Genomic DNA, 120,438 nt, shown 5'->3' on the forward strand with positions numbered 1-120,438 from the left:
CATAATTTAGCCGCTCTTTTCCGACCCAACGACCCTAGGGAGCGTGCCCGGACTGCACCTTGTCCCGCACCTTTCCGTCTCCGTGGGGTGCGAAAACATTCGTGAAAAACACCAGGACACGAAACGGTCCGTGCGTTTCGTGCCGATCCTGTGGCAAAGCCGATCCTGTCGACAAAATCCGTCCGTCGATCGTACGCTGGCGATCGCGCGCGATGAAATTTCACCGGCTCGCCGCACGATGGAAGGGGAAAAGAGCAAAGGTTCGTTTCTTACGTCGGAGAAGAAGAGCCGGATGGCCGATGACGCGAACAAAAAATCGTCCACGCGCACACGCACGGTTCGGTGTTTCGCCGTGGAAAGATCGACGCGCCGCGCTGTGACGTTCCGCGAGCGAAGCGTCTACGAACGTGCGGTAGGTCGTAGGAATCGCGAAAACTGAACGGATACTCGACCAGCCCTGCGCGTGAACCGACGACCGTGTGTAACCGGCGTAATTTCGACGGCTTTATGCCTCGAACGAATATTTTAATATTTTAATATTTTAATACGAAATACGTCGACGGATTCTACGGTGCACCGCAGCGTCTCCTCGCGAGTCCAACGTCATCGTCGAGCTGTACTTCCGGCGACCGTCAACTGCGTGGTCCGCGAAGGGAAAGGAATCAAAGAGAGGGAAAACGTAGGACGAAGAGCGAACGAGGAGAAAAGCAGGAATTTTTGGCGGCGATGAAACGCAAACGTCGGTGGAAAGGGGGATATGTTTCTTCGAAGAGAGAGGGTAGGGGATGGTGGGTGAAAAAGTCGTTCGATAGGTGGCAGCAGTGCACGGGCTTTTCGTTCGAAGAGGGTAGAAAAACGAGCCAGGGCAACCCCTTTGCGAGCACGTTTCCCGAAGAATCCACGAACACCAGGCGGTAACCGTGCTGCCATCGCGTGGTAGCGCGAGAAAGTACTTTTGCCGCGGCAACGAACCGACGGTAACGCAACGCGCGACGAACGAGGCGAACGTTTTCGTCGGAGATAATCGCACGCGCGATTCGAAGATCCGTCAGAACCTTCTTTCTGATCGTAACGACGTCCGCGTCCGTGACGGTACGGAGGAAAAGAAGATGGAAAAAATTCACGTAGGCTGCTCGTTTAAACGTCGGACGAGGTGGAAATCGATGGCACGCGCGTGGAACGATGCGACCAACGCGAGGAAATGTGTCAACGATAGAGGGGAGAGAAAGACAATGGTTTTACTTACAACCAGAGATTCGTGAGCCGAATTTCGACGATTCGCGCGACGATTCGTTCTCGAGGAATTCGGCAGACCGTTCGCGTCCTTCGATGTGGGGAACGCTGGTACGAAAACGCTGTCCCTCGTCGGTTCTCGCGGCGCAACCGAATTAAGATGAGATCGCGCCGATCTGACTTCCATCGAGCCAACTACCGTCGGCGATCGTCGACCGAGGCGCGGCTGACTCCCGGCACGGAAACCGCGATTTTTCGTCCTACGTCGATCCCACTGACGGACGCGTTCGAGCTTACACGCCAGTCGCGATAACTCCGAGGACCGGCGGCAATTGCCGGAGAAACTTCTCTCGGAGAAGGTGACGCGACGCGACTGTCGGCCACGTTACGAGATTTCGCTGCGACACCGGAGCGCGTCCTGTGAGGAATGGGAAATCGTCGGAAAGAGAGGAAAAAGGACGACGCGCGGTTCGACGCGGACGAGAAAGGATCTCGGCCAAGGGAGTCGGGACGAAAACGCGAAGCGTTGTTTCGTGCGAGGCGAGCCCGCGGGCTGGTTGCCCGGTTTCAGCCTCCTCGTCGCTCTACCGTCGCACAGCGGAACCGCAGGAAGGGCCGAAAGTTTCGCGAGATAACGATCGAAGCCTGAAATATGCACCACGCCAATTTGCCGATCAAAATTATTATTAAGAGGTACCTCTGGCGAAGGGGCCGGCGAGAGGTCGGGGAGATGGAACGCCCTACCACCGTCGCCGTCGTACCGAACTGGCACGGCGGCTCCTTCTCCTTTTGCGCCGTCGGCTCGTAATATTCGACGCGCGAAAATCGAAAAAAACCGGACAGGCAACGCGATAAAAGGTAAATACGACGGTATCGGACACCGCGCGACATCGTCCCAGTCCCAGGGTGCGGGCGGAAGAGCGAGACAGTCGCTAGAGTCTCGTCTTCTATCCGCGTATCCCTCGTCGAACGTATCGTAAACCTTGGAAGAAAGTCGAAAGGAGAAAAAAGGGGATGCAGCGAGGAAAGACGGATGCCCGCGGAAAGGGGAGAAACCAAGGAGCACCGAGGAAGAAGGGAAAGAAGAGGCGCGCGCGCGCTGTAAAGCGAAACAGAGACCGAGAGACTGCAGGCTAAGCCTGTAATCACGAGATTGCCAGGAGCTACTGCAGCTGATTGTTATCTTGTATCTACACCCACCACTTTATCGCCGGCCATCTTATTACCCTGGACATATTGACGTCACGCACGTACACGAAGGAGGATATCCTCCTACCTCGTTCCTCGCAACGCTCGTTCGTCGTACGTCCCTGTCGGGGGTGAAACGGCAAACGGCCTCGCGTTCGATTCGAAACCCGCTGGCCGACGGCCATCGGGCATCCGTGGTCGCGCGCGTTCATCCCTCCTGGATACGGCGACCAGTTCTGCCCATCGGTTATCCTTAGTCGCGATATCGTTGAACCTGTCGTCGGTGATAACGCGCGCGCGCTAGCACACACTCGCCCCGGTATATTACGCTCGGCTAATTGAACGATTTATCGAGACGAGGCGGCGAACCTCGTCTTTTCCCACCTCTTGATCCACGGAACGTCCTCGATCGCGTGGAAAAAGAAGGACGAACGCGATCGCGGCGACTAAAATCGTAGCCGTTGCAACGATAAATTGAACGATCGCGAGTCGTTGTCGTCGTTCGATCCTTTGGCCAAAGTTTATCGCCGTCCGATTAGCCGCTCTGCTTCTGCGAGATTTTCTTGCGGTCGTCGGGCTCGTCGTCGTGGCGCGACGGAAAATACGAAGGACGAACGCGAAGAACGAAGGAGTTGGCGTTACGCATCCCCTAGGCATCGGCGTTCCAGCGTGAACGCGTACGCGTGTATTCTGGCGTCGAATCGTACGCGACGCAACACGTTCGATCGACTATTCCACGCGAAGGGATACGGATGCCGAGAAGTGGAAGAAACGCTGCGAGCGTTTCCAACGATCGACGTTTCGATCGAGTAATCTCGAGGCATTAATCGATCGTGAGTTACGTCGTGCTTTTAAATTAATCCGCCGATGTTCTCGTTGCAATTTTTTTCCACGCCGAACACGCGAGAGAAGGCGATCCCGAACGGACAGAAAAACGCAAAGAGCGAACAAAGTCGGAGCACCGGTGCGCCTTCGCCTTCGCTTTCGCCGTCAACCGCGTATTTACGACGGCATGGCCGCGGGTACGAGTTGGCTGCGAGCCACACACCACACAGAGAGGTATACGGAGGCCAATCGTAGATCGAACCGAACCAGTACGCGTGCATTACACGTTAATAACGTTGATCGTCCGGTGGACTTCCGCGAGTCGACCGGTCGTTTTACGTACCGCGTTACGCGTTAAGCTGCGCCCGCGAGATACGAATGGATGGCAAAAACGATTAGATTCTAATCTGTCTAGCCGACTGGCTGTATCTCGCTATGCGTGTTCCAACGATCGCCCGTCAAGTTAGTTTTTCCAAGTACGGTCCGCGAGACCACGGACCCGATGATTCAGATACCATCTTGTTGGATAAACGACGCACCGTCGTCTCCTCCCTTGCCGTACGCTCGCGTTACCTTCGATCGTCGCGTCGTACCAACTTCCAGCCGCGTTCGCATCCCGTAGCCGCGAAAACCAGCTAGCTGGAAGAACTCCTAGGACGCGATCGACGCGATCGGCAGGCGGTTACCGCGCGAAAGAAGGCAGCAACGACGCGGCTACACGAGCCGTGACTCTCGTAAGATCGTGCGTGCATCGCGTAGGTGGACAGGGGACAAAGCGAGCGTACACGACACACCATGAGAACGCAATCCTACGATGAGAATACGAAATCGCGGCCAAGCACACACGATCAAACGGTTCGAGCTTAATCGGGTCGACCGTACGCCTGATCGAATATCGCCGATTTCGTGACTAGTCCGAGTGGCGGAGGGGAGCAACGAGCGACGAGAGGAGAAAACGAGATTTCTGGCAAAGCGTAGAGGGTCGGTGGCTGACGGACGAGAAAGAAGCGAAGAGAAAGAGTCGGAGAGAAGAAGCGGCGAATGGCTGAGAGACGAGGGCGGAAAGAAGGAATTCACGAACTACAAAATGCAATTATCGGCATTTGTCCGCGGGGTATCACGATCCGTCGAGGCTGTACCTGCCTTCGAGTGGGTGGCGAAGCTTCTGTACCGGGTGTGTAATCTATCGTCGACGAAACCCGTGATTTCCTATCTGGCTGCGTATCGAGTTTACCTGGGTGTCGCGACGCGTTCCTCGCCACTCCGATAACCTCGCAACCGTGAAACTTTGTCGCGCTTGCCGACAGGAACCGGCGGGTACTCCGACTACGACGACGAAACGAGTCGGAGAACCGTTTTAGCCGAGTCTCGAGTGGACGCTGGTTCGCGTCCGAATCGAACGAATCGTCGATTACCAGTTTCCGTTAGATAGCCGAGGTTAACGACGCGACGACCAGATCGAAGCTCGTTTCATTCGTGAAAAAACGAAAGAAAGCCAGCCAACGAGTTTCGGTCGATTACCTTCGAGTAACGAGCCGCTTCTCCTCTAATCGTAATCGTGCGACGATTCCCTGTTGCGAAATCCTCTTAATAACCTGCCTTGGTGCTCACGACGGCCGATCGTGCCACTGAAACCGCCAACGACGACAACTCGATTTTAAATTGCGAGTGCGCTGGCCAGGTAGAGACCGAGAATTAACCCGGCCGACTACCACCTAATAGGAACTAATTCGAGACGAATCACCTGACGAGAATTATGGCGGCGAAAGAATTTAGGATTAATAATTTAGCACGTCGCGAGCTGCATGCCGAGTGGTTCGCTCTTCTCTATACACGGTGCGGCGTCCGAACTCGTTCGCGCGAACCACCGTCGCGTCGTGTCGCCGACTCCAGAAACGACCTGTTAATCGGACGTTTCTCGTCCGATGGAACAGCGTGAAATCTTTCGAAAGAATCGCGCAACAGGTACCGACGGGACAACTTTGACCGAGTCTTTTTCGCTTTCCAGTCGATCGTCTCTGTCCGACGATCCGACGAGAAAGAAGGCGAAATAGGCGTTACGAACTGCTGTGAAAGACTGGAAAACGGTAAACGAAACGGTATAGTTATTTCTCGTGCGCTTCGCCATCGGAATACTCTTGCGAGAGAATTCGACGAAGGGAACGCGTTAACGAGATTTTTCGACGCGAGACACCCCGTATAGGAGGAGCAACTTAGGTACGAAGCCCGGTAGCCCAGGGCCATAAGGTCGGCCCACCTCTACACCCTCACCTACACGCATTCAACGGCAATGGAAAACGAACAGGAGGAGAAGACGACGACGAGCAGCGGTAGAAGAGAGAGAGAGAGAGAGAGAAGGACCGAGACGAAGCCGAAGAAGGAAAGGGCGAAAAACGGACAAGAAGCGATGGCAGAAGAACAAGGGAAGAAGGAACACGGACAACCACGCGGAAAAGAGAGGAAGAGGGAAGCCGAGAGATCGAGCACATGCGACTCTGCAACTTACACACGCTCTATACTTTGGGTCTACGTGGTATCTGTATCTCAATTCTGACGCCACACGAAGAGGTGACCGCGAGAGGAAAAGGGACGGACGAAAGGCTAAAGGAGAAGAGGAGGAGGAAGAAGAAGAAGAAGAAGAAGAAGAAGGAGAAGAAGAAGAAATCGCTCGGTAGGCAGAAGAAGAGAGGGACAGAAAGACCGAGCGGGTCCCTGCGTTGTGTCGGAGCTGACTCCGTAATTTTCTAATTATATACTCCAAAATAATTGGTTATTATCCCCCTGGCGCACGCGGCTGTGTGTGTATGCGATGCTGTGCCGGATCGCGGATCCACGTAGCTCGAGCCTAAAGGGAATCACGAGCTCGCCACCACGGATCTCTTTCTCTTCTTCTTCTTCTCCTTCTTCTTCTGCTCCTTCTTCTTATCCCCCTTCTTCTTCTTCTTCTTGGCGTTTGAATTTCTTTTCTAACTTTCCTTTCTCGCTTTTCGACGCGCGTTCTATCGATCGACGAACGACTTTGCTTCCTATTTTCCTTTCTCTACCTCCCGTTGGTGGAAACGCGGCGTCGTCTCGCGTCACGAGGATAAAAATCAAAGCGGGCTGATTCGCTACGCGAGACCGTTTCCAAGGCAGTGCGCGATTAATCTCTCGAACTCAGCGAGAATTTCGAAGCTACTCCGGAGGAGGTAGAAGGCGTCATCCCGGATGCAGGGGACGAAGGGAAGAGCGGTCCTCGACGATAAATTAGCGTCGAATTCATGAGTTTTCGTCGGTAGCAACGGTAGTCGTTCGAGGACAAAACGATAGTCATCTCCTTTCACGAAGGGTCGAAAAGATTCACGAGTAAGCGGTGCTTCACCCTAATTTGCCGGGGCATAGGCCGGGCATGCGAGCCGGGCTAGGGTATTAATAAAAACGCTGAAAAATAGCTCGCGCAATATCTGGAATCGGTTTTTCCGTTATCGATATTTCCTCCCGCGATTCGTTCACCGCGATACGCGCCACAGCCCCGAGACATTCCGCTCGTGGTTGCTGCGCCTGCTGCCATCGCTTAGTTAAATATGCGTCGATGCGACCGTGTCGATGGTTCCCTCGAGCAGCCTGCTCGAATCCCAGAGATCCGACGTTTACAAGCCGATCAAACGCGTAGTTTATCGTGGAGCCGACGAGACGACGATGTTTCAGCTTGTACAAATTTCAACTCGTGCTGACTCTGATTTCCTGCTGGTCAAGGCCGGGAAGAACGTGTCTCCGGGAACGAGCCGCTTCGTCGTTTAACGTTCTTCCTCTAACGCGACGAACGCCCGCTGTCCTCTCTCTTCTTTTTTCTTTTTTTCTTTTTCCTACTTTCCGTCCGAGAATAGTCGCGCGATTTCCAGCACCGAAGCGAATCGAACAGCTCGCGAGAGACACGGAGCGTGTATCGACGTTGGAAAAAATCGACCGATCGAGGAATCTCGGTGTATAAAAACGCAGGCGATAGGAAGTCGAACAGACCGATAGACCGTACGATATTCACGAAGAATGCGAAAGAAACGGAAATCTCGAACCGCCTCGGACCTCTCTCGTCTCGTCCTGTCCAGCGATATTTTACCTTTGACGAGACAGGCCGCGCAAGGATCGGTGAAAGCGATGCGACACAGAAACGGGTCGTTAGTTTCGAACCGACGACATTATAGTTCGCATTAGCGCGCATTTGTTTACGCGTATCGTCTCGATCGTACGATAGATCGAGCGAGTCTTGGGCAGATTCGTTCAGGCAGCCGGCTCTAAATGGAAAAATTATACCCGTTCGAAGCTCGTCCCTTGAAATTCATGAACATCCAGAGAGATTCCGATCTTTTGTACCAACGCCTGCTTGTCTCGTTCTATCCCCGTCCGAAGAGACCCCGTCATCGGAGAATTCGCCATCCGACGCGATATCGTTTCTCGCGTGATTCGCGAGATTCGCGGCGATCGATCGAGAGAACGCGACAAATAAAAGGCGAACAGCCAGCGACGACGGCGATAGCGTCTCGCTGGCATGCGAGCGGGAGAGCGAAAAACAACGAAGCGTAATTTCGGCGCGCTCGAGAGGGCGAAATAAGTGAGGGGAGAGGAAAAGAGAGGGAACGAGAGGGATAGGGAGGAAAGGGGTGAAAACCTCGGGTAGGGTCGCGGAGGCACGGAGCCGTGGCCGATGGGTGGAAATCAAAAGGGCCGTCTGCCGGTGTCGACGGGGTTGATGCATATGGAAGCAGGAAGGCTCTCGTCAAAAGGTCGTCGAGTCGTTGGTCGTTCGAGTGTCGAAAGGTTATCTCCGTCGCGGACGCGGACACGGCTGTGTCGGACATCGAGGTCGCCCCTTTCCTAGAGACACGAAATGAAATTCAATCTTTGACTACGACAGATTTGCATACTTTCCCTGGTTCGGAAGCGCCGGCGACTGTCAACGCATAAACACGGCATTACCATAAAGGGGATCCATATCCCAGGCGAGAACGCCGATTTTTCGGGACGAATCGGTACGCTGGCATGGTCAACCGTCGACCGAGTGCCGGCAATCTATTTCTCGGACAGCCGTCGACCGATCGATCCGCGTTTCGAAGCTTCCCTTCCAATGAATTTTCATTCGTCGATCTCTCGATCGATACACAACAGGGCCAGCTCGCAGCCAAGCACCGCTCTTCGCGCTTCTCTTCTGGCGTCCATGATTTTTTATCGCGGCCTCGCTCTCTAAATACCGTGGGCAACGTACCAATCGTTTCGATCGACGCGCATTCTTCGAATCTTTGGAAATCGACGAACCACCGTGTAACGTGTTTCACTATGGTTCGACGTCCGAATACGACTGCGAAGCATCCCGAAGGAGAAACACGCGTTCGCAAGACGGTATCGGGGGATCCTGGGGATCGAATCGAAGATCAACGAGGAGACTCGCGAAACGGGAAGACGGGAGCAGAGGCGAGCGGAGCCAGGAAGAGAGGCGAGAAGAGACGAGAATCGAAGGAAACGACGGAGAAGCGGAGGAGAAAGGAGATAGGGCACCGAGAAGAGAAAAAGAACGGAATCGTGGGGTCGTCGTTCCTGCGGATGATGAAGTGGCCCTCTTGTTATCCCTAAATACCACGCGCGGCTCATGAGCAAACACCGACCGCAGTGAGACTGCCCGCCGGTTAACACCGCCGGTCCCTATGGGGCCCCATAAGACCCGCGCCTTAGGGGGGCCGGAGCCCCCACTGGCTTCTAGCACCCTTGTTCAACCCATTATAAACAAGGCCTGTCCGGACCCCAATGCATTATCCCGATATTCCTGGTTCAGCGTCGGATTCGGGACTCGCGCCACTCCTATCCTCCCCCTCGTTTCTGTCTTTCCGTTTCCACCTCTTCTCCTAACCGAATATCTCTGATATCATCGTGCGACCGATGCGAGAACCTCGTCCGCTCTCCGCGAACGGCTGAAATCGATCGCTGTGAAATCTCGCGACGCGCCTTGTCCCGACATCCCGCCAGAACGTTGATTAAATAGCGTACTAATTAAATAATTTATTATCGGCCGGCTGCACACCCACGCCCAGCTGATAAACGACGGCCCATTCCTCGTGACGGGCTCGGAATGCTGACGAATCCAAATAGGAGTTTCTTCTTGGGCGTCGCGATCGTTCAACGGAGAAAAAAAAAAAAAAATCATCGACCGTAAAATTAATGCTCAGCCAACGGTCCACGTCAAACGTGCCACAGTGCCGGGGCATGCGCTCCTTTCTTCCAAGAGAACCGCGAGAACGTTTAATCGAATCACCGTACGACGCAAACAGTACTTCGTTCTTCCTCTATTCTTCGATCTGTTCCAGCGCTCATCCTGCCTTACGCTTATCGGCCAGATGCTCTTAAAAATGTCACCGCGGCTCTATTATTGCCACGTCGAAGCGGTTAACCAGCTTCGAAGAAACGCTCCGAGCGACACGTCGCAAGAGAATGGTACGATCGGTACAAAGGTATCCGCGAACAGATGTCTCCCCCGTACTTCTAAAGTCTATTTAAATCTTTCTTTCGAGATTTTAAATCTTTTTAGAGAGAGAGAGGATGATGATCCTTGGACGCGAAGACACCGCCGTGGAAACAACGATCGTTGGCGAACGATCCCGGTAACCGTCGCGCAAAAGCTGTGTCGCTTAACGAACGGATGAATTAACAGTTAGGGTGAAACGACGAGCAGAGACGACTCCGGATTGAATCGTTTCCGGTTGACGCGTGTTACATCCCCGTCGTATTACCGAGTCATTACTCGTCTACGGACGACTCCATACCCCGGAATACTCACCCCAATCATCGATGGAAATACCCCATATGGGAGATCCATACAGGGGTTCGCAGTGACCCTTCGTTTCGTGTCTCTTGCGCAACCGAGTTTTTTCGCGTGATACGCGATTCCAGAAAGATCGACGACCATCGAACGAGGATCGATCGCGTCGCGTCGTATTTTTTCGCGATATACGCGGCGCAACCAAAGTATACACTTAGATGGTCGTTACGTGGCACGGTCGATGCCAGAGCACGATGGGTCGCGGAATTCCGCGCCATGAAAACAACCTAACCCCCTCGGCCTGAATGGGCTAGGCCGGATCAGAACGAATCATTAGAACCGTTGCGACACAATAGAAGAGCCACGTGGATCCACAGGAAGTTTAGCGTGGAGGATCGACCCCCGGTTTCCACCCGCCCTTCTTTCTTCTCTTCCTTCGAACGGTCGTAATGCGCGCACACGCAAACACAGAACTCGAGGATAGCGGGCCCGGAACGAAAGAGAAATCGCGCGGCGTAATTTACGATTCGTCGTTCCATCTCGATGGTTCGTGCATCCGCCCTCGAAAAACGGCGGCCGCCGTTCGCCGTTCCTTTCTCCGCGAGCGTACACCGAATCGCGCCAAGTGCAATTTCATCCTGCATCGACGAAAATCGGAACAGGCTACGGATGATCCGTGCGAAAGAAAACGCGCGACACGCGTACGATCGTTTCGCGTAATCTAACGACGGACCGGGCCCTGTCTCGCCTGCGAGAAACAGTCGAGCCACGTATTTGGAAAATATTTTCCCTATCCCTACGGAGGATCGGTGTTTGACAAGCGTTCTCGAGCGTGGCGCGGCTCGTTCGGTATCGTTGAACAAAAACGCCACACGAAGAACCTGGTCGACAATGATCGACGGAAAGCGATCCTCGGAGTTGTATTGTAGCCGAGAGACCCCGGAGCTCGAGGGACAAATTTCACCCCTAAACACGCAAATAAAGGATAAAGGCCGGCAAATTAGCCGAGTGAAAGCGGCATAAATCAAAATATTAGAAAACAGCGGCGAGGATGGCAGAGTCGAGGCGGATGAAGGATTTATGGGGTTGGTCCTGTATATGGCGCGTATGGTTGGCGTAAAACTCAGGGCGTTCCCTGTCGTCTCGTCCCTTCGCACTGCCTCCGTCTCGTCGCTTTTTCTTTCTCTCGATCCGACGCGGATCACAGCGACTTTTGTTTAAAACATGATCTATCGCTTAAATAGCTAAAGCGGAGAATTTATGGGCCTCGGCTGCTGTCTCGGCCACGAAGACGATGCCGCGAAAAGACGAGAGACGCGATGGACGCGAGGGTGGTACGCAACAGTATCGTCCCATTCACGCAGATGAACCACTCTCTCACGGCTTTCTATTTCCTATTTTCCAACCGATCGCTCGTCCGACTACCCCCTTTCCATTCGTGTCCGCTCCCCCATCGAAATTTGACGCGTTCTTTTCATCTCCAGGGATACTAGCTCTCTTTTATCGTTTCGACACACTTTCTAAGATTCCCGCGCGGGGAGACTCGATCCCGCTGTTCTACCGCGCGACATCCTAACGCCTTCTTGTAAATCCGATAACAAGAATTCGTAAAGCGTACGTACACGCGATACGCGTTCGTCGTGCCGCACACTGGATCGTCGAGTTTCTTCTCTCTGTGACTGACGACGGATCGAATCTGTTCGACTCGTATTCGACTCGTATTCGACTCGTATTCGACTCCGAGTATTCGCTCGAACGGGTATCCGCCGGATTTCGTCGACGAACGCGTCGATAGATCGCCTCTGGATCGTCTAGCGGATCGAATCGACGGAAATCTGATCCGCCCGTACCGTGAACTTGCGAAATAACAATTGGCGATACGGAAAAGAGACGCGTATCTCGGAAGGTGACGAGAGCGGAAAGCAAGAAACGAAAACACGACTCGGAGGTGACGGTTTTCGACGTCCTTCGGACGCATGCGTTAAGTCGTATCCTTACGTAAAAGTAACAGCGGCGATACGGCGCGGCATAACCGATAAGCCCGTGGCACGCATTTCGATACCTACTAATACGCGATCAAATGGCTGAATAATGGATGTATTTCGGCGTTATCTATGTAGCGGCGGTAACCATCGACGCGGGATATCGAACAGCGAGTCGATATCCCTGGAGCGACGTGATTCAGATAACGAGAGGTCTCGCCAGACCGACAGGAAAAGCAAAGGGCGTGAGACGTTCAGAAGTAAAATCACAGCCAACGTCTTCGTTAATGCATTTATGTATCTCCGGCGATCGAAACGATATCGCTCCTTCTTTGCTTTTCATTTTTCGGTCTCCGTGTTGGTCGTCGCGACCGTTACCGATGCTCGATCGAAAAATCGCGGCCGTCCCTGCCGACGACACGATGCGACGCGACGTCCGTCCATCGTCCGCAGTGTCGTGCTCGTTTCCTTGTCTCCCCTCCGCCCCGTCTCAAACTCGCTCTCTTCGATATATTCACGGACGAACACGCCCGTCCGGTCGTTCAAATATTTCTCCGTCCATCGATTTACATCGCGTATTCGGTCGTTCGGTCACCACGATTCCCCGAGATCTTTCACGAGATCGATCGTTGCGTCGATCGCGATACGGTCGATCGACGGATCGTTCCATTCCACTTATAACAGATCATAGTTTGTCTCGCGTTTCTCGTTCGTCTTAGCGTCGTCCGTTTATCGATTTGGTAGCGGTCGTGAGAGACGAAGAAACGAGAGAACACGTGTCTAGCTACGTTCGAAACAGCGTGAACGAATCGTCCGAGACTCGGTCCTTCTACCAGCGACCAACCAGTCTCGGACAGATAAGAATTATCGATGAAGGCGAGAACAGGGGAGAGGAAAACGCAAGCAGATCTCTAACTGTTTCGCGTTCGTGACCACGCACGTTTTTTCACCTTTCCTCTCGAAGCGAAACTCCATTTTTCACGGGCTACGTGCAGACCGAGGGTCGCTCTTTGTTTTACCTGATCTCGAACTGAAAACCGACCAGGCAAATCTTACGACCGGTAACAGCAACAGCAGCAGAAGCAGCAGCAGCGGCAACAACAGGTTGACCGGTGGCAGGTTGCGCCGTTGCTTTCCGGTACCAGGAACTGGTGCGGAACGACTATTCAGGGTGTTTTTTTTTTTTCCTCCGGAAGATTATCTGATCCTTGCTCTCATCGCCGAAAGAACAAAATGCGACGCGACCTATCTGCGCACGATCGCGAACCTGCTACATGATCTACGCGCTGCTCTCGTTATCTCGCGGCGATCGAGGATACTTACTCGCCCCGAAAAACGAACGAACGCCCTTTCGATCCTTTCCGAGATCTTGCGGCCTTTCTTCCACGCTTCCATCAACTGCGCAACGTAACGCCACGAATAAATGTTTACTACGAGACCCGTTGTTCTACAAGCTGTACGGTCGCGTTAATCGATCCGGAACGCTCCACCGAGGCTCTTGCGGTTTTTTAACGCACCCCCGTTATCGCTTTCCCTTCGTCCCGTTGCGTCCAGTTCCTTCGATCGAGCGTTCGCCATCCGTTTGCCAAACGCTAGGTTCGCCGTTGTAGATAGAAACGCGACGTCGCCGTTCGTCGCGTTTCGGAGCGGAAAAATTGCGACGCGCGGCGCGAGAGTCTCGCAACGTTCTCCGCACGCGTCTCCGGCGTTCCTTTCATTACGATCGAGAAGACGTCTAGACGAAATTTTCAAACTTTCCAAGTATTTTCATCGCAAGTGGATTTTCCAAGGAATAGACCGGCTCGAGGGGAAGCCGAGTTCCATTCTCGCGGAAAATTCTCCAGGAATTTATCCTGCCGCTGCAAAGTCCACCGATCGCGTGATTTCGATGAAATAAAACTGTTCGAAGAACGTATCAGCCGTTCGAAAGATGTTCCATCTATCGTCTAATGGTATTTTACGAAACGGTCGAATCCCGAGCGGTTCGAACGAAATATTGGACAAAGTACTGGAAGAGTGGGACGACCGCACCGCAGGTAAACTAACTAAACGTCGAAACATGGTTCTATCGATAGCGGCGTACCGTCGAAAGGTCGAACGCACGATCGATTTAGGGCGCGGTGGAACCGTGAAACGAGCGGGTGGAGCGATTCCACGGAAATAAAGTTGCTGAGTGGAAAGGAAGATACAGGGTAGAAGGTAGGAGGGCTCGGGGACCGAGAGAGAAAAGAGAAAAAGGGAGCCACCGCTGTCAGAGCGGGAGACCCAACAAGTTCAGGTAGATGCTAATAGGAACCCATTGTTTTTTCTCTGTTTTCCTCGGACTGCATTGTTCTTGCAACGGGTCCAGCTCTGCTCATCAGTTAACATTGTCCGTACATTAGATCGGCCTTGTTCCAAATTCGAGTTGCGGTCGCGCGACCTCCTCTATCCGCGAAGAATGCAACGTTTCGATCCTGCGCGCACACACGCACACACACACACACACACACATACGCACTGTCTTCTCGGTAAGCGGAAGAAGAACAGAAGAGAACAGAAGGAGAATAGAGAGGAGAAGGAAAGAGAATGGAAATGGAGACAAAGGTGGCGAGCAGGCGAGAAGCCGCTGCTTCGACTGGTGTAAACGAGCCTCTCGGGTGGCGGACGCGTCCAGGGCGACACAACGCTTGCCAGTTACGAGATACTTTCCTGTTTAGCCTCCCTTTATCCTTGTTGTTTGGTCGGCCGAACGATCGACGGGTCGCGTAAAACAAACAAGGGTTCCTTTTCACCGAAACGAGCGATCCTGCATAAAATATCTTCAAGCGTCGTCAAACATCTCCAACGACTAATTATCGAGAAATTTCGTAAGAGCTGATATTTGCTCCGCGTTAATCCTAAAAGTCAAGTTATTTCGAGTAGTTGGCAGGATGATACGAGGTTCTCGTCGAATAACAGTTCCTGGCCGGTATGTTTCCCAATTATCGTCGAGATCGACGCGCTATGTCTAGGAGATTCGTACGAAACTGACGATGAAGACAAAGTAGCGACCTTCGAGACTGGACGGAGCCTCGGGATTAACCGCAAAGGGTGTCTTTAGAGGAGCAACGCGAACATACATACCCTTGGCAAATGAACAAGAGGAGGTGCCGATATCTCGAGCGTAATTTATCACCGAGCACAGACCGAGTAGAGAAGATGGACTAGGAAAGTTGGCGGGATGGGGCCAGGCATGGGGGCCCGGTCGTGGAACGCGAAATAGCGAAGAGACGCCGAGAGAATCGAGCGAGTTGCTCGGACCCAGCCCTCATTACCACGCCCCTAGACTTCCTAGTCATTATCTGGTTGTTCCAATAGCGAGATCAAATTTCATCACGGATTCCAGAACGGACATTCCACTGCGATAATTGGTCTTCCCTACGACCATCCGTCCGCGCCGGTTGCGGCACGATCTTTCCTTCGAACGTTTCTTCCATTTTTACATTTTTCCCGTCCAATACATTTATTCGGTGAAAGATTCGCGACTCGATCGGCAATCGACGCGATAGCACGCGATGCGAAGCGGTAATCGCAACGATTTCTAGGGCAGTGCGAAAACGCCAAGATCCGCGAACTGACCTCGCTGACGGACGACAGGGATCAGACTGGAGTAATCTTTTTCGAAGGATCGGGCAAGCGAAAAGCGAAGGAGTACCAGCGCGAGCCGCGAAGACATGGGACAAAGCTCGCAGGAGGGGCAAAGCGAACTAGACGGTTCCACTTGGGGGCTGGATGTAAATAATTAAACAGGTCCGGCGAAAACAAATATATCGTTTCGCGCAGTGTGATAGATGATGTTGCTTATTCAGCGTTCTGGATGAGGAGAAAGGTGTGGTAGACGAGGAAAAAGAGAAAGATCGCGTGGTCCGAAGAGATGGAAGAAGAACGAAGAGATTCGGGTCTCGGTAAGCTTTTAGGACCGCGTTAGCTGGACCGAGGAGAGGGTTCAAGGGCGTGCTGGACGTTTCGAGGGAAGGATGGCGAGGCAATTAGGGGACTCAGCAGGGTGCCAAAATCTTTGCCCTCTTCCTCGTCCCTCCTTCTTCGCGTTGCATCTCCTCCTACGCCTCTGCTCTTGCGTTTCTGTCTCTATCCTCTGTCTATCCTCCTTTTCGCATCCCTCACCGTTCTTACCCTCCTTCTCTTTCTCCTCTTGCTTCTCTATTTCTTTTTTTCTTCTTTTCGTTTTCATTCGAATCGATCTCGATACGTTCTTCTTCCTCTTTTCGAACGAATCAGGAAGAACAAGCATTCTCGGCCCACCTCTCAATCGTCTAACTAACCGAAAACGCCCTTTCCCCTATGTATGTATATATATACATATATTATATGTGTGCGTGCGTGTGTGTATACCATGGTATTAATGCAGGAACCGATGTCCTCGAAGCCACCCAAACGTTAATGTCGATTTTGGGATTTCCAAGCATTTAAAATATTTCGTCATAATGGTTCGACGAAGACCACGGACATTCTAAAAAAAATACTAAAAATTACCTGTAACAGCGTTTTCATCGTTATTATTGTTAATTCGCGAGGATAAATTCCCACCAGTGTTTACATGGCGTAAGGAACATAAAATACCTGAGGGTAACAACAAGAAATACAAAGAAAAAATTAAATTTATCTTGGTATAATTCGACAATTTCTATCTTCTCTGGTATCGAAGATCTGTACGATGCAACCATGTGTCATGTTTCAAAGTTACGAAACTTATATTTTCCGTAAAACTGTGTTTTCCAGCGTTCTAACCTCTGCACTCGATTTAATTGCAATAGGTTAAATCAGACGGTTCTGACTGCATTTTCGAGCAGCTTTGGCATGAATCGGTAAGATGCGTTTCCAATGTAACTATCACTAACAAAATCGGTATCTATCGTACCGATGCGACCAGTAACTCGATACCCGCTTTCACTTTCAAACCAGTTTCGCGTATTCCGTCTGAAATTTCATCTAAAACGTATCTCAAAATCATGTTTTTCGATCTCAAATTTGATTTGATAACAAGAAAAACCATTGATTATTTCTGATTCGAGGATGGTCCGCGTAGATGCTTCTGTAAGTTCTTGTTTCATTTTGATATTTTTTTTTTATTAGTACCTTACTCTCGTAAGATATTCAGCTTACTTTTAAAGTATACCGTATGATACCAACGTTTATTACGTAAAACTGTGGAGTAAAAAATGATTACAAAGATATGTTATTTCTTGTGATTTTTTAATTTCAATTATTTCTGTTGTAATTACAAGACATTCGTAATATCTAAAACGTTTTAGAATTAGATATATATTTGAAATATTAACGATAAATAAAACGACGATATAGAAATGTAAAAATAGTTCTCTTAATCCAGAGATACAGGTTTTTATAAAAAATGCACGGAATCGAATACTATCGCTGAGAACACTGAAAACTGAATTACAGAACTATGTCACATAACAAGGAAAACTTTGAAAGCAGATCTATAAGTTTTCGTTTGTAATTAATGTTGTCAAACAGAGTCGAAGCTCGTTTTATAACCAAATATTGCCTTGATGTTATCTATATATAACAAAAAATTATATATATCCTTCCCTTGATAATCCTTGATGAATGTGTAGATTGGGCTGCATATGCATCTCTAAATTTCGAAATTCCCTGCGCAGTCTATAACCAGTTTTCGCACCCAGATACAACAAACATGTAGTTAACCAATGTAACACGAATGAAATAACTGCCAAATCGTATAACCACGATAAATGGTTAAAGTTTGGAGACATTAACTAGTCTCTACGCCAATATTGCCCTCCAAATATTGGTGCTGCTAAAAACAATAAGGTACCTAAAATTCAAAGGTTATTTGAATGTCATAAACATTTTTTGCTATATCGTCATGATACGATATTGAAAACTTTTATTTACCTGCTATGACACAACGCACAAAAGCAGTGGCTGAAAACGACTACTCGTAATTCAATACAAATTTTAAAGGCTAACAGACTAATGTTAATGCAATCACAGCTTGTGCTAAAAACTAGAGTAGGAGAGAAAGTGTAAAAAATGTTTGCACGATCATTAGCCACCTTGGCAATAACCATACTATAATCAGATAATATTCTTCTGAGAAAATGTGACGACATCTATCAAATTCTTTGTCAAACTGATAATATGGATATCTAAACTGTTCAAAACAATATTCCCAAAGCCCCATATGTTTAAAGGTACTGAAAGTCTCCTGGTAAGATTTAATCCAATAAGGTCTGAAATTAAATTAATTTAACCATTAAAATATTTGTAAATTAACATATGCTTGTTAAAAATATTCTGTCATATATTAAATAGTACTAAAGACATCCACTATATATTCCAGTTAATTAGTATTGAAACTTTAACGTTTGAAAATTATTTATTTATAATTAACAATAAACCTGCAATATATGTAATTACCCCACCAAGTATCGCCGCGTCTAAAAAAAGCATATAATGGACAATTAATAGAGATTATTCATGTACATTTATATTTTTCACGCAATGTAAATCAAAAAATTATATTGCTTACTCGACTGTTTGTAGTGAACCTACCACACCTCTCATAGTGTTTATCATAGCCATGGCAGCGATGAAAACCGGCAGTCGGCTGTGCAGCGACCATTCAATGTTTCAGTATAGCCATTAACTGAAGTCCTCTGCGATTTCCTACGGTACAACATTATCGGCACGGAATTATCACAGCGACTCTCCAGCGATTATATCGACCAAATACAGAATAGGCATGACATTTGTGCCTACCGATGGTTTGCCGTTTTACCGATATGATTGCTAAGAACTGCTTTATCTACGAAAGGCTGTTGCATATTTGACATCCGAGGCTTGCATCTGATAGCAGCAAACATCAATGGGAAAGTTGCCGTCTCCAAGTAGGTTAGACCAGCTTATCTCCTACGACAAAGGGTACAAAAGGTCTGTATTAGCCGAGTTCGCACCTTTACCTTTTCGATATGAAATCTCTCGTGCGTTATTGTTTCCATTGCGTTACCTGTTGTTAGCGTTATCATTGTATTATATTATCATATAAGATTTGTAATAGTCGTACCAGTTTTACATCACTTATTACGGAATATAAGGTTTTAATATGCATTCTCGTATAAGTTCTTATTAGTAATTAAATATTTTATTCATTTCTTAATCCCATTTCGACAAGTCGAAATTATAGATTCGATGCCCGGCAATATGAGTTACAAGGACCATTGCACGCAATTCTATTGTGAAACAGCACTGAGATGCAGTGTGAACATCTGCATACTGTTAAAAGCCATTCGTTAACCACGAATCTGGGCGCTCCACAGGCAATCTCGTGGATGCCGACTATAGGTATCGCTCGTATCCACAGGCCATCTCGTGGATGCCGACTATAAGCGACGCTCAGAAAGAGTCAAACAACGGTACAGTCGAAGTTTCGATCGATATGTCTTCGTTATATCGTACGGTAAATATTGGTAAGTACCATCTATACCGACTGTAGTTTCGGTCTAAAAAATAGTATCGATGAAATAGTTCTCAGTTGTACTAACCATAAATGTATATTTTTATACGCTCTAAAACAAAATATTAAAACTAATCATAATTGTTATCAATCTCAACCAATTTTTTAAAAATATTTAAACTTTCCCTTCTTTTACAGAAAAATAGACAAGTGCAAAATAACGGTAGTTAATAATGTTGCTACTAAAAATTGTTTTAAGTTTTATATTTAGTTAATTAATATAAAATCTTGGTCGACTATCGTAAAAGTTATATCAATACACACATAAGGAAAACTCTTCCTCTTTGCGTTTCCTTGACAACTGAAGTACACAAGTAGTTGGTCTTTGAAACCATTACGAATTTGTGGTCAACCTTACAGCAGGCATTTCATAGAATTTTTTGCAAAAAGAGCGATTAATAACGATTGGCTGAAGTAAAACTATCTATTAACATTTATATTTATAACTATATTAAGGAAAAGAGATGGCTACCAGAACGGATATGTGCCGAACGTGTAATCGTGGGATTCACTCTTACAATATACCGGCCAGGGAAGCAGATAGAAAAGAAACTTATACTTTTGTCAAGAGTCCAAGGGCAATTTTGCATGTTCAGAAGAAATATAGAAATCCACCCACGTAAGTTTTCGAAACGTTTCGAAAGATTATAGAAAAATCGCGGCATTTGGTTAGGAAGTCTTTCAAGAGATCATGGGCAAGCATCAACGAAATAAATTGTTTCTATTTTTCCATCTATTTCATCATCTTTTTCCATCATATTTGCCAATTTTCAAACCTCTTCTTATATTCTCATGAAAACTTTCTCAATCGCCTGGAACTTTCAACGTATTCCACGTACATATATCAACTCATGAAATCTTTACACAGTTTTCTGACATGGAAAACTGCTACTACGATCGCCTATGTTCGTCGTTATTATAGCTGGCTGTTCTTACGTTTCGCTAATCAATTTCAAACATCGCCACGCACGGTTTCTTACTTAGGACGAACGTGACACTGCGATTTATACATATAATACAAGAGAAACGAAAGGTTAATTTGTAATAGAAAAATGTTGCAAATTTTTATCGCGATAGAGAGGAAGAAACGCGTAAACAACGTTGAACACGATGGCTAGGTTTTTCTTCAACAATAACCATAATATACTCGTCCAAGAGAGAGGTGTGACGATTTCCCGCTGATCGTACGTCAAACGTTCGAATATTTTTGCGATATCATAAGCGGATCATAACGCAATAACGTCTATGATCGATATACACAGCAACGTTATTAAAAGGGAAGGAGCGTAGGCAAAAGACTAAATTGACGATTACACGCGATCAGGCAGTTTAAACGATGCCGTTGATCTTTGTTGGAGTATAAATACAGCGACAAAGTAAGTAGAAACGTAACGCGAACGTTTCATCCAGAAGAGGTTGACGGAGGAGGTCGGATAGTTGAGGGGAAATTCTGGTCGCGGTGCTTTGCAAAACACCAACGGACATACGTGGTCATAGTTACCACCGATTTCGAGCCCCTTTAGCATGACTTAGGCATGCGCAAAGTTCGCGATGGTCAGCGTTATTGAGTGGGCGCTGGGTAAAAATATACGTGTAGCATGTCTGCGGTACATATCGGTCGATTCTAAGGACATTGTCCAGTCCGTGAACACGCTCGCACGATTGCGGATCTATTAGTGGTCATCGTGCAAGCGCTCGAGTCGTCTCGTTCTTCTCGATCTATCGTCCTCGATCCAAACCACTGATCTCGATTCACCGCGTGTTTAAAAACAGAAAAAGCAAGACAGATGAAACGTACGTACGTAGAGACCTGAGGAAAACCAACGGCAAGCCGATCAATGTACCGTGTGGTTCGAAAATGCGCGGTATAAGTTACCGTAAAACTTCCTGAAAACGCGGACAACATGCCAGCTGGAATTTCCGCGTTGGCGCCCACAGCCAACGGAGATCCCTTTGATCTCGAACGAAAGAATTCTCCGGCATTTACCATTCTTCGGAAAGATGGCTTGGACACCAATCTGCCTCTTCTTCGTGTGAACGATTGCGGTGAGATGGATCGATCGGTAGTCGATGATTGTTTGGAAAACGTGAAAAACAACCTGTTTGATCGAAAACGTATCAGCAGATCGAACGATCATTTGGTGCAAGCGAATTTGCAATCGAACCAAGCGAATCCATTGAGGAGAGAAGCACGAAGCAGAAGCCAGGAGAGCTCACGATCGGTGGATAAAATACCAGCGATAAAGCCTAGTATGACCTTGTCTACGGAAGACTTCAACGAAGTTCTAAACGCGAAGCTGAAAAAACTTCAGGAACAGGAGCAAGAGAAGGAAGAGCAGCGTAAAAGCGCAAAGAAGAATCAAATTTTCCGTAGAAAACCATTCATCACGACCGTCAAGACAGGCGAATTTCTGATGCCACCGCCGGAAGTTGCGTCTCTTCTCGGCATCGCATCGAACTCTAACGACACCGAGGACTTCGATAGTTGTCCGCTGCGTTCCAAGTTCAAATCACTCGCGTCGTTAACCAAAAAGCCGGAAGTACGTCATAGCAGCCATATTGCCAGGTGTCCGGTTGCTCTCAAGGCCACCGTCGACTTTACTCTCGGAATGACGAACGCGACGACCATGGCTGCCTCGACCTTGGACGACCGAGCGAAGACCGCGAAGAGAAACGACGCGACGTAAGTTTGCCAACATTTTGGGAAACTTATTCGCTGCGTTTTATCTTACGTACTAGAGAAAAAGAGAGAGAGAGAGGGAGAGAGAGAGAGTAACACGAAAGGGTAGTTAAAGTTTGCTTGTAAAGCGTTTAACAAAGCGTGTCGGGAACGGTAGAAACGAGAAGGTCGTAAATAATTTCGTTGCGCGTAAGCAGGAGACGCTGAAGATCATCGAGTGTGGTTGCGTGCACTTGGATCGTAGATACGTTTGTATACATATATACATACTGATAGTATTGTAACGTACACGTGTGTACAACTTAAAATACACCCTGATATGTAATTCATCGACGCTTGCCCAAGATTTCCAACTTAGCTCGCGAAATATGTAAGGTACCTTCGTTTCCTCCCTTTACAGCGATCAACCGATTCCTTTTGGGAATATTATGTTTGACCGTCGCGTCGTCCGGGGAAGCACGTTCGCCACTCCTCCTATCCTTGTAAGTAACGAACCGAACGAACTATCCGCAACTCGTGCACGTATATGGAAGAATACGTAATTACGCATTTGGCTCAGATCGATGGAGAACAATCGATAGCGGCGAGGCAAGCGGAAGCCAGAAGGAGGAATTTGGCGAGGAAACGAGCTCAAGCACAAGCTACTAAAGCTCTGGTCGCCAGAGCAGGTTCGCCACCGCCGGTTCCTGGACGCAAGCACGAGCCGGTGCAAACGGAAGTTTACCTCGAAGAGGTGAGCAACGTCGCCCTATCCTCGACGATTCGTCGAACTGCCCTCTCGAGTGTCTTGCAACAGCACGTAATCGAACAGTGTACGTTATATTTGGCAGCTATTCGACAAACCAGACGAAACCGATGTCGCGACACAGACGGACTACTTCTTGGATAGACCGCCGACACCGAAATATTGCCCGGATAAAGTTGGCCAAGATGCTAGTACTCAAATCGAGCCTGGTGACGTAAGTTGGAGAAAATCCAGGCGATTCTTCTTCTTGGAAATGTTACACATTTGATCGGCTATCGATCGTTCGAGCAAACGACCTTACTTTCAGCTGTTCGACTTCGACTTCGAGGTGCAACCGATTCTCGAGATGCTTGTTGGTAAAACGATAGAACAGGCATTGATAGAAGTTCTGGAAGAGGAGGAGATTGCCGCTTTGAGGGAGCAACAGAGGAAGTTCTTGGAACTACGCGCTGCGGAAAGAGCCGAAGCGCGAAGACTGGAGGAACAAGAAAGGAGGCTGAGAGAAGAGAAGGTTTGTACATCGTCGATTAATTGTTCGAGAAGTTTCGTTCTTAAGCATCGCCGTTCGAATTCGTTCGACAGGATCAACGATTAAGGCAACACGAGGACGCGATGATAGCTCGAAAGGAAACGGAAGAACGAATCGCAGCGGCTACTCTTTTAACAGGATATATAGCCGAACTTCTACCAGCGGTTCTCGAAGGTTTGAAGATGTCCGGGTTCCTGTTGGACGAAATCAAGGCTGGTTCGTGAACACTCAAGAACACTGCTACTTTTTGTGAATTAGTTCGTTCAGAAAGGTTTATTAATTTTTCTTTATTTATAATCTTTATCCGATAATTCGATAACGAAAGAAGCGTTCGCCCATTTCTCCCACTTCCTTTTTTTTCAACTAGATTAGCAACAAATCAATTCGTTCTAATAAAAAGCTGCGATATTCGTTTTCACAGATGTCGAAGAGGGTTTCATGCCGTGGTTGATGAAGGAGGTTAAAAAAGAAATGGGCTACATGATCGAGAGCAGGGAATTACTCATGGGTAAATATCGTTGACTTATTACTAACTTGGCCCGACATACTGAAAACTCCCGTTGTTTCGACCGTTCGCGGAGAGACGCGATCGCGAGATAGCACGTCAACGAGAGTTGTAAGTTCCCGTTACGATTAAATAATCGACGCCACGAACTGATCGATTCCCTTATTTCGATTATGATAATAAGGGTAGTTCGATGAAATTCCACAGAATTAACACAAATAAATTAATGTTTATTTCAACAACTTATTAACTAGAAACACATAAATGGAACAAAAAAAAAATGTAACTGCGTTTTGGTTGATAAGTAATGCGCGATATATGAGATGTGTTGACGGTTCGACTTCTCGAAAAGTTCTGAACGCCTTTCGATTTTTTTCGTTTTTTCTGGAAGGCGACCCCCACTACGTTCGGATCGCGCCACATTCTTTTACGCGAGGTAAAATAACGGCCACGAGTCGACGTTTCTGGAGGTCGTCCTGCTTAATGAACCATGCGCTTGCCACTACAATGTTTGTTTGCCGGGCAGCCGCGACGATCCGTCTGCGACATTATAGTGCCGCGATCGACAGATAAGAATATGACCTATGGCAAGCTGCATGGCGTAACACCCGTGGTTCTAGATAATTTCGACCACGCAAGACAAACGGTTCTCGAAGACGGTAGAAAGTTTTAGCGTACCCTTCGTAAAATACGACTTTTAACTCGCCGGAAGTTTGTTCAAGATTTACAGAGATGTTGACAACACCGACATAACGTCCTATCCTTTTCTTTGTGTACTCCTAATGACGCTTTTAACCGCGAAGACAGCGCACAATTGCGTGGAAGATCCATTCCATCCATTTCGTCCTTCATAGTCTTTTAGGAAGAACAAAGAATTTAAGTCGAAACTATTGGATCATTCCATAAGATCGTGCCGTTTTTCAAGCGGTTATGTATGTGTGGCGGATGAAAAGTTAGTTTTGCGTTTCGTCCTGGGACTACCGGTGGACTCGTCAGTAAGCCTATGCCTGGTAGTCGCTGCCTTAGACGTAGAGGGAGTCTCGCTAGGTGCGGTATTTGTATCATGCGCCCGTATATTCGACCACTAGCGAGATAGACAGACTCGTCGTCGTAGCCCTCTGGTGTTGGCGGTTGGTACCCGCGAATCGCCCGGGAGGTATTGCGCCGCGTTGATGCCTCGACCTGTCGGCGTCCTGTTGATACCGATCCGCCACATATGTTATTTTTTTTAAACACCTATGAATCGCTGTCTTAGGTATTTTCAGAACATTCGACATCTCTTGAACTGTCAAACTTCGTAATCTTTCAACAAGATCCCGAATTTTATCTTCGTCCGTCCGAAGAGGACGCCCGGAGCGTTCCTCGTCTTCTAAACGGAAATTCCCAGATCTAAAACGTTGGAACCACTTCCTACAGATGCGAGATAAAAGCGCACTTTCTCCGTAAACAGCAGATATGTTTTTCGTGGCAATCGTTACAGAACTTCCTTTCCGAAATTCATACAACACGAGATGTCGAGAATGGATACGCGTTTCATTCGTGATTTTTTACCTTTAGAAGTCACTGTGTTCGCTATATTACGATCTTATACCCACGAAAATCTGTTCTAGTCTGTTCTCGATCAGCTAAGCTCAAGTTCATTGGCCCCTTTTATGTTTATAAATCGGCACATGAAACGTATACGCAAAAGTCGGCACGATCTTATGGGATGACCTAATACTAATCGTAAACATCACATTTTATTAACGACGAGATTCTGACGCAACAACGCTGCGTCGCGTTATAACGACTCGAATTCCTACTGTCGCTATCTATCGTCGCTTTAAACAGACCATAAATGATAAATCTGCAACCATTTAACCTACATTGGTAACAAATTTTTCTGTCCTCTTGTAATCTTTCAGAGATCGTCAGAGAAATTCTAGAAAATCGTGCAGAAGCATACAAAAAGCTTGGCGAAGAGTACGACGTCTCCAGGAGAAGGAAACCGTCGATGGATCATATCGAGGATGGTGGGGACGACCCAAATTTCGTAAATTACGAACCACCCGTTATCGAAAATTCAGACGCCGTTTAGTCAACCGAGTCGATCAAACATTCTCGTACGTAAAGTTAACGAAATAAGCCTCCTATACTAATACGTAACGAACTGTCATCGAGCGATCGACGAAGTCGGTGAATTTTTTACTATTCGGATCGTCCTTTGCCAAAGCTTTGATACTCGTTGATCTTGCGACTGAAAAACGAGCATATCATAGTTAGCTTTCGGATTTAGGGACACCTCCACCAGCACCGGAGCAATCCCCATCTCACTGGCTTCTACATTAAGCAGTGTACACAGCTGCGAGACAAATCCATCTCGTCCGGTTGCGCTCCGTGACAGGTCACCGCCGCGTTTTCGATCCCCATAGCAAACACCAACTACCACAGCCGTATTCCACGAAAATCCATCAGAAATTAATTATCCGTTCTCTAATATATTCGTGCGTGCTGGACTTTTAAAAACAATTCTATCTTCTTCTATTAATTCTCACACGTGGAACAATGACAATTTATTAATTACTGTTTCCAGGTTCGTTTCGAATCGAGGAAGAACAACGACGAGTCGATCGACTGAGATTCATAGGAGAACGAAAGATTCGCAATGATAATTAGTTTCACGAAAGATACTTCGATCGATGCAAATAAACGAAATGTTTATTACTTATGTTACTTATATTATATATTACTTGTATCGTATATTACTTATGTTCCTTTTATTTTCCTCTATTCTTTCAGTGTAACTTCTGTCCGATGAACTTTCCCTTCGTATAATTTAGGAAAAATCGAGCTCCATATATTTGCCGTCAATTTATCTTTTTATCTCTTATTGTACACGGAAATGCAGCTGTGCAGGCGATCGTTAAGTCGAAAATACGAACGTCGCTAAAACCGTCCGACGTAATTTCACTTGTCAGCTCGTCTGTTATTTCAGATTACGAAGGTAAACTATGCGCACTTCGGAAGAAACTCGAATACAACGTGCGATCCTATTTTTCTCTCGTATAATTATACATTGTTTCTAACAGAGATAGGTAAAAATAAAAAAGACCAATTCTTGGGAATTTAAGAAAAAAATAAGGTTCATAGCTTCGAAAAATGAAAGTTGTGACAGCAGTAAAATATACTAAACAGGCGCATACCTGGCGCCTACTTTCCAGTTACGGCAAAAACATACTTAAACTGCGATAATATCCATCGAGACGACGGTCTACAGTGAGATCCGTTATAACGAGACGCGACAAAGTGCACGCGTACCGAGCGAAAATTCAAAGTCGATTTTCTCGAAAACAAAGCCTCGAACGAAGAATTTGTATTCTATATTTTCGACTTATTTTTTCGCGTAGAATCACCCCCTTTCCGCTTGTACCATCAGTTACCAACCACCCTGTGTATCTACCAATATACACGTACACTTGCAAATTTTCTTTTTTTACGTTACGTCGTGTGCCATTATATGCCTCTGCTTTCCCCGCTGAAATTTATTCGTATTCATATTCGAAAAGGAGAGGAAAGAAACAGAATGCGAGAATTAAAAAGAGAAGATTCAACGACGTTCTCTCGAAATGAGATAAGATTCGTCGGTACACCGCGAAAGTAAAAAAAACCTGTCAGGCTCAATCAGGATTAAATAGACGATAATAGGATGAGGTTTCACGGTGAATTGAGATCGGCACAGTTTTAAAAAGCCACCCACCCTCTTAAACCACGCACCCCTTCCGGCGATGAACACGACAAGGTGAGGGGAGCCATATCGTATTGGATTAAATTAAGCGGAGTAAGGAGAGGGAGGAATTGTCCCGATACCTTGCATTATATGCACAAAACTCGTGTGCCAAGTGAATCGTGTTTTTAGGGAGATTCAAGAAGGGAGTACCGTGATAGAGTCTAATCGGTCATAGGGGGTTCCTACGCTGTTCCACCATGTGATCCATGCCACCTGTATTTCAGCGCGTTTCTTTTATCCATCAGTACGCGGGAAACCTTCGTTGCGAACATTCCTCTCAAAATGATCTCTTTTTCCACAACTTGCGCAACTGCCACTCAAGCTTAAGGAACGTTTTTAAAGTAAAAACTAAATACTAAAACGAAATATCGTTAACGTCTACGAATAAGCATACCAGAGGGAAATATTTTTCGAACAACAGTTAGCCGATAATCGAAAAGTTCGATGCTGCGAGTGAAATGGCAACTTGATTAGACTTCGCGTATTTGTCTGCGTTAAATCATCGAATGAAGTGACTCCCTTAAAATCAAGTAAACAATACCTAATGGTATATAATGGTTAAATAGGAACCTGAACGCGGGGTGAAGCATTCTCAGTAATGGTGTTATAGGGTATTCGATCGGCACGTGTCACGTTACAGAACACTCGACGTCGAGAGACACGAGCAATATGTCAACGACACGTGACCGAAGCAACGAAGTTTTAACTGCAACAAATCTCAACGTGCCTTTACATGTACTCGTTGTCATCTTTATCTTTAGATTATTTTTTATCTTTAGATTAAATCCACGACCAGCAAACAACTAGTATTTGCAAAGATACTTGGCAAATATTAACAACATGCGAACCAGTGTCTCGTTGGAAGAGCTATCAGGAGCATATTTTCGACACTTGCAGAACCAAAACGAATCATATTTATAGTCGCCTCCCCGTAAAGCCAACCATAATTCAGCCTTTACCCTGTAACATACAACTTGAATTATATCTATAGAATCTCGTGATAGGGCGCTGAACAATAAGATTTGTTACGTCTCTGTGTATCGAAGGGATCGCGCTTGGATTTTCGATGCCACCTAAGGCTCGAAGCCAAAGATTCGCACTTAAGTTTCCCTATCGAGTATTGAAATTCATACTGGTCGTCTAACCATCGAACGACATAAAGAGGCCTCTAAGTAAAATTAGGACAGAGCGTACGGACGATGCGTTGAAAAAGGAATGTACGGAAAAGTCGTTGTTGAAGATCTATCGCAGGGCACGTGACGTTGCAAGTGCCTTTGTAAACGTACGGTGATACTACTGTCACAGTACGCGTTGCAAGTAACAGAGCATGGACGCGCAAACTGAACAGGGTGTTTCTTACAGACTTGTTCTGAGCGTCGCACGAGGGGTTGGCAATAATACGTAGATGATAATCGCGATATTAATATCGCATTGGGAAGCGCGCACATGCGTGCAAGGGTCCATTGGTCACGGAGGAACACTTGTTCGCTGACTGGCTTGCGGTTCTTTCAATGCACCCTGATTTTAGAAAGAGACAACGAGAGGGTGGAACTCCAAGTTCGGACGATGTCAAAAACTATCTAAGAGACGGACTAAGCCATCATGGAAATGCTATCAACGAAACGCAAAAGAGATTTTTACATTTTAAGTAGCACGCATTTCGCGATAAGGAATCGTTCTTCCTTTAAAAAAGGACACAACCTTACAACGACAGGTACAACGGAAGACAACCTGTCGTGTGTCGACCCTCTGATTTGTAAAACAATCGACGATAATTAATCAATTACGAAGAAACACCGGCTCGAAACAGAAAGTATAAAAGATTCGAAGAACGCTTGCCGCAACTTAGCTCGGTACGCAATATTATGTGGTTGATGGCAAAAGACCACTTGTGCTTGAGTTTCGAGGGACCAGGACAAGGGTTGGTACAAGGGATGGTGCAGCTTGTGAACACTCGTGTCATTCCCTGGTCCGGCACCATTCATCCGCGATGAATCACTTTACCAATGGAGGAAATCCATCGAGGAAATACCATGCCCCTCCTTTGATTACCTTTCCTTCGGTTTAACGAATATGTTACTTTGGCAGCGCCAATTTGTACCTTAATATCGAAACGAAAATTCAAATTAAATGTTCTTTTAGTCAGCTTTCCTGTAGATACGTTTGTTCGAAATGTAATATACCCATCCTAAATACAGCAATCGGAGAAGGTTTAAGCAGTAATACCGGAAATTTATCACGACGATCGAGTCCTTATCGGAAACTAAATTGCTGTAATAATTCTGAAATGTCTCTCTAGCAGATTTAGATAAGTATCAGTAACCTCGGTCGGTACTAGATATTAATACTAGAGATACCTGTAACTACGTAACTGCAAACGAATCATATCGAAGATCGAAGAGCTCATTAGGCTTCCAAACCGTTTTCCAACTTCTTTAGCTGTCCCAAGTTCAAATTCGAAAAGACAGCAACTCATCAAGAAGAATTACTGTCCGCCGAGAACAGTTTTCGTTAAGTCACGTACACGTATAGACACGTATACGTACGTGTGCGTAGCTTATCAGGTCGACCCGTCTACTACTTTTTCTCGAACTTATTTTTCGTAATTTATTAATTATCGTAGATTGTTTTACAAATCAGATCAATGCAGAGGGTTGTCTTTCGTTGTATCTGTCGTTGTAAGGTTGTATCCCGCCTTTTTCGAAGGAAGAACGATTCCTTATTGCGAAATGCATCGAACTTAAAAGGTGAAAATCTTGTTTGCGTTTCGTTGACAGTATAAGTCTGTATACATATACGTTATAAGCAAAAAGAGTACGTTTGCGAAAAGAAGAGAATCGACCATCGGAGATAAGTCAAAATCCAAATTGCAATAAGTTAGCTCGCAAGGAGAACGTAAAGATCGAAGAACGATTAGGTAAATCCAAGCGATATCGTTCGATCACGATCTACGCACGCGTGCGAGAAGAATGAGCCACTTAATTTCCTAATCAACAGTTGATTCAGATGCACCTTTCGGCAGCATCCCCCATCCTTCACATGGGAGCTATGTTGGTTTGCAGCTGAGCCAAACAATGTCCTTTCACATGAGGCTTTTATAGCCCCATGAAACACTCAGTCAGAGCCGGCTCCTGGTGACGGCTGCATGACCTGTACGTATCACGTGCTCCGTGATCACAACCAAACGCGAACCAAGATCGACGATGATCCAGAAAAAAGGTATATAGTTCAGAAGAGTAGATGTAGGAGATCTAGCGTTGAATATCGATATTTTGACCAACTATAAGTTTATAGTGGTAACCGTGGTGCTGAACTATTGAACACGCATGAATCCTTTGAAACCATGAGAAAATTAAACGATACGGCGATAAATGAAATGTTATGGAAATCGTTTTATCTACGCGGTTGTAGATACAATACTTGCATGTACATTTTTCAACGAAATCTTCAAAAAAATCCTTATACATGTCAGAGATTACGGAGAATGGATCATCCATAGACAATAGCCGATTTTTTGGGTCAAACAATATGGCGCTTATAGTATTTGCAATTAGCTTTGAACAACAAAAAGAACAACCATGAGAATGTTATAATCATCGCTTAACCCTTACTTTGCTCGGTTAAGGATATAATTTTCTCCTTATACCTGTGGTAACAAATTCATTAGACGTGTTAAACGTCTCGAAATTAGTGAAAGTAGGGGCAGTCAATTAGTGGAGTTATTATTCTTAAGTTCTTTTTCCGATAGGCTCCTTTTTAACGTATCGTCAGTTAACAGTTATGTGAAATAATGGAACACGCGAATCTTGCTAAGTATACTTTACGTTTTCTCGAAATCTCTGAAAAGGCCCACGTCGTTCGTTAACGTTAACCACACCCATACCTACGTTTACACTTCTTCCCCTAGTTGGTAAAGCACCAGGATTCGCAAGTCGTAAGCACGTGGGCCGTTTAACCTTGACTAGTTCTTTAAATACAATTACACGTATACTAACAGTGGTATGGGGTGTAACAGTGGTATGGGGTGTAACAGTGGAGGGGAGCGAGTGTCTAACCCCCTGATACTCAATTCGGGGTACGAGCCCACCGAATATTTAAGCCACGTGCGGAATGCAGTTCGAACTTAGTTGACAGATCGACATCGTGTTACCATCATCGAGAAACTTTAATACCAACCAAGGTCAGTGTTCGCCATATCGTTCTTGCATGAGATAAAGTATCTAGTGCAGTGAGGACAATTTGATGATGAACGCTGAAGACTACAAAAAGATCGTTTTATTCCAAAAATATTTAAACAAACCTATCGTCAGAGCTGCGGGGCCCATTGGAAAAGATTCTTCGACGGAGATCATTGATGTGAAAAAACTGTCTCAGAATAGTGCAACGGGAATTCAGTATGTATGTATGAAAAATACAGTTTGTGATATCGAAATAGACTGCCGAAATAGAAAAGTGAATTCGTGTAAATTATTTCAACTGCATGGATGAATTGCAGGTTGAAATTATCGATGCGGAAGGTCGCCTGATTTGCGTAAATAAGCTGGTGACCACTCCTTGCTGGTTAAAAATCATCGAATTTGCAAATGACTGTCAAGCCTGTAACGTGCTCTTAATGACTACAGCCGAAGGTGTAATACTGAAAACGATAAGAGACATAACTCCCGGTGAACCACTGCTGATGTGGTTTACCGAATATATTCTCGCTATGTTGAATATACCATTCTTGTCACCATGTAACATACAAGGTAAAACGTATATCAGCAGATAGGATAGAATAAAAGTAAGAAGCGATGGAATTGCATAAACAGCGAATAAGCATTTTGTAAAATTGTACCTAAAGACGTGTATATTGATTTTAGATCAGACTCACTATATTTGTCACATATGTAACAACTTGTTCGAGTTCCCAAATCCTTTGAAGATACATTTAGCCCTAAAGTGCAATCGACTGGACAGTAGTCATCTCTGGACGTTACTAAGCAAAGAATTCAACTTGTCGCCGAGACCAAGCTTATCTCTCAACCTGTTCCCCAATCCGACTTTCAAATTCGAACTGACCAAATTGCCGCAAGTTCCGCCTGCCAGGGTATCGCCGATCACAATAAAAACCATAGATAATACCGTTCAGCTTGCAAATATCAATCCATCGAAGTGTTCCGATCAACCCTCTCCATCCTCTTCAAATGCGCTATCTTCTAATTCTTCATCCACGCAAATTTCACCAAGCAAACCAGCACCATCGACAAGAGGGCCGTCTATAACGAAAGATACAGTTCATCGACAGTCTGCTTTCCAGCCATACTCAAATCAAGGCAGCATCCTTAAAAAGATCCATCCACTAACAAGGAACGAGACTGTTTTAACGCCCTACAATATGCAAACGACTACCGCACCGATCAGTACCGACGTCCATGCAGCACAAATGGAAACCATAGTCAGCAATCTCGGTAAATCTAAGCATGGACACCTCTGCATTTATTGTGGAAAAGTTTACTCGAGAAAATATGGTTTGAAAATCCACATCAGGTCAGTATACCGTTCAGAGTTTCGTTTTATCTAGTATCTAACTTACGTAGTAAGAGTACTACTTACTCCAAGTTTTCGACTTTCTTCTCAAAGGAATTATTCTCTATTTTCGACGAATTTCTTATCGAAAAGTTCATCACGAAAAATATTCGTGGAAAATTTTGCATTCTTTCTATTCACAGAACCCATACTGGTTACAAACCCTTAAAATGCAAATATTGCCTGCGACCATTCGGAGATCCTAGCAATTTGAATAAACACGTACGGCTACACTCGGAGGGCGAAACACCATACAGGTGTGACTTATGTGGAAAAGTTTTGGTCAGACGGAGAGATCTTGAGAGGCATTTAAAATCGAGACACCAAGAAAACATAGTCGATAGTACGGATACTTCGTCTGATGGTGCTGACGTTTAAATAGAAAAAGAGGAGATATTACACGCCGCAATAGGCTTATAGAACTCTAATCATCTTTGACGCCAGAAACAATTTTCTCATATGTAATTATAAAAGGAATTCCCCATGAACGTCATTTATTTTATAAGTTATCATCGAAGCTGACACACTAATATGAAAGCTGGTTTCCTTATAACAGATTTTATAATCAAAAATTAATTATTTTTTTAATATTCGAAATAGTTGTAAATATTTTATTATGTAAATATTTAATTATAATAAAAAATTTTAATGAATGCAGGATGTTCGATATAAAAAAAGATGTTTAAATACGCATCAAAGGATATGTAACGACACTCGACGAGCAAATACATCATCACTCGATACTAAGTAGTACTAGACGACGACAACGCAGTGGTTAGCGCCTTAACTTACGTTCGGGACTCGGATTCTCAAGTCCCGACGATCGGACTCCGATTTTTCTTCCACGCATTTAAATTAGGAGAAAAACCGGAGTTACCCCAGCAGAAATCTATAGCTAACAGCTGTATTACCACGGACAACACTTTTCAGAAAATATCGTGCATTATGCACGGTAAGAACGAACGAAACAACAAAGTTACAGTCGAGCTTCAACGTGTTTCATTGATTCTGATAATTATTCGTTGTGATACATAAAGCTCTGGTTAAAGTATAAGCCTTTAAGGTAATTTCTTCGATGTTGTTTTTAAATAGCTAACAAGAAATTAGAACCGTATGTAAAATATGTAAAAATCGATCTAGATATAAGATGTATTATACAAATTGAATGTATTACATACATGATACCAGCACCTGCTAACACACATGAAGAATTAATAACGACACAGCATGTACATATATACATACATGCATATGTATATATATGAACATTGTGTGGTTAAATAAATAGTTACAAGTAACTCATGTGTGAAGTTTTTTTCTAAATGCAAAAGTTTTGTTAATTTTGCATGTCAGAGACACAGACTGAATTTCTTGAACACTTTTATTTCAATCAAGTTAATTATTTTCGTTAAGAGAACTTGAATTCGCGCAGCTTTATTTAAATCTAGCAACTGTAGGCAATAAAGAGGACGTTACTGAAACATTTCGATAGTAACGCCATCGTTTGAGCATAATAAAAACCTTGTCATCTGTACTACTTGGTACTATGTATATGTATTAATTGGTTTGGATTTCGTCTGCCTCCTTGCAGTGGCTGATACCAATTTCTACTTACATCTTCGATAACTGCCATAACGTAAGTATTTACAGTATGGAGGATATTTAAATAAATCTAGAAGATGAATGTATTGAACTTGCAGTCAAATTTAATTGCCTTCCATATATGTATCTTGCCTCTTTAACTCGTTTAAATGTAAGAGATGAACAATGCATGTAGATCGAATTGTGATGTAACCAGTTCCAGTTATCATTTTATACAACTTTACATAAAACTTCACGAATAATTTTTTGTTACAGTATATTAAAATGGCTACCATCGCACGCAATTTACGCCCTTATTTAAAATATATTCGTAATCAAAAAAGAACTTACGCCGATGCACCCGTTAGCGATGAAATGAAGTTTACATTGGCTGGGGCTAATCAGGTATAAGTGAACACATGGTTTTTTCATGTACATATTCTGTTAAATTTCAATTTTATGAATTTCTAATGAAATTGTGTTACAGGTATTTTATAATGAAAGTGTGATTAAACAAGTAGATGTACCTTCATTTTCTGGTTCTTTTGGTATTTTACCAAAACATGTTCCTACCTTGGCTGTATTAAAACCAGGCGTAGTCACAGTATACGAGGAAGATGGGACAGTCAAAAAAGTTTTTGTTTCTTCAGGGACAGTCACTATAAATGAAAACAACAGCGTACAGGTATATATTTGATACATTATATTATTTAAATAAGAGCAGCAAACTGTTAAATAGTTTTTAATGTTATTCTACCCTAAAATATTGCAAATTAAAAAATACTGATAGATTTTGGCGGAAGAAGCTCACCCCGTGGAAAATCTTGATGGAACTGCAGCTAGAGAACTTCTTAGTAAAGCTCAGCAACAGCTTTCATCTGCATCGTCGGAACAAGATAAGGCTGAAGCAGCAATTGCGGTTGAAGTTGCAGAAGCTTTAGTACAAGCTGTGCAGTAAACATTGTGCAACTATTGTGTATATATTAAAATATCAAACTGTATAACATTAAATCCTTAGGCAACATATTTTCCATGTTTCTGTCATACTCCTACATGAAAATACAGTAATATTAAAGCTATACAGCTATATTATATATACGCGAGCGCGAGCACGCCTGTGTGTGTATATATATATATATATATATATGTATGCATACATGTAATCAAACTTATTACAGAAAGAAAATAACGGTACGTACTTTTATGTAATAATTTATTACACGTTAGTAAAATTTTATTTAATCAAACAATCTTTTTTCCATAAGACATACTTTAAAGTAAGTTTTGATTTTTTTGTTACATTTAACAAGTACTTTTAATACAACAAAGACTAAAAAATTTCTGTGATTTACTTTGTAAGCAATTCAAAAATTCATATATTTAACAACATTAACATTATTTTCATACTTCGCCACACTTTTTTTTATAATTAATCTCCTTAAGTTGATGAATCACCTCCCTTCTGAGCGTTGTACATTAGAAAACAGTTGATAAACAATAAATATTTTATTTTTTCAACTATTAATATGTTTAGTACATCACACACTCGCATGGTCACAGATAATTTATTTTTTCTAAATACTACATAAATCCATAAATATTGTTGATTCCCAATATTACATGAATTTAAGTATCTTACAACAATCATTATGTATAAGAATTGTATGTACATGGTAATTGCACATTAAAATATGTTATACCCTCGTCTTAATATACAAATATCAAATTTGGCATTTTCGTTTCTTACAATGACATTTTTCTATTTTTTACAGCACACAATGCAATTTTTCCTTTTCTATAAACTATTCAAAACTATTCAACAGCGATGTACATTTAAAAACTTTTAAGTAAAAAATCTACAAATAAATTGACATACTTTAAAAATATATAACATTTACATATTGCATCTATATAACAAAATCTTGAAACATAATACAAATATATACACACAGTCCCATACTCTCGATTGTTCTAGACAAAATTTTTAAACATTGACATTTATAAGAAAAATTAGCTTATATATTACGATAAATAACCGATTCTTATTCAATATTTATGTAAAAATATTTCTTTCGACATGACTAGTTACACACTAAAGTATTTGCCTCATTGGTTTTTTGTTAACTGGCACTTCATTAATGGGGATAACAATTTTTCTCTACAACACGTTATACTGTTAGTACTTTTACAGCAATTACGACTGAATACTTTTTGCAATTGCTGCAATGTTTTTAAACAAATCACAACACAACAAGACCCACAACCACCGGGCTCATTGTCGCAAACACATTCGCTTTGTATACAGGACACTAAATCATCTACTATTTTCGATGAAACGTGCTTTTTAGCCATTTCAGGAATTGTATTGTTTGAGCAATTTTGACAATTTTGTAGATGATCACATTTACAATCAATACATTTGCATATATCTGCTTCGGCTGTAATCTCCTGTAGGATATTTCTACTTTTTTTTATTTTTATTCTATTTTCGCTTTCTTTATCTTTATCGTTCTCTTTACAACATGTGACTTCGGTACATTCGGTATTAATGTTTTCCACGTCTACTAAATTTACATTATTTACTTGTAGTGGATGCAAGTCATTTTCTATCTGTAAAGGATACGGTTCCGGTTCAACTAAGTCGACTAATGAGTGAACCGCTGTTGGAAAAGCGTTCAATTCCGACCAGGACTGCCGCCTTAAAGCAGATGGGGTTGCCAATGCCATGACATCTATCCAGGGAGAAGGTATTTCCTCCTCGGATGCTATGGCTAGTTCAATAGCTTCCGACTGCGTAGTTGTAATAACATTACAATTCAATACATGTTCAACTTCATTAAGAGATCCAGTTCGTAAACTATCATTAATAAATGGTAAATTTCCTATCTCACTATCAAAGAGTTGAGTCTCACTAGAGGAACTAATTATATTTGATACATGACTAGTAACAGAATTTGTGTTGTACAAAGTCGCATTATTGTTTTCAGCAACCGCACTTACATTTGTTTTATTATCATAAACTTTCTTAGCAATAGTATTGTCATTTACATATTGTTGCACATCACTTGTAAAATTCGTTCCTTCTGAGATGTGAACAATAGTATTTTGTAGGCCGTCTTGTATAATTTTTTGCTCCAAATTTAGTGAATTGGACTTATTTGTATTATTTGCCTTGCTATCTTGCACTTTCGTTGAAGGATTAGAACTATATTGTTGATTTTGCTCCCGTTGTAAATTCGAATTATTTACTTCATTGAATATTTTAAATTTGTCATAACTTTCATTATTATTAAAATTATCAATTGTATGCCCGGTAAAATTATCTATGACAATATTTTCCGACGCAAGAACAGTGACATTTGTTGATTTATTTAAATTTTCAGCATCTTTGTTAGTGATGTTATAATCAAGTTCTTTGGTTAGTCTGTTTTGATTTAAGATATCTATCATATCATTTGTAGAAGATGACTGATCATTTGGATTTTCAATAGATAAATAAGTAATACTTTCCTTATTTTGTGTATTGCTAGAAGATAACGGTATAATGGCATAACATGGCACATTTGTATTTCTCGACGTTATTTCATCAACATCGATTTCGGTTTTCAATATCTCACTGTTTCTTTGGTTTCTGTAATCATCTTTATTGACTTCATGTTTCTGTAATAAAGTAACACAATACGATAGAAACATTGAAAACTGCATAGTAACCCTGCAAAATTTGTTATGTACCGTTTCGTCGATATCAGTCGTTCTCTTATGAGTCTTCAAGTGACTCTTTAAACTATGCGGTGTGGTGAAGGATCGTTTGCAATTGCCTACAGTACATACATAAGGTCGTTCTCCCGTATGTGTTCTTCTGTGCGTTTTCAAATGATGTGATGCTGTAAAAGCCTTACCACATCCTTTTTCCCTACATCTAAAAAAATAATGTTTTTATCCATTATACATATTATATGCATATGTAGTCTGCTTTGTGTAATTCACATTTGATATAAGATAGAAGAGATTATACAAATTGAATAGTGCAAAACCAAATCCATAGTTTTAGTGTTTCAGTTGCAATTGTATATTAAAATTTCAGTAATGTGTGTTTATATTCAGCACATAGCTGAAGATGAAAATCAGTTGAAAAGTATCAAAAAACATACTTGTAAGGTCTTTCTTGAGTATGAGTACGTATATGTTTCTTGAGATCACTTAGAGTAGTGAAAAATTTAACACATCCAGTCTCTTCGCAATTAAATGTGTTGCCACTGTGAAGTCTTTGGTGAGCTCTCAGTCTGTAAAGGGTATTGAATGCTTTTTCACAGCCTTTGTGGTTGCATTCAAATGGTTTCACTTTTGTGTGTACTCTAATATGAATCTTAAGGCTGTACGACGTAAGAAATGCCTTGCCACAACTTGGTTCTGCACATTTAAATCGATACTCGCCTGAAAGTTTTGAGAATTCCTTCCACATAAAAAGTTTGCTGGGCTACCTATTGCTTGCAGTATCTGAAAGCCATGCAGGTCGAAGCGTTCCCTTTATACCAGCATTGATGACTTTATAACCAATAGAAAGTATACATGAAAAGTTTGTAAAACATGAGCAGACTTTATACCTTTTTATTCATTAATAACAAGTACCACACCAATTGATAACATTTCATAAGCTTACCTTATTTTCCTCAGACTTAGCAGGCAAAAAGAAGGAAAGACAAATTAATATAAACATTATACTACAAGCATAACATGCAAAGCATATAATAATTTTATTTTATTACACAAATAAGATAAGAACAATTTTAAAGCATTACCATTGATATTTTAAATAATTGAGAAGTATAAAATAAAATTATCATGACATGCTGCTACATATAAAGCACATTAGATATTAATAATATAAAAGATCTTTTTATTCCTTGTTTATACAAACTTAGTAAAAATTAACCTTTTATGAAAAATCTATATTTTATTCATAAATTAAGATATATGCATACATAAAATTTTTACCTTTATGTGTTTTCATATGGGTACGTAGATTACCAACTGTACTATATGTCCTATTACAACCTTCATATTCACAGGTATATCGACCAATATGCTTCTGATTTGCATCTGGAACTATGCTTTGAATTGCAGTAGTTGTATGTGAAGATTTACTTGTTGAAATATCATCTCGGCCAGAATGGATACGCATATAAATTTCATGAGGATTGATTGAATGTATTGACCTATATTAATATATATTTATATACATATATGTCATGCCAACAATTGTATTTACATTATTAATAAAAATACTTTGAATGATAAAATATTAATTGCCACACAGTAATACAAAAGTATACGAAATTATTAAAATAGTAACACAAGTTATTAAATATAAAATACACTTAACTGAAAAAATATATTCTGAACTATAATTGAAAGAAAATGAAATTAATTAAATTTTGTATAATTAAATATATTCATTAAAAACTCCAATAATGTATAAAGGACTTTCGTTCACTGTATAAATACAAAATTTTACACTGAAAAGCAAAAATCTAATTTCAAAATACGTTATATATCTTATATCCTTATAAGGACGTCATACAAAACACTGTTTGCTGTTACAAATTAAGAGGTTAATAATTTATATCTTACTCACTGATTTTCTAATATTTGTATCTAGCTCATATAAAGGAAGTTTGTATTATAAACAAAGTAATAAATATTAAAAGTTTATGTGATCTTACTCGGTAACATTATTATTTGATAGTTTTTCGTCTATAGGAGCATCGTCATCGGAATACTTCTCGTAATCAAATACACCACTTTCTTCATACACTTTCCCAAAACTGGTTAAATCTAAACTATCATCCAGACAATCTTGAAGATCATGTGTCACGAGAATGTTATTAAAGTTCTCTTCGATATCATCGGCATTCCCGATTTCTTGAAATTTTTCGCCTTCCCACGCCGCCATACTTTTCTTAGCTGTACAAACAAATCATGAAATAACATTAAAATAGATGCGTTATTAAAAATACTACAATTTTTTTAAGTTACTCGATCGTTACATTAAATATTTTCTTTACCATCAGCCATATAATATATATTTACTCTAGAAAAATTTACTCTTTCAATAATTATTAAAATGTAATATTTATATGTTATATAAAAATACACTAAGATGTATAAAATACTGTAACTTGCATTGCATTTGATTTTAAATATAATTACTATGGCGATACATATTATAATCTGATTTTGTATCAAATATTTCCTCTCTGATGGAATCGAATCGGTAACGTTGAAATTGACACAAAAATAGTCAGAATGCCATCAGCGCGGTGGGCTCTAAAACTTTTAGAATGTGTAACAGAGAAATACATTGGATGCTAAATCTTATATATTTTATATATTTTACGTATGCTAAAATTACGAGATATTACGTATATTTGCTACATATTACATCTAAAAAAAGATTTGTCACATGAAAACAGCCTCGATGAAAGATTCAATGCACCAATAATAATGAAATACTGAAAGATAGCAAAAAATATTATGTACCTCTGAAGCATTATATAAATATACATGTGTATAATAAAGTATTTAGTGGCACTAAATCATAGTGATATAAAGATAGAGGTAGAGAAAGAGTTGAAAAAGCGATACAGGAATAGAAGAAGAACACTGCATAGAGACTTCTTGCGTCCTTGTCTAATAACACATGCACACTCGTATAGTAAATCTATAAGTATAATACACTGATCAACTGTGCGACGTTAGTGTCATGCCTAATTAGACAAGAATAAAAGACGCCTCTATGTAGCGTTCTCTTTCTGTTCTCATATCACATTCACTTGCACGGTAATACATGACTTGCGTATTCTTTCGCGTATCTTTATATCATCTCTCTGGACTAAAAGGGTGTGGGGTGTAAACAAATTATACCAAAGAAAAAGTATTGAATAGGTAGTTTCATCACGTTCTGTAAATTGTATTTAAATATCAGCTGATCAAGCATGTGTTTTAAAAAAACACCACGAATTCTTTCGATACAAAGTCATGTAGTATCTGGTTACGTTGGTAATAAAAGTGCAGTATTTCCTTTACAGGTAAACAATATGTTCTTTATTATAGAAACCATATTTTTATCACCGTCTTATCACCAATGTTTTATCAGTAAGTTCATTCTTTCGTACTTTAAAAATGATTTTCATGCTTCATTGCATGTTTATTTAATAATTACATGAATAATATTTTTAACAATAAAGTTGCAATCGCTTGGGCACAAAATAAAAAATATAAAATCATAATCTGTTCTATTTAGCTGCTGGGCTTTGAAGTGGATGCAATTAATTCTGTTCAGCTTTCCAATCATACTGGCTACAAGGTCTTCAAAGGCCAAGTATTAAATGACAAAGATTTAGGTAAGATAAAATTTGTTTAAAGAATGTAATCAATAAAAAATAGTTTAAATATTTCTTAAATTTATACTTTAATTACTTTACAGTATACTTTACTAAATTTATACTATAATTACTTTACAGAGGAGTTAATAAATGGTTTAGTACAAAATAATTTAGATAATTATACTCATTTACTTACTGGATATGTTGGTTCTGCTTCATTTTTAAAAAAAATAGCAGAAGTAGTTCGTGTATTAAAACATAAAAATCCAAATCTTATATATGGTAAACAATTTACATAAATAAGTAATATTTGTTAAAAATATTATTTTATTAATCATACACTTCTTAATAAAAGTATGTGATCCTGTTATGGGAGATAATGGAAAAATGTATGTTCCTGAAGCATTGAAAGAAATTTATAGAGAAGAAATAGTACCATTGGCTGATATTGTAGTACCAAATCAATTTGAATTGGAGTAAGTTATAAACATTGATAAATCTAATATAAATTAAATGTATAATATCATTTTAATTATTATAGATTATTAAGTAACATAAAAATCAATACAATGTCCGAATTACAAGATGCTGTAACTGTATTACATAAAATTGGCCCCCAAACAGTAGCTGTCTCATCAACAGAAATTAATGATAAACTAACAGCAATAATTAGTACAAATAAAGGTAATGAAGTAATTAAGATTGACACTTAGACTAAATAAAATTTTTGAAAATACCAAATTCATATAAAATTTATTTTAATTTCAGAGAATAAATTAATAAAAATCAATATTCCAAAAATACCAGCTAGTTTTACAGGTTCTGGAGATCTCTTTGCTGCTCTATTTTTAGCTCACACATATTTGCAAAATGATATGAAAACTGCCATTGAAAAAACTGTAAATTCTTTATACAGTGTCCTACTAAAAACTTATGAATATTCTAAAGGTATTTGTTCTTCATCATTTCCTTATATAAAGATATAAAATAAATGGTAATAACTTTTTTCAAAATTTTTACTAGCATGTCAAGATAAAGAATCCCAACTTGCAAGAAAAATTGAATTAAAATTAATACAAAGCAAGAATTATATTGAAACTCCAGAAATCTGTTTGTTTGCTGAAGTAATTGTATTGACAAATTAAATGGTCAAAACCCATTTGCTAATATATTATACACATATGTAATAAGCTTTCCAGTAGTTAAAATTATAAAATAACTTGTTGATTAAATTTGTTATATATATGTGTATATAAGTTACATATATAGTACACTACAAATGATATGATTTAATTGATTCAAAGAAATCTATGTTTTAATGTCTTCCAGTAAAAAATAATTACCTTATATATTTTTATAAGTAACTTAACGAATAAAAAATACTTTTATCAATATTTCAGCAAAATTAAATTACACACACAGATACTGTGAATATATAGAATGTCCCAGTTAAATGGAATCACCTGAATATCTTAAGCTATTTCAAGGATCACATTTCCACAATAGAACATAATGTAAAGTGACGTAATATTTAATTATTTAGGCAGATATTTAGGCGATCGCATTTAACTGGGTTACCTTGTATTTACATATGAATATCAGTAACCTTGATTCAAACTATTCACAATAATTTTTTAATGTTAAACGAGGTACAATGTTCATAGATTGAAGTTCTTGGAAAAGTAACTTGCAAGCATAGGGCATAGAAATCGTAGAAACACATGAACTAGAACGACAACTGTGACACCAACCACTATATGCCATCAAGCCACATTTGTTACATACATCAACATCAAATGCATCACTGGATATCATGAGTCTTTCTATTAACATCATACTAGCACCATATCCGATTAAACAATCCCGTTCCATTTCACCTAATCTTAAACCACCTTCTTTGGCCCGACCTTCCGTTGGTTGACGCGTTAACACAGCTCTTGGTCCTCGTGCTCGAGCATGCATTTTATCTTGTACCATATGTTTCAATTTTTGATAATATACCTATGTTTTAAGTTATATCCTTATAATAATGTACATGATCAATATTAAATTGAAATTAAAAATTAAGATATCATCGACTTACTGGTCCAGAATAAATATACGCTTGTAATGGTTCTCCTGTAATACCAGAGTAGAAGATATCTTTGCCCAAGTAATTATAACCATGCTTTACCAATTCGTTACAAACATCTTTAACTTTTGAACCTCCAAATGCTAAATGAAAATGAAAATTGTTATAAATTAGTATTTTAAAAAATTATCAAAACAATAATTTCTTATTATTGTACCTGTGCCATAATGAAATTCTCCTTTTATAACACCAGCTTTACCAGCAAGTAATTCTATCAATTTCCCAACTGTCATACGTGAAGGAAAACCATGTGGATTCATTATCATATCAGGACATATACCATAATCATTAAATGGCATATCCTCCTGTTCCACAATTAATCCTGTGTATAAAGGTCGATAGTAATATTAATGTACTTGCAAAATTAAATGATAAAGTATGTGTAAATACATACCAGTTACACCCTTCTGTCCATGTCGACTACTAAATTTGTCACCTATCTCAGGTCGTCGAGTTTGTCGCAATAATAATTTAATTAAAAATGCATCTTCTGCATTACTGGAAATCATAACCTTCTCAACATAAGCAGGAACAGGTCCTTTAAAAACAACTGGGACATCTTTGTATTCTGTTTGCGTTTGAACATTACCAGCATTCACTGGACCTATATTTGCGGCCGGCGATGATTTATTTACCATTACCTACAAAAAGAAAAAATATATGAACTTGCTAATTATGTAAATATATGCAATTCAACTTATTTGTTACTACCAATGTTTAAAACTATACCTTTCTATTTTCCACCATTTCTCCAGGTGCAGCAATTCCATCACTATCGATTATGTCATGTTTCCAAACAGGTTTCTTTGTATTGGAATCAATCAATGGACCCATTATTCGATCGTATGTCTGATTTGCGTATCTTTTTAATGTACATTTTGCATTTCGATATATTAAACATCTACCAAATCCTCTATCAATTGAAGCCTTGTTTAAAATAAGAGCATCTTCAATATCGTAGCCACTATAAGACATAACAGCTACTGTTGCATTTTGACCAGCAGGTAGTTTATCAAAGTTTATTAGTTCTATTGTTCGGGATTTAACCATAGGTGTTTGAGGATAAACTAAATTATACATCAATGTATCGATACGATTACGTTGATTATAACCAATAGTTCCCATTGCTTGCTTTCCCATAGCACATTGATAAGTATTTCTTGGACTTTGATTGTGATGTGGATATGGTACTAGACCAGCACAAACACCAAGTAATGTAAATGGCTCAATTTCTAAATGTGTTGTCTTCTCATTAATGTGTGATTCATTGAATGCAATAGAACTATCATTTTCTTCGTTCACATCCAAATATTCAATTAAACCTAATAATAATGTCATAATATTATTAAAAACATGACAGAATTTTGTTTCTTATATTTTTTACCAACCTTCTTGTAAAAAATCTTCGAAACTTCGTATTCCTTGTTCAAGTAGTTTTATATGTTTTTCTTGTATTAGTGGATTGCCATTCTGTACAATAATGTATGGTCTACATAATCGTCCTCCATCAGAACTAATTTGAATACATCTATGAACATTGTAACAATTATACAAAATTGTAATGTCATATATTATATAAATTTTAGATAAACATTACCTATGCTGGTGCTGTGTATGTATAGAAACGAAACCATTAATTAGACCTTTCCTTCGTAATAATCTAAAAACATTTACTAGTCTCTGATAATTCTTTACTATACCCAGGATATTGCCATTTAAAAATACCATGTAAACTTTTTTATTATTGATTTCTTCTCCACCAAGTATATTAACGTTTTCAACTCCTAAGTTAAAGGCCAATCTAACAATTGGTTCTTCATCAATTTCTGTTGTGATATGTGTCATAAGAGCTAGGTTTTTAACTAAACCACAACCCTATAAAAAGTATTGTATAAATAATTTTATGTATCATAATTAATAATCTCGATTGAAGTATATGTATGGAAATAACACTCACTTCCCCTTCAGGAGTATCACTAGGACAGAGCATTCCCCATTGAGATGGTTGCAAAGATCGGGGACCAGATACTTTCCTGGTTTTTTCAAATTGAGAATTAACACGTGTCATCATACCAAGTGCAGAAATATAAGAAAGTCTAGACAACACTTGCGTAACTCCATGTCGTTCCATTTTAAATCGTTTAATCGTCCAATTACCCTGTTTAATATATTTTTTGTATGTAATCTGATATTAACATACTTTTATCTATATATTGAATTTAGTTATTTACTTACAGATGATATGGCAAAAGCCAATCCATTGGTAATTTGGTCTTGTCTCATATGTTTTACAATATCAAATTGTGCAGCCTTAATTTTTGGTATATTTTTATCAGCTATTTGTTTTAACTGCAAACATTAAATATCATAATTTGAACTATGATCCTTATTTAATATTATCATATATAATACCTCCCAATTAAATCTTTTAAATAAATCTTCAAACATCAAAGACAACAAAGAACCAGCCAGTTCTAATCGTTTATTTCCATAATAATCCCTATCATCTATAAGTTTTCCATCAGATTGTGCTTTCATAACTTTACGAATCATTAAAGCAATGTAGGTTGCCTTCATTTTAAAATTAAAATCTATAACCTGTAACACCAAATATCATAGTAATACCGTTTTAGATATTATATTATGATCATAATTACTAAATTACTAACAGGAACATGCGACAAAATATTGGTTGCCAATATATCCTTCATTTCATCCGTAACACTAGCTTTTATGACTGAATACCTTTTTTGCTTTCTTTTATTGCTAAGAAACCTGAAACAATGCTTGTAATCAGTGTTCATAATATACATTAATACTTCTTATACTTTTTAATGAAATACCTTAATGCTTGATTTTGAGCAAATACATTTAAAACGTGACATTCTTCTAAAGTGGGTGCAAACTTTTTCATAAATTCTTCTTCTGTACCAATAAGTTGCATAATTTCTTGATCACTCACAATCCCCATTGCTTTAAATATTATTGTCACAGGTATATCCTATATACAACAATATATTTATATTCCACTAAACGTTATTCACACAAGTTTTACCACATAACTGCAATGTACGTACATCTTGAAAAATGTTATGTCTCATGTAATATCTTCCAGCTTTTCCTACTATGTTAGTCTTGGTTTTTCTTTCATGAGTGGAACTGTTACAAGATGCTACAATACATCCCTTACTATCTTCCTCTAAAATAATTCTATTTCTAAGCATTTGTTCTTGTATCAAAATTACTTTTTCTTGACCATTCACTATAAAATAACCACCAGGATCATGTGGACATTCATTCATCTTTGACAATTCAAAATGCGATTTACCAGTTAATACACAATTTGAACTTCTTAACATAATAGGCATTCTAGGAAAGTAACAGGTAATTCAGTTCATATTGTTTAATTATTAATAGTTCAAAGATATTTATTAGTTTATACCTGCCAATCAGTAAATTATTTTTTATTATTGGTTGGTGACCTCTTATATATTCAATATCAACTGTAATTGGAGCTGAATAATTTAAATCCCTTAAACGACATTCATGTGGAGTAGTAGAACGTGTTACATTAAAACCTTCCTCAACATCTGGTAGACCTACATGAACGTTCAAATATCTACAAAAGAAAATAATGTAGTAAGTGGTGCAATATAATAGTGTGTAATTAATATGCAAGATAATATTGCTTACTTTACATAAAATAAAGGATCCGCATCACTAAGTACTTTCTCATTTGCTTTTATAATTTTTTTTATCTCCACATTTATGAAGTAGTTAAAAGAATCAATATGTTGCTTAACTAAACCTTTGCCCTTGAGGAAGGCAGGCACAAGTTTCCATTTATCCTATAAAAAAGTAGTTTTATAATTAATTGCTTATAATAAATTTTGTTAAATAAACCACAGTCCAACCTCCATCATACCTGAATATGTTTTACTACTTTATTATATTTTGTTTCCGACTTAATATTAATTTTCATTTCTCCCATCTTTCTGTTTATGAAAAGTATATATTATAGCGTAAGAATTAAAACAACTTGATGGAGAAATAATTTCACCGCTACACTTTCTTAACCTATATTTCATCGAATCATATTCATCTGATTGTTCCGATATTGTAACGTAATAGAAATCTATAAAAATTATTAATTATATGTGGTAAAATAAAATGGGAAAAAAAATGGATTTGTAAACTGTAATATTTTGATATGATGTGGACGTTAGATATGAACCACGTTTAAAGCACACTCAAATTTAACGTAATATAATATGCGCTATTTGTAAGCGCTGTGTGCAAGCCATGTTAGATTCTAAGTATGTACATATTAGTTTATATATAAAATTTATGTTAGTTTTTAGATACATCGTCACAAAATCTATATTAATATTTCATGAAATATTAAAACGGAAATATGATAACAATTTTATTTATGTAAATACATACAAATATATATAATTTTGGGAAGAAAATATCTGATATGTATTTCAATATATTAACTAGTAAATATTTAGTAGTATTGCTAGTAGTAGTAGTACTGATTAAATGTAAAGTAGTAGATGAGAAAATTATCATACATACGTATATATACCGCTAAAGCTGCCTTTCAGTTTTATATATACACAATTCTGAAATCCATAGTAGATTTTTAAAAACATGGAGTTTTATACCAGTAAATTTATGAGACCCCTCTTATGGAAGTTTTTAAAGTCAAATAATAAATTTAATGTGAGATATTCTTCAAAATATTATACTGTAGATGATGATATCTTTGGACTAAACAAAGAACAGAAAGAGGTTAGTAAAATTAAAATAGAATTCGAATTGAGTGATTATACGTGCATACTAACGTTGTTAAAATGATATTTGGAACAAATCATTTTTTAATAATCTACGTTACTCTTATAACCGAAGTCTGATCTTTTCCATTTACATCATTTATTGAATTCAATTAACACAGATACGAGTATTAATAAAGTAAAGCATGCTTGTTTTTTGTAGCTTCGACAATTAATATTTAATTTTGCACAAAAGGAGCTTGCTCCAAAAGCGGCTGAGATCGATAAAAAAAATAATTTCGACGACCTCCGTGTAAGTAAGCGAACATTAAAGGAAGCATGAAATATTGTTTCAGCTATATTAATTATTTAGAAATTATTTCCAGGAATTTTGGAAGAATCTTGGCAAATTAGGTTTATTAGGAATAACAGCAAAATCCGAATACGGTGGTACAGGTGGTACGTATTTAGATAATATTATCGTTATAGAGGAATTGAGCAGGGCATCGGGTGCTATAGGTCTTAGTTATGGCGCTCATTCAAACTTGTGCATTAATCAAATTCACAGAAATGGGACGGAAGAGCAGAAGTACAAATATTTACCAAAGGTAATGTCCGAATTTATATCTAATGTGTAATCTTGTTACGTATATATCTTTTATAGTTATGTAGTGGAGAGCATATCGGGGCACTTGCCATGTCAGAATCGACATCTGGATCTGACGTAATTTCTATGAAATTGCAAGCCGAAAAAAAGGGTGACTACTACATTTTAAACGGTCATAAATTTTGGATCACAAATGGTCCCGATGCTGATACTTTTGTCGTTTATGCGAAAACGGATCCAAATGCGGCTAAACCGCAACACGGTGTTACGGCATTTATCATAGAACGAGGTTTCGAAGGTTTTAGTACTGCTCAAAAGTTAGATAAATTAGGTATGCGAGGTTCCAACACTGGTGAACTTGTATTCGAAGATTGTAAAGTTCCTGGTAATTTACATATAATAAAATAATATAATAATTATATATAATAATAACTTATATGATTTTGTTATATTCTGTTCATAAATGAATAATTACAGTTACAAATATACTCGGGGAAGTAAACAAAGGCGTTTACGTACTATTTAGTGGTCTAGATTTGGAACGACTAACGTTATCGGCGGGGCCTTTAGGGTAAAATCTTTTATTTTAGATTAAGATAATGTATTAAGTTTTATAAAGTTATTATATTTTGATATGTTACATGTTAGACTTATTCAGGCTTGTTGCGATGTGGCATTTGATTACGCACATACGAGGACACAATTTGGAAAACGAATAGCAGAATTTCAAATGATCCAAGTATAAAATTAGTTTTTCTTCTTGTTCACAAGTTCTATACTCGAAATTTCTAAAAGTTCAAATTGACATTAATATTTCAGGAAAAAATAGCAAATATGTATACAAGTTTAAGCGTTTGCAGAAATTATTTGTATTCTGTAGCTAGATCTTGCGATGCAGGATATATAAACCGAAAAGATTGTGCCGCGGTGATACTTTACATAGCCGAGTGTGCTACTAATGCTGCGTTGAACGCAATTCAGATACTTGGTAAATTATTCATAATGTTAATTTCCGATAAAAATGTATTAATTTAAAATGTTTCTTGAAATGCATAGACTTCTTTTAGGTGGAAATGGCTACATAAATGATTATCCGACTGGAAGATTTTTAAGAGACGCCAAATTATATGAAATTGGCGCTGGCACCAGTGAAATTCGTCGAATGGTAATTAGTAGAGCGATTAGTGAAGAATATTCATAGACAAAAATATGACGCTCCTTTGAATCTCTCGAAAGAACTGTACTAAATAATTTGTATAAAATAACGTATATTCTATATTAAATTTGTATATCAGTTTGTAACATTAACATCTATTTGTGTATCATCAATCTATCTACGTCAACAGTAGAGTTATTTAACATTTTTAAGGTTTCCTCCTTTGTACAATTAGCTCCATTCCTATCGGTGTTCATTTTTAACAGTTAGCAATATTAGCGGGATATTAACAAATAACAGGCAATTAATATTACTAATTTAGATGCGATATCATTCGGATGAATGCGGCTGTTATGTATATACTTTCTTAGTATCGTGTAAATCGAGATAAATGAGTCACTAGAACGGTACACTCTTAAAAGTGTGATTGACTAACCTTTCGCGCTATAGGTTGCTAATTTAAGTCAAACTTACGTACAATCTCTTCCTCTCGGTTTATTTGATGTACTCTCTTTTACTATTTCTCTTCCTTTCTTGATGTAGTCTCATTAATCACGGTGCAGTCAATTAGATCGAAACAACATAAGGAAGAGACCCTTTCAAGTATTCGTAGATATCACTTACAATTAGTGAAAAAGAGAAGAAAGTGCGGTTGAGAGTTTCAAGAGCTTGAGGCGAAGATGTCTCTTAAATTTTCCGTAGGCAACTTTTACGAAACCTATGTGAGTACATATGTAGCAGCCTGATCAAATCCTACATTTTTCTTCATTTTCTCTCCTCTGTAATTTACGATGATGTAATCTGATGGACTATGTTTCATCCTGCATCGCTTTTTTTTTTAAAGATTATATTGTGCAATCCACAGGCATATTTTTCCTTTGTAACTTTGAAGGAAAGCACCCATTGTAATTTATGAATGTGTTTAATAAATGATTTACGTGCAGTGTTTAATTCTGTACATTCATTCAATATCCGGCGACATTTTTCTGATTCCTTATAGACGTGTCATATAATTAATCGTATAATTAAAGTATTTTTACACAAGCATATTTTTTTACAAGTATTTTTACAAGTATATATTTACTTTCATTCGTCGTTTAAAGCATACTTTGTAAAGAGAGGATCATTTTGGAAGAATAATGTTTGCGGGTTAAAATTACTAAGAATTTATAATATTGTGATATTTAATTTCATGCACTATCATTGATCCTATCGGTAGGCATAGCAAGGGTAGGGAGGCCGCAAATGCCAGAGAAATGAGTGCAGGTCGGACCAGAACAATACACACGGTATGCCAATTCGAAATGGGGCCAGAATAGCAGAAGCGGCGAGCCGGTAGTTGGGTAACTAAGCTCACAAAAGTAAAGCCTGTCAAAATAAAGTGGCGGTGCAGCCAGTAGTCCTCGTTAGCCAGTAAGGAGCGTAAGCACGGGTTCGATATTGCCTCGAGTCGTCGTACATTTCTCAACGATCTCGCAGTTTATCAATTTTCTCATTTGATTGGAAAAGCTTTTCGTTTCTTTGACCTTTTTTCGTGCTCTTTCGTTATCGTCTTGCTCTTAATACTCAAATTAGCGATCGGTCTCTGCGATTTCCGTTCGTTATAAACACGCGATTGCGTTGTTCTGATAGACAGAGTAGAGCATGACGAGGAAACAAACGGTGATCGTGAAGCTTAAGAGATCCAGCACCGGCAAACCTTGGGGAATACGTATCGCTGGAGGCGCTGATTTGGGTACACCGATCGTCGTCACCCGCGTGAGTTCTTCTTTCATGTCTACTGTTACTGTTAGATGCATACAGCTTATGGTTATTATTGGATCTGCAGCAAATCTATTTATCTATCTATAACAGAGAACAGCAAGCAATGGAGATCATTTTCTAATGTACATAAGCTGCTGCTGTTGCTGCTTACCATACAACGATATCTATCCAATTTAAAATACACGAATATTTATTACAAACGGATTATTATCTTATTCGCAAAGCAATTAACTACCGCCTAATATCGTCACGCTTTTAAACAAGTACAAGATGCCTGTAGATTATACCGTATACGTTAAATCATAATCACGTCTAGCTGACACTTGTGACCTAATCTTGTGCGTCTTTTTGATCGCCTCGACTGCATTTTATCCAACATGACTATTAAATGCAGCACAGAGAAATCGTAAACACATTTGAACGCTATCCAAATGCTTCTATCATTTAATCGTCATTGCATATTACTTTACGTATTCTAATTAAACGGCAGGTCTTCGCATCTTTCGCGCGATAATCTAGAATATAAAAACACCGATATTCGCGGTATTTATGTTTCTGATATTCGCTTGATAGCAACATTTTGTTGATAATGTAACTAATACAGCTTTACAACGTCCGATGTCATGCCTGTTATTTTAATTGTTATAGTCGGAGAGAGAGAGTCAAACTAACGTTATTTCAATTATTAAAAAACGATGCCTCGAACGTAGAATTCTCTTACGTTAGTTAAGAAATAGCAAGCCTTTGAAAATCAACGATGCGTGGTTATCTTACGATAGAATTTGTATTTGCAGTCGGAGAACGAGACGCTTCAGAGGGGTGATGTGATCAAGAAAATCGACGATTACGACACGCGAGATGTGAGGCATGTAGACGCGCAGAATCTTCTTCAAAACTCTGAATCAATAAGGCTCGTGGTCGAAAGGTCTGAGCCGTCGAATGCATCTCGTATCAACATTACCACGTCATCTCCGATTATCCAGTTGAACACTGGCGACAGGGCTGCGGTCACTAGTCTGTCAGAAAGCAATTCCACCTTTATTATTATGCGTTCGATTTATCGCATTACTATCGGCACGCTACTACTGCTACGTAACACGACTATTAACGCTTCGTATTAAACTTCTCCCTACCTTATTTTATACATACTTTAATCGCAGCGCCTGATTGACAGCTCATCGCATCAAGAAACATCATCGTTAGTTCGACGATCACTTTCTTTCTTGCAATTACAATAGAATTTTTCGAATCCTTCGTTTCGTAGAAAATCTTCGAAAATTAAAGTAAAAGCGAAAAATGCACGTCTTTGTACCCTTTGATCGATGTATTACATTAAGAAGGGCCAGGGAAAACCACTGATAACTTCAGGGATCGATAAAGCAAGTTTTGGTCCGCTTTGAAATTTCTAACGTTGAAGCATTATCGTTACGCTACGTCTGTACACGATATTAAAACAAAATCTATTTTCTGTATAGTAAATTCAGATGTTTGAAAGTGATCGTCGAAAGTATCATCGAAGCTCTCGTGAGAGGAATTTGTTTCATATTGATTCGTTAGTAAGATACTTTCCCATTCCGCTATAGAGCTAAACAACGGAAAATACCGTCGGAATTACCGAAGAGCCCCGTACCGCCGCCTTTAATCGACGAATACAGGCCGCCTGCATCTTCACCGGAACACCTTAACTTACCGCACGAACATCTCGATGAGGTTCGCGAAGAGAGAGCCAATTTGTCGCAGGTACTTTCAGCAGATTTTGAAACACGAATTCACACGCAGGAGCAAGCAATCTACATCGCTATTCGTCCTGTTGTAATAAACTCGTTCAATATATATTATGTTCAACGTTCTGCCCGAGAATTTGAACAACGATCAAGCGAATGTAAGTATTTGCTCGCTTCTATCTCATCGACAATTAATTTTAGCAAGTGTATTTTAAACAAACAATAGAATCCACGTAACACACGGTATGGCCTCGGAGACAATAGTAAGAACGGATTGTCATTCACTCGGAGCATTTCATTGCAACATCGATTCTTGAAAAAAAAAAAAAAGAAAATTGTTTTCTATAGCGCTTCCTAAATTTGAGAATGTAAACGTCGCCTGATTAGTTCAAACTACCAGAGTAGTTCATTGATCCGTAAATGCAATACTATGAAGATGAAGCGAATGATACGTCTTCACGATTGTTGGATGTATCTATAATTCTTTTCCAACACCCTGTAACTCTTTTCGACGACGTTTCGTCGCCGCTGTACATTCTGAATATCATAATGTCCGATAAGTTGCTCTAGATTCACAGATAAATAAAATCGGAAAGTCGATCGTTTAAAAGGCTCTATAAAAAGATTGACAAGCAAATAACAAACCCATCCGGCGAAACGACAAAATCATTCGCTAAGTAGAGCAGAGATCGTTATCTATGAAATTAGATATTTTTTTCTATGGCTTCCGTGCCGTCAAAGACTCGAGAGAAATAAAGATAAAGAAATAAGAAATAAATAGAGCAACTGGATTAAACTTGGATAATTGTTGAAAAGTGACATCGTCTTCTGCATGCTCCGCATAATATCGTTCTTCGTAATGAATTTATATGTATATCATGCGACTAGAATATAAATTATTGTATTTCAAAGTACACGGTATATTGCATTTGGCAAGTTACACACCGTTTCGAAATATGTCGTTCGAACGCTTTGAAACTCAATAACTCATAGTTGGATCACCGAGTAGTTGTGGAATGACAGAATATCCGTCGAATATAATTTGCTATTTCCGCATTCTATCCGAAGATGTCAACAAGCTGTACGATGTATTCGATTTCGGTTCAAGTGGAAAAATGATCTTACGGTCGTTTAATAACGAATTTAGGGCAAGCTATCCGTACATGATCGTTAAACATAGATCGATTTGAACCCCTTCGTCGAAACGGCGAGAGTATTTACTCGTTCGTCTTTGGCTTTTAGTCGAGCTTTTAGTCCGGTTGTTAATCCATCCATTTATACGGCTACCGCTCCCCGCGTATCGCTCTGTCTTCTTAGCTAAGTAGCGGATTATTCTCTTACACTCTTCGTTAAGCTTACGATTTCGACGGGGACACGATTACCGCTGACTTTGTCAGATGGAATCACGGTCTCGGAAGATTTGAGAGATCAATAGCTATATATGTACGTACAGTTTCGTGATACGAAGACGCCTTTATTCGCGAGACGTCCGAAGCGTGAATATATTTTTGTTGGCCCGCCACGATGCCGGAAAGTCCACGTAGAGGCAGTTGCCACGCTATAAATATCGCTTTTGCATCGAAACCACCTCTCCGATCCAATACTACGCGATCCAGAACGATTTCGGAACACTATTTCGATCCTAGTCTCCGCTTGAAAATACACATTCTTATTGTTCTGCCGATTGCAACAACAAAATGTCAACTTAGAGAAATTCCAAGAGAACGGTACGTGTTAACCGTTATACTCTGTTCGTGCAATAAACGATTCATCGAGTATTAGATTCCCTCCGAAGTAGTCCTATGGCTACTTTAAGGGAAATACAATAGCGAAACTCGGTACAAAACGTTTGTATTTGTTTATGATAAGTAACTAAACCGGCGATGAAAAGGCACGCTGAGCCAAGGAAAACATTTTCCACGATGTTTCGGATATTCGTCCAAGGTCGCGAGATATACCAATCGTTATATCGAAGAAAACATCGCCTGGTTAACGAACGTATGTAACAAGCAGAATGTACAAATAAAAAAAGAAGAAAAAAAAGAAGAAACGAATGCGAGAATGATTGATTCGAAGAACAATTCACATTTGAAATGATTAAGAATACCTATTTTCTAGTTTTCTCGGGATTTGGTTCGAATCCAGATGTGACACAATCGATCAAAAATACATACAAATGGCAATCGAAATAGAAATTAATCGTTTAATGGGTTGTAATTATTCTATCGAAAGGATCGTTTCGGTAAGCATTTTTTATATTGGAGAGGAAATGCTGCTAGCAAGAAAAAGGATTGTGGTAGCTGATAGAGATCGACAAGAAAATTATATCGCCGATCAAGAGGATAAAACGTAGGAACGATCGAGATACGTCGGTAATACGTGGAGAGGAGAAGAAAGAGCGCGAGAGGAGTCGCGTGGAAAAGACCAGAGTTAGTGCCGCCCGCGCAACGAGGCAGTGCGTTAGCGAATATTCGTAAGGGAGAGATCCACAGGAAAAAAGTGAAGTAACTTCTCGGTGAAAGCGGGAGGAAAGAGGGGAAAAAAGAAAGCGATTCTCGATTAAGAGTGCTACCGCAGTTGCAGGAATACGAACTTTGGTTCGATTAAGAAAACGATGCCGGCTTACACGACCATTTATCGTCACAACATCGAACACCAGCCGAAAGAGGAGGAGGCTGCCGTGTTTTGGGTACGAAACAGTTATCAGTCATTAAAAGTAAAGGAAACCTATTCCATGTTTCGTCGAATATCGATAATTCATCATCGTTACGATATCATTCAAGTATTTAATTAATCAGAACTTTATGCCGATCTATCCAATCTTTGTTACTACGGCGGTGCAATTTCTTTTCATCTTTTGTTGAATTATCGATCCTTGACGGACAGGAATAGTCTTAATTCAAAAAAAGAATTTTTATCGTCTCGTTGACATTTCGCATCAGTTAACAAGATAAAATATCTTATCATTGTTGAAAATAAAACAACACAGCATCGAGAAAGAAGACCGTGTTGTTCCTAACGCAACGTTTTCCTTCTCATCCGTCTTATATTATTTTTTTCTCGTATCTGTCGACACTGATTCAGAACGGATATTTTAACAGCAATCGTTTTTTCTATAAAGAATTTAAAGATATGGATTAGCGATCGAAATCGACTATTACTCGTTAGAAACGAACACGTAACGTAAGATGATCTAAATTTTGAATTACGTCGCCGAGTGCCAACCTTGACACCCTCCGTAAAAGTAGGGCTAGGTCTTGATTCTACCCTAATGACACTGAAAAAGACAAGCAAACGAACTTGCATACGGCTTATCACGAAACGGTGCACACTGTAAGAACGAATGCAACGGAAGGAAGAACGATTCAATTGAAAAAAGATTACGGGGGGTATGACTGACTAATAACGCGATGCAATAAAACGAATGTAAGCATGTTACCGACTATTCATTGGAATCTTAATCTATTTTCGTAAATGAGATCTGGGTTACTCAAACACAAGAGGGTCATACAACGACACTCTTACAGCTTGTCCTCTTGACTTTCCAAAGAACTTGCTTCGTTAAAAAATTATTTCGGCAACGTTGAAAAACGTTATCGCAGGCTAAGGGAATAAACACGAAAGAAATACATAGGACAGGGATCGTTGTTGATTATGTAGAAACATTTTAATTTACCAGACCTTTGGTCTATCAGATACTGTGACTCAATTTACAAAATATCGAAACACTTGTTGTCTTTTCTGTGTACCTTGCCAGCAGAATCTAGAAAGTTTTTTCATTGTTGTAGTTCGAGTTTCAGTGCATCGCTACCGAGCCAAACGATAAACAATTTTCGAAACAACTGTTTCGGTGCGTCCGAATTTAGTTCGGGGACATTCTATAAAACGACGTGAAAACAACTTCCTTCTCCGAAATGACATATTTTCGACGGATAGTTAATAATGATATAAGTATATGACATAAGTAGATACTCGATGGAAGTACTTTAATCGTGCTTTCAACTTTTTAATTAAAAAGATCAATGATAATAAAAATTAATCAAGAGTTGACAAGCATTGATCGTGGCGGAGAAAAATTTCGCAGCAGACGGGGTACACGTTATTTTTGCCGGCTAGGGTCCTTCATCTATTTCGAGAGAGAGAGAGAGAGAGAGAGAGAGAGAGAAAGAGAGAGAAAGAGAGAGACCGTTACTCACCCTCTAAGATAATATTTCTGACCCATTTATAATGAAATAATCGTTATTTGATATAATTAATGATCTCGTGAAAGCCAGGATTGCATCGATCGTTGCATCGATCGTTGCATCGGTCGTTCAATCGTAGTTCGTTCGAAACAAAGTCGATAGTGACTGTATTCAAATTCGATCTTCTATTCTTGCAAGCGCGTCTTATAAATACGACGCGTAACTTTATCCTGCTGTTCACTCTCTTTCTACATCGTTCCACTTGACATTCTCATTTTCGTCATTTTTTAGCAATGACGACAGCCGATCAAACAACATCAAGCAAGCATAATCATCTTACATCTTTATAGCCCACGGTTTCTGTTCTTCAATCTTCTCGACTCTTCTCGAGTTTTCGTGGAAATGTAACAATTGTATTTTTAATAATTTCGTAATTCTGCGTAAAACTCCGTGTAGAACGATAGATAACGTAATCGCAGGAAATACTTGGCAAACGCTTTGTTTGTAACGCCACGGCTTTATGCAATTTTCTCATTGTACAGATACGAGCCAAGTACCAAAAATTTTAGATACTTTTTATACCTTTCATTTGAAACTAATGGTGGTCGAGCATTATATTTCACAGTGCGTGTTCATTTCCGGTTGCTATAGTTGGCCAAAAATATCATCTTCGTTGTAATGATATTTGGTCGTTTAACGAATTGTCATCGTAAAAAAGCAATTAAACGTAAATAGAGAACCTACGGAAAAATAACACATCAATATCGAGGAAATAATCGGTAAATATATTTTTAATCACGTTTGAAGATAAAAGCCATACGTTGTTATTGCAACAGTGTCGAAAATTAACGAGGTGTCATCGGTCATCATGGCCTCTTAATAATGGCTTATTTTAGCTTTCGTTGGTTGGTAATTGACACCGTTCTGGCAGAATATTTCACGCCTACTTAGCTTATTAAACACTTTTTTCGTTACACATAATTCGTTAATTATTTTTATCGATTAATTACAACTTTACTCGTACCTTATTTTTACCATTCGTATCATTATTTGTATCATTATTTCAAGGTACAGTTGAAATAGTTACACTCATAATCGATAAACATAAAGGAGTATATTACATGATCTGAATACTATTGATAGCGTCGATTTTTAGCCATACCGCACAACTCCTCTGGTCTTGCCAGGTGCAAAGATAAAAAAGGATGCTCCGCTTGGAGAATGCTACTTGCGCCATCATCCCAATCCGATGATCAGAGCGGCACCGCATCATTACGAACAAGCTCATCCTGAAGTTGCTATGAAACAAAAGGTACGCTTTATTCAATCCTGCGCTGAAAAATGCTTCATTTGTGAAAAACTGTCCTACGTTTCGATTTGCTTGAAACAAAGGACAATCTTTTATATTAATTTGTATATATATTTTGTGCAACATCTGATTAGGTGGCAGAAACGGTACTTCAACGTGTCTTGGGACCGAATGAAGTTCCAAAGGTTTGGATTACTTTATACTCAAATCGCTTTTGCTTCCGTGCGATACAATATGCTTTTGCTTTTAGTAAAAACAGTCATTATGTGGCATGTAATCTACATTTTTGTTTCAAATTGTATATTGTTCCTATCAAGCGATTTTTTAAATTTAAATTTATATATCATCTCTACAAGGTACTTTTCTAACTAAACTTTAAGTCTATTTTATAATGTAACTGAAGTTATTATTAAGCTTCAAATAACTAATTGAATACGTGTTAAAACGTTATTAAATAACTGATAGACGCGTTATTACGATAAATTATGAAATTCCAACTAATACATATTTTCAATTTGTTTAGTGGTAAATTTATGACTTAAGAAAAGATTTAAACGAACAATACCATTGTAATAAATTTGCAGTTACTGCAGTTATTATTTTTTATCTCGTACAATTTTATTCTTAGGTTGTCCACAAGCAATTTAACTCACCAATTGGACTCTATTCCGAACAAAATATTGCCGACACTATAAAGAGCCAAACAACCGCTATACCGTAAGTAATAAATAGATATACATAAAACAAATATTAATACGCCGTACAGCTTGCAGTAGCGTAATAAAGTTACTAGCATTAATACTATTAAATTTTTGCTGGATGCTGATACTTATCAAACTATTAACTCTGAGCAGTTATGATCTTGGCGCCATTAACTAACGGATATTTTAAAATTATAACTTGAATAATAATGCATCGAAAAAATGACCCATAGTTTACGTGCGAGGGACATTAATCGGAAGTTGCAAATCGAGGATTTATCAATTCATTGGTTATAGACTGTCGGGCACGTGATCAGAACGGGAGTATGGACGTAGAACAGAAAACGCAGCTGTCAGTCCTTACACTGTTGTTTCCTTTTCACAATGGATAACACTCACGTGCAGTTTGTTTGTTTTCCAGCATTTTCATAGACTTTTCCTTCGTGAAACAGAAACAGGAAATACAGGAGCAAGCGAGAATCTTGAAAGAACAGGCCATAGCCGCCGCCTCGAAGAATGTGTGGCCGCAATTCAATAGACCAAATTAATATCCAGTTCGAGACGTTTTTCGATGCTTCTCGCACGTCGTAGTATATCCATAGTTTCAAATTCTATTGTTTTCACGAGAATCATTGGTCACATTCCTTGTCTCGCAATTGTTTCTTTCTCTTAAAATTGTTTATCGTCCTTCCTTCTTTCTTTCTTTTTTAATAAGGCAAATGAGCGTGGCCACTGATCCGTGATTAAGCTCTTGATAATCGTTCGATAAAGTATTTATTGATTCAAACTCTTTTGCTTTACAGTTTAATATCTATAAATCGTAATTATAGGGTCGTGATGCATATAACTACATAGATACATACATATTGCAATTTGTTGTTGTGACTTCAAGTAAATCGATAAAATCGACGGAAAAGCTAGAAAAAAAACAAGTTTCAAAGGAAATTCTTAGAATAACCATACTATATATTTTTCTGCATGCTGTACCATTGAAAGTAATCAATAATTAATCAGAGTAAATGTTCATGCAAATTAGTAGCCTTACTAATTTTGATACTCATACAATCAAGAAGCAATTCTCGAAAATTACAAATCAGTATCACTAAAAGCAGCTATTTGTATCCTATTAGTGAAATATAGTATCTTAAATGTAAGAATCGACACCTCATGTGATTCTCGAGAAAAGCATCAAAGATTTAGTTGAGACATATTTGTGACTCGATTAATGAAAAGGGCATGGAAGCGGTCCGAAAGTCGCTCTCGAACAAACAATTGGCGATATAACCCTGGCTGCTGCTAACCGATCTGACAAAATCGAGGCAAATGAATTAAAAATAGTCCGTGTGTACACATGCGATACAATGGTACAGCTCGAAGAAACCGGTGAAGTACGACCCGAGCAAGAGCGAGGCTTACAAGGCTCTGCAAGAGGAGGCTCTTGGTGACGTAGTGCAGGAAGTAAGACAACCGGCGCGCACCGGTGTTTTCTCTCCGCAAAAGGTTAACCAAAATAGGGTATGCATATAGAATAGTTAAATTCTACTTACTATCTAAACGTTACTCTTGTCTGATCAATAAATATTTTCAGATATACCACGCTCGACCAAAAAGTCCAGCTGGACCATACGTAAGTAAAACTTTAAATACATATTCGGATTTTACATCAGCGTCATTTGACCGCGTTATATGTACATACATGTATAGAATATACGTACGTGGACACATAAGTAAAGTCGGTAGAAACGATATAGTGAGGTTGTACGATCGGTCGACGTTAAAGTCTACATGTTGAAGCCATACATCACAGACATACATACTTAGGTTGAAAGTTGAAATAATATAGGAGAGACTTTAGAGCTTGAGTCTTGTTCGGGACTGTACGATGTCAACACAGAATTACTTTTTTTCTTCAAATAGGGCAGTTAGGCGGCCGGTGCAAAGAATGTCCTGGTAACTCTAGCCACAGGAATGCTTACTGGCTGAGTGCGGCTAGATCACTCGATGTCACCATTTAACTGTAACATTTTAATTTTAATAGACTCACGGCAGTCTTTGTAATTATATAAATTGAATGAATATAGAAATTCTTTTCCCTTTTATAAACACATTATAATCACAAACGATTATTTACATAAATCTGATGTCGATTCGTATATGTCACTTGCATATTTTTACGTATACATTTGTTTATAAATACTGAATAAGATATTTTATGGTGACAGAAAAAATCTTCTCCTTAAATATTTAAAACCAATTCAAAAATTATAATTCATTCAAATGATTCAAACATATGTATTGTATTACTATGAATGCCAAGCGTTTATAAAATTTGTTAACGATATCACTTTATTCAACTACAATGGTAATTTATAATTTTTTCTAGGTAAATATTCTTGATGACGACGGTGAAAAAATCCACCAGAGTAACAGCTTCAAGAGGATCATGTATAGTGTTTTGGGACAAACTGATTATTAATTTGCGAACTGACGTTATAAATGTACTTTATATAATATAAAATATAAATATATATTTTATTTATTGTTCATTGCAACAAATGTTAAATTAAAACTGATCAAGAATTAATCGCGATAAAAAATTGTTAAAATAACATAATATTATATTTAATTATATTTAAAACATAAAACTTGTAGTTCTTCTACAAATTCTACAAGTTGGTGCAAATTTTATATGCTGCAAAACATGTCAAATCTTTCCTTAATCCACATTCTGATAAAAAATTATGCAATTAAATAAACATTCAGTGTGAATTATGTATGACGAAATGACGATTTTATTATGTCCTTTCAGTCTTTAATGACGTTAAATAATAGTTAGTATTACAATTGAGGGGAAAAAAGTACTAGATTTTATTAAAAGGGGAAAGGTTATTTAAAAATACCTGATAATGGCTAATATAATTTAATTTCATAAGATGCTACAATATTTACCACGATATACCGACATATGTGTACTAACGTAAGTAAACTTCAGTTTATTCTCATTCGTAACTTTGACCTATTAAACTTTAATATCAGAGCATACATGTATATATCGTCGTTATTATGCATGTAATAACAAGAAATGATGAGTGGAATAACAGTACCGCAATTTATTTAGGACCACATTGCATCTATCGTATTCTAGCGGATTACAAAATATCGTGTACTATTGTTACGTATAACTTAAATTTGATACAATACTTTCCAATCAGTGACATGGTACAACAGATATTCCATTCATAAAACTCATTCTTCAAATGATTCACATGTAGAATATAAATACTGTGCCTTCGCAGACTATGGAGCAACCAAGGTATATCATTGGCTAAGATAAAATAACAATAAAATAATTTTTTTTAAATATTCCAACTAGCATTAGCGAATTGTCTTCTATTCCCACCTTTTTAGAGAAGTCTTTGGAACTTTTTGAAGAGTAACATTACGACTCGATCTCGTAAACATTTTTTCTTTCCTATTAAGTTCACATAATCTACATTTTCGCAATACATTACGTAATCGAGTCTAATGCTACGACATATCCCTTTATATATTTCTACCAACCTACCAATTATTTAATTCTTTATAAAAATAAAGCAACGATAAAGAATTAAATCAATTGGCTGTCTTTCGCTACGGCATAAATAAATGAATAAAAAAATTGCCGTAAATAAACATTATCAAACTCCAAAAAGTTTCATTTAAGTCTCCACAGTCGTAACAATCGATTATTTACACTCTGCGTAAACTGTTGTATAAATTAAAAATAATACTTTTTTCTTAATCTTATCCGTTTCATAAAGTTATGTATTAACAAACGAATAAAATACAAACGTCAACGCACGAATATTTTCGATTATTGTAACGACAGATTTAGACAATGAGTAAGTCATGTTAGGAGGTTTCTTGCTAATGTAATTTTTGTTCTTGTGATATATTTACATAATAAAATAAAATGTTTCTGCTAACTCAATCATACACCGGGTTCAACACTCAACTCACATACTAGCATAAATATATGTCACCTATTAAAAAGAAAAAATATACAGGATCGCATTCAAGCATTAAATAAGAATGAAATGCATATATTTACATGGCTTACTCATTGCGTATATGTTTGTATTAGATTAATCTTTTAATTATTCTTTTAATGAAACCAAAGAAATGTTTCAAAATGTATTAATTTTTACGATTGGACCACAGCATCGTAAAATAGGAATCAAATAAAAAGAAAGTCGATATCTTGAATCTAGATAAAAAGTTTTTAACTAGGTTTATCACGATCAAGAAAGTATTCGTGCGTGTACGTTAATTCATCTAAATAAATCAGTAATGAAGAAACTATTTCAAATTATGTTAATCTCCTCTTAGGATGTATATAGAGCAAGGCAAAGGGAACATAACAAATATAATAAGAGAAAATAAATAAAATGTGTTCTACATAGTGCTACGAAGTATAATTAAACGTCGAAGGAGTCATCAAGTAATTGTTTTAGTTCTTTGAGGTGCTGCATTTTGCTTCCTGTTGCGGGTGAAGCACCTGTCGGGCGACCAACGTACCTGAAACAAAAATTTAGATTTACGAATCAAAGTTAATCATAAACTATACATTTATATCCTTCTACAGCTATACCTTATCATATATTTACATTAAAGTATGATAATAAAAGCTATAATAAATATCCTATTCAAATACTATAACCAACATTACCTTAATGTTCTCTGTTTGGGTTTATTAGATTCTATTGACAGCGACTCGGACACATTCGTTGGTTTAGTTGATGAGAACCAACCACTAAACCACCCTCCGCTACCCCTACTGTCGTATGACGTACTTCCGCTGCTGTAACATGGCCCAATTTTTTGCTTTGCTTAGCAAGCACGCGTACAAGACAAATTATTGATAAATTTTGTGCTTAAGTACATTGCTTATTAGTGATATATTTACACACATCAAAATTTTATAAATTACATCGAAAACGAAACTGTGACAAAGTAAAAAATTTGGGCCACGTGAACAGCTAAACATATGACAAACGTATTGCACAACCAAAATTTTATAATTTGTGTTACAAGTATCAATTAGGTGATTTTGCAACACAAATTCATTATAATGAAAACACGAGCAATTTATACGTATTTTTGTAAGCTAAAATTATACATACATATTGCAAAAGACAGATCTTAATATTTGTTTGAATTTCGATACTCACGATACAGAACGAGCTCCATTCAAAGCTGTATGAAATCTAGGTTGAATGTATGTCCATGCACCCTGATTTTTGTGTTCTTCTTGAGCCCATATTAATTCTGCATTAGCATATTTATCGGCTTCTTTCTTAACTAAATCGTATGGGAAAGGTGAAATCTAGAAAAACAAAAGAATACGAGTAAATTTAATTAATAGAATGAAAATAAACAAAAAGGTTTTCGAATTTGATAGCAACTAATATTTACCTGTTCGACTCTCACAATGGCGACTTTATCGTCCAATTCCTTCTCCGCGCGTGCTTTCTTTAAATCGTAATAAACTTTACCAGAACAGAAAATTATCCTTTTAACATTACTGGGATTTTGAGAAGCTACACCTTCTTCTGGTATCACTCTAAGAAATTCTGTATTTTCCAGCATCAAATCGAAACTAGACTTTGCTTCTGGATGACGAAGCAACGATTTTGGTGTCATTAAAATCAAAGGTTTCCTAAATGGCAATGCAATCTGTCTTCTTAGAATATGGAAATAATTTGCTGGTGTACTGCAATTGGCTACAATCCAATTGCTATCGTGTAACTGACGCACAGCGAATTCTTCGCTTTCAGGAGGGAAATAATCTGGATCATCAGCAGACATTTGTAGGAAACGTTCCAAGCGGGCACTGGAGTGTTCAGGTCCCTAGAACAGGCGGACAATCATGTAGATAATTATATACTGTCATATAACAAATTTTTTAAACACATATTTAAGAACTTACCATTCCCTCAAGCCCATGAGGTTGTAACATTACAAGACCAGATTGACGTACCCATTTAGCTTGACCACTGCTGATAAATTGATCAATTATGCACTGTGCCGTGTTATTGAAATCACCAAATTGTGCTTCCCAGCACACTAGTGCATTAGGATTAGTCATAGAATAACCTAATTCAAATCCTAAAAGTTTAACAAAAAAAAATATTTTTATTCGTAATATCATTAAAACATATATATAAAGCCAATTTAAGTAATATCATAACATTACCAAGTACACCAAACTCTGATAAAGAACTATTGCATACAGTATATGGAGCTTGATCTGGGTAAAGATAACACAGTGGTCTGTAAGTAGCTTTATCCACAGTTTGATGATGGAGAACATGATGTCTGTGTGAAAAAGTTCCTCTTTCTACATCTTGACCTGATAATCTAACATGAATACCCTCTTTAAGTAAAGAACCAAAGGCCATAGCTTCTCCAAGAGCCCAATCAACTGTTCGCGCTTCTATCATTTCCATACGAGATTTTAAAATACGCTCGATACCTGTATGTTTATATGTTTCAAATTAATATATATCTAATTAATTAATTCATTCATAATTAGAGAGACATTTACCTTTATGAACCACAAATTCAGCTGCGTTGGGTGGTGGTGAAGAGAATTTTTTTCCAATATGAATGAGTGTGTCTTCTTTAATACCGGTAGGAGATACTTTTAAAGGGTCTTTTCCTTCAAAGAAACCGGACCATGGAGAATCCAACCAATCTTTGTACTTAATATGTGTTTCTTGTCTAGCATTGACATATGCTTCTTCACAAATTTTCTCATATTTATCTTTAACATCCTGTAATATCATTACAAAAACTTAGTCACATATACTCAAATAAGTAAAATATTTCTTATTTCAGTACCTTAACTTCTTCAGCAGAAACAACACTATCATCAATAAGACTTTTGGCATATATGTCTAAAACTGGTGGAGTATTTCTAATTTTTCGATACATCAAAGGCTGTGTGAACATAGGTTCATCAATCTCATTGTGACCATTTCGTCTATATGATACAATATCAATAACAACATCTTTATGGAAAGTTGCTCTCCATTCTGCAGCAACTTTACAAACATGCATTACTGCCTCAGGATCATCCGAATTTACATGGAAAATGGGTGCATTCACTACTCTTGCAACATCTTTCATAAAATCATTAATGATTAGAGTAACCTTAGAACACAAAAAGATTATCTTTTATGTGTATGATGAGATACTTACCAGTACAATATGGAGAGGATCGTGAATGTCTTGGATCTGTAGTAAATCCAATTTGATTATTCACCACAATATGAATAGTACCATGAGTTGTATAATCTGGTAAGTCTGACAAGTGCATTGTTTCAAAAACAATACCCTGCCCACAGAATGCAGCATCGCCGTGCAGAAGAATAGACATGACCTGTTAATATCAGTTTAATTATGAAGCTTCCAGAGAAGTAATAAAATTTTGTTATCAATGTAAATCACTCCGTATAGTGTACCTTCTTGCCTTCGCCATCACCGCGATAAAATTGTTCTGCACGAGTTTTTCCTTGTACTACTGGATCGACAGCTTCTAAATGAGATGGATTTGCCACAACAGCTAAACGAATGTTTTTGTTTGTTACTCGATTCAAACGCTCAATGTATGTTCCCAAATGATATTTAACATCACCAGAACCCTAGATTATTAAGAATTAGTAAAACATATCCATATAAATGACAAGATCAAATTTCGTATTGTAAATATCATATACACTTACATCATCAGCTGCTTCTAGAGCCGCAAATTGAGTGAATATTTGACTCAAGGGTTTACGACAAACGTTAGCAAGGACATTTAAACGGCCACGATGAGGCATACCCATGACAATGGATTCAACTCCTAACTCAGTTGATTTATCAATTACCTGCTTCATAGCAGGAATCAGAATTTCACATCCTTCCAATCCAAATCTCTTCTCAGATGACCATTTGCGTGCAAGGAATGCTTCAAATCTACAGTGAGAATACAAAATATAACAATAAACATTTTATTGTTGGTGTAAATGTAAAAATGTTTAATTTCGATATTTTATATACCCAGTTGCACGAGTTAATCTAGCCAAAATAAGTCTTCTTTCATCATTCGTCATTTCCATAATACCAGGAGTCTCCATTTTTTGTCGAATCCAATTGCATTGTTCCAAAGAATTGATAAACATGAATTCCACACCGATGTGGCCGCAGTAAGCAGCTTCTAGTCTTTTTAAGATTTCACGAAGGGGCAATGATTTTTCTTTGCCACCAATAAAAGTGGTGGATGGCAACTTGAAAATACGATCCATATCGGATTCCTCTGTAGAAATCGAACAATGAAATATTTGCTTATTTTAAAAAAACATGAATATAATAAAAGGCAAACGCAATGCCACGTCACGTATGTATTTATAATAGAATCAACATAGGATAATTAATTCCAAATATATCTAAAAAGACATCTCTTTTGTTATAACTACTTATTATATATAGTACGCACTTCTTTTCATTAAAATATAGTGTATATATTTTTGTAACTGATACTGAAAATGTAAACTATGAAGCAAAAAAAGAGAATTTTATATGGCATGAAACTCAAATACAGTGTTTTCTATATTTGCATTATAAATATATGTAAATAGTTCTTTTAATATCATATGTGAATATATGTATACAAAATGTTTGGCACATGATATATACATGCATCATTTCTTTAAAAAAAAACAAATAGTTAAGATTATAACAAACCCTCTCCACAATATTTGTAAGAAGAGAAATAAATGGAAAACTGAAAAAAGTATTCAAATACAAAGCTGTAAAACTCAATGAAGCATTATTAATAAAAGCAATCACCAAAAATACTAAAATGATAACAGTACAATAATATGACAAAATTTTTACACATTGGCCACACAATTTATAAAATAAAATAAGATACAGAAAAGTGTAGAAATTTGAAAAATGATATTAAAACATATAGATTATACAAAAATCATTTAATAAATAAATAGGAACTTGAGGAGGAAGTATTTGCGAAAAGTATGCTCTACAAAAATACTTATACAAACATCTTTTATTACATCGTACATAAACTGTTAGGTGTGGTAATAATATTATTTATTATCCTATACTTCCTCCAATTTTTCCCCAAAAAAAAAATATTCAAAAATTATTCCTGGCACAAATACCTTTACAGCAAAATATAGCAATCAATGTTCATATAAAGGACCCAAGCACCTTTACAATTTACCTTTAATGCCAATTTTTATGTAATCCCATAGCGAACCATCACATCCCAAAAATACTAATATTTTACAAAAGCTTTAAATTGAACTCTCATTTTAATTATTATTCTTACATACTTTTCATAAGTGTAGCTATTCTGTACTGTAGTTCCTGTGAGTAAGTAGTAGTATGTGCTCTGTTCCCTGTGGACATTATGCTTAAACTGAATAATTAAATTATTGAGCAAAACTCTTTTTATATGTATTACAATAAGGTTTCGCCACTAAATATATTTATCTAAAAACAATATTAATATCATTTTATCAATTTTTACTGTAACTAACTTTGCAATATTGTTTAGATTTAAGGTATCTTTTCTGTTTATTATGCTGTACTTTGTGTCCAGGAAGAAAATGAGATGAAATATGAATCATAATAATAAAAATGATATTTCCAATAATAACAAGTATCATATTGTGGTGAAATAAGTAAATTATTACACAAACATCTTCAAGTTAGGACAATGTTAAAGAAATAATGAAGCAAAATATTGCTTACTTCAAGCAGTTAAATTTTTGATAGTCTTTTTAATACATAGTAATACCTCACATAAAGTACACTCTGGACCTTCATTCCTTTGATTTATGCAGAAACACATTTATTTAGGCTTACCGAATGAGTAATGATTATAGAGCAATTCTTGTGGGTGTCTATCATCAAGATCAGCGCTGTTGATGCCAAGTGGATCCAATTTAGCGATATGATGGCCACGAATCTGTCAATTTAACGCCACATTCATACGAACCAAGTAGTTTTTAGTTCTTCAAACTTCTTAACTCATTACAAACATTAAAATAAATCACTGTGACTAATGTTCACTTAAATGTGTCTTAAAATATTGACTCATATGTTTTCAAGAAATAAAAAGAGAAAAATTATCTTTTAAAAACATCACATCACAGTAATTAAAAGCAAACATACCTATTGATAAAATAAATATTCGTTAATATTGATATGTTAACAGTTAAAGCATGTTATATACATGCTTTCTATAACTAAACCTAGTTTATGTATTTAGAACAAGAATATTTTATTATTTGTTATTTTATTATTTTTTAAGGATTAAATTAAGCAAACATAACTCAAATATCCTTCCACAAAACAGAAACTAATGGTTGTAATACGATATAGATAGTTAAATAATAACTTGTTCCAGAAACAAACATTCCAAATTATAATTGCAAACATATAAAAGCAAAGCTGCTAACATCATCTGCAAGCATGCATAGCAATGATTTCCAATACATTTTCTTACCTTAGACAGTTTATTTGTGCATGATATTTGAAAATACGTCATAAATACTAATACACTTATCATAAGAAGCAACTTAAGAACATTATTCATACACATGTAACATACTATCGATACAAATTGCAAAATATAAACCGATAAACATCCCACTCTTCCTTAAGAGGGATGAGAACATTTTCAGTATCAGTAAAACTTATCATGAATCTACATTCACATAACACCTTCTCAATATATTCAATCCAACAACTTCTTTCTTGTATTTTACTAATATTTTATAAATTTCATGTATTTCATAAAATCTTCTTTATTAAAATACATACACATAAATTACTCCAATTATTTATGAAGAAGGAAGGTATGATAATGGTTAAGAAGGAGTTAATGCATATGATAGAAACCATGATGTTTGTTTTTATGATGTGAAATGTGACATATATTTGGTGAAGGTGTTTTAAAAAGCTCTGGTACTTTAAAAGTCACAATAATCACATAAATTTTGACAAAATTAACTAAACAGATATAATCTAAAACCAGCATTGTAATATAGCATTTATAAACACACCTTTACTTTATACATATAAAAACTAAAGTAATACTTTAAGGAATTGGTTTGGGTAAAAGCCTTACCAAGCATATATTGTCGCAGAACTTGTTCAGGAGATCCCTTGCGGGCTGCATAATGGTTATGTATCAGGTCTGTTTGCATAATACCCAGTGGGTCCAGATCAGCAACTAAGTGACCTCGAGCCTATATGCCAATAAATAATTCCAAAAGGACCCCAATGTATATCAGTTTTTCCATTTTTTTAACTACCATACATTACTACATTATAGAAATACAATATTGCTATTAAAAGTGTAATCACTCCTTAACTATTCACTAATTATTGCTATAGCACATTAAAACTTTCAATTTAGACCTTTAAATTAACCCCTTTAAATTAACCTTTAATTCTAAACTCATATAAAAGTATGCATCATAATTTTTTAAACGAAATCTGTAATATTTCTTAAAATTAAAGCTACCGTAACCTTTGGGTAAAATTTTAACTTCATTTGATATATTTGTATAATTATAATTTTACAAAATATAAAATAATATAAAAATATAACTTTAATTTACTTTCTGAACATCAATTGCCTTCTAATATCATTTTATGCTTTTACTAATTCTCTATTGGTTTTCCTCTTTTTTAGATATGTATTAATAAGTTATAATTTAGAGCTATAATTTACATCACAAATCTAACACATAATTTGTGGGAAATATTTAATTGTAAAACATGCTAGAGGTGATAGATGCAATAAGCATCTAATAAAATAAGGCTATTATGCAATACTTGAATATAATCTGACATTCTTAATCAGTGCTCGAAATATTTTTTCAATGATAGGACGCAATGATGGATTATTTCATGAAATACATGATAGCCCTTAATGAAATAGTTTCAGTATCAATTTCTTATGTCCTATATGTTTCATAAGTTTGCTTTTTTTTTTTCTTCTTATCAATTGCAGAACTAACATATCAACTAGATTAGTGAACATAAATATGGTATTAAGAAAAGAAATAAAGATTAGGACATGTGGAAATTGAAACAAAACTCTTATTTGATATCACATGCAACATGATAGTAGAAATTTCCCTTCAACATAAAACATACATACAATGTTTCTAGAACACATGCTATAATGTTTCAAGATCAAATAATGACTGAATTATAGTCAAAATATTAAGACACTTTTTCTAATAATCAAAAAGATAAGATAGAACATCTAAAAGCTTTAACATGAAGCCATAAAACATTATATAATTTCACTTAAATTGAATATCTTATGTAAAATAAAAAATATAATTAAATTTTTGTAATGTATTTAATAATAATACACACGTATAAAAAATTTGGTGCTTGGAAACATAATATTTTGTTGAAACATAGTTGTTGTTATCCCAGTTTTTTTAAATACGCAATATAAAATTAACATACCTGATAAGAACGAATAATAGCTTGAACAGCCAGATGGTCATCAATAATCTTTTCATTAACAGGTATTTGGCTCAATTGTGTACCACCACCAAGTGGTAATAATGCTCCTAATGGAACTTGGTTATGACTTGGAGCAAGAGAAGGAGGCGCCTGATATGCAAGACCTGGTGCAGCTCCAGCAGTACTACTGCGAAAAAATGAGTCCCAAGACTAAAAATAAAAGTAATAAAATTCATAAAAAATTACAGTTAATGTTTACTTCAATAACAAGGATATATTCCATGAATTTACTACTAACCACATGTACACTATGAGGATCTTGTAGCCATGCATTATACATTTCTTCTACATAAGTGCTGGAACTGCCATTGAGAAAAGGTTCTGTGGCTACCTTGCTATACTTTCTAATTGGTTCGATAACTATCACCTGTGTGGTCCTTGTCAGAGGATGGCTTCGAACCAACCATGATGCAAACCTTTCAGGCCTGCACATTCGTGGCGCTAAAGGGGCCAATGTACTAAATAGGGTCCTTGCCTTATACATTTTTACCTGCAACAAATATTAGTATCAATATATCTGTTCACTAGGTATCCAAAACTTATAAATCATATATTTATACATTATTTTATGGTATAACTAAACTATTTATATATAATTCATATGATTAAAACTACAAGTATATAAGTACATTATTATCTTTGAGATTGTATTGTACAAAGATCTTTATCTGTAATTACTCACAAAATTGATAGTTTTTATTTAAAATTACTAGTAAATCTTTAGTGCTTTTATCAAATTTTATCAACTTTACTTCATATAAAGATTGGAAAAAATAGATAATTACCAATAATACATTTTGCATTTAAAGAAAACAGCATATTTCCTTAAACAATCCTTTTGTTACAAAACCATAGGATATGTTTGTGTAATAAGAACAAATATGTCCTATTGCTTTGTAAAAAAATTTTGTAATCAAGTCTTTTGCAAGACTTTAATCTATTTATAAAAAAATATTTTTAAATTTCTCTTTAATTTTAATTGTAGATTTCAGTTGCACAACCATGTATGATGTGCCAACTTTAAAACTTAGCACATGATGAAATCAATAACTCTAAGTATATGTATACCACTTACAATTATGGAAGATACACATTTTTTAAAGTAATAATTAAGATATTGTTGTTGATAAATATTTCTTTGAAATAATATAAGTGGTAATCTGCTGATATAGCATATCTAAATCTGCATGTCTACTCAAATTATGTTGATTAGAAATGTACATACATACTTATATATTTTTTATGTATAAAATATAACTTCTTTTTATGCTTCTGAACATTAACATGTTAGAGGTATATAAAATGAGAAATGGTAAATATCCAAAAGATGCTAATGTTACATTGCATATAAAACATAAAATATATATGATATTTAACATTTCTATAGTTTAATAACATTAAAATAATTTTTGTGTAACAGATGTTGTTAAGAAAATGTACAAAAATTTTGCATAAGCTGAAACTAAGATATTAATATATATGGATATGAATTTAAGTATATTAATGGTAAAACAAAGAACATACATGTATATGCATTATAATGCAGACTGGTCTGCACAAATGACATAGTCTATCATAATAAATGACTAATGTAAGACAGATAAGCTAACAAGAAAATCAAAACACATTAAGGAGATTCATAATAAACTCTTTATATTCAACTTTATTGACATGTTACAAAACATAAGTAGATATACATTTAAAACAAAAATATTAGGTTAGATTATAATTTACAATATCAAAATTCAATGTGTCACTAACACTAATTATGGTATTACATTGTGTAACTCATATTGAAGTTAACAAAAACTATTCATATTAATTACGCTATACAGACGATAACGAATTATCTATCATTACAACATCAGTAGTCGGTGTGTATATCAATACGTACTTACAATTACTTCATATAGTAGTTTTAATAAAAAATAAATAGCAAAGGATTATTAAAATATATTTCTAGTTTTTAAAACAGTTATGCAAATAAGACGCAATCCTTTGTCAATTAGACAATGTCAGAAACATATGACATTTGTCCGAAAAACGTGGTCAAACGTCAATTTTTTGGCATACCGATAGGGATTAGCAAGAACAAATGAATCTAAGAATCTTATTAAAAGTGAAACTACGAAAAAAAGTGCAGAATTTACGATAGATTTCTAAATACCTATTGCAACTACACAATTACATTTATATCTACATATATGAAAGATAATATTTTTCATTTGAACACAATCATATTGTAGGTTATTTAATTCAATCATTAAGAATATTTTATTATTGATGGGTTAATATGAAAGTGTAAAATAAATGTTAAAAGTTATTAAGGATCTTTTCTAAAAAAAAAATACGAAAGAAATAACTATATCTCTTAAGTCAGGTGACTATTTTCGTCTGGTGCAATAATTTTACGTAATCAAAGGTGTCATGAAACAAGATTTCAAGAAAGAATAATATTTATTATTAGAACTGATGTTCTTTATAAGGCGATCAACAATTCTTCGTAGAAATCATCATTATTTTTCGTTAATGTCATAATTAAAAATCAAACATAAATGAGATACAAATCTACGTACCTGATGTTAACGCGACAACGATGACAGGCCATCCACCATTTACAACTCAGGATTAGACCGAACTACGTCTTCTTAAAGTACAACATATCTATAAGCAAGAAACAGACTTCAGCGCACCTAACGGCTAAATATTACAAATCAGTATTACAGTAATTCAATTTAAAAATTTACCAGAGATTTCCCTATTCTAGATTTTTCTTTTTCATTTTAAACTTATCTTTGAATTTAATTATTTCTGAGTATTTTTAGATTGTTGTAGCACTTACATAGTCTTATAATTAAGAAGTATGATTTTTATTTACATTTATTGCAAACATTTTTGCATTCTACTTGTCTAGAAATAAATTTGATTTTCATTTAATATTAAGAAATCTATAGGCAACTTTTAAAACAATTTAATATTTTTACAATTTGGTACATTTAACAAAAATCAAATGCTTTAGTTAATAATAACATTGGAATAATAAATGTAATTTTTAAAATGTTTGAAAAGTTAAATGAAAGTTAATATTAGAACGGGTAATACATGTTTAAATATTTTACGAGCTTTTGTAAGAAGCTGACTAAAAACTAAAATTTTCCCTTAGACGATTTTCTTTTAATGAAAGAAGAACATGTTGGAAACAAAAGATATATAAGTAAAAATGTAATCGATAAACAATAAAAACGTAACCTGTGAGTTCTTATTCTTTGAATTTTTTATAGATTTCTTTTACAAATTTCTTTTATCCATCAAAAAACTTTTATTATTAATCTTACTAATGATGGTTGTTTGGTAATTAAACTATGTATATTTATTAACTAAAAACAGAATATGGATGTTAATTACAAGAAAAAATATTACACTGGTAATTATATATTTTGCATACGTGATTTAAATATATCAAAATAACTTGTATTAATCTATATGTTATATTTACACTACAGTAATAGAAATAATTTAGTTTAATTATGTTGAGTTTTATTCATTTAGACGTGAAAAATGTAAAACAATGGTTCTATTCTACGAAAGAAAGATGTGATTCGTTAAAATCTCATATGAAATATATGAAAATGTTATATCATGATATGCCAAAAATACAAGAAACTAAAAAGACTTTGTGTGATCCAAATTGGCAAAATTGTAAAATAAAGACTTCTAGTAATGATGAAACTATAGTTTCCAGACAAGTGAATTGTAATAATTCCTTGGAAAAGTATTCTGATACGCTATGTATGTTTTTAAATGAAAATGATGCAATAAAATGCAACAAAATATTTTTTTTCACTGTATATTCTTTTATTATTGTGAACTATAAAAAAATAAATTCAAATGCATTCTCTATGTTATAGATGATAAGATCCACAAAGATAAACCTTTCACAACTTCAAATTTAGCCAATATTTTATCAGAAAATAATCTGCAGAAGAAAGAAGAAGAAAAAGAAAAACAAAAGAACTTAAATAAACAGAAAGGAACAGAAACTGAATTATCTTCGATTACACTTCAAAGTTATGCTATTTCACAGAACACAGAATCAAGATCGTTACTACCAACTCAGAAAGATAACATGGCAGTATGTATATTGTGTTTAAGTTATGAATATATTTGATATGCATTCTAAATGAAGTTGTTCTTCATAACTATATTCATAAAAATCTTATTAGCAGTGTGAAGAACACAATTACAATTGGCAATTCCCATATCAAAAGCATCTAACAGAATATTCTACAGAATTAATAGGAAATAATGAAACTTTAACCAAATCTTTTGAACAATTAAATCTGGATAATCAAAATAGCTATTTACTTCAAGAATCATTTTCTGCAAAAGATGATATTAAACTAAATATTTCTGGTAATGTTAAAGATGGATCCGTGGATAAAAGTAAAGTCTCTACAAAAAACGAAAAAAAAGAAAAAGCTATTTCTTCAGCATTATCAAGCAAGAAAGGCTCCTTATGTAAGCTAGATGACATTGTTCCATTGAAGATTAAAAGACGAAGAAAAAAAATACACTGTTCTAATTCACGGAGTACTGTAACTACAAGAGATACAATTTTTTTAGGAAGAAAGGATACAAAAAAACGAAAACAAAAAAGTATCATATAAAGATGTTCATTTGAAAACTTCATATTGATTTTTATGTATATTTTAGATAGTGTAAGTAATCGTCATACATTCAAGTCTCAACAAACATCTAATGATGTAGTGGAAATTTATCATAATGCAGCAGCAAAGAGTGGTAGCACATCTGCTATTCCTAGTAAACATTCAAAACTTGAACATCACATGAACTATATTAACATATTAACATCTTCAGCTATGAATAAACAACAAAACATATCCATAAAACCAAAATATGAAGATAATAATTATCAAAATGTTAGTGATGTTAATGTAGATTGTCCCAAAAATTATTCTCAAAAGCAACATCAAACTGATCAGAAAACAGTGTAAGGACTCATGGTAGTGGTTATAGCAATGATATTATATAATATCAAATATAATATTAACTTCTATTTTCAGAGGAAGGATTACAATTAATAATGATCTAAGTAATAATTTGAAAATTTCAACCAGTCCTGCATGTACCATGGAAGAGTACAATTCGCATCAGTGTCAACATGCAATTATACAAGCATCATATTGCGACCCAATAGTTACTCATAATTATGAAATGCCAACTTTAGCTTCTAAATTAAAGAGAGCCAATCGTTCATATTTCGGTAGATTTAACTTTCAAAATATACCCTTTGTAGTGGGTACTTCTGTAACCCCAAGTCATAATTTAGGTTTAAATATACAGCAAGTATGTTATTAGATATAAAAGTAAGCTATGCTTATTGTTACAATCTTTCTTTATTCAAAAGGTTTTGAGCATTATGAAAACAAGGCAAATTGCTGCAACAGGAGTGACACCTCTTCTTATTCGTAAAATTAGCAGAGGTATGAAACCTGCATCTGTTCTTGTAGAACAGATAAACAATCAACAGAGTAAACTGTCTCATATAAATTCCCAAATGAATAATATACATATACAGAAAGAAAATTTGTTTATGAGTAAAGGTGATCATTTATTAGAAAATGAAAATATGTTTTTAAAATATGATAGGAAAGGAATAAGTAATTTAAATGTAAATTTGAAATCAAATATTGAGCAATATCAGAATTTACAAAAAGGAATTAATGGCAGTGTAAATAAATATGGGAATTTTCATAAGAAAAAGGTTTGCTTAGTAGACAATATTAAATGTAATATCATTGGAAATGTTCATCTTTCATTTCAGAACATAAAAATATTTCTTGTTATTTACAGGATACTAGATCAGAGAATCAATTGAATACACTGAATACAATACTACATGTAACAGACAATAAAATGTTGAAATTATTTGCTTCCCAACAAAATGTAAACACAAAGATGGAAAACCCAGAAATGCAATCCAAAATATATCAGGTAAAGTTATCTAGATGAATAGATTGTTTAAAAATATTAATCTAGAACACATTACAGGGCAATATTTGTGATAAACACATTTCTAATACCTCAACAGTTAATCATTCTCAAGATTCTAAAGGAATAAGGGAAGTTCTCATTAACCTTCATGATCAGTTCGAGGAAATGAACACGTAAGTTAAGTCAACCAATGATAAAGTAAAACTCAATAATCTATATTAATCTAATATTTCTTAACATATGTACACACACTATAGAAAATATGAAAGATTACAAGCAAAAGCAAAAAAATACAGTGATAAAGATTTAGAAGAAGAAATACTACATTTAGAAAAAGAATTAAGCATTAAAGAAGATGAGATAAATGCTGTTGTTAACTTGTATAAAGAGGTAAGATTATTTTGCAGATTTTTTATTTATACTTAGACTAAATCGTGATATTTTACAGCTTATACACAATACCAATATTTATAAAAAATGTTTTGATGTTTTTAATCCTAGGTGATGTCATTAAAACATCAAATGAAATTATTACAAAAAAAGAACAGTTACGTTTGTATATCAACTGAAATTCCACTGGGATCAGATAAATTGTATGCAGCTATGCCATTTACATCAACTAAATCTAATGGATCAAATGGATCAAATTTTCAGCAAAGACTTTTTCACAAAAGGGGAAATAGTGCTGTCGCAAGGGAACCTATTTCTCTTCGTCTAGCTGGTCTCTTACGGCAAATTCAAACATTTCAGAAGCAATTGAAACTAACATCATGGTAACAATACAATGTGGATCATATTTATCACGTAAGCTGAAATTATTAACAAATTTGTTACATGATATTAATTGAAACTATTTTTTATGTAGTATTGTCACAAAAAGTGGTCTGAAATTTGATAAAACATGATAAACACATATAAAGTATAATGCAAATAAAATTTGTAATATTTTTTCTTAAGTAAGCAATTGTGTGGTCCCGATAAGAGATTTGTTTCTTATCACTATAATGCTTAGAAGATTATTAATCTAAATATTAAAATATAAAATATGCACTATAAAAGAAATATCAAGGATTTTGTTAAGGTTATTCAGTATAACAAAAACAATATTTTTAGCAGATCATATTTTTCTTTTATTCAATTCTACATGCTACTTGTTATAACGACTAATAGATTTGTTTAGTTTCGTATATTGATATACGCCCTTGCTTTTCATCTATACATACCGTTTATACGTATATACACAATTTCATATTTTCAAACGCTGCAGAATAATTAAAATTGTTGTTTATTTATTTTTTATTTTTACCTTTAATATTTAAATACATCATCAAGAGCGAATTATTTTTATGAAATAAAAAAGCAATTTATATTTTTCGTAAACGAAATTTCAATCTAATAGTGGCAATAATATTTATCTTGTAAGCGATTATACAAAATCACACATCAACAGATATGTCTCTTGTACTTTATGTACGAGATCTATTTCAGAAAACGTTAATAGAAAATGTTATTTTACTCCTGAAGCAGTATCTTTTTTTTACTTTTATCATAAAAATTAATACACATCCAAAATTGATTGAATATCTTATGATATCTATGATGTTTAATATAAAATTAGTCTTTTTAAAAGACTAATAAAATATAATGAGCCTATTTCTGCAAATATATTCGTAAATACAATAATAAATCTTAAAATCGTGTGAAAGGAAATTAATCGTTAAAATATAGTTTTGTTGGATTATTAAAAAATACAAAAAATTGTAAGTTTTATTAAATTAAATTAAATTATTCGGATTTTTCACTTTTGATTTTTCTACTTCAGTCGCTCTTTCTCATTCTTTTCTTTTTTTCGTATAAAAGAATGTAACGTTACTTAAATTACTACTTTTATTTTACGATCTTTTAAACAGATCATCAATCTCGATTACCTTCTACGAAGGAGATGACCGAAAACATTTCCTCACGTCAAGAAATCGTTTCCTCAAAAAAAATGAAGTCCTTCTCACACACACTCTCCCATATTAACATAAATAATATATCTCTCATATTATATCACAGACTAAAAAATGCTTTGGTCTAAAAAATCTTTTTCTGTTCCATTAATTCCGCATATTTTAATTCAGCGGGTAAATTTTATAACAAATGTCGACTGGATCAATGCAATATTAATATATTCAAAGAAATCAGATTCTTCATACGAGTGTGCGAAATGGATTAGCGCTAAAGAATTGGGGCCGCCATAAGTTTGTTTGTAACAAAAAAACATAGATTAAACCAAAATATGTTGCAAGGAACCAATTGAAACTACGCATATATTCCAGCAATTTTTTATAATCAATTTAAAAATTTGAACATCGGTTGATTTTAGTCAAGATTTAAAATCATATACATATATGTATAAATATATAATAATTTATAGAATATTTCCTACATTGTTTTATTTTTTAGTTCTTAATACATAAGTACTAGTTAAGCTCTGTAATTCTTGTTTGCTGCAAAATCATAATATTAAAAACGCGAACCCCTTCGGCGCACTTCCATGTTGCTAAAATTCGCAAAGCATTTCTTTTGTTTGATAAGATTAAAACTGAAACTTTAGCACCTTCGTTTAAGACGCTTTATCAAGTTGAATTTTAAGGCTACTGTTTATATACGTCATACCTGCATTATATTTCAGAATAATTGCCTTAAAATTTTACTTGCACAAATATAAAACGGAAAAATTAACGAGGTTTTAATGAATATGTTTAATACAGCTATAAGACTGTAACAGTTTATAGTACTCTACAATTATAACATGTGATATTTCTTACAAGGTACTTACATTACAAATAACCCCACAGATCCGTTCTTTACTCTCAACATTCAATATGATGATAATCTTCGACTAATGAAATAAATATCAATTTTAGTTTAAATAATGTATAATCTAGAATCTAAATATCTGTTCTTTCTATTTTCATTCAATTGATGTATTAGCTTTTAAAGAAGGTGATATCCTATGTCATGTAATATAAAAAAAGATATAAATTTGTTAAAAATAGTAATTTGAAAATGGCAATAATATTATTAATCGATAGAGTACAAAGACGTATGTAAATATATAATGCCTACTAAAAAAAGAAGTCAACATACAATGTATTCGTTAAATTCGTTTCAATTATGAAATTATTTTCATAATTTGTCACTGTTCGTCCTTAATACTTCTTTTGTAGTTTACTTTTGCATGTTAGCATCCATTGATATATAGCAAGATACGTACATATAATAATTTTTCAAGCAATAATTCATTTCTTTATGTCTTTGTTTTTTTACATACTCAACATTTAATCAAACATAAAGAAATGCACAAACATGGAAAAATATGATGCAATATACGTGTATATGCAAATAATATAAAATAGGAAGAAGTAAATTTTTTAAAATTTCTATTAAAATGTGACAAAATTTTAAATAACACTAGTAGAAATATGTAAAATGGAGCAGGTCAGTGGCATGTTTTTCTTTAATATTTTTTTATGTGATGTACTTATTCGTATAAATTGGCAGTTTACAATAACCATGCAATAAGCATTTCCTTACTTTATTGAATCTGACGTTGAGTATTTGAAGGAAATTGAATGCAAATCGACAGATTGTTTATAACGCGGTAGCCACTGTTACTTTCTAACTATTAGTGTTTAGAGTTCAGAATACTAACCTGGTACTAATTTTATTATTTATTATCGTATGATATCGTTTTATAATATGCACTTCACTGAGTCATTAAAATAACAAGAGTCTTATCAAAACAATCTAGTTAATTAGAATAATTGAAATTGTCGTTGAAAATATTTCGTACAAATATCATATTACACGCAATAAACATTTTTATCAGAATTAAAGGTAAATTAATTTATCAATATACTGATTTCAATAACTGAGATTTCAGTATATGAGTAGTTGAGAATAGAGTTTTGCATACATGTTCTTATATCGGTTTGATAATTTGATTTAAAATAGATTGTTGGCCAATTATAATCAATACATACGAAGTCAAAGTATTACAGCCAGAGACAGCCTCTCCATTGTTCTCTTAAAATATTTTGATTTTTGGATAAATTCAAATTATCAGACATATATACTAGTGTCTTGTTTTAATATCCTTCATTTTGGATAGATGTTTTTTGTTGCCTCCTGTTGCACAATAGCATTTTTTATGAATGTTGTATGAAATTTCGGTTTTATAATAACCACTGCATATATTTCGGATGTTTTATAATGTTTGAAGTTTTCTTTATTGTTAGATGTATGTAAATTTCAAGATATTCATTAAATACTGCGTCAAGCATTTTTAGCTACTAGAGCATCGATCAGTCGAAGCTTTGCTTTAGCCTGCTTATATGATTCGTAAACGGTTGTGACTTGCGGGCCACGATCTTCTCTTTGCATTCTACGGCCGGCACGAGCTTCGAATTGTGCTTCTAATTCTTTTAAAGCACGTCGCAGACGCTTTTTCTCTTCTCTAGTTAATTTCTGTTGTACCAATAATTCCTCTCTAATATCAAATTAAGTAGTTGTTAATACCTTTCTAGGAAATAGATATTAGTGAATTATATATACTAAAAACTTACTGTGGAAGTGCGTGAAGACTTTCGTTGTTACTACGACTTCCTTCGCTACTGCTGTGCTGACTGTCACTATCAGTTGGTAATTGATCTACTGAATCTATACAATCCAAAATACCTCTATGTGACATATCAGGTTCGCTAGCTCTCCTCTCTGTATCAGATGGATTGTTAGGTAAATTAGATGATGTAAAATCCATTGCTTCATGTTCCAAAATAGTAGCCAACTCTGAAATGCTATCTTTATTTTTGCTCTGTAAGAAAAACAGAAAGAAAGTTTAAAGATAATTTATATGTACATACATACAATTATATATATAATTAGGATTATTATTAGATTTATAAAATATGTCGCTTACCACGCCTGCTCTAATAAGTAATCTTTTTAAAGTTCTGTATTTATCATATAAAGATCGCACGACAGCTCTATCTTCTTTAGAAACTGGTCTCCCAAAAGTATTCTCAATATGAAGCAAAGCTTTTTGAACAGCAGTTTTTTCATCTATTAATTGTTCATAAGTTAGTTCTTCCATATTTTCGGGTCTATTATATTTCAATCTCTTTTCACTTAGTTTTTTTTCTATTTCTTTTATCATCTCTTCCATCGAAACTGTTCTAGATTTTTCTTGGCTGTTATTGTTGTTTGTCGGACTACCGTTAGTTGTTGTTCTTGTTTTGTTATTTGCATTAGCTAATAACGCGCTCACCGGATCTTCCTTTAATAACTTATGCTCCTTTCGCAATTTACTTAATTCTGTACACAATCGTTTGATGTCCTTGTTGCTCATCTTATCAGAATGACTTGGACGATAACCAAAATTTTCTTCAAATTCGTCTTCGTATTTCTTTATCTTTTTTTTCAAGCCATTTATATACTTGGTTAAATTTTTTAAACCAAGTTCTGCGATATTCGGAGCATTAGGTTGCATTTCATTTTCAGAATAAAAACGTCTAGGTAGTAATAAAGAATTTCTTGGAGAAAGCATAGCTTCTACTCGTGCATCGGCAGCTTCGTCCTACAAATATTAGATTGATATGTAATATTGTCATTGAATATAATTGAGCTTATCCTAGTTTTGTTTACATTTTCTTGTCGTTGAAAAGTCCAGTTAGTTAGGCTGGGATTATTTAAATCTTCATGACTAACTGTTGGAGGACGAGCCGGTGATGGCGATCGGCTCGGTCCACTGCTCAACATTTCCAAAAAACTTTGTGCTGGAGATCCATTGCAACTATTAGGATTCGATGAGACATAAATATTATCGGTTTCTTCTTCGTTTTCCTAACGAAAGAATTTTTGTTTCAATTTAATACAAATTCTATAGATTCTGTTTTGTTACATGTCACATGTAAAGAACAAATAGAAATTTTACCTTACTAGAATTCTCTGCGTCTGTAACTTTATGCACCCTCCTTCGTCGAGCCTGCCTTCGTCCTCTCGGAGTAATACTTCGACTGAAGCGTTCGCTGCTTCTCAATTTCTCGGCATCGCATTCAAATTTTTCTGTTTCTAAAGCTGTCTCGCACGGTGACGAAGTTGGTGGAGTTTTTTTGGACACAGGTGAAACATTTGTTCTTTCATGTAAGGGAAGACTTCCGCATCTCTGTAAATAAAGTACCTTACATGTGTAAAGCTGAATTCAAAAGTAATAAACATTACTTGCATATTGGAAAAAACTCACCACACCATGACCCATGTCTTGTCCGAGCTGAGATAAAATATGCAAATGTTTTTCACTGTTAAAATCTTCGTGACTGCTCACACGTCTAATCGTGTCCGTGGTTTCAGCGGGACTTTCAAGAACACGCTCCTCGCTACTACTTCTAAAAGTGTTCGATTCGTTGAAAGAGAATAGGAGAAGTCAAACTGGTCTTATATATAATCTTTATAACTTCGTTAAAGCATTTTCTTTCTCCATTTGTTTATCGTACCTTATCAGTTTTCGTTCTTGACAACAGGATTCGTGACGTTCTTTACGCTTACGCGGTTTCAGCGCGCAAAGCAACGACGCTCCTTCAAAATCTTTTGGTTCGTCCTTTGTATCCTTGCAAATCTTACAATCACTTGCAGAGATCACGCCGTTCACCACGTTATCTCGGATGCTGAAAACAAACCCATCATTAGAGTTAAATGCTCCTATTAAAGTGCTGTTCCTTTTATTCTAGTGAAGTATGATTGATAAAGGAATCCGAAAAATACTCTATATAAATCAAAATTCTATAAATACAATAAGTAAAAGGACTAAGTCAAGATTTTATGTTATGATATTATTAAAGATATTTTAGTAGTAGTAGTAGTAATAGTAGTAGTAGTAATAGTAGTAGTAGTAGTAGTAGTAGTAGTAGTAGTAGTAATAGTAGTAGTAGTAGTAGTAATAGTAATAGTAATAGTAGTAGTAGTAGTAGTAGTAGTAGTAGTAGTAGTAGTAGTAGTAGTAGTAGTAGTACTGCTAGCAGTAGTAGTAAGAATAGTAATAATAATAATAATAATGAAAAAAGATGAGGAAATTGCAAGTGAGTCACCGGTTCTTGCGCTAATGTATTTCTTTTTCACGAGAACGATACTACTAAACCAAAACTTATATTAGAAACAAAAATAGACCTAATGCAGTGAGAAGTAAAATGTGCTTTACGAAATCAAAGTCCTCAATCTTGTTATACACATTGTAACATTCCTATTTTTACACACGCTGCTTTATCCTTCGTAATACGCGAGGGATTGGAAAATTCCATTGCCACGCCAGTGAGGACCGCCTCGATCAGAATGTACAAAAAATTAACCATGTTGAATGAAATAATCGAAACGTAAGATAATTAAAAGTAAGAGTGTATTGAAAGAAAGAGTAAGAGTAAGAGGGAAGCTCGTAATACCTTTACATAACGTTTAAAAAATTAATATGTAGATACTAAATAAGTGGTATTAAAAACTATAGTAAAAATAGATATACAAAAGTTTTATAAATCAAATGAAACATAATTTTTTTTAATTTAAATTCTAAAATATTAAGATGCAAATAAAAAAAATACCATGCTACGAAATTTCATATCTTTGTTTAGATTCGACTCGTCTGGCAGCACCCAATGCATCGTTGGGAAATTGAAAAGTTACATACTTGAGTGAGTCGAGTCGTTCTTTCAACAAGAGAAAAAAGGTACGGTGGACTGTGATCGATCAGCGTTAGAGAGAAATGCCTTTGAGAACGCCAACCACGAGGTAGGTCACGTCAGTACGCGTTTTATTGTGCTTTCCTGGTGAGATTTTTCTCGCTGTCCCATGGAAACACATTCATATTTGACAATGTAACGACGTTATTTTCTCCACAGGTACAGAAAAGCACATTCAAGGTACATCGACGTTTATAATCGTCCCAAATGATATTTTATATTGTGTGCACATATCCTAGTGGCGAACGAATAAAGTTATACAAGATAAAAAGTGAGAACAGGCTAACAATTAAATTAAAAAGAGAAAACATTTTTACTAGAATTCTAATGTAAGGAACTGCTTCCTCTTAAGCTATGTATTTTAAATCAGGGTGAACTGTTTTATCGATTAATCGTAAGTAACAAATTGTCGGCATATCCGTTAAAAGGGATCGATTAAAAAACTTGCAGTAATGCAAGGATTATTTAGCAACGAAGTACGTAAGAAATACATCCTCGTGTCCTCAGAAATAATTAATATCCTTCATAGTACATGTTTACCATGAAGGCAAAGAAAAGTTGCATTTTTATGGATGCTTTTTTAGCAGATTTTAATAAAACCGCGAGATCTCGTATCGCGCTGACATTACATAACAACACATCGTATATTCCTATTTTCAGACTTCTTTCTTAAATCGAATTACCTCTTACGTTAATATCATGCATGATTAAGTTGTATAATTTGTCACATTAAATGGATCAACTTCTTAGCCTTGTTGTATTTTTGCAATACTTGGAATTGACCAATTGCGACTCGTCTATCTGTATTTTTAGAAAAGAATTTCCGTTTGAAAGAAGTATGAACATGAAAATATAAGAAGAGGAATCGTCGATAAATACGGAAAACGGGAAAGGAATCGACCCTTTATTTGCATTTGTTATGTTGGTGATGCGTGCAATAAACTTACTGTACGCGTATCCCTTTTGCAGTAGAAGTTATTCATGTAATCACGAACACCAACTTTCTTTTCCAATGGCGGACCACCGGCGCGAACACAAGTCTCTCAGTGATTCGATGGAACATTTATAGTCGTCTGCTTGTAGAACTAGACGAGAGAGCGTTCTCAGTCGACTCGTACGCAAGAAATGCGAACACTTTTCGATCGAAAGTTCCAAAGAACTACTGTCCTTCACAACGAACAGACAACACTTAATTCCCGCATAATTAGTCAAGATATATGTCTGCTGATTCGTATGAAAGTACACGTTTAGAAGTCGTGAGTCTAAACACAGAACCTAGAATTTTCGAGGAAGAAATTAGTTGGATTCACGGACGATTTCACGTTCACAAACGCGTGCGTTGCGCGTTGTACGTTGCTTCCGATTTGAAGGTACGCGTTGACCAAATGAAAGTTTCGAACAAGTCAGAAATTAGACTGCGGCTGTTGCCGATCGACTCTTCTCTATATTCTGTTCCTTCAACTGACACCGATCTTGTAGTTCGTCTTTGCGCGTGACGAGCGTGACGCACGCGACTTCCCGAGCGTTACTACTTACTGTCTATCAACCGTGAGTGTATATACAGCGAATATACATGTAATACACGTGACAGCCTCGAGAATCGATCGAATGGAAACTCTTTCTCTATCCATATTCCCGTTGACTCATGTTTGTTGGCACTGGTTACGCGTTCGTAAAATTGACCATAATTAACATAGGAATTTCACCCAAACTCCATAGCTCTGTTGCAATGCTTCACATGCTAAACTACACAGAAGCCACTACGGTGTCTGCTTTCCTATGCTGCACCGGAAGAAACAAACCCTCCGAAACCGGTTTGGAGCTTGTTGTCACTGGCAATATCGTGATTAACTTATGAGTATAGTTTCGATACGAATCCTACTCTTTTAAGACAATATAAAATACTTTTATCTAATAAATGAGACTTTGTAATTTACATGACAGCGATAATAGCTCGATACCCAGTGGTTCCAACGATGCTCCTAACGATGACTTCGTCGATCCCTACGATGATTTATAATTTATGACAGATAATTCATGAATTAGTTCCAATTCTTTCTTCCATACGTGCAATAATATAACCGCCTCTATCGAAATGAAATAAGATTAAAATCATTTTCTTCGTTAGTATGAAATTGTATTAAATGACGATCTATAACAAATGTAACATGGATATCTGTGACCGCATGTTTGACACCTTGACGTCAACGAAACATTATTTTTGGTCGACGATGTATGTACATTTAGCACGGAGCTACATCGTAAAATCACTAGTAATAGAATACCAACGATTTTTAGGTAAACTCGTTCGATAACGTTTGTCAGTCAACATTCTCTTTTGAAAACTTGTCGTTTACTTATTTACGAAAATAGCCGAAAGATCGAAGGTAAAGCTAAACTGCGTGTGTATGAACGATTCCATTTGTATGCTAAATACATATATACTTTGCCAACTTTCGTGTAGAGGGATCTCGATTTCTGAACTATTTTCGTTGGTAGGCGTGTTTCTTGCTGAAACCGGCTTGTGCCAAACGGCTCTTCCTTCAACTACGGATACATAACACGTAACTACGTAACGATTCTACGTATGTATTTGTGCATGGTTATGATAGTGTTTAAGATGGACGAAACTTATTAAGGAGGATTACGTCATTGTTGGATCAGTGCCTCGAACGACTAGACTGCATGATATACATATGTTGCAAACGCATCGATTATAAAACACAATGACTCGTGATTCACGATTACTTTAGAGCTTATAAACGCATATGATTGATTCAGGCATCTTTGAATCAGTCAATAATAATTTTTACTTAGGATAGACAAAACTAAGATGTCCGTAGTATCCTAGACGAAAAGCATGTTTTCGATTCTTCTACGTAAAAATTCAATTCTTTGTAAAGTAGCCAATTTTCGTTTATCGATGAAATTTGTCTTCCTTCGGGACGAGTGGGAGCAGCCGACGAATCTTGGATTTCAAGGTTGATAAAAATTAATATAGGATTTATTGTAATCCTGTTTTCCAAGAGAAAACTTGATGATTTCTCTGTCTATAATTTTTAGCAATTATCGAAGATAACAGTTAAGAATTTTTTATCGTAACCTGTCCTTTGATTTGATGACTTATGCAAAATCATGCTCTACAACTTTACGAAAAAATAGCAAAAATGTTATTTGCCGCAGTTTCATACGAGTCGATGACTATTAACGAGTTTAAGCGTTTATTTCGATACGCATAAAAAACAGGTTCTTCTTCGTATTTTTTGTCGTACTAAACAGTACATTGTTGGTTGAATAACATGAACCGCGTGACTGGACGATCTCTTCAGGCTAAATTGAGGAACTACGCACTTTAGTGGTAAAGTTAAAATAATTTTAGCTAAAATATCTGGGTAAAGTTTCCATGCTATGAAATGACATAGAATACACTAAATCCAATGTTAAGGATGTTTCGTACATATAAAATAAGGCAAAATTTATGTATATATTTGCAATTAATGTTTGAATTTGACAGAGAAAGAGACAAAAGATTAAAGAAATTTTTAAGTTTTCGAGTCTGAAATAAAAATATTTCTTTTGACTTGCATGTAAATGTAACAAACTCGTCGTTATATGTATGTAAATAAGCCTTGTTACTGTTTTATTTTTTTCTTCTTGCGTAAAAGATGAAAGTACTTACATTAATAAATTACTCATTATTAAATATAATACAATATATGTATATATATATACATATATATATACATATATGTATTATATTTATTATACATACATATATATATCTCGAATTTTAATCGTACTTTATCTCTTTGTCATACGATATATATCAACGATATCACTGACCAAACCATAAGAAAACAGAGACGATACGTTGCATTATACGTATCTATCATACGAAGGTATTAATACGAGGAGGCATTACTGAAATAATGCAGTCATATTGATCGAAAACACCCGATATTTTATTACGTATTTAATGTGAGAAAAGAAAAAAATGCTAGCCGAAAAAATTTTTGCGACGTTTCCTCTCTTTATAGTTACAGCTGAAAATGCTAAAATCGATCTAAAACGCATGCCTGTGATATTGATATGCAAGAGCACGTGGCGTATACCTTGAACGTTAATCGAAAAATAAGTATAAGACAGAAGGAAGTATCGACTGCGTTTTCAAGAACATTCGTCGGTATTGAATTATTCCATCAAGATCAAGGATCGATACGTATGCTTTAATAGGAAGCGAGCATAATTTGCGATAACGATGATATCGAATATATGTAATAAAAATAAGTTTACAAAATACAAGGAACTTAATGGTATTTTGAGAACATAAAGTGACTTAATGTAAATAGCATACCTATTTGTACGTAGAACCGTAGGAAGTTGAGCTATACACGTGAGCGAACACGAGCCAAGAGTTTTAAGACGTGCTAACATGTAATTGCAAGCCTACCGATTGGATTTCTTTATGAGATAACACTGATAATAACGCGATTTATAATTGCTTCTCTTATAGTTAAAATTACGTGTATTTTAAACTTATCTTGTCTTTATCTTTTTCTTTTTATTGGTCAGAATTAATTAAAAATATAACTGTTGAATCACGATAATGCGGTTTATGCACATTTATGGTCAATAATCATATGGCCTATATAGTTCAAATCTGGCATTGAGCCACAAAGTTGGATATCGCGATATTTATTTAACAGGTTTAACAGGTTTTCATTTGACCAATTTAACATGACTACATCTTACAGCAAATGCATGCACTTGAAAAAGGTAAGAAAAAAGGTGTATATATATGCAACTTACCAATCTGGAAAAAGCACAGATGCTTCGGCTAAGATATCACGAAGAAGGGTGGTAGCAGGTGGAACATGAGGTAGAATTACAGGGGCGAACACTCCGCAAACGCCGGCACTACGTCCATGTTTAGCTTCGTACTTGCTTAGATAAAGAGCCAAGTAACCAAGCAAACGATAGTGGGAGGTTGGCAGAGTTGACAGTAGCTCTTTCGTTAAATTAATCCAACAGTCATGATCGTTAGCATAATTTTCTGTGAACAAATGGTTTATGATTTTTTCTTTTCAAATGAACATGTTACATAAAAAGAAGTGGAAAAGAAAAAAGGCAGCGTGCTAGAGTAATTAAAGTAACAGATGCTTACGGGCATGAATGGACAATAGCCTAGCTACAAGGGTTGATGGTACAACAGGTTGTGGTAATTCTTTTAGATACTGGCGAAGAAGCGTTGCCGCAGTCGGGGGACAGGCTGCTGTTTCTAAGTCAGCATCTCCTCTTCTCTCAAACGCGGCCCTCAATCTTTCTGCCAGTCTTGGGCTTCCACCGGACAGACGGAACACCGCGGCGCTTTGGAATCCATGAGCTTCGATATAATTACACAATCGGTGCACCACAAAAGGCACACCGGTGTCGAGGTATGGCTCGATCGAATCTAGTCGAGTACCAAAGACCCTCGTAGATCCTGCGTTACGTCTTAATAACGATACTGTCAGAACGCGTTTCACTTTCGCTAAACGGGATTCGTCCTTGGAAATAATTGAATTTCAGTATAAATTATTGACATTTGAAAAACGTGAAACGTACTTAAAGGAAATTACCTTGTCGTGAACTTGTCGAGATCGTGTAGGACTCGACGAAGATCCATGATGATGGTGGTGATGTTGCTGGTGATAGTAATGATGATTATGATGATGATGATGATGGTGGTGGTGGTTGCTGTGGAGATGGTGATGATCTTGCTGAGGACGTCTCATCCCACTTTGTCTACAACGCGAACCGCCGCCACCGCCGCCGCACTGATTAAATTGACAATTTTTGTTTGTCTCTATTAAGCTAGTTTACCAATATCAAACGAATAAAGTATACTTTTATGGCGTTGAACTAGCAACTGTGTAATTTTTAACTCTTCAACGTCTACTGCAAAGTTGCGTTTCACGATAAATCTAGACAGAAGACAATATGCCTGTGTCGATGAGAATTCGATACCGATCGAACAATGGACTTTGCGATATTCAATCTCTCAAGAGTAGGTTGATCGATAAACTTTTTATGCTATGCGCTTCTTTAATGTACATCAGGACGACAACGATTGCTCTATCTGAGATCGTGTATCGGATAGTATCAATGACGAATCGTCTGTCGTTGCACGTTTACCGAAATTTACTATAGAAATTGTTAAAAACTGCAAACTCACAATACACTCCCTCGCGACCCTCCACAGGTTGAAGTAGATGGAGTTCAGCCTGGATACTACTTCGAGTTACACTTTTTGGTTATTTGCTCTCCTTCGCAGTCGATTTCCCGAGTGGATATGTTATACCTGGTAAGAAAGTACTTTCGAAATTATCTTGCATATTATTCTTTTGACTGCGAAATGATAGCTAGCGGAAGAGTAAAGTATTTTATTCGATGAAGCTTTCTTTAATAAACTTTGCGTATCACCTTGTTTATTTCGTTATGAAATCTTTTTGTTCGATGTATTTTATGTTTATTCTCCGTGACAGCTTGATTTTTCGATGTTGACGATGGCGTGAACGTTGACGGTGGCGTTGACGTTGATAGTGATGTTGTGCCGATGTTGATAATGACGTTGACGTTTACAGCAAGTCACGAATTTTCAGTTCCGCACGGAAGAGATTCGTTAAACAGAGGGTAAGGAACAATGTGTGGGGTAAGCGAATAATGAAAATTAGAAGGACGGGTGAATATGAAAACTTTCGAAGGAGAAGGGACCGGCGAAGAAAAGTCCTTCGTCGACACTCGCACGAAATCTTCGAGCAACTTTAAATCGATGTTGGCAACCAATATGATGTTAAAAAGAGATCGTTTAATTTGACTAGTTTTGGGTTCATGTCCCTATCACGGCACATCGCATCGAGCCCTTTCTGTAAGGCGAAGGGCACTGCCTATGGCTGCTTCAAGAAATGAGTCGACACCAGTCGTAGCGTAAGCATCGAGGGTCAGAACCAAGGATGAGTTTTAGGTCACCACTTCGCCCCTTAACCTGGCATGGTCCACGTGTCTCCTTAAACTTTTATTGTAGTTGCCTTCTGAAATCAAAATAAAGAATCTTTCAATCATCTCGTCCATTTTCTTACGTTACGCCAGTTTTTCATTGATGCACAATGAAGCAGAAATCGTCAATTCTATTCATTGCCGTTGAAGATGAATCATTACACGTAAATAGATAGCGGTGATCATGAAGTTCGTAAAAACTATTTTCAACCGAAAGTTTTGTAGAGTCTAGTTGATTTGAACAATAATTCTCCTTGTTATTAGATAAGTATAAACATGAACGTTTCTTAGTCCAGAACTTTCCACGACGATATATTACGTGAATAGGGCAAAAAATGTCAATTCATTTATGAGCTTGAAACATTCTGTGACGCTCGCTTGCAAGGAAAACAATCTTTGCTCGAAAAATAGAAAATTACAATACGTTCAATTCTAAATATGAACAACTCAATATTCGTTAAAACATATAGAGGAGGATAGAAAATGGTGTAATAACTTGGTACGAAGAAGATAGAGGGGGAAAAGGAAAAAATTTTAATTAGCGGAATATATGAATAACTGTGATGTTCGAAAGATTCACTGTGATACAAGATTCAAATGATACAACTCGTAAAAGGAGAACGTTTAATGTGACACGTCATCGAAGCATTGTTTACTTTCGCATTAGAACCTGCAGTGAAACAATAGCAACTGGCTAATACATCTTGAAATCTTGTCGTACATCTTGGTCAAGAATTCAGATTACGATAACACGCGTTTATTTAGACAAATATTGGTTTTTATGCCATTCGTTAACTTGCTTTTTCACATTTTTAACACGCGCAGAACGTCACATGATCGACCGTCGTGCAATGAAAAGCATCTCTATAACACTAAGGAAATAAATAAAAGAATTGAAGACACGTATACAACAAGTAATATTCTATCGCAGCGGTTTCCGTTAGTAAATATTTCCGTTAGTAATATCGAACTTTTCGAAGAATTTTTATATGTAATCACAAACCGTGAAAAAATTACTGAAAAAGCTGTCTAACTACATCAATGATTTTCAGGTGAAGAGAGACAGAAATAAACATACCTCATGAAAACTATGGTAATCATAGCGATTACAGCGAATCGTGCACGAGCGCCCCACGAAGCGATACTGAGATTTTACGACCGTGTGGCTCCCCTTTTCTGTCTTTTCTCTCGTTCACCCTTTCGTCTCTATATACAACGATAGCCCCTTTACGTCTCTTCTGTTGGCGAACGGAACTCGAGCAGCGTTTTCAGCGTATCACATACCCCCTTGGCAGCAGATATTGCGAGCACGAGGGCGCATGCACTACCTCACCTCCAAGAATCAATAGACGTTCTGGTCACGTGAAGCATCCGCGAGAACAGAGACCTACCTTAGACGGAGGCAAAATTATATACAGAAAAGGGAAGAGAATAGTGGAGGAAGCACCAGAAAGAGAAAAGGAGAGAAAAGAGAGAAAATATAAAGGATAGAGAATAAAGGGTGAACGAAAGAAAAGGTAACAAAACGAATAAAGCGAGATAAAGAGAAACAAGGTGAGAAACTGTGGAAGAATAAGATATGAACAAGAGCTAAGATTGATTAAAGTGGAACAAGAGCGGAGGAGTTCGCAAATAATTAACTCATTTGAAAATTTCAATTAATAAATTTTTATAGAAATGGAAGCTTGTTAAATTTATTTTATAAGATAACAATGAAATTTCATAAAATTTTTACACCGGTTTTAACCGATTTGTGTAAGTTATAAATTTTTGTCTCATGTGTGATAATTTTGAAAACTGTAGCTGTAATAACCGATCTCCAATTTTAGATCTCTCCCTACACTACGACTGCAATTTACCCTACGTGTTTTCAAAGCTTTATTCAGTCAACAAGTCCTATAAATGTAATATCTCTTATTATTCATATTTATGCCTCTGTTAATGACTAGTAATTGGATTTCTTACATGATATTATGAAAAGTACTGTTATATAATATATATATTGCTATATACATATTTATTTAATAGGATTTATATGTTCTGAAAGAACCAATTCTAATACTTAAACTTTGTCCTAAGCATATTGTTTACCTTATACATCTAAACAACATACGTGCATAATATTTTTAAATCCACAAAATTAATGATGATGATAAAGTGATACATTTCAATCGATTTCTACTATATCAACAGGAATAGAAATATGTACGATGACCTTTTGTAGCTATGTGCGTTTGTTTACTACTAGACTATAGGGTAACTATTTTCGATGCACCCTACTAATTGTTCTTCCATTTCAAACAATTGTGATTAATATCATAGAAAAGGGTAAACATATATTTTTTTTTGTTTCGAATATACTTTACTTAACATTTAATATATTTGATTATTTATTTGTATCTATTTTATAATTACTAGTAAATAAATGTGTAGTAATTTATACATGTGTTACTTTCGACCTGTATATTTTAATCCTTCTAAAGAAAAATTTATTATTATCTTTACTTTTTTACCAAAAGTAAAAGATAGATATAAAAGCTATCCGAAAAAGAAAACATACACATTCATATATAAAATACAAATGCATTATGTACAGAGTACAATATTACATATGCTAAAGTGAAATATTTAAATAAATTAAAATTAACATACCTTTCTAAAGACTACATATTCTATGTTCTACAGGGACAATAATCGTTATCTTCGAAATTTGTAAAATGCGAGACGAATGTTGAATCGCAATTTACCCAAACTCCATTACCAAGACTTAACGTATTATCAGAATGCAAAAATTGTAGAAAATCCATCGATAAAATTTCTTGCACTATTAAACGATATAAACAGATTCACACAAATATATAAATAAGTACAATATTTCTTTTTACGCTTTATTATGATTTATGACATGATTCATGACATGACTATCAAACCCATGATATCGGCACGATAGCATTATAGGTCATATTACAGGTATAGACATATTAGACATATCAGCATATTACATCTTTACATTCAAATAGAATTAATTATACGATGAATATATAATATTTTTATATTATAAGAATAATTATTTAATAATAAGGTAATAAATTTTATGTACGTAATTTATGTATTGTAAGTAATGAACAAAGCAACCGTGAAAGAAATAATTAACTGACATCTCATGTAGAACAGACGTTGCATGCGAAGATAAATTCTTAAATTAAAAATGCATTAACTGAAATAAGTCAAAATAATGTCTAACCATTTTTTTATCATATTTTATCATATGTTTTATATATATCTTATACAAAAAACATAGGTGAATTTTTGTTTATTTGTAAAGTCATTTTGCTTTTCTGCTCCTCTCCGAGCCTATCAATATTTAAGGGAACACTGCAAACACATATAAATAATTTTATAATAAATATATGAGACATTAATACATATGCATATACCGAACTTACTTGTGTATTAATGCTCTTGCTCTAAAAGCAGCTAAATGAGCATAGTATGTAGGTGCAGGATAACTAACAGATCGTGTACATCGTGCGAACATATGACAAAGATAATACGTAAGTTGCTCAATTTCATCTTCCTGCATATGATTTTCATTACATATGCACCTGTATTTCGTAGGTCTAGCAGTACCCTATAAGTGTTTTTTTTCTATTAATTATTAATGTAACTACTTTTAACGGCATATAATATAATGTAAGATATAGGACTTACTTGTATGCTAGCATGAGATACAAGATAAAAGTCTCCATAAATTGGATGTGTAATTTCTGTATCAACGACAGTGCCTGCTTGTACATTAAAGTTTCTATCATCGGAATTTCTTTTGTCAGTCGGAAAAAGACGTATGTGATGCCTTTTTTGAACTACAAAAAATGTGATCGCAATGTCACGGTCTTCACTTTTGTTTAAATGATTTATAGCTCTTTTTATTGCTTCCAATTCATAATGCATCACTTGTAAAAGTTGTCCATCGCTTACACCATCCCTATACACGCGTAAATAAGTATTTGTTAAGAATATTCTATATAATTGAATTTACCCATTAACCTTACATATCGCTTAATATTCTAATCCATTTACCGATAGAAGATTATTCTTCTAGGCTTATATCCTGTTTGCGCATAAAAGTACTTCAACTGAATTATCATAATTTCTTCCATGTCGCGTATCATTTCCTCTCTCGGCTGCTGAAGTCTTATTTCAATGTTATATTGGAAAGCATTAGGATCATGACTTGCTGCAATCTAAATTACGGTATTATATATATATACACATTTTTTTGCATGATTCGATAATTTGATAATGAAGAGAAGATTCTTACAGCTGCAATCGAAGGTATATTCGTCGCATCAGGGGATGGATGAGTCACATCGGCACCAACGATCATGCATGGTTCTCTTAAACAAGGTGGACTAAAGAAAATAATACTTTATGTACATAAAACGCAAATATATAGTAGTGCACAATATACATATAGTAGCTCACGAAACATTTATCACAAAAAGTTCTTATGAATATATAATGTTCATTCTACGGAACTTTTTGAAATTTCACTAACTCTATAATGAGATATTATTGTAATCATAATAGCATTGCAACCAATACGAAAATGTACCAGAAATTTATTGCAAACAGGAAAAATTAATATGCAGCATAAATAGTAGACAATTAGCGCTAAAGATGGTCTCATTATATATGTATTGTGATCTATTAATATAATGAATAATTGAATGTTCAAATACTGTGGTCATCTTTGTGAAGTGTATGCTTCAAATACATATTTTGTAACTCCTATATACATTTTCAGATCCGTATCAAATTTTAACAATATAATCGCTGTAGTCGTATCTCGTTATAGTACTAATGAAATTTCAAAATATTTTGTATAATATACATACAAAGTTTCTAGGAGTATCAAAATACTTTCGTGAGATATTGCATATTATAAAAAACATAAGAGATAATATTACCGATAAGAACGAGCAAAGGTGTGATTAACACCATTAAGCTTTGAATTAATTTTTAACAAAATATTTCCAACCGTTGAATCATTTAATTTCCTCATAGTTTGCTGTTTTATACATTGAGTTACAATACCTCCAAGTATTTTAAGTTCAGAAATTTGTTTCACAACACCTACAGTCAATAAAACATTTTATTAAAAATTTTCCTTTCGTATATGTATAAAATAATACCATACTTACTGTAAGCACTGTCCATATTCGGAAGTATTACTAGTACTAATTTTATATTTTGTTTCTTTTTTTGCTCAAAATAAGCAATAATGTTCGTAATATCATTTTCTAATCTTAATTTTGCGAATGGAGTTAGTGCCCTATTAATTGTCATGTTCAGAGATGAACCTAAAAAGTAATATAGCAACAAAATTTTATGTTACTATAAAAGAATATTTTAAATATTATGTTGGAAAATTTATTTTTAACGTACTAACCATCGCGTCGTAGTTTATCGTGCAAATTATGTAAATCAGAATCACGCACGTATCCGTCTAAACTTAATATAGTCCATGAATTTTCTGGCAAATCACATGGTTTTAAAAATTTTTCTGCTCTCCAGGCTCCCTTAAATACGTTAACTTGTCTGTCATTGTATTGTAACTTGGGAGCTTCAAGAACTCTTGCTGGCACTTTTTCAAATTCTCCATGTACAGAGAAATGAAATTCATTCAGTAAACTTGGTTGATGGTTCAAATCCATCTTAGCAAACTGTGAACATATTTATATTTTAGTTTACTTTGTTAATGATAACAAATTGATTTGACAGTTTTCAATTATAAAAATTATTTAAAAAGCCTCTTACACCACTCATAATTTTCTCTTTACGTATTTGGGTATTAGTTGCTGTTTCGCGAATCATTTTAGAAGTCTGAACATCGTCCAGCTTTTTCCGTATAGCTTGTCCAGCTATAATTGTACATAACTGTAAAATATGAATACAGGTATCGTTAATTATTATTTAGGTATAATAACTTTAATCATGTAAACATATTTCTTTTTCATTTATATTTACCTCGGCAGGTACGTGAATGTTGCTATTTTTAGATCCTACCCAAATACAAGGCAGTTCAGGGTATTTTATTCTATATCTTTTCGTTTGTAAAAAATATTGTTCAACCGTAGAAGTACTTCCATCTTTTAAAGTAAATCTGTTTTCTCTTGCACAATCGACTAATCCATTTATGACATAAACTCTTTTACTGCTAGGTTGATCTTGTAATTCATATTGTACTTTTAATCCCTTTAAAAATCTCGTTATTTTATCTCGATTATATTTTATGTCCCTTGGAGTTAGATGCTCCAGCACTGTACCAGTTCTAGGATTCTGACATAATTCTTTCATCAAATCAATAACTGACTGTTCTTTAGGAAATCCCTTATGTGCAACTATTCATAAAACATATTAAAATTTATATGCATAATTAGCAATAGGTAATAATATTATTATATTAATATATTACCATCTACATTCAAGTATGCTCTAGATCCAACTATAGCAGATTGGAATACACCAAACCATAAATTTAAACCATTCGTCAATGACACAACTCTACCCGGTTCCGGTGCTTGAAAAAGTGATCTACCGACCTATCAACATGTTAAGTAATGTATTAATAATATTAAATTTATCGTAACATACTATATATATTATATATCATTACCACATGCAATTAATATGATAGTATATAAATCAAATATTTGCATAAATAAAATTTGAATTATTTAAGAAAATTACCGTTACGTATTGCGATGCAGGTCCATGGCGCAAAATGATATCCAATGCCTGAATACATTGCTGTTTTGTGTCAGACTCAAATGCATCATACTTTAAATTTTGGATCCATGACAAATCAAGAAACGCAACCTTTTTTAAATATATCTTGAAAGTTCTTTCTTTTTGGAATTCATTATCAAAAAGAGTTATTGATTCTTCCTTCTATAATGTATACATACATATATATAACAAAAATATATAAGATACTAAGAAACTATGTATATGTATAATCATAAAAGCACATTATTTATTTACTTACACTTTGATCACCAAAGGGAAGATCATTTGCACTATATGCATTTTTTCTGCCATCAAATGCAGGATATCTCTTTGGACACTGTATTTTTCTAAATTCTTCGAAAACAGATCTTAAAAAACATTTTGGTTTGTCTGGTGTAATGACTACATCATAATGAATAACATTTGTTTCAAAATTTCTAGGAAAGATGAGTCTAAACATGTTTGTTTCTACTGTAATTTTTCTGCCCATAGTTCCTACACTAGTTTTTTGTGGCATCTGATTCCAGTACATTTCTTGCAAACTTTTTGGAAACACATGTTTATTCTTTGGAACTACAGCAGTTACCTAAATAGAAATATACAAAAGTAAAATACAAATTACCATTTAATATTTCTACATACAATTTCATTTTGACTTCAGTAAAGTATAAACAATACCTGCTGTGGCTGTTCTGAACCAGATGCCTGTGGTTGGACATCATGTGACTGTCTCCCTGGTGAGAAAGGTGTCTGCTTTTGTTGTTGTCGTTGACTTGACCCTTGCTGTGGTATACCACTTGGCCCTTGTTGTTGTTTAGCATTTGGCCCTTGCTGTTGTTTACCACTTGGCCCTTGCTGTGGTATACCACTTGGCCCTTGCTGTGGTATACCACTTGGCCCTTGTTGTTGTCTAGCATTTGGCCCTTGCTGTTGTCTACCACTTGGCCCTTGCTGTGGTATACCACTTGGCCCTTGTTCTATGTCAAGTGATCCAGATGTGGATGCTTGCTTTTTGCCCTTCTTTTCTGTGCGATATATATATATATATATATATACATTTATCTTTTGCCTTATAAGAGAACAGCCTCAAGCGTAAATCGCCAATTTGGATACATATCATAAATCTTTCATACCGTCCATTACTAGCTCTCATTTATAAGATCATTACGGTTGAAGTATTGATTTTGATTACTCAAAGAACTAATGCAATACAGCATATTATGCTCATGTAGAAGATCACAAACTGTTAAAATTTTTACGATTAAATTATTTTCTAAACTTAATAATTTCTGAGACGTTCAAAATTAGCGATTTTGCTTGGAAACATATTCTTATTACTGTAGCATGCAATATGTAATATGTAATACTATTTTGTAAATCATTTGTTTGTTGTTGTGAGTAATTTGTCCAATGTCGTGAAAAATGTGTTATGTATTGTGAATCATGTATCTGTTGCTTTGAGCTGGACATGTCAATGTCACCTATTAGGACAGGTGTTCGTTCGTTAGGACATTTGTTCGTTTTTCCTGTGTAACATATGTAAATATATTTGCTTTCTGTCTTAATATATTATTACTGTAATATATAGAATGCATGTAAAAGTTACATAAAAGCGGGCACGAGATAATTCCTCATGACAAAGTAAGAAGAACACATAAAACAACAAATATATTTATTCAAGGTTCAGCATATCAGAAAATTAAATTTGAAATCGAGCAATGTGTGACGTATATCGTTCGTATACAACTGCGCGACTTGAATAATCTGCAGCCATATAACATGACCACATTTATTACGGAATACTTTAACTAAAAAATCGTTATTTACATTTTTTACATAAGAAATTGTTGTTACACGATGTTCCTTGACCAGATTTTTATTTATAATGCCACATCAACTGTATACGTTACGGTTATGAAATGGATTTTCAAATTCGATATTCTCGAAAGCTAAGTTTCAAATGACCAAATCTTATCCTATTTCATTTTTATCTTTTTATGAAAGATTACTTTATGTCCGCTTGAACATGCGTAACTTTCGGACGCATCCAATAATATTATAATATTCGTGCAACTTACTCCGAGTCATTTTCACAACTTTCCCAGAAAACCTATTGATCTTTGTGTCTTTAATGAATACTTCAAACCCAAATTTTGTTTCACTTGCGTGAGATTATAAATTCACGTACTTCCTTACATACAACAAGCACGTTCCTGACCTTTGTTACTTTCTGTGTGAAATGGGGAAGACCTACGACATATTTTTTATCGATTATAAGGCTTACCAACTTGTTACCTATAAATGTTATAATTAAATACAAAAACAGGCAAAAGGAATAAAGTACAAAAAAAGATCTTTTCAATGGTATATAATTTATGTTAAACAGAGGACCTCAAAAAATTGTTTAAAATTGTTTAACAATTTTCTATGTTAATGCATGTAATGTATTAGTGAGAATGTACAATACGTTAAATGTTAGAGATTTTCATTAATTGTTGTATCTATTGGCATAAAGTGGTAAAATTCCCTAAGAAATCTGATTTATAAATCGTGAAACAATATAAATATCGTTCAAAATCTATACATTGATATCTTCTTTCACCTATATGATATTTTAAAGTAGATCAGTTTAAAGAATCAGAATACAATTTTTTTATTTTCTTAGTTAGTATTTAATTTTTCATTATTGAAATGGTATATTATATTAATCATTGTTTAACTGTTAAATAATAGAATTATAAATATTATTATTGTCGTGCATGTTTAGAAAATATGTATTGCAAAATTACAAAAATAATTAGAATACTGACAAAAATATATAGTAGAAAACTTGTTAGAAAAAGATATTAAAGACAGGTATATTTCCACAAAAATCAAAATAGGTTCTAATTTAAAAAAATTATATTTTGTATACTGAACTGGCAATTAATTATAAAAGATCTGCAATTTCGATTAGGCTGTTTGCAAGTGTTCCATTCAGTAAGAGAACCACGGTTCTCGAAATGATCATAGTGGTTGTTATGTTTCTTTAAAGAATATGGCAAGATGGCGACATATTTGAAGCGAACGTCAAAATTATTTGATATTTCTTTGACACGACCATCGGTGGATATTAGTCTACGAGATTTAATATGCCCAGTATGCCGCAGCATCCTGATTGAGCCAGTAACATTACCGTGCACACACAATCTTTGCTTAAAATGTTTGAAAGGTACTTTCGAACACAATAGTTTGAGTTGCCCTCTCTGTAGAATACGAGTCGGTTCTTGGCTACGTACAGCAACGAAGACCGAAACATTAGTTAATAACGGTCTTTGGGAATTAATTCGAACTAAATTTTCTAAAGAAGTTGAAAGCAAATATAGCGGTGACGACAGAAGTATCGATTTGGATGCTGGTAAGTTTCCTATAAGACAAGATAAACAAATGTAACATAACCTCTTTAGTTATATATTATCATAACATTAATATGTATAGAAATATACGCATGTATAAATACGTATGTATGATTGAAAGTATAAAATGAATCTTCTCAAAAATAAAAAAATACAATTTTGTAATAGTAGGAATTATTTTGTGCTACTTATCATTCCTATTTGTTGTTATTGAAAACAAAGTACGATTTAAATGTTATTTGAAATTATGTGATCGTTATATATAATAGATGTGTAATAAACTATTTTTCTCTTACAGACTATACTGGTGCTAAAAAAATACTTAGTGCAGCTGGAGAAATTCGGCAGGAATATGAAGTGCAACTTCAAATGGCAGAGGAAGAAATACGATGTCAAAGGAAAGCTGAGCAGATAGCCAGCGAGTCTTTAATTCGCAAAATTCAGGAAGAAGAACAGCAACAACAACTAGCTCAATTAACTCAAGATCAGTTACTTGCTAAATCTTTAGTAAAGAAACAGCTTGTGGGCAAACACAAAGAAGTTTCTAAATATAAGGACTCTCTTAATGTATCTAATAGTTGTTTTCATGCTTCAAGATTGAATGTTGCCACTATGACTGAAGTAAATTCATATAACGTAGAAGCGCAAAGTTCAAAGTATGAAAAACCGCCTCTTTTAGATTCTCAAGATAATCCTGGATTAAGAAGGTCAAATATTGCATTAATATCTAAAATCCGTGCAGAAAGATATGCGTCCAGTATAAAAAACAATGCAAACTTGCCTAGAACATGTAATGATCCTACAAGTAAATTTTGTTGTCAGAAACCAACTGTACATAATGCTATTTCAAGAACTTTAAAGCATCAAACAGTGTCTAAAATAATTGAACCTTGTATCTCAAAATGTTCCTTGGAACCTAGAACATCTACTTCGAAAATATATGGTACTCAGAGCAAAGAAGAGTTGCATGTACCAAATGATATTGTAAACAGTAAAAAGAAAAGTTTAAGTGTGGAAGTGTGTGTGTCTTCGGGAGACGATGACGAAAGAACGGGAAGTGCTGAAAGTGCTGGTAGTCATGATAGCATTAACCAAGAAATTCATCATTTTAAACCTATCAAGGCCATGCCAAGAACACCATTAAAAATGTCTACAGGTTGAATTTTATTTTTATTGTATACACTTACGTTCAAATTTCAACTCTTTTTTAAATAATTTGTATAATATTGCATTACAGATGGAAGACAAATAGATCCAAAATTAATTAGAGTTGTTCCTATACTTAAAAGAATATCTAACGTTGTACCTAAACCACCATCTCAGGCACATTTGAAACGAATTATTGGATGTTCCTGGAGTGCATTTCGAGGTAGGTTAATTTTACAATGCAATGCAGTTTTTACAGGATATAATGTCACACGAGTAGAAACAATCATACTTTTAAATATCGTAGGGAAAACTAAACAGAGCTCTAAGGAGAAAGATGTGTGTAAAGAAGAGATTGAACAGAAACCATCAACATCTTGTAATCAATCACAAACAAAATTTCAAACAGACGATAGTATCCATAAACTTGAATATATTTCAGAGGTATCATTTGATTCTAATAAGAATTATGCTAAGAATGTGAATAATATAATTAATGGCACTAAAATCAGTAAAAACTTAATATTAGAAGAGCATAGAGATATTAGAAAGGTACAAAAATCATGGAAATCTCATATTAGAAACGGCATGGTATGTAAATCTAAACGACAAAAATCTTTATGGATTAAACAAGATATTAAGGCTGCAACAAATATGAAATATATGAGTGATATCGAAATGAGAAATTTGAGTTCTCCATCTGAATCTATAAAGCTAAATTCACTTTACAATGAGAAGTCCGAAATACGAGGCGAGAATGAAATAACAATTGAAAATATTGCGGAAAGAATAAAGAAAAGAAAAATAAACACGGATAAAAAGAATTCCAATAGAGTATCCTCGTCAGGTTTAGAAACAATCATGAAAAGAGACACAAGAAAGAGACTATGTAGGAAAGAGGAGATTGAATATAAGATGACAGATGATGTTCCTGTTACAGTACAGAACAGAAGTAGAACTAAGTTTACTAGAGCTACTTTATCGAAATCGAAACAGCGAAGGGCATGCCCAGAAAAACAGTCTAGTACAGAAAATTCTGAAAAAGGAGATCCTTCTATAAGATTAAATTGCCAGAATAACAATTCTGGCTTAAAAAGAACAACTCGAAAGATACGACACACGAACAGTTCCATAAATAGTGGCACAAATATAACATATGAGCATATGGACAATATGGACACTTGTAATTTGTCTGAATCTTGTGTCGAGATGCAAACATGTATATCAGAGAATAATAATACTACTGAAACAAGTATAATTGTAGAGAAAAATGTTCTTTCGGATGAAGAAATTATCAAAGAGCAGGAACGAATGGAAAGATTAGTTATTCAAGAAAAGGAAGATTTTGAATTGGCCCAGAGATTGCAGGCAAAGTTCGACGAGATGGAAGGAATAGCTGCTCGAACCAGAAGATCTAGGAGGGCGATTGAGAGTGAAACGATTGAGTTAGACTTATATAAAATCGATGCCGGGAGAAATGTACAAAAAGCAATGAATTCGCATACTGCCAAATCATCGATTATCAACCACACTGTAAACACTGAGGCTAAGAAACGTGGTAGACCTCCGAAGCGTATAAAATAATCTATCAACATGGATCATTATGTCGGCAAATCGCGAACCTTCCACATGGATGTTCCTATAAAGTATAAAAGAAAGGTTTGAATGACACATTGTACAATAATTTATCTATCTTAATCGAATTATTTGCGTGGCTTGATGTGCGTACCTGGATATATTATTATGACCGTAAAAAGAGACAAAAAGTCACAATGCGTTCAGGAAAATGTTTAATGAACGTATATGATCGTGTTTTGTAACATATTTTATTTACATTTGATGTTAAAAATGGAAAAGTACTGTATTAAATCGCAAAGCGATAAGGTATTTTGAAAAACAACTAATCCTAAAGAAACAAAAGCAAAGCTTTTTCTCAAGCATTTTTATTCTTTGTTGTCTTCAAATTATATAATAATTAATAGGAGACACAATTCGACTGACGCATAAAAAATGGGATTCTTGAGATTAAAATTATAGCTTTAAAAAGAGTTACTACGTATAAAAACAATACACACAAAATACGTAGTGGTACTATTATACAGTTAAGTATTCATTTTATAAAAATGAAGGTAATCATTAAAACTTAGTATCACATTTATATCTGAAATAGTATTATCTTCTTTTATATAAAAACAAGAGAATATAGAGCTCTAGTTTTCTGCTAAATGCAATTATAGGCCAAGCAAAATTAAGATCTTGTTTCTCTCCTGTTTTATAGAGCATTTTTTTGTGTCTTATCATTTACCACAGCAACGTTGATTAATGTCCTTTAATCTAACGAATTTCACTGAATTAACAATGGTAAAACGTCGCACTTAACGATTGGTAGCAAATTATATAAGCGTAATATTATTATTATTATTAATCTTATAGAAATTTGTAGCATTTTCGGTTTCTAACCGAACTTCGTAAGTTAGACAAATTGTTTTTTCACACAGTGATTTGACCGGGAAATCTTTCTGTGGAAAGAAATTTGATTTTGTACGCTTCGTAATCGTATTGCTAATGTCATATTGTTATATGCAATATTTTGGAATATTTGTAATTGTTGCACGTATCAACAGTTTTCTGTCTCTCTTCCGATCATTTTCTTTTCATTTCCACACAGTTTTTCCTTTTTCGTTTTTTTTTCTTTCTTTCTTATCTTTACCGTACTCTAAAGTATTAAATCTTCGACGAAGTAATGACTAATTTGATCGAAATGTGTATCTTTTTAACTTCATACGCGGTACACAGAACAAAATATTGCAGACATAAATTATGTTTCGACCAGAAGACTTCAAACATATGATTTACTAATTGTTATTTACGTCATGCGTTTATAGTTGTACACGAATTAATAGCATCGACAGAGTACAAGTTATTTCTGATGAACGATGAACGACGGGGATTTGAGGGAATGTGAACGGAGTGGGGGCGGCAGTGGAAGAAGTAAAATAGGGAGAAAGTGGAAAGAATTTTTGCGAACGCATAAGTATGATATCGAGGTGCTTCAACGCTAGTTGCATAGCAGCGTTGTAACATGTTGTTACACAATAATAGAGTAATATGCGTCAGACATCTCGTTAGATTTATTTCTTACTCCGTCAATAGTGATAGTCTTTCAATTCACGTAGATACATACATGCATTCATACAATACATAAATCATATATGTATATATATGATTAGTAGATATAATTAAATATCGTATACACTAGTGTACGATTTCGAAGGAAGTAAATTAATCAAGATTAATACATTATAGCTTCAAATACAACTTATCGCGCAAATGTACTAAAAGTGCGTATTGATGAAGATTCAAAGGGATTAAACTAACTAAACTATAAGATTTACGAATGTATAAAGAAAATATTTACATATAGATTAATTACATGATATCGTCGAACAATATGTATCAGTAAATAAGGAATGGCGAGATATGTATAATCCAGATTTGAAAACAGAAAAACGAATACAAGAATAATGTAACAACGGTGAATAACATGGATTTTTGAAAAGTCATTTTTATATACATTGCACGACTTGCAGATAGAAATAATGTATCGAAAGTAATGGGAAGGAATCAATCATCGAGTACCTTGTTGTACTATTGTTCTTCCTGATACCTTTTATGTATCAATACAAATAAACAGATGTAATTATTCTACGAAACATTTCTCTTTATACGTATACTTGTACTTGTCTGAATAGTCAAGTTTCTTGAATAGATTTGTATCAACCAATAAAATTATCAATACTGTAAAATCACAATTAAGTTAAACGCGCCGGTCGATATTAAAATTTACAGTTAAACGAATTAAAGAGTATATTTGTTTATGGAATCCAGCGTGTGATCGATGTATCAACGCCGAGTCAGCTGCATCGCGTTACATCACTGGTGTATATCTATAGTGTAATATGTACTGAAAAAAATGGTAATGCGTATGCGCGTGACAATTCGGTCAAGGGTATCTTAGAGGTAAATATCCTAACCTACGAGATTTATATAATGAGCTTTCATGAGATTTCTATGGGCTAGCAAGAAAAATTGATGAATTCTTTTACAATAGTTTTTGTAAAGTAGAGATCATTTTGTAAATGCGTTTACAGACCAGAGTAAGAATTTTTGATTAGGTTTGATATTAAAGTCTATGAAATTTTCGCATGAAATCAGTCGATAATAGTCAATACAGAGTGGAGTAAAAAAGAACAATTGCAGCATCTCCCAGTAATCCTTGCATCGGTTGTATGAAATAACAAAATAATAAGACGATCCACTTTCTCCGCGAAAAGTGTTAATTAAGTGCAACGATATCGACTGATTAAATGGAAAAAAAAACGGTATCTACCTATTCAGAGCATGACAGAACGAACGATGAGCAGAATGTACGAATGCTAAAATAAAAGAAGAAAAGAAACAGTAAGAGGAAAGGAAAAAGGAAATGATAAGCGGTATATACATACATAGAAGAGGCGTATAGAACCACGGCGGGTGCAACGTGACCGATGAACCACGTGATCGAGTTGGCCAATTGCAAGGTACGCGGGGACGCTGTCACGTTGCATTCGGCGTGGCTCCGCGTCCCCTTGCTCTTACAGCATATCTCTCCTTCTCTATGTCTACTGGACAAGTTGTACGTTGTACGTTGGCATATGCGAGCAACTGTTTCTTGTGCGCGTTTCGCATCCATGTTCGTTCGTTCGTTCGTTGCAAATTACTTTTACGTCCGTTCTCCCGGAAAGCTGGAAAAATTCCATTATCCGAAACAAGTATCGAATTTCACCGGTCGCAACAATCGCCGCCGATCTTACCAATGAGTTACTATTATCTTTGCATGATCATTCAATCATCTAAACGCGTGGAATGTTAAACCGAATGTGTATGCTGTTTTTTCTAGTTCTGATAAGTTTGTCCAGTGCGTCGTTTAACTAACGTTCAACGATATCGCGAATTCGGATACATTAAAATGTCCGCGCATCCACACGATTGTAAGTGTTCGTTCGTAAATGCACGTTAGACGTTTTGCTTCCCAATGTATTTCACCTTCGCTCCCTTGCTAATTCCGGTTATCACAACGCAATCTTCTGTTGCTAGTAGTGACATTCTTAACCAACTATCTTTATCTTGTATCATCTTAAAGTTTTATAGCGTGTCTTTCCTGCTTTTCATCGATCATCTAACGATTTCTTGTCGATTGACACAATATTCATTCTATAATTGGATGATCGATATTTACAAGTAAACATTAATCGCGGATAAGCACATGCAGCTTTTGTGTTATCCAATCGATCTTTGCTGCAACGATTTATCAAATTGTTGTACTTGTTTATTTGCATTTGTCTCACTTTTGTTTTATGGATATACGTAACACATACAGCCATTATCATTAAATGAAACAGTGCATATTGAGAAGCAAGTATCGTTATGCCGCGTCCTTTTTTATCGACAGAACCCCGACTTCACGACTATGTGCAGAGATTTATAATATTTGCGTCACATTTTTCAAGCCATTAAAAGAGAGCGATTATAGCAATAGCATATAGGGAAAAATATAAATTGCAAAATATTATCGAAATTATTTAGCGTCTAAATGAATTTTACTTAATTAATTAAATTTAAACGATTTTAATTGTACAAGGATTTTATAAAGGGATCTTATAAAAAGACTTTAGAAAATTAAACATTATTCTTAGAAGAATTATAACTTTGGATTTAAGAGAGTAATTTTGAAGTCAGAAAGCTCGATCGCCTCGTAGATATACCATTCGATATTGCTGATGCTGTTGGTTCTTATCGCAGTAGATCAAGTTGAAGACCTATCGTTGAAGATGTGTGCTGTGACAATTTGCACGTTGAACGAAGGATGCCGGTAATCAATCGATCACCGAAATCAATTTCAAGGAGAATAGACAGTGGCTGCGAAAGAGGCTAAGCTCCGTCCACGAAACTTCACGTTCCGAGAAACAGGTATTACAATCATATAATTATATAATACTCGTCTATATTCGGGCATGACGGGGAGTGCTAGTTACGTGAATCGACCTGGAATTAATTCACAGAAAGAAAAACCTAATACTACAATACATATATAATTTGTCATACGTCGTATCGTTGATAGACTTTATTTCATTATTTTTATTCATATTTACTTCTAATGTTTTTACGGATTTGTTTATAAATAGAAATAACTAATAGAGGGATATAATACTTCTGTGATTTCGACTGTTCGGGTTCTGATCGATCGTTCCAATCGTAATCGATAAAAGTTGCGGTAGCTAGCCACAGTGCGATAAATTTTCAATTTGTATCTTGATACCTGTCGCCATTCATCGAAATAACACGTAACTCGTTAGTGTTTGCGTACGCGTTAATCGTCACTCTTCTTTTCTGGTACGAAGGTTTAAGAAGACGATTGACACGGGTGAACGGAACTTAACAGACGGTATTTACGTTCGCGCAGACATTTCTAAATGTTACGAGTGTGACATAATAACACGGCAACGATAAACCGAACGCCTGTTACTATCGATTCCCCTCCCTGCGTACTACAGTAGAGTCGACCGTGATACGTCATACGTCAGTTAGCGCGTAACGTGCACCACAGTAGAAATGTCGGAAATGTGTCAGACGTAGAAATTAGGCGATGCATGATATACCGATGCACGGGTTCGTTGATTCACTGCTCTCTCTTTCTTTTTCATTGTTCTTTGGGGGTGTCCGATGCGAAGCTCGTATCGGACTAAATCGGAATGATCGAGACCTACTGCTGCAAGAGTGTTTTATAAGATTATAATGCAAAGTAAAAAAAATTTCCAGACAATATACCCCGATATCGCCTACCGTGCTTTCTTCCTCTACCTTCTCTCCTGGGATAGCTCTGTAATAGCTACTTCTAGCTACTACTAAATGATCGAATGATGCCGAAAGACAAATAAGATTAAAAGACGCTAGAGACGTAGCAAAAAAACAAAAGAAAGGACCAATTGGAGAAGATAAGGAAAAGTCAAACCTATAGAAACTACGAAGAGAATAGATAGTGGCGCGCGATATAAATCGATCACGTTTGAGCGGCAGGAATTCTTCCTTTCCATAGACGGTAGAAAATCTCGATCGAGAGAATAGTAAATCGATCGATCTTGTTCTCGACTTTGATGACGTAAAAACGAGGCGGAATCGATTTGTCAGGACGATGATACTCGAAGACTGAAGATACTGTTCCATCGAGGTGGTTAACTTAAAAATTTACAAAGAAGTGCATCCTTCGGATTATCTCTCTCCTAGGAGAGGAACGACGGAAAAAGGAAAACATAGGGAGGGAAAAGGAACGAAGGGAGGGCAAGAAAATTAAAAAAAGATGTTAAAGAATGTTGCGTCTGTGTTCGTATGCGTATATGTATGTGCGTGTGCCCGCGCCCGCATCTGTATGTACGCGCGAGTGTGTGTGTACTCTGTGTCTGTGAAACAGTGACAAGAACAAGCAGGGACAGATACGAAGAGCAGAGAGAGAGAGCTGTTTAGTTGTTTAAAAATGTGCTGCTTGTTTAATAGAACACCGCTGTTATTACCGAAAATTTGAAAAGATCGAGCGGAGAAAAGACGAATTTGAAGAAAATCGACCGACCTAGCAGGAGGAGGGAAAATGACGGGTAGTCGTAGTAGCGAAATAAATCCGGATGTGACGGTGCGTGGCGAGGGTGGAAAGCATACGGTTCATTGGTTTCGCAAAGGTCTCAGGCTTCACGATAATCCTTCGCTGAGGGAAGGTCTTACCGGAGCCACTACGTTTCGTTGCGTGTTCGTTTTGGATCCATGGTTCGCCGGAAGTACCAACGTTGGCATCAATAAGTGGAGGTGAGTACACGAGTTAACGTTTAACAAATACAGTTCGCTTTACAATTCGGTTTTTCCACAGGTTCTTGCTACAGTGTTTGGAAGATCTCGACTGCTCCTTGCGAAAATTGAACTCCAGACTATTCGTGATAAGAGGTCAGCCGGCGGACGCTCTGCCGAAATTGTTCAAGGAATGGGGTACCACGAATTTGACCTTCGAGGAAGATCCAGAGCCATTCGGACGCGTGCGAGACCACAACATCTCGGCACTCTGCAAGGAGCTTGGTATCTCGGTGGTCCAAAAGGTCTCGCATACTCTTTACAAGTTGGACGAGTGAGTGGAAATACTATCATTCGATCGACCTTCCATTCTTAAATTCGCTTCTCTTCCCTAGCCGGTTATTGGTCGTCGATAGACGTCACGAGCTATCCACTAGTCCTTCCAGTGGTGTAATGTTTTTTCTGTTCCGATAATATTTATAAATTTCCTGGTAATATTCTTTCCCCGTGTATGTGACGATGTCAGCGAGCATCGACGATCGTGTCTTTCGCGTTTCAGGATCATCGAGAGGAACGGAGGGAAGCCACCGTTGACTTATCATCAATTTCAAAATGTGGTTGCCAGTATGGATCCTCCAGAACCATCGGTGCCGACTGTCACTTCTGCTTGCATAGGTTCGGCCTACACCCCTCTGAAAGAGGACCACGATGATCATTACGGTGTTCCAACGCTCGAAGAACTTGGTAAATTTACGCGTTCGTTTATCGCGTATTTATTTCGAGTGATTATTTCGGCTATGTAGAGGGAACTGGATCGAGAGTTTTGTTGTAAGGAGTTAGTTATCCTAATGATTAACAGGCTTCGACACGGAGGGTCTTCTTCCGCCTGTATGGGTTGGAGGCGAAAGCGAGGCTCTGGCACGGTTGGAGCGTCATCTAGAAAGGAAGGCCTGGGTGGCTAGTTTCGGCAGACCGAAAATGACCCCGCAATCATTGTTGCCCAGTCAAACCGGTCTTTCGCCTTATTTACGATTCGGATGCTTGAGTACCCGGCTATTTTATTATCAGCTCACTGACCTCTATAAGAAGGTAAGGTAACATTATCTATTTAATCGACGTGGATCGCAACTGCTGCGATTGTAAATTATAAATTAGTCACAATCATCGACATTCGATTGAAAGATTATACGTATCAATGTTTTATAGATAAAGAAAGCCGTACCACCGCTTTCGTTGCACGGGCAACTTTTATGGCGTGAATTTTTTTACTGCGCTGCTACGAAGAACCCAAATTTCGATCGGATGCAGGGTAATCCAATTTGCGTGCAAATCCCTTGGGACAAGAATGTCGAAGCACTTGCCAAGTGGGCAAACGTGAGTGAATTCGTTTATAGACAAATCGTCCGTTATTTCTTGAGTTTTCATAAAAAAATCGTAAAAGACGTTTGTCGGACAGGGCCAAACGGGATTTCCCTGGATCGATGCGATCATGACACAACTAAGAGAAGAAGGTTGGATACATCACTTGGCTAGACACGCGGTCGCCTGTTTCTTAACCAGAGGCGACCTTTGGATCTCCTGGGAAGAAGGAATGAAGGTAAAATGCCACTTGTTGTACATTGACATTTCGACTAGCATTCTAGAGGATTGACTGTAGCATACTTTGCTGTCTCGCGATATCATAAAACTACTTAAGTCCGTTTCGTTCGACGTTTGTCCCATTAGTTTCATCTCTGTCGATCGTCTTTCTTGCCATATTGGTTGCCAGTTCGTTCAGCGAGATACAAAGTTAATCGAAATTTTTGTCAAAGGTGTTCGACGAGTTGTTGCTAGATGCTGATTGGTCGGTGAACGCGGGAATGTGGATGTGGTTATCGTGCAGTTCTTTCTTCCAACAATTCTTCCACTGCTATTGCCCGGTGAGATTCGGCAGAAAAGCTGATCCGAATGGCGATTACATTAGGTAACTTTAGATCGCTTCTAAACGACGTTTCTTCGGCATTAGAGTTTCGATTGTGATTTTGACTTTCGACATCTCGCAATCTATACTATACACGATACCGGATGACTTCGTCTCGTGATTTGTTTTCTTTTGTATTCTATTTTGATACAGGCGATACTTGCCGATCTTGAAAAATTTTCCCACGAGATATATTCATGAACCGTGGAACGCACCACTTAGCGTGCAACGTGCAGCCAAATGTATTATTGGCAAAGACTATTCATTACCGATGGTGAATCACAGCAAGAGCTCCAGGATCAACATCGAGAGAATGAAGCAAGTCTATCAGCAATTAAACAAATATCGTGGAAACGGTGTGTTCTCGACTCGCTCTTTAGCAGAATCTTAAACGTTTGACATTTAAAGTGCGAAAATATTACTTCTATTTTTTTTTTTATCGTTGCAGGCGCCTCCCTTAAAGGAGAAACAGTTGGTAAGTCATTTATACCATTCATTTTCACCTTCTTTATCGTTCAATTTACTCAGAAGTATGAACTCTTAAGGTATAAACTAAGGTATATCTCTTGAAACGAAAGTATATTCTACATATCACCCTCCTTATGTATACACAACAAATATGGTAACAAATAGTTTTTTTTCGACAAGGTTTATTGAATGCACTACCACCTCCATCGGTAAAAGAGAACGAGGAAGAGAAGAAGAAGACGAAGCAATCTCCGCCTCCCCCGGAGAATCAATCCAAGATGGAAGCTCTTGCCAAGACAACGCAACATCAGCAACAGCACCATCAACATCAATAACGACGACTACACTGACGTCGTCGAAGCAATTAGGCGATAATCCGAAGAAACGAAATTTTGATTATTTCCTATTTCTACTTAATTCACACTTATTTATTTGCCGTCATTACGTCGATGCTGGAATCATCTTAATTGTAATTCATCGTAACGCGTATAATCGTTAATAGTTTGAAAAAGTTATTTGCAGCGAAAGCAAAGCCATCCATCGTGTCCGTTCAAATGTTCGTTTGTATTTAGAAGTATGTTTCGAAACAAGAAACGTAAAACTTGAACGTTATGGCAAGAAAAATGACGATGAGACGAATTTTATAATTCCAATCGTTGTACATAATACATCCATTATACGTCGTAAATAAAAATTTTTCATGCAAACTTGTTTGATAATAATTGCTTCTGATTGTGCATTCAGCTATACCGATCCCTGCCACTCTTTTTTTCTATACATTAAACTAAAACCATCGTATACATTAGCCACAATTTATCGTACAAAAGAACGATATCCTACTTACCGCGTCATAAAGTTTCATCGTTACTTACTAGGCGGGAAAAGGTGATAAAGGAAATTAAAAGAAAGTAAAAAATGAAACAAACGATATGTCGACCGGTAATACGATCAAATGGGGAGAATTCGTTAAAAAAATATGCACAAGCGTTACTCTGAACACCAACAATTTACTCGTTTCGAACATTTATCCCTCAAGGTATGTTCTTTGATAGGGACAAGTGTTGAGAAAGGAGTTTAGTATTGCCGAGCCTGAACCTCGACGAGACGAAGACTCGACGAGGTATCTAATTGACGTATTTCTTGTTTTCGATCGAATCGCAGACCGATTCGTCTAGAAAGTAGAGAATCGCGTTTCTTACCTAATAATCCTTAACACGGAACAACGTATCGTTCTCTTTTTCGCTTATAACTTTCGTCGTTGCTAAAGACGTTTACATCGATGCAATGCGCGCGTATGTGTATTTGTACTCACGCCGATCGTTCGCACGGCATCGTGCCAGGAATAATTTACATTAGTGGGATCATTTTTTTATTTTTTCATGTCAACAAATGATATATTTTTAGTGCCTATAGTACTTATAGTTTTACAGTACATTTCTCGTTAGATTTAAACAATTACAAATGAACATTCTTCAACACTCAAAGACGGAACTCTAATGTTTCTCTTTTGCAAAGTTCCTTTCTCTCTGCTGCTCGCACGCCCATACATACGCATATGCATACCACGCGCACGATCTTCTCTCACTTGCATTCGTATTTACCTCATCTTCCTCTCTTTTCTTTCTTTTGTTCCTTCGTTCGTGCGTTCGCTCTTAAATTACAGATTTATTCATCTTATAGGGCTGTTAGTTCTTCGTGTTGCGCATTTCTTGTGTATTTTATAAATGCTTATATGTCTCGTAGTATATTCCCCGTGCAGCACAAGAATCAGAAACTTGCAAATTTCTATGACCACGTTAATAAGTCTCCAAAATGCGTAGCGTTACCAGGATCGGCTATTATCGGGTTAACGCGTACTTTTCCTATATATATAATATATATATAGTGTATATATAGTATATATATAGTATATATATAGTATACTATATATATATATATATATATACCGTAAGTATCGTAAGATACGTTTCTTAACGCCAGTTTTTTCTTTCCTGTGATCTACAAAGCAGCGATTTGGCTGCTTACTCTGTTTCCTATTGACATTCGATCAGAATTAAAAACGTAGCTTCGCGTTTGAAAGTCGAATTCTGGAAGTTTGAGCAACCGACGAACAAGCAGTGATTTGTTGCGAGAATTGCTAGGTAGTAAACGAAGAGATCGAAGAAAGAAAGAAAAGGCGATAAAGATTACGAAAGGAAGCTTCGTGATCTCGTTTCGCTCATGGACTAAGACGGCAGCTTTAATTTTCCCGTTACCTGTGCGCTTTGTACTTGTATTTTCGATGCAACTTCCTTTCTATTTATTTCTCATACACGCACGCACACTCACCCGCACGTACATCTCAAGATCGTGCGTTATAGCCAAGGAAGAGCTATACACCAAAGTGAAAGTCCTTCCTAGATAAAGATTTGTCTTCGTTTCACGAAAGCAATAAAAATCTGCACGATTTTCTCACTGGTATAAAGCAACGCTGCGCTAGCAAACGTAAACGAACGTCGAGGTTTCGCCGACAACGTTCTTTCTACGTCGAGAGAACAAACTTTAAGAGAGTTAGTCGATAAATCAGAGGTTAGAGATATCGCTTTGATCGTATCGCCGAATTCGATGAGTCGACGATCTTTGAGCTGTTATCGTGCGAGGAAAATGGCGTCGATACATTTTAACATTTCGTCGTAAAATAATCGGAGAAAAGAAGATCGAGTTTTAGGAAACATTCCATTAGACTTGACGGAAGAAAGTTGATCGAATCTCGATTTTTGTGCTCGTCTTGGAATGGTACAGTCCAACGTGGCACGTGTTTGCCTGCACGAATGTATAGTGTGTAGGTCACGTGTACGGGGAAGCTATTACCAGTAGTAGACTCTAGAAACTAGATCAAATCAATAACCTAATTAGTTAACGGATAATTGATCGCATTTCAATAGTCGCTGTTTCGTGGGGCAAATATTTGAAAAAGGACGTTGCGATTCGATATCTTGAGATCTCGGGGTAAATTATCGCGTAGGCTGACGAATGGGCTCGAAACAACCATATTTTTGATAATTAAATCGTATCGCATACGTGGTATACGTGTACGTGTACGTGTACTTGCACGTGATTTTCATCGTACGTAGGTGGCCGCACAACGATCGCGAATACCGAAAATAGGCAAATATACTCAAAGATGCTTGTTACTCGGTTTGCGCCGAGTCGTCGTTTCAGAGGTTATGTCGACTATCGCGATTTCGTAGATTCGTTTTATTTCCGCGACGCATTTTGAAGAAACACACGCTAGATCGAATATACATGCACAAGTCCATGCATGCACGGCCATTTGCGCCCGCAATTTGTCTAATTCTTTCTATTTCTTCCTCCACTTCGAGAATACATTCGATTCTTATCCGTCGTTGAATTTCACGTTGCTTCCTTTTCCCCTTCGCCAAATTCTTTTCTTTTCCCACTTGTTCATTTACACACACGCTCTCAAACGTACTTTCTCACACACACGTTTATCTCACATTTTCATTCTTCTTCACTTTTGTATGTTAGTCACTCTTTCGTTCGTTTAACTCGGCTTGATTCGCGTACAACGTAAGTACGCGTTATTGAAGTAGACTTCGATAATTATTTTCGGAATTAAATGTAATCCACTTTTCGGTACAATTAGTGCGGTTAACTAATCTATACTATTAACTATGTTCACAATGATCGCTACAATTACTCATAGTTCATAGTATAAATGTCGACAGCTTACGATACGTACGCTACGCTAACATCGGATTTAAAGTGGTAGTTTTGAGTGCGACACGCTATCGGAAATCTCATTTTCCTCCATCGAACATGTCGTCCGTTCGACGATTCTCTCCTCTGGTATCGTGGCCGATACGCGCATCCACGATCGGCGCGCGTCCTGTTTTCCTCTCTTTCCTTCGCTTCGTTTCATTTCATTTCGTTTCGTTTCATTTTGTTGTTTTCGTAAGGCAAGAGCAGAAAACAAAGTCAAAGAGAAAGACAAAGAATTTCGCGAGTACCGATACTCGTATAATAAAAGCGACGCGTTCTTCTCACCGTTTCCTCGTTTTCCTTTTCTCTTTCCGTGTTCGCCCTTCCTTTTCCATTTTCCTCCTTCCTCTCCCTCTCTTTTTTTTTTCTTTCTTTTTTTATCACCGATCTCCTCTGTTTTCCATCTCGCTTCCCGCCCTTTCGTATTCTCTATCTTCGTATGCGACAAGCGACGTTTAATAATCCTACATAAAACTATGCGTTAATACGCCTATTTAATTGCGGGCACGAGGGGTTAAGTATATATTTACGTTACGCGCTTAAATACAACTGCTAATTAGTTTTACAATACGTTCAACATTTTTGTCCTCCTGATTTCTCTAAGTACCGTTATCTTTTTCTTTTTTTTTTTGGTTAACAACAACAGACTTACTTAACTCTAATTATGTTTCTGGTTTGTTACTTTCTAAGGCCTTGTTTCTAGCACAAATCCTGCTGTCGCTAAGGCAGTGGCTCTTTTAACTTTCTCTCTCTCTCCCTCTCTCTCTCTCTCTCTCTCTCTCTCACACATATTTTTCGTTCGCTCTTGCATGCACGCATTCACACTTGTATACGCACGTACTTGATTTTTTATATAATTCGTTCGTTTCGCAATAAATTGTGACAGACTTCCGGTCGATCGAAGGTCGCGCAAACGATCGAGTTCTTTTCAAAGAAATGCCAGGCTAAACGAC

At 36.5% G+C, this 120,438-nt stretch overlaps 14 protein-coding genes, 2 long non-coding RNA genes and 1 pseudogene across 47 annotated transcripts; 10 read left to right on the forward strand and 7 right to left on the reverse strand.

Annotated features, from left to right (window-relative positions):
* Positions 1–17,350: 17,350 nt before the first annotated feature.
* On the reverse strand, positions 17,351–27,277 carry LOC117209438 (annotated as a pseudogene).
* Positions 21,368–26,685, forward strand: LOC117209429 (radial spoke head protein 3 homolog). 2 transcript variants are annotated; one of them, XM_033451491.1, is made up of 9 exons: positions 21,457–22,235; positions 22,633–22,714; positions 22,792–22,965; positions 23,063–23,191; positions 23,285–23,488; positions 23,560–23,722; positions 23,928–24,014; positions 25,916–26,113; positions 26,584–26,685. In XM_033451491.1, the coding sequence occupies exons 1-8, from the start codon at positions 21,457–21,459 to the stop codon at positions 26,086–26,088; spliced, it is 1,791 nt and encodes a 596-aa protein (XP_033307382.1). In that variant the 3' UTR covers positions 26,089–26,113; positions 26,584–26,685. The 2 variants fall into 2 exon arrangements, with proteins under 2 accessions (XP_033307383.1, XP_033307382.1); XM_033451492.1 differs by lacking the exons at positions 25,916–26,113; positions 26,584–26,685 and having other exon boundaries at positions 21,368–22,235; positions 23,560–23,777; positions 23,928–24,012.
* A 4,028-nt stretch (positions 27,278–31,305) lies between the features above and the next one.
* Positions 31,306–33,720, forward strand: LOC117209352 (PR domain zinc finger protein 13). The gene is made up of 5 exons (XM_033451303.1): positions 31,306–31,317; positions 32,002–32,175; positions 32,273–32,522; positions 32,637–33,303; positions 33,486–33,720. Exons 1-5 carry the CDS (start codon positions 31,306–31,308, stop codon positions 33,718–33,720), a joined length of 1,338 nt encoding a protein of 445 aa, XP_033307194.1.
* Positions 33,721–34,871: 1,151 nt separating this feature from the next.
* LOC117209397 (ATP synthase subunit delta, mitochondrial) lies at positions 34,872–35,949 on the forward strand. Its single transcript, XM_033451417.1, has 4 exons — positions 34,872–34,978; positions 35,200–35,328; positions 35,411–35,608; positions 35,714–35,949. Exons 2-4 carry the CDS (start codon positions 35,209–35,211, stop codon positions 35,879–35,881), a joined length of 486 nt encoding a protein of 161 aa, XP_033307308.1. The 5' UTR covers positions 34,872–34,978; positions 35,200–35,208; the 3' UTR covers positions 35,882–35,949.
* A 300-nt stretch (positions 35,950–36,249) lies between these two features.
* LOC117209392 (zinc finger protein 148-like) lies at positions 36,250–41,266 on the reverse strand. 5 transcript variants are annotated; one of them, XM_033451398.1, is made up of 6 exons: positions 41,102–41,266; positions 40,647–40,887; positions 39,919–40,139; positions 39,075–39,357; positions 38,656–38,842; positions 36,250–38,583 (listed from the first exon to the last, which is right to left on the reverse strand). In XM_033451398.1, exons 1-6 carry the CDS (start codon positions 41,106–41,108, stop codon positions 37,030–37,032), a joined length of 2,493 nt encoding a protein of 830 aa, XP_033307289.1. In that variant the 5' UTR covers positions 41,109–41,266; the 3' UTR covers positions 36,250–37,029. The 5 variants fall into 5 exon arrangements, with proteins under 5 accessions (XP_033307289.1, XP_033307288.1, XP_033307291.1 ...); XM_033451397.1 differs by lacking the exon at positions 41,102–41,266 and adding an exon at positions 40,989–41,013; XM_033451400.1 differs by lacking the exons at positions 40,647–40,887; positions 41,102–41,266 and adding an exon at positions 39,584–39,598 and having other exon boundaries at positions 39,075–39,420; positions 39,919–40,045.
* Positions 41,267–41,733: 467 nt separating this feature from the next.
* On the forward strand, positions 41,734–43,454 carry LOC117209396 (pyridoxal kinase). The gene is made up of 7 exons (XM_033451416.1): positions 41,734–42,011; positions 42,227–42,326; positions 42,447–42,590; positions 42,664–42,784; positions 42,850–42,992; positions 43,077–43,256; positions 43,332–43,454. The coding sequence occupies exons 1-7, from the start codon at positions 41,919–41,921 to the stop codon at positions 43,451–43,453; spliced, it is 903 nt and encodes a 300-aa protein (XP_033307307.1). The 5' UTR covers positions 41,734–41,918; the 3' UTR covers position 43,454.
* Positions 43,455–43,731: 277 nt separating this feature from the next.
* On the reverse strand, positions 43,732–48,430 carry LOC117209390 (DNA-directed RNA polymerase III subunit RPC2). Of its 2 annotated transcripts, none has more exons than XM_033451386.1 (16): positions 48,365–48,430; positions 48,133–48,287; positions 47,882–48,058; positions 47,517–47,808; positions 47,283–47,440; positions 47,109–47,214; positions 46,852–47,037; positions 46,675–46,788; positions 46,397–46,597; positions 46,037–46,314; positions 45,828–45,967; positions 45,169–45,761; positions 44,834–45,080; positions 44,597–44,761; positions 44,392–44,522; positions 43,732–44,309 (listed from the first exon to the last, which is right to left on the reverse strand). In XM_033451386.1, exons 1-16 carry the CDS (start codon positions 48,428–48,430, stop codon positions 43,926–43,928), a joined length of 3,393 nt encoding a protein of 1,130 aa, XP_033307277.1. In that variant the 3' UTR covers positions 43,732–43,925. The 2 variants fall into 2 exon arrangements, with proteins under 2 accessions (XP_033307277.1, XP_033307278.1); XM_033451387.1 differs by having other exon boundaries at positions 43,926–44,309; positions 48,354–48,374.
* A 617-nt stretch (positions 48,431–49,047) lies between these two features.
* On the forward strand, positions 49,048–51,126 carry LOC117209393 (isovaleryl-CoA dehydrogenase, mitochondrial). Its single transcript, XM_033451402.1, has 8 exons — positions 49,048–49,236; positions 49,441–49,530; positions 49,604–49,825; positions 49,882–50,209; positions 50,302–50,395; positions 50,473–50,563; positions 50,644–50,812; positions 50,892–51,126. Exons 1-8 carry the CDS (start codon positions 49,096–49,098, stop codon positions 51,023–51,025), a joined length of 1,269 nt encoding a protein of 422 aa, XP_033307293.1. The 5' UTR covers positions 49,048–49,095; the 3' UTR covers positions 51,026–51,126.
* Positions 51,127–51,255: 129 nt separating this feature from the next.
* LOC117209395 (PDZ and LIM domain protein 3) lies at positions 51,256–63,446 on the forward strand. Of its 11 annotated transcripts, none has more exons than XM_033451406.1 (10): positions 51,277–51,702; positions 52,613–52,738; positions 53,539–53,762; positions 54,328–54,484; positions 59,809–59,964; positions 60,096–60,146; positions 60,590–60,678; positions 62,033–62,177; positions 62,251–62,289; positions 63,046–63,446. In XM_033451406.1, exons 2-10 carry the CDS (start codon positions 52,625–52,627, stop codon positions 63,136–63,138), a joined length of 1,068 nt encoding a protein of 355 aa, XP_033307297.1. In that variant the 5' UTR covers positions 51,277–51,702; positions 52,613–52,624; the 3' UTR covers positions 63,139–63,446. The 11 variants fall into 11 exon arrangements, with proteins under 11 accessions (XP_033307305.1, XP_033307297.1, XP_033307300.1 ...); XM_033451405.1 differs by lacking the exon at positions 51,277–51,702 and adding an exon at positions 52,200–52,323; XM_033451409.1 differs by lacking the exon at positions 52,613–52,738.
* On the reverse strand, positions 52,534–53,647 carry LOC117209399. The gene is made up of 2 exons (XR_004487914.1): positions 53,519–53,647; positions 52,534–52,825 (listed from the first exon to the last, which is right to left on the reverse strand). It is a non-coding gene; the product is annotated as an uncharacterized LOC117209399 (long non-coding RNA).
* Positions 63,447–63,568: 122 nt separating the features above from the next.
* On the reverse strand, positions 63,569–75,932 carry LOC117209391 (2-oxoglutarate dehydrogenase, mitochondrial). 8 transcript variants are annotated; one of them, XM_033451388.1, is made up of 17 exons: positions 75,845–75,932; positions 73,507–73,758; positions 73,209–73,418; positions 70,581–70,683; positions 70,046–70,111; positions 68,748–69,003; positions 68,429–68,663; positions 68,168–68,347; positions 67,905–68,085; positions 67,545–67,825; positions 67,249–67,477; positions 66,898–67,176; positions 66,631–66,809; positions 66,117–66,551; positions 65,873–66,027; positions 65,371–65,502; positions 63,569–65,219 (listed from the first exon to the last, which is right to left on the reverse strand). In XM_033451388.1, the coding sequence occupies exons 2-17, from the start codon at positions 73,750–73,752 to the stop codon at positions 65,120–65,122; spliced, it is 3,267 nt and encodes a 1,088-aa protein (XP_033307279.1). In that variant the 5' UTR covers positions 73,753–73,758; positions 75,845–75,932; the 3' UTR covers positions 63,569–65,119. The 8 variants fall into 8 exon arrangements, with proteins under 8 accessions (XP_033307279.1, XP_033307282.1, XP_033307285.1 ...); XM_033451395.1 differs by lacking the exon at positions 75,845–75,932 and adding an exon at positions 71,848–71,968 and having other exon boundaries at positions 65,120–65,219; positions 73,507–73,750; XM_033451391.1 differs by lacking the exon at positions 65,371–65,502.
* Positions 75,933–76,361: 429 nt separating this feature from the next.
* LOC117209453 lies at positions 76,362–87,804 on the forward strand. 7 transcript variants are annotated; one of them, XM_033451523.1, is made up of 14 exons: positions 76,362–76,519; positions 76,656–76,692; positions 76,818–77,057; positions 77,177–77,400; positions 77,492–77,924; positions 77,982–78,279; positions 78,353–78,635; positions 78,697–79,053; positions 79,143–79,283; positions 79,329–79,456; positions 79,541–79,673; positions 79,785–80,087; positions 86,948–87,104; positions 87,215–87,804. In XM_033451523.1, exons 2-12 carry the CDS (start codon positions 76,659–76,661, stop codon positions 80,058–80,060), a joined length of 2,547 nt encoding a protein of 848 aa, XP_033307414.1. In that variant the 5' UTR covers positions 76,362–76,519; positions 76,656–76,658; the 3' UTR covers positions 80,061–80,087; positions 86,948–87,104; positions 87,215–87,804. The 7 variants fall into 7 exon arrangements, with proteins under 7 accessions (XP_033307414.1, XP_033307419.1, XP_033307420.1 ...); XM_033451528.1 differs by lacking the exon at positions 76,656–76,692 and having other exon boundaries at positions 76,363–76,519; XM_033451526.1 differs by lacking the exon at positions 76,362–76,519 and having other exon boundaries at positions 76,577–76,692; positions 77,495–77,924.
* LOC117209452 (protein FAM13B) lies at positions 81,127–95,394 on the reverse strand. Its single transcript, XM_033451521.1, has 13 exons — positions 95,169–95,394; positions 93,518–94,125; positions 93,270–93,395; positions 92,674–92,871; positions 92,220–92,601; positions 91,865–92,108; positions 85,823–85,993; positions 85,573–85,714; positions 85,264–85,494; positions 84,975–85,172; positions 84,250–84,906; positions 83,897–84,144; positions 81,127–83,820 (listed from the first exon to the last, which is right to left on the reverse strand). Exons 4-13 carry the CDS (start codon positions 92,827–92,829, stop codon positions 83,607–83,609), a joined length of 2,643 nt encoding a protein of 880 aa, XP_033307412.1. The 5' UTR covers positions 92,830–92,871; positions 93,270–93,395; positions 93,518–94,125; positions 95,169–95,394; the 3' UTR covers positions 81,127–83,606.
* Positions 95,395–95,448: 54 nt separating this feature from the next.
* On the forward strand, positions 95,449–97,222 carry LOC117209454. The gene is made up of 3 exons (XR_004487920.1): positions 95,449–95,845; positions 95,920–96,418; positions 96,776–97,222. It is a non-coding gene; the product is annotated as an uncharacterized LOC117209454 (long non-coding RNA).
* Positions 97,223–97,313: 91 nt separating this feature from the next.
* LOC117209450 (protein argonaute-2) lies at positions 97,314–103,130 on the reverse strand. Of its 3 annotated transcripts, none has more exons than XM_033451519.1 (16): positions 102,961–103,130; positions 102,250–102,363; positions 101,561–101,907; positions 101,142–101,468; positions 100,844–101,044; positions 100,569–100,695; positions 100,121–100,494; positions 99,911–100,030; positions 99,543–99,816; positions 99,295–99,453; positions 99,061–99,226; positions 98,412–98,502; positions 98,171–98,334; positions 97,802–98,075; positions 97,537–97,721; positions 97,314–97,465 (listed from the first exon to the last, which is right to left on the reverse strand). In XM_033451519.1, the coding sequence occupies exons 1-16, from the start codon at positions 102,968–102,970 to the stop codon at positions 97,375–97,377; spliced, it is 3,024 nt and encodes a 1,007-aa protein (XP_033307410.1). In that variant the 5' UTR covers positions 102,971–103,130; the 3' UTR covers positions 97,314–97,374. The 3 variants fall into 3 exon arrangements, with proteins under 3 accessions (XP_033307410.1, XP_033307409.1, XP_033307411.1); XM_033451518.1 differs by having other exon boundaries at positions 102,250–102,408; XM_033451520.1 differs by lacking the exon at positions 102,250–102,363.
* Positions 103,131–103,849: 719 nt separating this feature from the next.
* Positions 103,850–109,136, forward strand: LOC117209433. Its single transcript, XM_033451500.1, has 4 exons — positions 103,850–104,279; positions 104,576–105,433; positions 105,515–105,646; positions 105,731–109,136. The coding sequence occupies exons 1-4, from the start codon at positions 103,928–103,930 to the stop codon at positions 107,005–107,007; spliced, it is 2,619 nt and encodes an 872-aa protein (XP_033307391.1). The 5' UTR covers positions 103,850–103,927; the 3' UTR covers positions 107,008–109,136.
* A 3,648-nt stretch (positions 109,137–112,784) lies between these two features.
* LOC117209435 (cryptochrome-1-like) lies at positions 112,785–116,436 on the forward strand. Its single transcript, XM_033451502.1, has 10 exons — positions 112,785–113,316; positions 113,378–113,629; positions 113,855–114,039; positions 114,155–114,384; positions 114,502–114,669; positions 114,752–114,892; positions 115,107–115,258; positions 115,409–115,611; positions 115,704–115,730; positions 115,904–116,436. The coding sequence occupies exons 1-10, from the start codon at positions 113,105–113,107 to the stop codon at positions 116,056–116,058; spliced, it is 1,725 nt and encodes a 574-aa protein (XP_033307393.1). The 5' UTR covers positions 112,785–113,104; the 3' UTR covers positions 116,059–116,436.
* The last annotated feature ends 4,002 nt before the right edge of the window (positions 116,437–120,438 follow it).

This window comes from Bombus bifarius, unplaced genomic scaffold, assembly GCF_011952205.1.
Source record: "Bombus bifarius isolate JDL3187 unplaced genomic scaffold, Bbif_JDL3187 scf7180000008176, whole genome shotgun sequence".
Classification (NCBI taxonomy): Eukaryota; Metazoa; Arthropoda; class Insecta; order Hymenoptera; family Apidae; genus Bombus; species Bombus bifarius.

Coding starts and splice junctions, on each gene's coding strand:
- LOC117209429 (XM_033451491.1), top strand. CDS start 21,457: ATGCCAGCTGGAATTTCCGCGTTGGCGCCCACAGCCAACGGAGATCCC. Junction 23,192..23,284: donor CTCAAATCGAGCCTGGTGAC/GTAAGTTGGAGA, acceptor CCTTACTTTCAG/CTGTTCGACTTCGACTTCGA. Junction 23,489..23,559: donor GGAGGCTGAGAGAAGAGAAG/GTTTGTACATCG, acceptor TTCGTTCGACAG/GATCAACGATTAAGGCAACA.
- LOC117209352 (XM_033451303.1), top strand. Junction 32,176..32,272: donor GTGCAACGGGAATTCAGTAT/GTATGTATGAAA, acceptor GATGAATTGCAG/GTTGAAATTATCGATGCGGA. Junction 32,523..32,636: donor GTCACCATGTAACATACAAG/GTAAAACGTATA, acceptor TATTGATTTTAG/ATCAGACTCACTATATTTGT.
- LOC117209397 (XM_033451417.1), top strand. CDS start 35,209: ATGGCTACCATCGCACGCAATTTACGCCCTTATTTAAAATATATTCGT. Junction 35,329..35,410: donor CATTGGCTGGGGCTAATCAG/GTATAAGTGAAC, acceptor ATTGTGTTACAG/GTATTTTATAATGAAAGTGT. Junction 35,609..35,713: donor ATGAAAACAACAGCGTACAG/GTATATATTTGA, acceptor AAATACTGATAG/ATTTTGGCGGAAGAAGCTCA.
- LOC117209392 (XM_033451397.1), bottom strand. Junction 39,358..39,918: donor CCATATGAAAACACATAAAG/GTAAAAATTTTA, acceptor CAAAACTTTCAG/GCGAGTATCGATTTAAATGT. Junction 38,843..39,074: donor ACTCAAGAAAGACCTTACAA/GTATGTTTTTTG, acceptor TTATTTTTTTAG/ATGTAGGGAAAAAGGATGTG.
- LOC117209396 (XM_033451416.1), top strand. CDS start 41,919: ATGTGTTTTAAAAAAACACCACGAATTCTTTCGATACAAAGTCATGTA. Junction 42,012..42,226: donor GTGCAGTATTTCCTTTACAG/GTAAACAATATG, acceptor TGTTCTATTTAG/CTGCTGGGCTTTGAAGTGGA. Junction 42,993..43,076: donor AATAATTAGTACAAATAAAG/GTAATGAAGTAA, acceptor TTTTAATTTCAG/AGAATAAATTAATAAAAATC.
- LOC117209390 (XM_033451386.1), bottom strand. CDS start 48,430: ATGGGAGAAATGAAAATTAATATTAAGTCGGAAACAAAATATAATAAA. Junction 46,315..46,396: donor GTGATACTCCTGAAGGGGAA/GTGAGTGTTATT, acceptor TACTTTTTATAG/GGTTGTGGTTTAGTTAAAAA. Junction 44,762..44,833: donor TGGACAGAAGGGTGTAACTG/GTATGTATTTAC, acceptor CTTTATACACAG/GATTAATTGTGGAACAGGAG.
- LOC117209393 (XM_033451402.1), top strand. CDS start 49,096: ATGGAGTTTTATACCAGTAAATTTATGAGACCCCTCTTATGGAAGTTT. Junction 50,210..50,301: donor CGAAGATTGTAAAGTTCCTG/GTAATTTACATA, acceptor GAATAATTACAG/TTACAAATATACTCGGGGAA. Junction 50,564..50,643: donor CAGAATTTCAAATGATCCAA/GTATAAAATTAG, acceptor TTAATATTTCAG/GAAAAAATAGCAAATATGTA.
- LOC117209395 (XM_033451406.1), top strand. CDS start 52,625: ATGACGAGGAAACAAACGGTGATCGTGAAGCTTAAGAGATCCAGCACC. Junction 60,147..60,589: donor GACCGAATGAAGTTCCAAAG/GTTTGGATTACT, acceptor TTTTATTCTTAG/GTTGTCCACAAGCAATTTAA. Junction 62,178..62,250: donor AAAAGGTTAACCAAAATAGG/GTATGCATATAG, acceptor AAATATTTTCAG/ATATACCACGCTCGACCAAA.
- LOC117209391 (XM_033451388.1), bottom strand. CDS start 73,752: ATGTATAAGGCAAGGACCCTATTTAGTACATTGGCCCCTTTAGCGCCA. Junction 67,177..67,248: donor TGAATTTGTGGTTCATAAAG/GTAAATGTCTCT, acceptor ATAAACATACAG/GTATCGAGCGTATTTTAAAA. Junction 66,810..66,897: donor ATCAGAGTTTGGTGTACTTG/GTAATGTTATGA, acceptor TTAAACTTTTAG/GATTTGAATTAGGTTATTCT.
- LOC117209453 (XM_033451523.1), top strand. CDS start 76,659: ATGGATGTTAATTACAAGAAAAAATATTACACTG. Junction 76,693..76,817: donor CAAGAAAAAATATTACACTG/GTAATTATATAT, acceptor TTATTCATTTAG/ACGTGAAAAATGTAAAACAA. Junction 79,284..79,328: donor TGCAATCCAAAATATATCAG/GTAAAGTTATCT, acceptor ATATTAATCTAG/AACACATTACAGGGCAATAT.
- LOC117209452 (XM_033451521.1), bottom strand. CDS start 92,829: ATGAGACGTCCTCAGCAAGATCATCACCATCTCCACAGCAACCACCAC. Junction 92,602..92,673: donor CTCGACAAGTTCACGACAAG/GTAATTTCCTTT, acceptor ATTATTTCCAAG/GACGAATCCCGTTTAGCGAA. Junction 85,495..85,572: donor AAGACATGGGTCATGGTGTG/GTGAGTTTTTTC, acceptor CTTTATTTACAG/AGATGCGGAAGTCTTCCCTT.
- LOC117209450 (XM_033451518.1), bottom strand. Junction 100,696..100,843: donor CTGCATCGCAATACGTAACG/GTAATTTTCTTA, acceptor ACATGTTGATAG/GTCGGTAGATCACTTTTTCA. Junction 99,454..99,542: donor CGATAAACTACGACGCGATG/GTTAGTACGTTA, acceptor ATTACTTTTTAG/GTTCATCTCTGAACATGACA.
- LOC117209433 (XM_033451500.1), top strand. CDS start 103,928: ATGGCGACATATTTGAAGCGAACGTCAAAATTATTTGATATTTCTTTG. Junction 105,434..105,514: donor ACCATTAAAAATGTCTACAG/GTTGAATTTTAT, acceptor ATTGCATTACAG/ATGGAAGACAAATAGATCCA. Junction 105,647..105,730: donor TTCCTGGAGTGCATTTCGAG/GTAGGTTAATTT, acceptor TAAATATCGTAG/GGAAAACTAAACAGAGCTCT.
- LOC117209435 (XM_033451502.1), top strand. CDS start 113,105: ATGACGGGTAGTCGTAGTAGCGAAATAAATCCGGATGTGACGGTGCGT. Junction 113,317..113,377: donor GTTGGCATCAATAAGTGGAG/GTGAGTACACGA, acceptor GTTTTTCCACAG/GTTCTTGCTACAGTGTTTGG. Junction 114,893..115,106: donor CCTGGGAAGAAGGAATGAAG/GTAAAATGCCAC, acceptor TTTTTGTCAAAG/GTGTTCGACGAGTTGTTGCT.